This window comes from Rhamphochromis sp. 'chilingali' (genome assembly GCF_963969265.1).
Source record: "Rhamphochromis sp. 'chilingali' genome assembly, chromosome: 12".
NCBI lineage: Eukaryota > Metazoa > Chordata > Actinopteri > Cichliformes > Cichlidae > Rhamphochromis > Rhamphochromis sp. 'chilingali'.
In genome coordinates, this window is record NC_137939.1 from 16607107 (window position 1) to 16733700 (window position 126594).

The 126594-nt window shown below is 40.6% G+C and overlaps 1 protein-coding gene across 1 annotated transcript; it reads right to left on the reverse strand.

Moving 5' to 3' along the window:
- Positions 1 to 18744: 18744 nt before the first annotated feature.
- ntsr1 (neurotensin receptor 1 (high affinity)) lies at positions 18745 to 104747 on the reverse strand. The gene is made up of 4 exons (XM_080900150.1): positions 103959 to 104747; positions 66815 to 67016; positions 49463 to 49547; positions 18745 to 21453 (listed from the first exon to the last, which is right to left on the reverse strand). The coding sequence occupies exons 1-4, from the start codon at positions 104640 to 104642 to the stop codon at positions 21198 to 21200; spliced, it is 1227 nt and encodes a 408-aa protein (XP_080756276.1). The 5' UTR covers positions 104643 to 104747; the 3' UTR covers positions 18745 to 21197.
- Between the last annotated feature and the right edge of the window lie 21847 nt (positions 104748 to 126594).

Consider the following 126594-nt stretch of genomic DNA (forward strand, 5'->3'; position numbering starts at 1 on the left):
CACAGCAGAAAACAAATAAAGTCAAAGACTCAGCGGTCCTGTTGCTCTATTTTCACCTGTAAAGCAGGACTGGGGGTAGGCGGAGGTTTACCCTGGTGCAGGTGTGCCGCAGCGGTCAGTGGAAGAATCCGCGAGTTTCTCTGTGAATTTCCCATTACGTCGTTGCGCACTCGGTGCTTGCTCGGAAGTTTAGGGGTTTTTTTTCGCTGTAAAAAGTTTTCTTCCCACGCACAACGGACGCTAATGTTTTTGTCACTTTTTATGGAATCAAACTCAAAGTAAGGTCAGTACTTCCACGCTTTAAACGCTGCACACTCATACTCTCTCCCACAATCGATATGTGATCCATTGTTGATCTGCACACAGCTGTTGTCATCAACGGCGCACTTGCTTACATCACTGTCATGAGACATTCTTGCAAAAAAAATCACGGTTTCAGTAACGCAGCGTTCCTATGGGAAAGTAACGGTAATCTAATTACCGATTTTGCAATAGTAATCCCTTACTTTACTCGTTACTTGAAAAAGTAATCAGATTACAGTAACACGTTACAAGTAACTCGTTACTGCCCATCTCTGTTCTTCTCACATACAAGGTCTTGAATAATCAGGCTCCATCTTATCTGAAAGACCTCATAGTAACATATCAATATAGCACTTAATTGCTGGTTCCCAGTTCCTAGGATATTTAAAAGTTGACAGCTTTCAGGGCTCTTTTCTGTGGAAACAACTCCCAGTTTGGATGTGGGAGACAAACACCCTCTCTACTACCAAGATTAAGCTTAAAACTTTCCTTTTTGACAAAGCTATAGTTAAGGCTAGATCAGGTAAACCTGGATCCTCCCTTAGTTATGCCTCAGTCCAATAGGCTTAGGTTGCTGGGGTCTGATTCGTGTTCACTCACCTTTTTCACTCACTATTTGTATATACACACACTCACCACTCTGCGTTTAAGCATTAGTTATTATTAAATGTGTGTTTTATCTTTTCGTCTTCTTATAAACATCAACCAGATGACAGATGGCCGCCCTTCCCTTAGCTGGGTTCTGCTGGAGGTTTCTTCCTGTTAAAAAGGAGTTTTTTCCTTCCAATTGTAGCCAAATGTTTGCTCAAAGGGGGTTATTTTGTAACACACACAAAAAGATTCTAGGTCTGACCAACCATCTCAGCTGTGGGCAAAAAGATGACAATCAATAAAATTCTAAAAGGTAATTTATTAACACAATAATCAAAAGGTAAAAGCTAAAACAGTCCAGTGTCCCATTTGTGGATTAAGTAAAAACACACAGTCCAAGGCCAGAGCCAGCTATGCCACAACGCCAGTTGCACTCAATATGTTGACTTCAGCAGGGTAAGTGGTTGTCCTCTGAGACCCACCACCCTGTCACTAGATAGCCAGTGGTCACTCCAGCCTCTGCAACTCAGCTGCCTTTAGGATGTGGCATATAATAGGCCCTGGCCTGCACAGAGAGACGAAATAACACCTTCACTATACAATTTACAGCGCACAACCCAGCCATCCCAAACATATCAGGTTTCATCACATTACATACCTGTACAGAGAGACAAAATAACATAGCAGTGTTTGTAGTGTGGGCTATAAGTAGACTAGCGTTTCACTGAAATCAATTACACCTGCCTCTAATTAGTCCAACCCCATTACAGCCAATGGCTCACCAGAAATGGGACACACACACACACGACCACTCCCAACCCAGTGCAACTTCACACAATAATATGGCGATGAACTAATACAGGCAATTTGATTGTTCAGGACTTCACTCTATTATTGCAAGTATCTTTAATGTACAATACAAAGGACCTTGAGGTGACTGTTGTTGTGATTTTGTGCTATATAAATAAAACTGAACTGATTTGAATTGAATCTGTTTATGTTCAACCCCCCACCCTCTAAATAGCATTCATAAAAAGAATTTCAGTTTGCCACTGTGTTATTGTCTTCAGGCGATATTGATGAAAAAATTACCATCTAATCCTCTGATACACAGACACTGTGAAGGTAAGATTCTGAACAGTAAACCTAAACACAATCTCCCCTGAATTGCCCTCTGCAACATTTTCAGCAAGATTAGGTAGAGGGGTGTCATTAGACACACTACACTGAGCTACTGCACAATTACAGGAATGCTTGTGCTTTTACAGTGTAGGAAGCCTCCATTTGAATATTTGTTTGTGTGTGTGTTATATCAAGTTCTTACTGAGCAGTGTGAGCAGTGTTTAACATGTGTAGCAGAAATATCAAGGAAAAAACACCACCATTAGTCCTCACTGATGAGCTTCCTGTATCTTGGATTGTTGCGCCTTGATTTCCTGAAGCCTCCAGGCAATATAATGGCCTCTTGCTAAGACTCTCTCCTTAGTGACATTCATTTACAGTACACATATTAATTATTGTAGGTCCTTTACCCTACAATATACGGTGACTCTTGTTGTAAATTGGCACTATACAAATAAAACTAAATTGAACTGAACTGCTAATATTGTTCTGTTATAACTGCAGAGAAATGACATTTCAGCACCCTGTTGGTTTATGTTCACTGATGTATTGTTTGTCCTAAACTAAATGTCCTGTGCCAAATGGTTTGAAAGTAATACATATAGCATTATAACTCAGCCTAAGGCAAATATGCTGTGGGGCCTTTGTTGGTTCATTGCGTTCCAACAAAACAACTCTTGCCTGCTGAGATTTGGACTCTGCGAGACCTCTCAAGGTGTATTGTTGTATTTGTCACTAATACAATTTTTTTTCTCAGCACATCCTCTACATCTGCTTCATGGTTTGTTGTTTCCTGGGTTTATGTCACAGTTGTCCAAAAGGTCTTAACACCTTCAACTTCTCCAGGTTTCAGGAAAACAAGAACTGAATGTGCACTCTTTTTATAAAAGCGTCTCTATTTCAGCTGGTGTGACTGGAGAAACACCACTGTAAAAGAGTAAACGAATGTCTTACTTTCTGATTCAGAGAAAGTCACATTTTATGAACTGCTGTAGTTCACCAAGGTTATTCCCTACTCTTCTCAGCTGACTGTCTCCAGCTAACTCTTTGACGATAAACTTCATCTGTCAGCTTATAGTGTAAAGACCATGCTACATCTGCACTGTATCCATACTATCAAAAAATGTTTTATGCTGTAGTAATATTTCTAGGTTTCATTTCAGTTTTATATATTTTAATGTTATATATTTTGGAGAATATTTTGCTTTTTGTCTTTAGAAAGATACTTTTAAATTTGGAATTGGTGCAAAAGGAGCATATTAATATTGCTTTCTAGGGATTAAACTTTGCTTCAGAAGTGCATTTGTGAGGTCAGACATGATGCCTGGCAGTATCTACTCTAATTCCACATCAAACTCACTCATCCATGTTTATCCACTTAATATCCACTGTATATTCCACTTAATGTATATAATGTTCTCTCTTTTTGCACAGTCCGGGAGCGTGTCAGGATACATTTCACTGTGTGTTCTACTCATATAACTATTCATGTGACAAATAAAGTATCTTGAATCTTGTGTGATGTAGTCACCCCGTCATGGTCCCTGTGCCTCACCAGCTGATCCTGTATTAGGCAACATGTTTTTTTCTCTCTTTCTCTCTCTCTCTCACCTGCCGGGGCGGTGCTCATTATGGGCTCCCGCCCCTGGCCCACGCACCTGCTGCCCATCGGGATGATCACAAGGCCGATTTAAGACAGCAGCACTGTGTCACTCGTCGCTGGATCGTTGAGCTATCAGCGTCAGTCGCTCAGTAGTTTGAGAATCAGAATCTGTGAGTTCTTTCCGTCTGTTCGCCTCTAACTAAAGTTTCTGTGTACAGATCTTTCCTGGACCTTTCCCTGCCTGCCTGTCATCCCGTGGACGAGTGAGTGGATTTGTGTTTCCCCAGTGTGGGGAGTGAAGAGAGAGAGCCTTTGGAGTGCGTCTGATTCCCGTCTTTCCCCTCACATACCCCGGAACCCTGGACCCCCCTCCCCTCCCTCCAGCACGTTGTAAATAGCATCACCTGGTGTCGTTGTGTCAATAAACTGATTGTTAACTCTGTAAAGATTCCCGGTCTGCGCCTGAGTCCGTTAACTAAAACGTGACAGACCCCAGTGGTTTGTGGTATACTGTCCCGTTCAATGACAGGACTGAATGACTATTGGCCTGTAGCCCTCACCCTGATAGTTATGAAGTGCTTTCTAAGGCTGGTTATGGTCCACATAAAGGACTCTATTGATGTCACAACAATGAAAAAAATGGGACCAATAAGACAGTAGTAAACAGGAGTCTGTGAATCACCCTGTCACACAGGTTGAGGGATTGGAAATATCATTCAAGCAGGAGATTTTATAGATTGTTCCATGAATATAAGTAACTGCATATAGGGTATAATGTAATATGCTGCGAGCACAAATTACGAATATATCATACAAGAATTACAAAAACAAGATGTAGGAGAGAGTTTTATGTGTGTGTGTGTGTGTGTGTGTGTGTGTGTGTGTGTGTGTGTGTGTGTGTGTGTGTGTGTGTGAGAGACAGAGAGAGAGGGAGAGAGAGACAGAGACAGAGGTCACTTTGGTGGATTTATTAAAGTGCAAAAAGAAAAAAAGACTGAATGAAGAAAAAAAAAGTAAAAAAGTCAAACTTCAGACGATAGTACTGATTAATTGTACCTTCCAGTAATATAATTTTCTTTGCACTTTTATGTTTGACATTCTTAATTTTAACAAGGCATTAGGCAGGGACTGAGTGGTTTGCTTGTAATGGAACCATGATCCAAGTGAGGATGTTGCAGTGTGGTGTTTTTGTCGTAGTCTCAGTAGAATTTAGGCTCTTTAAAGAGTGACTTGACCAACAGGGCTACAGCAACCTGTGCCAATCCAACACAGATGTACTCCAGGCTACAGATCTTCAAAGAAGTTGCTTCCAGAGCAGACTCCCAGGTTAAAATCAAAAAAGAAAATGTTTGCAAGTAAGTTTAATACCTGGTTTAAGTTGTCACATGTTGCTCAGTCAGTAATACCAATAAACACTGGGTATGTGACAGTTAGATTTAGATGCAATAGTATTGTTTTTGCTGCTCTCATAGCCTTTTGACAATATAACAAGGAATCTCATAGTATGTCAGAAGAAAACTAAAGTTTATCCTTTTTCAATAGTCTTTCAGCTCACCTACAGACCTGAGTGCCTGGGTAGCATTACTTAGCCAAGGCTAGATTCAAGAATACTTGAACAGTTGGAATTAAACAGAGAGACTAAGGTTATGTTCACACTGCAGGCGAAAGCGCATCAAATCCGACTTTTTTGACCCTATGCGACCCATATCTGATAATGGGCTCTCTTTTTCCTCAGTGTCCTTCTTTCTCTAATTAATTTGTCAAAATTCTGTTGGTTACGACTGTACAGAAATTGATAGACTGCTGCAACAACACCTACTAGCTCTGTAGCCACCATTTTTAGTTCTGTAAACAGAGCGTGTGTGTGACATCTTCTTTTACGCATGCGGGCCGCTTTGAGGGCCGTGAACAGTTCACACTAGAGCGCGTTTGCTGTCACATTTTATTTGTAGTGTGAACAACCAGACAAAAAAATTGGATTTGATCAAAAATCGGAATTGAGCATTAAGACCTGCAGTGTGGACGTAGCCTTAGTGGTCAGCAGCCAAATGAGGAGAAGACCTGTGAAAAATGAGGGCATGATTACTATTTTGATAAGCAGAAAAACATCCAGCAGTACTCAAGATAATCATGCACAATTGATTTACAGGCAATGAGGTTTGACAGGCTGACATGAAAGAGATTTTGCAAATATCACAGTGTTGTGACTGAAAATTTGCCATCACAAATTTAAGTTTCAGACAGGGACAGGCCACTGGACAACAGTAAGTCCACGTCTAGGTTCATGTAAGTACACACAGCACAAGAGTAGACAAGTTGATTTAAAACACTTGCAGTTGAAAGCTGACGGAAACATCAGATGTTAGCTGCTGGCAGTTGAAAATGTCTTTAAAGACTAACCCTCTGCCTAAGCTGGTGTTCTGTAACAATAATTACAGTCTGAAGGGGCAAGTTCAGAAAAAGGGGTCAACTTATCCATGTTTAGCCAAGTTTCTGTCAAAGGAAGCCAATCCAGCATTAACAGGCCCTAAATCTGATTAAAAGCAAGTTGCTGATTGACCGGGATGCATGACCCAGTTGGTGAAGTAAAACTCTTCCACCTCTGCGAAGAGGAGGCAAGTGATGCATTGGAAGCTAAACAGGGAGATGTGGAGCCACATGTAGGATCTACTGATAAGAAGGTAATGTTGACAGATACACTTTCTCTATGCTCCTTGTGTAAGATGGATGTGAAACAGTCCAGGTATTGTATTTTATACAATACACAATTTTTACAATGCACAATTTCACAGGTAGTACTGTATGGCATACACTTAACTTTTGTTTTGTACCTTTTGATTTGACTGCATTACCCTTTCTTTACAAAATTTCTTAACAAGAAAATTGCTAAATACAGTGTTCATTAAGCATTAGTGAGTTTAGACCTTTTTCGGGGGTGCTCAGGCCCCCCTAAATTTTATCAGAGCCCACTCTAAACATTGGACAGTGGATAGATGTGCAGACGATGTCTTGGGTTCGTCAATCAATGACCAATTCTGGACATCTGTATGACGTCCAACCATGACCTAACCTGGACATCAATCCAGTTCAACATTTGAACTTTGGACTGCCTAATTTTATGGACATCATATGAACATCTATGACAGGTGCAGGACATTTATATGATTAATACATGTAATATTTTTATTTATTTATTCACTGTTCTATTGTGAAGAGCTTTGTAAGAGGAAGTGAATGGTGTTGTGATCGGTAGCCTGCCATGGAAAGTAGGAGAAGTGTGGATGTATGAACCCAACTATCGACTCGACAGTCTTTGTTTGTACGCACATTTTGGCCTGTGAGAAGATGACATTTCTGCTCCAAATCCACCACACAGCTGCTCATTTTTGTCTTAGCTCAAGAGTCTCCGCCATCTAGCAGATGTCTGCTAATCACGCTGCATTCCTTCACACATAACTGTTTCTGGAAACATGAGCCTATACATGTAGAAGCATTATAAAAATGACGCCTAAAATAAGTTTGACATTGAAAAGATGTCAACCATATTTGAACAGCCTGTATACGGTGGTCCTACGGACAATAACACTAGAAGTTTAATAGACGTCAAAAAGAAGATGTCGCCTGAAGTTACAAAACAACCCCCTCAGTGGACCAAAATTGTACATCCAAAAATGACTATTAAAACACGTCATTCTGAAAACAAATTTGCACAGTGGGCCCCTAAAAATAACTAATAGCATATTTTAGTATTATTTTCTGGAATTTGTTGTTGCTGCTTGTCATGGATTGTCATCAGTAATAAGACTTTCATTGCTGCGGGAGAAAGACGACAAAGAGGGAATTCCATGACACACATCAGTGATCCAGATTTAAAACACACTTTAACTGAAATACAGCAAAAGTTTAAACTGCTCTGATTGTGCGGAGACGTTACTGTGACTTCTAAAGTATCTGCTTATTTTTGTTTGTTCTCTAAATAGTGTCCAAAGCGCTAGCGAATGTAGTTTGAACCTTCTGATTCACTAGTCTGCTGGTATGCCAAAGAGTCGATGTGCATTATTATTTTAGCTAAAAAATTGTTATTGCTGTTCTGATTGAATTGAGCTTCACTCTTTGTTTACAGTAAAGCTCTAGATCCAGGTGACAAAACATCAGAATGATGTTACCTGTCTATGTCCCGCAGCAGTTTGTATTCAGTGTGATATTGCAATAAACTGATATGGATCAGTTCGTTTTTTTATTCACTGTAACACTTAAATTTAACAAAAATGATAAAGCTGTAGTTTCTGCTTTACCCACATTCATTGATAATGATTTTACATAGCTAAGCAGTCTGTTGTACTATTGCTGATTGTGGATCCCCCACTTACTCTTATAATAATTATTATAAGATTATATTTCTGTCATTTTCCAGTTTCTAGTTGAGTGAGGAGGGTGGAAACACAGAGTAAGAGGACAGGGAGATTGTACAAGAACAGGGAGAACAAGGGAGCAAATAATGAAGTTAGTTGGAAAAACAGAAGTAATTTTTAATGTAGTTGATGGATGATTTGAGTGCTTTCCAGTACGACACTTAAAAATGTCTGTGGACATTCTAAAGAGAACATAATGATATGAAGTGTGGCAATTTGCAGGATCCATACCACTCTAAACATGGCTCGAACAGGATGCTTGCCACTATATTGATGTTCTTTAACTTTAACTTTGCCTCATTTTTGATAACTGAACACACTGCTAAAAATGGTGGATTAGATTAAAATCTCTGATTATTGACTCTAAATTATTCTTAGAAATTACAGTAGGCCCATCCAATTAATTAGGTTGCTTTTGGAGGTAATATTTGCAATGTCTATCCAATTGAATTGAGATTTGCAAATGTAAAAAGGGTTGATTACATTTGGAAACAGCATATTCCATCAAAAGTAATTAGAAGACACCGCATGCATGACATTATGATTGGGAGCTAAGCTCCCCAAACTAAGTATAGTTGTAAATTACTTTTCAGCTTTTAGTTTTGGCATCATTGTACCAACATAAAGTGAAGTAAAAGAAAGGGAGAACAGTGAGGAATGTTGTCTGTGACCCGGCCATTTCTAAGTGACTGGTCTCCTTTTCTGTCAGACTGCAGCTAATGAGAGTGACGTCTCCCTCATAAAAACCTGTGGGAAAGCCATCTCTAAGCTCCTGTGTTGGCTCTGAAAACTATTTACTGTGCAAATTCCCAGAGATTGGATTTGAGTACCTCCTGTGTTGGTTTACCTACCTCCAATGACTGGGCAGTAACATGCTGTTCATACGCTTGACCAAACTTCTCTCCCTGTCTGTCCTCTTGGTTCTCTTGCTTAATTTATACATCCAGGTTTCTCTTTGTCCATATAATTTTTTGTTTCTCTCTCGCTCTTCTTTCTCTCAACTTTCAATTATTTTTCCAGTCTTCCTTTGACATTTTTCTCTGTACATCTGCGTCCATCTGCGTTAGCGTAATGTAACCGGGAGAATGAACAGGAGAAAGATCATTCAGCAAGTGATGTAAATAAAAAAGAAACCATGTGACATGTAGCTGTTTATTCTCACACACTCTCCAACCCCATTTGAAGTTGGATCAATAATTAGACGGCTTTTAGTGTTCTCGACACTAAACACGGCATTAATTAATGAAATTAATTTGTGATGCGTGCTTGAAGAAAGTTAGAACCCCAAACAGCTCTGTTCAAAAAAAGAAAGCAGTTCACTGGAGCCCATTTAAAGGGACCCAAACATAAACCCAACTGAACACCTCTGGAGAGATCTAAAAATGACACTCCACTGACATTCCCTCCCTGGATCCTCACCCTCTATCTCACCTGATGGTCATTCTGGTTGATTGCCCCTGACGCCATTTAAGGCCTCTTTGGAGTGTTGGTCCTTGCTTGTACTATTCTCAGTTAGTGTTGCCCGGCTATCAGTTGTTTTCTTCCTTGTGCTTCCTAGTTGACCTATCCAAGATGGCGGCGTGCACGGGTGCAGCGGCTCTTAACTCTCCAGTTTGGTGCTTGTTTTTACTTTTAATGTGGATATTTTTCAATGTTTGCAACGCCACCATCTCTTACAGTCGCCAGAACCTAATTGACCTAGGATTTAAATATAGTTTGTCTGTTTCTTGCGAATATCAGCGAACACACAGAAAGAAAGCAGAAGAGGGGATGCCGGTCGGGCTCAGACGCTAGGCTATGCAAACATCCACACCGGCCAGCACTTCCGAGCCTTTTCCTATTGAACGCCAGATCCATCACCCACAAATTGGACGAATTGGAGCTACAGATAGCCACCACGAGCTTTGCACGTAACTGCAGCATTATCCTTATTACGGAGACGTGGCTTCACCCGCTGATTCCCGACGCTGCAGTCGAGTTAGCAGGCCGCACGCTACACCGGCAGGACAGAAACAGCAACTCAGGTAAAAGCAGAGGATGTGTTTACGTGCATAACGAGTGGTGTTGTAACAACAGGATCATTCACACACACTGTTCTCCTGATTTGGAGGTTCTGGCAGTCTCGTGCAGACCTTTTTACATCCCGAGGGAGTTTACAGTAGTTATTGTGATAGCTGTTTATATACCGCCGGATGCTAACGTTGGCACGGCTCTCAGCCTCTTGCTCAACACCATAAACAAACAACAGCTTGCCCACCCCGATGGGGTTTTTATTGTCGCCGGTGACTTTAACAAAGCATGCCTAAAGACTGTGCTTCGAGAGGAGAACACACTTTGGACCATGTCTATTCAAACATCAGGCATGCTTTCAGAGCGACACCCCTCCCCCACCTGGCTGGATCTGACCACCTCTGCATGTCCCTCACCCCCACCTACACCCCCCTGCTGAGAAAAACAAAGCCCCAGACAAAGACAATAAAAACCTGGCCTGAAGGAGCCCTCTCTCAACTGCAGGACTGCTTCTCAACAACTGTATGGGATTTATTCTCCAGCCACAACCTCCAGGAGTACACGGACACTGTACTCTCGTACATCAGGAACTGTGTTGACAATGTCACCGTCAACAAAAGGGTCAGGGTGTTTCCAAATCAAAAACCCTGGATGAATAGCGAAGTGCAATCCCTCCTAAAAAGCTGCAACACTGCCTTCAAGTCAGGGGACAGGGCTGCGTATAGGGCGGCCAGGGCAGACCTGAGTAGAGGCATCAGGAAAGCTAAGGCTGCCTATAGGAGGAGGATTGAAGATCACTTTGCTGACAACGACCCCAGAAAAAATGTGGCAGGGGATCAATCACATTACCAATTACAGAAGCAATAACCAGGCGACATCTAGGACTGATGTCTCGCTGGCTGAGGATCTAAACTGTTTCTTCGCCCACTTTGAGACGACCAGGCCCTCAGCTGTCACACCACTTCCACCCGCCCCCAGCACTGGCACACTAACACTTAGGGAGCACCAAGTGAGGTGTGTTCTAAGGTCAGTGAATCCCAGGAAGGCGGCAGGTCCTGATGGAATACATGGAAAGGTTCTCAGAGCATGTGCTGACGAACTGACCGGAGTCTTCACTAAAATCTTCAACCTTTCCTTGTCATCAAACACCGTCCCGCCCTGCCTCAAAACCTCCACCATCATCCCCATCGCCAAGAAGACAGCTGTGGTCAGCCCAAATGACTACAGGCCTGTTGCACTTACGCCTGTAGTGATGAAGTGCTTTGAGAGACTGGTCTGTCAGCACATCAGGGCCGGTCTGCCTCCCACTCTGGACCCCCACCAATTTGCCTAAAGGACAAATCGATCCACCGAGGACGCCATCACCATAGCGCTCCACACTGCGCTGAGTCACCTGGAGCACCGAGGAAGCTATGTGAGAATGCTCTTTCTGGACTTTAGCTCAGCATTCAATCATATCATCCCGGAGATCCTGGTCCAGAAACTGTCTCACCTGGGACTCTCCACCCCCATCTGCCTCTGGATCAAGGACTTCCTGACAAATAGACCACAGTCTGTCATACTCGGCCCCCACCTGTCCAGCACCATCACACTCAGCACTGGGTCTCCACAAGGATGTGTTTTGAGTCCCCTCCTGTTTATGCTCTACACATCCGACTGCTCCCCTACCCATCTCTCAAACACCATCATAAAGTTCGCGGATGACACCAATTCAATTCAATTCAATTCAATTCAATTCAATTTTATTTATATAGCGCCAAATCACAACAAAAGTCTCCTCAAGGCGCTTCATAGATACAGAGAAAAACCCAACAATCATATGACCCCCTATGAGCAAGCACTTTGGCGACAGTGGGAAGGAAAAACTCCCACAGTGGTTGGACTCATCTCAAGGGGGGATGAGTCGGACTACAGAGATGAGGTCAACAGACTGACTGAGTGGTGTTCAGTTAACAACCCCCAACTGAACACCACGAAAACTAAAGAACTTATCTTGGACTTCAGGAAGGGCAGAGCAGACCCGGCCCCACTTTACATTCACGGGAACTGTGTGGAGAGGGTACTCTCCATGAGGTTTCTGGGCGTGCAGATCTCTGATGACCTCTCCTGGACTGCAAATACTACGGCGGTCATACTGTCATTATATTAATGCTGCTATCCTGTATATATTGTACTTACTATTGTTTGAGTACTTGCGATTGTTTTATTGTACTTTTTATATTTTACATTTAGATTTATTATTGAATCTTGCACCAAGGGAGTGGCACTCCAATTTCGTTGTACTCTGTACAATGACAATAAAGGCTATTCTATTCTAGTTCTCTGGTTAATTGTTGTTCTCTGTTTTCCCTACACAGGCCTCCCTGGACCCCAGCCAGTTTTCCCTGGTATCTACTTGATGGAGAGTGTGAGGCGCGGCGGGGATTTCTGGACTGACTGTGTTTCCTTTCTCAAACGGAGCCAAGAGCCCTGGACATACCCTCGGAACCCCTGGACCCCTCTTCCCCTGTCTCACTGTACGGTAGATTTTTATTGTTAAGATATTATTCAGTGGCAGCATCAGTTGGGTTAATCTTTGAGTATAAACTTTCTTCTTTAAAAGATTTTTTTTTATTTTTTTTATTTTGAGCATAAATAATTTCAATGAAACCACTCTTTCATTGGCTAATGACTTGTCAATCACAAGTCACTTATTATTCTCAATATTCTGACCATACACAGAATAGTTCTCCTTTTTTGAAGCATTATGAGGAAGATTTACAAAACAGACTAAACTTTTATACATTATAACCCAAAATGAGTGACCTCCTCACCACCTCACTCAGCATTCCACTAGCATTTCTCTCCCTCTTTTTCAGCGACCTCTGTCCACAACCCATGATTGCTTCTGACTCACGTTTAGATGCTTGTCCCATGTTTTCTGAACTTAAGTATTTAACTTGTGTTTCTGTAAATAAAGTCTCACTGAAAATCCAGCAGTTTTGCCTCTGCCTAAATCTGCATTTGGGTCCTTTTTCATACACTGGCCCTTGCTGGCGTAACAGAAACCCCCGAACCAGATGGTGGACATTGAAGATGAGGGGAACCATCACCCTGAAGAAGGAGTCCTGTTGGACTTGGTTAGTCTGTGGGAATTCGGAGGCAGCCGATAAGTACCAACAGTCCAAGCTGAATCGGTTCCAGCAGTAATAATAATAATAATAATAATAATAATGGATTGGATTTATATAGCGCTTTTCAAGGCACCCAAAGCGCTTTACAATGCCAATATTTATTCACTCTCACATTCACACACTGGTGGAGGCAAGCTACAGTGACTAAAGCAAATATTTGGGTGCGGGAGGAATTTAGAGAGGCCATGGAAAAAGCCTTTTAGACTGCCTCGAAGAGATTCTGGAGAACCATCAGGCGACGCAGAAGGGCAAAGCAGTGCTCTACCTGCACTGTGTATAATGTGTGTGGAGAGCTCACTGTAAAGACTCACCTTTCAGCACACTCACTTCACCAGATGCTGCAACTTCTTCTTCTACATTTTTATTGGCGCCACCAACTGATATGGAGTGTGGTCTGGAACGTCGCTCAAAAAAAGTTTTTAAAACAGTTTCCCCTCTTTTAAAAACTGAAATAAGGCCTGATAACATTTACTTTTTTAATCAATAAGGTCCAGTTTGATTTTTATGTTATTTAGGTTTTGGATCAATTGTCTCCTCTCAACCTGATACTTCTGACAGTGCAATATGACATGTTCTATAGTTTCGTCTGTGAAGGTTCTCAGTCATCCAGGTCATCGTAGTCAAAGGAGCTTGCAAAGTAAAGCATCTGGACTTCTTTAAGTTACTTGAAGACGTTTCACCTCTCATCCGAGAAGCTTCTTCAGTTCTACGGTCAAATGGTGGAGAGTCCCAGATATAAACCTAGTGGGAGTATCCCCCCACAGAGGGACAAAAAGACCCCCTGATGATCCTCTAATCGCCTGAGCCAAGGTGTGAAACTCGGTGTGGGTCCCAATCAGCCAGAGTTTCAGGTGTGTTCATTGTGAAACCTGGCCCCACCGTCTTCCATCTTATGAATATAACCAAAATCACTTCTTGCTGTGAAGCAACAGTGCTAACCACACCAGCACCTTCTGCTCTGTTTATTTTTAATTTATTTTTTATATGTTGCTTATCTACATATACATATATTTTATACATTGAAACTGTAAAATATATATAAAATATATTAAAAAAAATTGTGAATAAAATGAAATGAAATAATGAAAATATTTTCATCAAACTCTGTAGATAAACTCTTAACAACAATAAATATAAAATTGAAGTTAGAGATAAAAAATTTAGAGATAAAAAAGAGATTTAGAGATAAAATAGATTTGTTCTAAGGAATCTATGAAATTTGTTAGCAAAATTATCTGTTAGATAATACAAATTTAGCTCCCTTAACTAGAACTAAAAATCATACAACTAAATTAGGATTTAAATGTACAACTTCCATCTATTTCAACAGAAATAGTTTTTTATTCTATTTAAAATCTGTGGGTCAGAAAAAAATAATGTAACTCTTCAATCTTATATTTTTATATCCTCCTGAAGCAGAGGAAAAATAAATCTTCCCGTTTACCTTTTTTTTGGTAATTTCCTTCCTTTTTGGAGCTAAAAGAGGCCACCCAAATGCATGAGGTATTAATGGTATGCCAGGACTTATTAGGATAGCTCAAATAAGTCAAAAGAAAAAAGAGCAAAACACAAATGTCCATTACAGAGGACATAAATAAACAGGGTGGTTCTCAGGAGAATATTACCAGGCTGTACAGCTGCTGGCAAAGTGAAACTTTCTTTATCTGTTGCTTGTCGATTTCTGCAGCAATAACAGCGTAAAATCTCACTTGTTTCTTGTCAGACCAGCATTATGGAGAGGATGTGCTCTGTAGTGAGTGTTCAGAACAGCTGAACCTCTGCTAATCATGTGTAATGATTAATTAGAGAAATAAAAGCTTAACTTTAAACAAGGGTAAACAGAGTGTGGTACTTTACTCGAATGAGGATCCAACTTTAAGACAAAGGACGAGTGTCGACCAAAGAGCTTTAAGCTGATTAAAATGAAGAAGTCAACTAAGAAGTCAGACTAGGAAAACTGGTGAGTTTAAAAATGATATAGTTTACGAAAGTATGTATTGTAATTACAAGTTTCTTCATAGTTGAACTCTGTATCTTATTCTGTTCTGGAAAATTAGTAAAGGTGTTCACTTTAGATAGTGGAGGAGCTGCAGTGTTGAGGTTCTGAAAACTGAATCAAACAGGAGGCTCAGACCAGAGGCTTCTGTAGAGTTTCATTACCTGCTTCACAGATAAACATGTGCTAATACCTCATGTTATCCCAGAAAATCCCAGACAGTTTGACAGAAATAAGACAGACACAAACTGTAATCTGCATCTCTCCATTCTTTATTATTTCTTTTTATATAGAAACAAAAGCACATTCTGAGAGAAATGTTATACACATCTGCAGAACAGAATCATATAGTAAAAAAACAAAATACATTGTTAATTTTAACAGCAAGTTGAAAATGTACAACATTAAAAAAACCAAAAAAAACAACATATTATATGTATAAACTTAGTGATGTTTATCATTTATATTTATTTATTTAAGTACTATATGCTCACTTTTAATTTGATGGATCTACATGTTTTTGTTGTTTTTTTTTTTTAAACTGAGACTTGGGCAATAAAAGACTGAAATTTTAACTGTTACAAATATAAGTGGTGGATCTCACTAGCTAAATTAGCAAGAGCCAAAACATTGGGTGTGAAAAAAAATCCCCCTAATGTAAAGATGGGAAGATCTACTCTGTGACAGAAATAGTTGTAATTGTTTTTCAGTGTAAAATGACAGAGAATAGGTTTAATCCCTCATCTGCTGTAAGTTATCTAATTAAAAGATTAAGGAAATTGTGGAATTGGTTCATAATTCCAATAATAATTCTCAAAAGTGTTTTAAACTCCACCATGCACTCTTCCAGCTAATGAATAGGGAGCCCATTTAGCTTTAAACTTTAAATAATAATAGTGCACATAAGTAATTTGCACATATATGTTGCATGCGGAAGAATGTCCAATTCAGTTCAATTCATTTTCATTTATATATATATATATATATATATATATATATATATATATATATATATATAGATATATATTTCATATTGTAAGATAACAATATTAGAAAGAAATCCCAACCACACAACTCCCTATGAGCAAGCACTTGACGACAGTGGGAAGGACAAACTCCCTCTGGCAGAAGAAACCTCCAGCAGAACCAAGCTCACATCTGTCCACCATGACTGGGGGATAAGAGGAGAGAGCAAAAAGAGATAGGACAAAAGGCAAACTTTAGGAGAGAGAGAGAGAGAGAGAAGGAACGGCCATTTCTTTTATTCAGCAAGACAATGTCAAAATATTCTGTGCATATTTCATCAGCATGGAAGCACAGTAAAAGAGTCTAGGTACTAAACTGACCTGCCTGCTCTCCACACCTGTCACCCGCTGGAAGCAGTTGACACATCAGGAAAGGACAATACAAAAAATGTCATGTCTTTTCTGATGCACGTAGGAATCAAATTCAAAATGAGCATATGTTTTTTTGCTTTAAATAAAGCAGCCACAGTTTTAACATTTGATATCATCTAAAAAAAAAATCTCACCTTCACCATGTCACAAGATAATTGTCTGATTGGGTTTCATTATAGCTACTTGCTAAATAGACACATTCTCATAAGCTGTGTGTTTGCCAACTCTTATTCGAATGTTCACAAAAGACAAAAAATATTCTACAAAAACATAAGTAATTAAGGTTTATTGATAATGTGTTTTTTTTTAGAACAAAATTCACAAAGTGCTTTACAATACAGAATAAGATACAACAATTAAAACTGTATAAATAGATCAAACTAAATGAAAGCAAAAAGCCTGAACAGGCTTAAGTTTCTTTTTAAGGGTATCAACAGTGTCCACTGATCTTTGGTCTAATGGAAGTGAGCTCCACAACTTCCACTGGATATAAGATCTACATAGCTCAAATATGTAAGTCTCTAATAGACACTGGCTGCCAATCACTTGTTGGATGGGCATTTCACGCAGTGTTCCACTTACAGTGGGGCAAAAAAGTATTTAGTCAGCCACCGATTGTGCAAGTTCCCCCACTTAAAATGATGACAGAGGTCAGTAATTTGCACCAGAGGTACACTTCAACTGTGAGAGACAGAATGTGAAAAAAAAAAATCCATGAATCCACATGGTAGGATTTGTAAAGAATTTATTCGTAAATTAGGGTGGAAAATAAGTATTTGGTCACCTCAAACAAGGAAAATCTCTGGCTCTCACAGACCTGTAACGTCTTCTGTAAGAAGCTTTTCTGTCCCCCACTCGTTACCTGTATGAATGGCACCTGTTTGAACTCATAATCTGTATAAAAGACACCTGTCCACAGCCTCAAACAGTCAGACTCCAAAATCCGCCATGGCCAAGACCAAAGAGCTTTCGAAGGACACCAGGAAAAGTATTGTAGACCTGCACCAGACTGGGAAGAGTGAATCTACAATAGGCAAGCAGCTTGGTGTGAAAAAATCAACTGTGGGAGCAATCATCAGAAAATGGATGATAATCTCCCTCGATCTGGGGCTCCACGCAAGATCTCATCCCGTGGGGTCAAAATGATCATGAGAACGGTGAGCAAAGATCCCAGAACCACACGGGGGGACCTGGTGAATGACCTGCAGAGAGCTGGGACCAAAGTAACAAAGGTCACCATCAGTAACACACTACAACGGCAGGGAATCAAATCCCGCAGTGCCAGACGTGTTCCGCTGCTGAAGCCAGTGCATGTCCAGGCCCGTCTGAAGTTTGCCAGAGAGCACATGGATGATACAGCAGAGGATTGGGAGAATGTCATATGGTCAGATGAAACCAAAGTAGAACTTTTTGGTATAAACTCAACTCGTCGTGTTTGGAGGAAGAAGAATACTGAGTTGCATCCCAAGAGCACCATACCTACTGTGAAGCATGGGGGTGGAAACATCATGCTATGGGGCTGTTTTTCTGCCAAGGGGACAGGACGACTGATCCGTGTTAAGGACAGAATGAATGGGGCCATGTATCGTGAGATTTTGAGCCAAAACCTCCTTCCATCAGTGAGAACTTTGAAGATGAAACGAGGCTGGGTCTTCCAACATGACAATGATCCAAAACACACCACCCGGGCAACAAAGGAGTGGCTCCGTAAGAAGCATTCGAAAGTCCTGGAGTGACCTAGCCAGTCTCCAGACCTCAACCCCATAGAAAATCTGTGGCGGGAGTTGAAAGTCCGTGTTGCTCAGCGACAGCCCCAAAACATCACTGCTCTCGAGAAGATCTGCATGGAGGAATGGGCCAAAATACCAGCTACTGTGTGTGCAAACCTGGTAAAGACCTATAGTAAACGTTTGACCTCTGTTATTGCCAACAAAGGTTATGTTACAAAGTATTGAGTTGTATTTTTGTTATTGACCAAATACTTATTTTCCACCCTGATTTACGAATAAATTCTTTACAAATCCTACCATGTGGATTCATGGTTTTTTTTTTCACATTCTGTCTCTCACAGTTGAAGTGTACCTCTGGTGCAAACTACTGACCTCTGTCATCATTTTAGGTGGGGGAACTTGCACAATCGGTGGCTGACTAAATACTTTTTTGCCCCACTGTAATTTGCTGTAGCAGAGGTATTACAATTATTTCTGGACTAGGAAAAATAACAATTAGAAAACATCTATGTAAAGGTTCTTACCGTATAGTTTACAAAACAACAAGTACATGTGCATTGTATTAATTTGTAAATTTTTTGTGTATTTTTGATTTAGGGTCAATTGATTTTGGGTCAATTTCTGTTTTAGGAAATCTATTGTCTGGCTGAAGTTCCAATGAGGCACATGCAAAAGAATATACAAACACAAACACATAGGAACACATTTCAAGTCGTATTACAACAAACAGCATATAACTGTCACCAATAATAATAAAAAAGGGTCAGTTTTTTAAAAGGAACAAACAAGACACAGAGGTTAAACCTTTTTGAAAACACTGACAACCTTTTTCTATATATGAAACAACACCATGTAGTTCACAAAGTTGTTGTTATGTGGAGAAAAAAAGGATTAACAACTATGAAATTGATATCCCAGAATATTCTGTGCATATTTTGCATATTTCGGCCCCAAAGTGTAGCCTTGATTTGTTTTTTTGTATTTTTGGAGGGGCGGTGATGTGAGCTGTTTTTGTTTATTTTTTCCCTCTGGGAAAAACTGCAATCATCTGGGGGTTATCACTTTATTTTTCCATCATAAGGTCAAGGTATTAGTTTGTTCAGTGCTTTGATTTATACCTAAATGTTTGGAAAACCCATGACACACCCATCAGCCACAGCTGCACTTTCTATTTAGCCAGTGCTTGTATGCTACAGGATCCTTTGATGTGTATGCTGGCAAACATAAAAGCAGGCTGCAAAAGTAAAACTCAAAAGTAAGACTTTTGCAATGAGTGATTCTACTTCTGTGATCTTCACCCTTTACCATTACTGCTTTTTTCTATTATGAATATCATTGATATCTCCAGGTAGGTTACATCAGTGCATAGAAGGTTCTGTTATAAATGAATTAAAAGCATGGGCTCTCTTGGTAGTTGCTGAAAATAACATCTTGTGCATCACATGGTTAACTGCTGCTAATTCACTGACACCACCGTATATATTAAATCAGAATAGGTGGTGTTGTATAAATTAGTGCTATAAGTTGTAAATCACTTGCACTACATGCACAACGTATTAACTAAGAGCGGGTGATTAAAGTGTTTCTCTGACTTTACAACATACAACAAACAAGTTTAACATAGCAGGGCTTTTTCAGTATAAGCTGGCTTGACAAAACCTAAAACTCCAGTTAGAGATGCATAATGCGTTATTACAACACTGGTTATCAGCTTTCCTTATTAAACCAGTCTTTGTGCTTCGGGATCTGTGCACGGTATTATGCAGAGTGCTCTCTGCCATTTATTTCTTCAGCATCACAGCTTCAAATTAGAGCTAAAACTTTGACCTTGATGTATTCAAACATTAGTGTGTTACCTGAGTACTGCCCCATGGCCTGAAATATCAAGATCAGGAAATCACATTAGGTTTTATTTATGGGGGGATCAAAGTGTTTTAATGTTACTGGGTTTTTTTTATGTTGCTGGGCTTTTTTTATGGTTTTTATTTTACTGTTCACCTCCTCACTGATAAGTAGCCTATAAACAGATTCCCCCCCCCCCCCCCCCCCTTTTTTGTGTCCCTTTTTTGTGTAGATAAAATTCTCATTCAGCAGGTTGCAAGTATAACACTTATTCCATATCAGCAATGAGTCTGCATATCACCAGGAAAAGAATGAAAATTGAAATGAAAAAGAATTTAGCTGAAAAGCTTGTTCTGCAAAAGCCAAATCACACAAGAGAAGTAAATTTTAATGATGCAAGAGATTCTTCCTATACAGCTGTCAATACAACTTAGATTTTAGAGAAATACATGATCCTTGCACTGTTTCTAACATCAAAGCACTGTTTCTAACATCAAAGCTAGGTTTCTCCTCAGATGAATCCATCCGAAAGGAAGGTTACATCATAGCTGTTGTTGTGGTCAAAGTATTTCTACAAGGCGTTGTTTTTGAGAAAATACTTTTAGGAGTTACATAAGCTAAATGTTTAGAAAAACTGAATCAGTGAGGTACACCACCCATTAAATTCATTTCAGTGATTGGTGAAATAAAAACATATATGTACAAACATACAGTATAAATAATTTACATCAGTATCTTTTGTAAAGTCTTGCCTCCCCCCCTCTTCTTCCATCCATCGTATTTTCTTTTTTGATTTAACAATCTCATGTTAAAGGTATGAAACACAATAATCCATGAGAAAATGTGTCTGAAATTAAATCAGAGCATTTAATGAGTGAGAATTTAACCTCACATGACGATGATGGTGACCACATTCTCCAACTCAATGCCATAATTTCCTCTGGGAAAATGTAATCAAGATGTGGCAATGTATGAATTTATGACAAAGTGAAAGAAGGTGTGTTTATCTGCAGCTTAATCAGTATGCCGTCTCTTTAATGATGTTAGTGGAAAGGGTGTGGCTACTGGAGATGCTAATGGAGTGGCGGTTGAGGGGGTATGGTTGATTCCTGTTTGTGTGACGGCAGGGCATGCAGAAGTACCGCAACGTGGAGAAGAAGATCTGACGGTAGGTGGCTGATACCAGGTTGTACAAGACAGGGTTTATGGCCGAGCTGACGTAGAACAGGACATTGGTCAGCATGTAGAAATAGTGGTAGAAGTCATATAACTCACTGGAAGAAAACACAAGGGAGAAGTATAAGGAAATAGTTATATGTCCAATGTTTAAGTCTAAACATAAATATATTACTTTTAATGCTTTGCATAAAAAAGATACACAGGTGCAGTGTGACTTGTACAGCAAAGTTAGTGCATTTGAACAGCCTCCGGAGCACCACATGGTGTCGAGACTCATCCAAAACTGGAAAAAAAAAAAAATCTCAACTACATGTGGTACTTGTACTGCCGAAAAACAATAAAATCAATAAAAAAAAACATGGCAGTTTCAAAATACTAACTTTAATAACTGACATTCAAAATGCAATATCGACATAAAGATAGACTAGTAATGTTGCAGTCTTCATTATTTATTTTTTGCCTGACCCGTTTGGTTCTTTAGCCTTCAGAATTGATGTCTTAAGGCCAACAAAGATACCAAACGGATTTACTTTATCAAGTGGACCACCGGGGCCTTGCCTTGATTGACCTTTGTTGTTATTATTCATTTTATTTTATTTTATTTTATTTTATTTTCAGTTGTTACAGACGGGACAGACATGGCTAGGGGATAGGAAAACAATGGGGAGGGGGGCTCCCCTGTGTGGGTGTGTGTGGTATAGTGGGAAGAGAAGAGGAAGGCAGTCGGGGATGGCAGTCGGGGATGGGAGGAAAGGAAGGGAAGGGAAAGCAGCCCCTCCCTGGGGCCAGCTCCCCCACTGACCCCAATAGGCACCCCCACCATCTGGAACCCACCAAGGCCATCCAGACCGGGGCCCACGGCAGCAGCACCGCCAAGCTCCACAGACCCGGAGCAGCCCACCTGACCCCACCGCAGAGGAAACTGTATCCACCCCATCCCACATAGCAAGAAAGTCTGGCCCAGATCTGGTATCAAGCCGGCACTGCTGGCTGACTTCTGGCATGATAAGACGTATGTCATCCAAATATGGGCCAGGCCTGGCATAGATGGCACTGTCTATGTGATGGCATGCCATATCTGGCTCTATTGTGGTTTGGATTATGTGGTCCAGGCCCATAGAAGACAGATCTGGCCCAGATCTGGCATCAAGCTGGCACTCATGCCCAGCCAGCGGGTGGCTGTAGCTCAGGAGCTAAAGCACGTCACCTACTGATCGGAAGGTTAGTAGTTCGATCACTGGCTCCTCCAGTCTGCAAGTCAAGAGTCTGAATGTGTAACAATGTACACATAACCTCAGCGACACACCAACGAGGACCCAAGGCCCAGCTAGAGCCCCAGCATGGAGGCGGAGCACCCTGAGAACCCCAAGCCCCCACCTTACACCAGCCCTGCTGCATGCAGCCATGAGGAAAACGCCATCTAAGAGCCTCCAGAGCCCAGTTGCAGCAGATGGCCTCCCCTCCCTGAGCCTGGTTCTGCCGGAGGTTTCTTCCTGTTAAAAGGGAGGTTTTCCTTCCCACTGTCGCCAAAGTGCTTGCTCATAGGGGGTCATATGATTGTTGGGTTTTTCTCTGTATCTATTATCGTCCGATCTACTGTACAATATAAAGCGCCTTGAGGTGACTGTTTGGCGCTAGTAAAGTAAAAACCATGAGGTTTATATTTATTAGGTATGTGTGTTGTTGAATGAATGCCAAATGCTATCATTTTTCTGTTGAGTAAATTTACCTTACCTACAGGTATGAAGAAAGTTACCTTACCTCACCTTACCTTACCTTACCATGTGGACTGTATTCATTTCTTTAGTGACATCATCCAATTTGCCCAACAAGCACACTAAAGGGGAGGTTGGAATTTTACATTTCAGACACTTTGATAAGTCTTCACATATCCTGCGCCAAAACATCTGAACTGGTGGACAGAACCAAAGAGCGTGGATGTAATTGTCCGTGGATGTGTATTGCCTTGACAATGTTGCAGTCTTAAATACAATCTTTAGAACCTGATTACCCGCTGATTTACTGGGAATTTTAAGTTTTTGGTCTCTTACTCTTAATATCTTTAACTTGCAGACTTCAATTCATTAATTGTACTTACAGTGAAATTGTGATTTAAACAAATGACATAACAGAAAACGAGTAGTTTTGCAGTAAACAGTGCTAACTACTTTTCCTGAAAGTAGACTTAAATTCACCTCACCCCCTGCTATGTGCCAATTGTGAGGTGGGAACCTGTGACCACCAGGACTGTTAGGAGGTGGTCAGAGGAGGCAATAGCGGAACTACAGGGCTGTTTCGAGGTGACCGACTGGGAAACACTCTGTGAGCCTCACGCCGAGGACATCAATGGGCTTACTGAGTGTATCACAGACTACATAACTTTCTGCACCGACTCCATTGTTCCAGCTCAGACTGTTCATTGTTACCCAAATAACAAGCCGTGGGTGACTAAGGACATCAAAGCCCTCCTCAACAACAAGAAGAGGGCTTTCAGAGGGGGCAACAAAGAGGAGGTGAGGAAGATCCAGGTGTTACTAAAGGACAAGATCAGAGAGGCTAAGGACAATTACAGGAGGAAGCTGGAGTGGAAACTCCAGCAGAACAGCATGAGAGAGGTGTGGAGGGGCATGAAGACCATCACTGGATTCAGGCCAACCAACAGCAGGGGAGCTGAGGGAGGTGAGAATAGAGCCAACGAGTTGAATCTGTTTTTCAATAGATTCGACACCACAGTGTCTGCTCCCACCCCCACAACCTCACCTGTAGTCAGCCTGGAATCCAGAGCCACACCACTGTGCCAGCCTCTCTCTTCACATGTTGCCTCCTGTGAGATTCCTGACACCCCTCCCCCACCCATCACCTTCACTCAATACCAGGTTGAGATGCAAATGAGGAGACTTCACTCAGGCAAGTCTGCTGGACCAGACGGAGTGAGTCCCCTTGTCCTCAAGACCTGTGCCCCCCAGCTGTGTGGAGTCTTTCATAAACTGTTTATGCTGAGTCGGAGTCTGCAGAGGGTCCCGGTGATGTGGAAGACATCATGCCTCGTCCCTGTACCAAAGACGCCACGTCCCAGTGGCCCCCAGGATTACAGGCCCGTGGCACTGACCTCTCACATCATGAAGACCCTGGAAAGGCTCATCCTGGACCAGCTGTGACCCATAGTAAGACCACATCTGGATCCCCTTCAGTTCGCTTATCAGCCTCGTCTCGGAACTGAGGACGCCATCATCTACCTGCTCAATCGTGTCTACACCCATCTGGACCAGCCGGCGAGCACTGTGAGGGTCATGTTTTTTGACTTTTCCAGTGCTTTCAACACCATCAGGCCGACCCTCCTGGGTGATAAGTTAGCAGCGATGCAGGTGGATGCTTCTCTGGTGTCCTGGATTGTTGATTACCTGACAGGAAGACCACAATATGTACGTCTCCCACAGTGTGTGTCTGACAAGGTAATCAGCAACACAGGGGCACCACAGGGGACTGTCCTCTCCCTCTCCCCCTTCCTCTTCACCCTCTACACCACAGACTTCAGCCACTGCACAGAGACCTGCCATCTTCAGAAGTTTTCTGATGACTCTGCGGTGGTTGGATGCACCAGCAGGGATGATGAGACAGAGTACCGGGCTGTGGTTGACTCCTTTGTCACGTGGTGTGAGCAGAATCATCTGCAGCTCAACGTGGCAAAGACCAAGGAACTGATCGTGGACTTCAGGAAGACCAGGAAACACTTGACCCCTGTTTCAATCCAGGGGGTCAGTGTTGACATTGTGGAGGACTATAAATACCTTGGAGTATACATTGACAATAAACTGGACTGGGCTAAAAACACCACAGCACTTTACAGGAAGGGCCAGAGTCGTCTCTATTTTTTGAGGCGACTGAGGTCCTTCAACATATGCCGGAAAATGCTGAAGATTTTCTATGAGTCTGTTGTGGCCAGTGCGATCCTCTATGCTGTTGCATGCTGGGGGAGCAGGCTGAGGGTCGCAGATGCCAACAGACTCAATAAACTAATCCGTAAGGCCAGCAATGTTGTGGGGATGGAGCTGGACTCCCTCAAGGTGGTGTCGGAGAGGCGGATGCTGTCCAAGATAAAGACATTGTTGGATAACACCTCCCACCCACTCCATGACATGCTGGTCAGTCACAGGAGCACGTTCAGTGAGAGACTGAGATTACTGAAAAGCACCACTGAACGACACAGGAAATCATTCCTGCCTGTGGCCATCTCCCTGTACAACGCATCCACTTAACACACTGTTTGCTGCTATAACTACACATGTTTCTTTTTCAGCTATTTATTTATGAGTGACTTATGTATGTATGTATGTATGTATATATATGTATATATTGTACTATTCTTAGTTAGTGTATTGTCTGTCTTGTCTTAATGTTGGTTTATAATGGAGCACTGTAACAAAAAATTATTTCCCCCAGGGATCAATAAAGTATTCTGATTCTGATTAAATAAAAACAGCTGCAAGGTGATGAACATTTATTTTAAACGTTATATTACAAAATTACAAAGATAATCATGACCATTAATATTTTGTAATGAAATGGTGTATTTTAAAGTTAACTAAGCTTCTTTAAATACAAAAATTACAAAAAATGGTGACATAGTAACGCAGGTTCTCTGAGTGGCGGGACTATATCACCGTACTACATATTTCATATGTATGTGTGGACTGATCTCGAACAGTATAACTCACATGGATTGTGTTTAAGACACACCACCTGTGGTGGCAGTGCAGTAATAGACACTTCTTTGGTAGACCAGACCTTAATAGGAATGTCTTTCTAAGCGACTTGTAGCTAGACTACATATTTCATATATAAGGGGACTTGAAAACGAGATTTACGAGATTCAGCTCATGTTACAGATTTACAGATTAAAGAAATAACACAATATATGCAAATCACTCAACAATAAATATCAAGGATTGAAAGAGGTGAGTAGAAATAAATATCAAGAAAACGGACAGCAACATTACCGAGTAAGAAAAGAGTGTATGCAAAAAGGATGTAACTATTGCAGTGTTTACAGTGTATGGAGGAGTTATACAGGGAGATGGCCACAGGCAGGAATGATTTCCTGTGCCGTTCAGTGGTGCTTTTTGGTAATCACAGTCTCTCACTGAATGTGCTATCCTGTGGCTAGCCAGCACGTCATGGAGTGGGCGGGAGGTACTATCCTACATTGTCTTTATCTTGGACAACATCCACCTCTCCGGGAAGGAGTCCACCACGATCCCCACAATATTACTGGCCTCTGTTGGCATCTGTGACCCTCAATCTGCTGCTCCAACATGCAACAGCATACAGGATAGCACTGGCCACAACAGAATAATATAAAATCCAGAGCATTGTCCAGATGTTGAAGGACCTCAGCCGCCTCAGAAAATGGAGAGGACTCTTGCCTTTCCTGTAAAGTGCAGTGATGTTTTTAACCCAGTCCAGTATACTCCAAAGAATTTATAGGTATTTATAGTTTGAGAGTCGCACACAGGCTACATTCACTACACTTAACTCCAAAACAACAACTGAAGGAATAGAAGAGGTTACACACTTGTACTGCTTATATACACTGCAAATCCAGCATGTCCAAATTAACACTGTCGGATTTGATTTCAACACTATTAAAGTGTCTATATGGGTCCACACCAGAGAGTGTTAATTTAACTCTTTTTGGAGAGTTGGTACGTTAACTCTGATTTAGTGTTAAACACCAAATCTGTCTGGAGTTGATAATTTAACACTTGGTGTTAAGAGTTTATATATTAACTCTCAAAGAGTATTTTAGTTTAACTACGTAAGAGTTATCTTCTAATTCATTCTAAAAAGTGGGAATTTTACTGTTCTGAACTTCTAGAAATTTCTTTTGGAAATAAACATTTACTAAAAAGACGCAATGGTTTTTGAAAAACATTTATTCTGAACTGTGCACCACAATTTCAAAACATTTTCTGAAAGATGTAACAGTATACATGTTCTCACTTTCATTAGAATTTTGTTTATCAAAAGGTCTGACATGGTAAATGCAAATAACAGCATTCTCATCACTTATTTCTTCAATACAATATGCATGTCCTTCATTCATCCCTTTGTGGAACTTCAACGCACTTCTGCTCTCCCCCATATTCCATCTTCACAAGCATATCCTGTGCGGAGATTGAATAAAAATTAGTTGACACTAATTAATGGCACAAATAATCCAGTAAACAATTGCAGCACAGTAAAAAAAAAAAAAAAGGAATCCTCTTTGAGCCATTACTTGTGTAAAGTATTTTCCCAAAAGACAAGGACACAGGCAACAGGTAATACTGAACTAAATGTGAAACCTCAACCTTTTTCATTTTTACCTAAACCGTGTGCACAAAACTCTGGAGGGATCTAAATGCTACCGTAGAATCCAGTCAGGACGTCTGCTACTGCTGTTTGCTCGTGTTTTTTTGTTTTTTTTTATGGGCGATCGTTTTCAGGCTTCAAGTAGCACCATTATACCAACATTTCACATTCTAGACATTGTTTTAGGTGTATTTGACCAAAAGTTTGACTGAAAATTCACATGCAAGCTTTTTTTCAAGGCTGTGGTATTTGCCCGCAAACAATACCTTTCAGCTAGCTAAAACAGAATATTATGCTATCACCGAGCAACATGGCTAATGCCTTTCACACAGCTTTGTCTCAACTCCAAAGAGCCACAGAAGTAAAAGCTCATAATAATAATTGAAACAATCTTTGAAAAAATGACTTACCAAGCATGGCAAACAACTCAAATATGTAGAGCAAAATGTTCTGAAACAGCTTCACTTCAGCTTCGATTGGAGCCGTGCTGGGGGCGGAGTCTGTGAATTTACTCTGTTGGTGTCATAGCCCCTGTAGGAGTTCAGAGTTAAGAGGTCAAGAGTTAATGTTTCCATTGTAACACCTCCAGATTTGAAATAGAAACACTCATTTTTAACACTCGATTTTAACTACTATCATTTTACACCTCGGAGTTACATTAAAAGAATGTGACTCTGCTTAGAGTAAAATTAACTCTACTTTTGCAAGGAGACTATTAACACCAAAACATTTAACACTTTTGAATTTGCTGTGTACCCATGGCAGCAATTAGTGTGTGTGTGTGTGTGTGTGTGTGTGTGTGTGTGTGTGTGTGTGTGTGTGTGTGTATAGACACTTTTTCCTCTTAATAAATAATAATATAAAAGCTACATTTTGTATTTTTCTCTGTGTAACATAAAAAAGTAGTAAGGGGTCAAATACTTTTCACAGCACTGTGTTGCACTGAACCTATAATGCTGATTTTAATCCTTGTTGGTCCACTACCAGAAACCCTTCCAACATCATTATCAGATCAACTTTTGAGGAAATTTGTAATCTAGGCTGCCCGCCAGTCTACAGATTTATTAATGATGTCAAAGCCCCTGCACGAAAAAGGGAAGAAAAACAATTTCCTACAAACGCTAGAATGTCCAAGTGGTACAAACTTAATCTTCAGTTGGCTGGAAAAAACACAGTATTTCTGATTCCTGTCTGGATGGATAGCCACAGAGAGAGTGCTACTGCAAGTGGAAATTAATCCTAAATAAAAGGAGCATTTATATTTCATATGAAAAGCTGAATATCACACTCCTTTCACAAATATTGCACTACTGTGGTGCAACAAAAAATGCATAAATTCAGACATAATTACATATTTCAGAAAAAAAAAATCAATTCAGAAAAAAAGTTTTTAATTTACAAGAACATTTTTTTTTGCGAGGGACAACAGGGACACCATTGAACACGACCTTTTTGTTAAATATGCACTCAGGTAATTCTGTATACAACGTTTATTTAAGGAAGGTTGACATGGACTATAAGTGAGTCTCTGACAGAATTTTGAATCTCTCAGGTTTATTTTACACTAGTTTCCTGAGTTTTTGTACAAAACCAAACATATTTACCAGCTTACTCAAGAAATACTTCCCTCTGCCTTCACTCACTTCTTCTTGTTGATTTACAGTCATTTACAGACAATCTGATGTTGGCTCTCTTACATTGAATGGCTTTGATGCATGCTCTTTAATAGTGTAGCCTTTAAGTGTTTGAAAAAATGTTTAACTTAAGTTTATATTTCAAATACCAAAAATATTTTAGGTTTACGTTTCTACAAAAACCATCCCTGTTTATCATTTCAAGTGTCTTAACTTTTAATGACGTATACATATATTGTATATAGCATACGCTTTAAATGCAAACATTATAACAACTTTGCTCATTCCAGAGGAGTTTAACATCATTATATACAAAAGAACCCTGCGGTGAAGGACTTTGTTAATATAAGGCAGAATGTTGACCTGCACTTTAAGTCCATAAAATTGTGTATGAAAGCAAATTGTATCAGATTCCATTAGCAATGTTGACAAATTAAATAACACAACCCTCTGACAGACAAGTTGCAACCATAGGGCAAAAGAAATGGAAAAGTCTTAATTTCTCCCCTTCTATGACTAGTATCCTTATGGTGATGTTTTCACTAATTTTGAAAAAGCATAGAAAACATTATGGAAACAAATATGATGCTCAACCAATACATAAATTTTTTTTCATTATCATTGTGCAAAAGGTTATTTTGCTAAAAAGCTGTATGCTTTTATGATTGCCTGTTCAAAGAGGCCAAGATGACATTCAAAGCTCGTTACCCAGCGTGTAAGGCTGACATCCAGCTGTGTCTTCTGTATATTCTAGTATTTCAAGTAAACACATTTTGACAGTAGATTCACTAGCTTTTGAAGACGAGCTTTCCCAGTGATACGCAACTGCAAACTGTTTCTGTTACTGTCAAGCTCTTAAAATTCTTCACACAGTCTCTGAAAAATTGATGTTTTGCTATAAATCTCATTATCCAAATATGAATGAGTGGTCCAATTTTTAGAATTCACCTAGATTAGTGGACGATGAAATGATGTTTCAGATAAAGTTTTTTGATGGGTAGAGTTCTTTGAGGCTTCGGTCGTGTTGCATAATAATGGGCTTTAAATACTCTGTCATTGGTGACTGAGTATGAGAACACAATGTTTATAAAGTTCAAGAGCAACAAAATCAAGCTCCAGAGCAAATCCTCTGGTACAAGTCACCAAATATTAAAGGTATGTTTGTGTTGACATCAGATCTATCCCATGTCCTCCCCACACACTTTTCTTGTCCAGGTAGACATAGTTAAAAAATATATTCTATTTAAAAAGCTTTCTTTAGACAAAGACCTGAAGACCAAAATAGTTCTGGCCAGATCTGAATGAGGGTGGGGGAGGTTCAATTTGTCATGTTGCAACGAGCTTAGCTTCTGTCTTGCTAGCTTGTGCTGCGCTCAGTGGATCTGCGCTCGACAGTGCAGCCTAGGCGGAGTAGTCGAACGCAGATCCACTGAGATCTCAACACAGACAGCATCGTCAGAAGAAAAGTTGATAAAAAAATTTAAAATTTTGTATTGTTCGATACATATTCATACCGAACCGAAAGCACTGTATCGAACGGTTCAATATCGATACGAGTATCGTTGCACCCCTAATGTATATATATATATATATATATATATATATATATATATATACTTAACACCCAGCACGCCCCTGCGGGCGGTTTATCCTTCAAGCTTGGGTCCTCTACCAGAGGCCTGGGAGCTTGAGGGTCCTGCGCAGTATCTTAGCTGTTCCCAGGACTGCGCTCTTCTGGACAGAGATCTCCGATGTTGTTCCCGGGATCTGCTGGAGCCACTCGCCTAGCTTGGGAGTCACCGCACCTAGTGCTCCGATTACCACTGGGACCACTGTTACCTTCACCCTCCACATCCTCTCGAGCTCTTCTCTGAGCCCTTGGTATTTCTCCAGCTTCTCGTGTTCCTTCTTCCTGATATTGCTGTCATTCGGAACCGCTACATCGATCACTACGGCCGTCTTCTTCTGTTTGTCTACCACCACTATGTCCGGTTGGTTAGCCACCACCATTTTGTCCGTCTGTATCTGGAAGTCCCACAGGATCTTACCTCGGTCATTCTCCACCACCCTTGGGGGCATCTCCCATTTTGACCTTGGGACTTCCAGGTTATACTCGGCACAGATGTTCCTGTACACTATGCCGGCCACTTGGTTATGGCGTTCCATGTATGCCTTGCCTGCTAACATCTTGCACCCTGCTGTTATGTGCTGGATTGTCTCTGGGGCATCTTTACACAGCCTGCACCTGGGGTCTTGCCTGGTGTGATAGACCCCAGCCTCTATGGATCTTGTACTCAGAGCTTGTTCTTGTGCTGCCATGATTAGTGCCTCTGTGCTGTCTTTCAGTCCAGCTTTGTCCAGCCACTGGTAGGATTTCTGGATATCAGCCACCTCCTCTATCTGCCAGTGGTACATACCATGCAGGGCCCTGTCCTTCCATGATGGTTCCTCGTCTTCCTCCTCTTTCTTGGGTTTCTGCTGCCTGAGGTATTCACTGAGCACTCGGTCAGTTGGGGCCATCTTCCCAATGTATTCTTGGATGTTCGTTGTCTCATCCTGGACTGTGGTGCTGACACTCACCAGTCCCCGGCCCCCTTCCTTCCGCTTAGCGTATAGCCTCAGGGTGCTGGACTTGGGGTGAAACTCTCCATGCATGGTAAGGAGCTTTCTTGTCTTTATGTCAGTGGCTTCTATCTCCTCCTTTGGCCAGCCTATTACCCCAGCAGGGTACCTGATCACGGGCAGGGCGTAAGTGTTGATGGCCCGGATCTTGTTCTTACCGTTCAGCTGACTCCTCAGGACTTGCCTGACCCTCTGCAGGTACTTGGTGGTTGCAGCCTTTCTAGCGGCCTCTTCATGGTTCCCATTCGCCTGCGGGATCGATATTGAACCGTTCGATACAGTGCTTTTGGTTCGGTACGCATATGTATCAAACAATACAAAATTTGTCATTTATTTTATCAACTTTCCTTCTGACGATGCTGTCTGTGTTGAGCGCTCAGTGAATCTGCATTCGACTACTCCGCCTAGGCTGCACTGTCGAGCGCAGATCCACTGAGCGCTCAACACAGACAGCATCGTCATAAGGAAGAGCGCAGGGCAAGCTAGCGAGACAGAAGTGAAGCTCTCCTTGCAACATGGCAAATTGAACCTCCCCCCCCTCATTCAGATCTGGCATTTGGAATTATTTTGGTTTTCAAGTGACGTATGACCCTGAAGGTAAGCGCGTCATGGACTAAAGTAAAACAGTATGTTGGATGTGCCACGCAATGCTCAATTACATGGGTGGGAACTAGTGTGTTAGCGCAGTTAGCTCGTTAATGTGTTGGCCGTCTAGCCCCATGCACGAGGCGATCAGGGGTAGCTCATTAACGGAGATTTGCCGTGTTGTGGCGTTAAGGTCATTTCAACGAGATTAACGCTGACATCACTAGTGGGAACACAACAAATATGACTGCACATTTACGCCGACATCATCCTAGTGCAAAGACAAGTGGAAGCAGACAAAAACAACAAGCATGCATGCTACAAACTTTACCCGAGTCATTTAGACAGCCGTTAGCACATGATTCTCCTTATGGGGACCTGATATGTTTAATATCCTGCTGAGAATATAGCCCAGAAGAAGCGTATAGTATAGCTTTTATTTTGGAAAGAGCCATTTCTCTGTAATAAACTCTCTTGTCCAAAGATGAGGGATTCTTCAATCAGATACAGGGCTCGCAATATCGCTAGCCCGACGTCCTGGGGCTAGCGATTTTTCCAGTCGGGCTACCAAAATCTATCTCTGCCCTGCCCGTCGGGCTATTGTAGGAAGGAAAAATATATGTCAATGCTTTTGCATTCTTTCGGAAATGTAGCTGGGTAATTATGCCATTGGCATCGGTGAGCCACTGTCAATATGTGACATGTGACATATTGAAATCGCGTTTGAATTTGCGCTTGTTTTTTTGCTTTCACTTTGCAATCGCGCGAACTGTGTATAGAGAGCGACAGCACTGATTGGTGAGTGATGATAATTTGTGCACCAATTCCTCTGACATCGTCTTATTAATCGTTAGCTTACTACGCAAACATGACAAGTGAAATCTCCCGCAGCTTAAACATGTGAGAGGTTGATCGCGCAGAGAATCGCTGAGCTTATGTGAGTGAGTGTGTAAAAGCAGCAGGATTTATATTTTAGTTCTGCTGAGCCAAATAAGACAGGTCAGGGTGAAGAAGTGACAGCCAAAGAAAAGCTTACCACAAAACGGAGAAGTTATGACAAATCAGACTATAAGGCAAAAAGAAAGTGCAGCTTTATGGTTTCATGGACAAAATAATTTCTGTGGCTGCGATATGATGAGCTATATAACCAGGGGTGCACATAAGTGGTCCGCAGGTGCGCATTCGCTGTCAAAATAAAAAACACGCACAAGGGTTAGGGTTAAATTTAAAAACTGTATTTTTGAGTTAAAATATATATTAATAATTTTAAGAAATGACAAATTAAAAAGGCATGAACATTTTTTTTGTATCGAAAAAATATCGAACCGTGACACCAAAGTATCGAACCGAACTGTGAATTTTGTGTATCGTTGCACCCCTAATAATATATGTATGTATGTATGTATGTATGTATGTATGTATGTATGTATGTATGTATATATATATATATATATATATATATATTCAAATAATTTGTGTACACAAGCAATAGACATATGCTTTCAACTGTGTAATTTAAGTGATCTAGGTAGCTCTGTTTTGGAAGTTCAGTTAATGTTAGCAATTTCTTTGGGAGTTTATATGTGCTTTGTGTCTGGGGCCCCCGTATATAAATAAAACCATGTTTTTTTTTACATTAGTAATTCCTATTGTGCATAATTTTATATTGTTTTTGATAATAAATTAATTAAAGCAACAAAACAACCTGAAAAGCCGGTTGGGAGCTGAAAGACCTGGCTCTTTTTAGTGAGCCGAGCCGGCTCTTTTTAGAGAACCGGCTCTTTTGGTTCAGCTCACTAAAAAGAGCTTGAATTCCCATCACTACTCTCAATAATACCTCCCCTGGAGGCATAGCGCAGGCACACCAAACAGATCACACCACTCTAGTGTTGACACTTATTTTAACCTTCATTTTATGTTCATTTCATGTTAAACAATTTTGTGTTCTCAGTCAAAAATGGCCATTACATTAAGACTCATGATACAAACTATAAATATATATTATCATTAGTTGTTGTGTTAGATTTTTTTCTTCAACCTAAAGCCTTGTTCTTCTTCTATTTGTTATTTATGGCCTGTAAGTTTCATTGATCTGAGGTTATATGCCTTGAATTAGAATTCTAAAAAACATCATATCTGGAATATTTTGTCTCTAGGAAATAATCAGATGAAACATAATAGAAAGTTACCAAGAACATTTGATTTCAATCCATTTAAAAATGTTTATACAGTCAAATAAAGTAACACCTGTTGTCTTCCCAGTCAAAAGTGACTGGGAACATTTTATTAATGAACAAAAGAAATTATCACAAAATTACATTTGTGTCAGAGACAGCTCACGTTATCTTATGCTTGGCTCTTTTCAGGAACACCATCTGCAGGTTTATCCATATAAACCTGCGTGTTCCAGGCATAACATTCTGGTATCATGGTTGCCCATATCTTTATGTCATATTTAAACTGGTTGCTTGGCATATACTATTTGAAAGGAGAGTGCTTCCTACAAACAGAGAAATGGTCATTAACTGTGACGTTTCGACTTTGGATATATATGAGTGGCTGGCGCTCCACACACTTCTCCCAGACTTCTCTGATCACTGCCATTTGTCTTGTTGACGGCGACCTGGTCGTGTATCATGATTGTCAAAGCGAATCACCCATAACAACATGTTAAACTTCTTGAATGACATGGTGGCCTGAAAAATTGTCTGACCATACTCTACATCCCATAAACTGCTGGTAGAATCCATTCTGGATCTGTGCACACCACTCAAAATCAAAAGACTCATGTATGCTTTCACATCATTCTGGATTATTTCCTTTCAAATGTCTTTGTAAGTTTGTTTTTTCCCTTCCAGGTTGGTTACGTTTATCACTGTGGTTTTGATGGACTGTCATAAACAACTCAAAGCAGGATTTGTCATCAGTCCAGGATGCGGCATATTTTCTAGGTCCTGAGACATTTTCAGCTGAAAGCCTAACTTGATTCTCAGGTGGGGATCATTTCCAATTCTTTGATTTAATTGTGACCATTATCACTGAATTCCTCCTCATCAGTCATTTCTTGGTCTGTGCCATCTTCCGCTCCTGACACTTCCTCCTCTAATCCATCCTCACTGTGAGTTTCCTGGTCTCTGTCTTCCTCATTAGTGTGTTGATCAAATATGTAATCAAGAGCCTCACTTAGGATCTATCGACATGCCACGATGCCATCACACAGTTGTGAGCAAGGCATCAAAAAAGCATTAAACACTACAGCTAGAAAAAAAGTTCAACGCTACTGAAACAATGTAGCCACTAAATCGGCCAAATTTGACCAAAACACAACATAACATTTAAAGATTACATTTTTATTTTAAAGTATGAGTAAAGAGTTCATTTCACTTTTTTAAACATGCATTACATGACTTACCATTTGATTTAATTTCTTACAAAAAGAAATACAGTGAACAATATTGATATACATATTTTTTGATGTCATGACCACATCGTTCAGTAACAAAGACAACTGAATATGATTGGAAACCTGGAAATGAAACAGAAAGGCAAGACATATGTTTTGATTGCATGTTGGGGAGAGGGCATGGATGTGGCCAGGGGGTTATTCCCTGCAATATTCTGAGCAGACAGACACTTCATTTCCTGCAGTCTGGTGATTATTTTATACACCAGTGCACATTCATTTCTTGGCGTAGTTTTATTTATTTATGCAAAGGAAAATACAAAATTAAGCAATAATGCAATTATCTTAAATCAGTTAAGCAATAATCGTAAAGCTCTTAGGCTATATGTGTTGTTTTCAGAGGTTCATTGTCCCTTAGAGCTTCCTGCTGAATCAACACATAAGCATGATTTACTATACTCTTCTCTTTTTTTTCTTTTTGTTGCCTCACAGCATGAAGGATCTAGGTTTCCTTGTGGAACTTGCATGTGCTCCCTGTCCAATCCAAAGTCATGCATATTATATTGATTAGTGATTCTAAATTGTCTACAGATGTATGTCTATAGATAGATGGATGTAGATGTAGTTGCTTTTTAGCTCAAAGTGAACCATGAGTGTTAAAAAGAAAAACTGCCATTTTTTGGGTTAGGGAACTGGGAGATCTACAGGTTAATATAGACAGGGATACAGTGTGGTCTAATCTGAGTTTGACTTCTAGGAACCTGGCGCATCAACTAATTCATTTCAAAACCATACACAGAACATATACAGTGGGGCAAAAAAGTATTTAGTCAGCCACCGATTGTGCAAGTTCCCCCACCTAAAATGATGACAGAGGTCAGTAGTTTGCACCAGAGGTACACTTCAACTGTGAGAGACAGAATGTGAAAAACAAATCCATGAACCCACATGGTAGGATTTGTAAAGAATTTATTCGTAAATCAGGGTGGAAAATAAGTATTTGGTCAATAACAAAAATACAACTCAATACTTTGTAACATAACCTTTGTTGGCAATAACAGAGGTCAAACGTTTACTATAGGTCTTTACCAGGTTTGCACACACAGTAGCTGGTATTTTGGCCCATTCCTCCATGCAGATCTTCTCGAGAGCAGTGATGTTTTGGGGCTGTGCAACACGGACTTTCAACTCCCGCCACAGATTTTCTATGGGGTTGAGGTCTGGAGACTGGCTAGGTCACTCCAGGACTTTCGAATGCTTCTTACGGAGCCACTCCTTTGTTGCCCGGGCGGTGTGTTTTGGATCATTGTCATGTTGGAAGACCCAGCCTCGTTTCATCTTTAAAGTTCTCACTGATGGAAGGAGGTTTTGGCTCAAAATCTCACGATACATGGCCCCATTCATTCTGTCCTTAACACGGATCAGTCGTCCTGTCCCCTTGGCAGAAAAACAGCCCCATAGCATGATGTTTCCACCCCCATGCTTCACAGTAGGTATGGTGTTCTTGGGATGCAACTCAGTATTCTTCTTCCTCCAAACACGACGAGTTGAGTTTATACCAAAAAGTTCTACTTTGGTTTCATCTGACCATCTGACATTCTCCCAATCCTCTGCTGTATCATCCATGTGCTCTCTGGCAAACTTCAGAGGGGCCTGGACATGCACTGGCTTCAGCAGCGGAACACGTCTGGCACTGCGGGATTTGATTCCCTGCCGTTGTAGTGTGTTACTGATGGTGACCTTTGTTACTTTGGTCCCAGCTCTCTGCAGGTCATTCACCAGGTTCCCCCGTGTGGTTCTGGGATCTTTGCTCACCGTTCTCATGATCATTTTGACCCCACGGGATGAGATCTTGCGTGGAGCCCCAGATCGAGGGAGATTATCATTGGTCTTGTATGTCTTCCATTTTCTGATGATTGCTCCCACAGTTGATTTTTTCACACCAAGCTGCTTGCCTATTGTAGATTCACTCTTCCCAGTCTGGTGCAGGTCTACAATACTTTTCCTGGTGTCCTTCGAAAGCTCTTTGGTCTTGGCCATGGCGGAGTTTGGAGTCTGACTGTTTGAGGCTGTGGACAGGTGTCTTTTATACAGATGATGAGTTCAAACAGGTGCCATTCATACAGGTAACGAGTGGGGGACAGAAAAGCTTCTTACAGAAGACGTTACAGGTCTGTGAGAGCCAGAGATTTTCCTTGTTTGAGGTGACCAAATACTTATTTTCCACCCTAATTTACGAATAAATTCTTTACAAATCCTACCATGTGGATTCATGGATTTTTTTTTTTCACATTCTGTCTCTCACAGTTGAAGTGTACCTCTGGTGCAAATTACTGACCTCTGTCATCATTTTAAGTGGGGGAACTTGCACAATCGGTGGCTGACTAAATACTTTTTTGCCCCACTGTATTACATCCCTTAAGAGATTCCAGATGAAACTACAGGCTACATATCACTGTCACATATGCAATGATTCGTCACCAGGCACGTTCTTACACATTTTTTGGGACGGTCCAGTTAGATCCGACTTTTGGGTCTTGGTAAACTCTGTGCTATCGAGGTGCTGGAAGTCTTTTATATCCCCGATCCTGGTCTTTGTCTCCATAATGATACCTCTGAAATCTCCTAAAAAAAATACAATGCAAAATATTGTTCGCCGGATTCACATCCGCAAGGAAGACAATTACAAATGTCAGTCCTGACATTTGTCATCCGTATCATTAATCTTGAACATACCACAGCAAAATTAAATATTTTAGACATACTCGGGAGAAAAGAAAAATCTATTTTGTTGTTCTGAAAATAAAGCCAACATAGTAGTGCTTTAAACCCGCATCTTTTAACAGTCGCCTGGGGCAACCCTCTGCCCTGACCTCTGTAAAAACTCTCCTGAGACTCAATCACTCATTTCGAGTTATATTGAATAAAACATTTTTATAAATTCTCAGTCCATTTTGTAAATGTTTTTTTTGAGTGTCAGAAAGAAAGATAATATCCCTCACTTGTCATATCCAGTTTTAAAATACCAAGATGATAGCAAAAACACTTGGGTATCAACAGTGGCTTTTATACTGTACACAGCAAAATCTCCAGTGTTAAATTAACACTTTTGACAGTGTTATATGTTTAAAAGTAACCTAGTCAGTTTTGAAGATTAACAATGGCTAACACTGAGCAGTGCTGATTTTCTAACACTGGAATATTTCTAACATTTTGAGTTATTTTCCAGTGTTAGAAAATCAGCACTGCTCAGTGTTAGCCATTGTTAATCTTCAAAACTGACTAGGTTACTTTTAAACATATAACACTGTCAAAAGTGTTAATTTAACACTCAACAGTGTTGTATTTAACACTCAGAGGTGTGGACCCATATAGACACTCTCCAGTGTTAATTTAACACTGGAGATTTTGCTGTGTACGATTTCAGACACTAATAAAAGGAAACCGAGGTCCTACCCTGCACTAGTGCTGTCACAATATCAGAATTTTACTTTACCTGTAATCTATATATAATTATGGTCAAAACTATTCACCACTGTGCAATTTGTATTTAAAATATAATTAAGCTGAAATAGGGCCCCAAACTGCAATGCAGTAACACTTGTGAATAAAGGAGCTAGGTGAAGTAGAACAGTCACACCAACAAAAAGACAATAAAGAGTAATTAAATTAGGTATTAATTACTCATTATTCAGCTCAACCTAACAAAGTTACAGCAGCTTACCTGCTAACTGTGCAAGTGACTCAGTCTTACTTAACAGGTTTAATGCGAAAAGTGTGTGAAGTGATCGAAATTTCAAGAGTCTTCCTTTCCTCTATAAACTGCAATATGAGTCATGAGTATGAGTATAACTGTGGTGTCACTAAACTGATTATGATTTTATTATATTTAGGGGATAAAGTAGGCTGGAAGGATGTGGAACAGCATTTCAGGACCTTCATGACTAGATAGGCTTGTAGCTATCAGCCCTGCTGCTGGGTTAATGCCCTTCCGATCCAGCTCTTCTCATGTAATGACCTTTCTTGTGGCACCTCATCAGCATTCTTGAGACTCTTCTTGGGGGAGACTGCAAACGTGTTTGCGACTGCACATATGGATGTGCCGGATGTGAAAAAGCTGTAGGTGCTCTAGGTCTGTAGATCACATGCTAGTGACAAAGCCATTAGCAAAATCCAAAAATGGAGAAAAAAATCAGTTAAGAGGAATAATCTGTGGCCACAGCCTGAGAAATGTTATTCAAATTCATGTAAATAAATTGTTATTTAGCATATAATTCCTCTACTGTTATGTTCAGTGCCACGTGATATCACAGTGCAGAGCAACTACCTAAACTTTATTCCTAGTGTCAAATCTTCACTGCCTATGACCCTGACTCCTCTGCAAAAGGAAGACCCAAATCAGTCAAAGTTCTTATCTCCCTGGTATGACTGACAAACATGCACCCTAAAGCAGATAATCTGTAAGCTGGACACGAAATGGTGTCTCACTAATTTAGAGGATCTTCATTTTGCCTGGAAAAAGGCAAAAAGATGTTACTCTGTAAAAAAAAAAAAAAAAAAAAGAAAGACAAAAAAGCCCTACATAAATTCATCACAGAACAGAAACAACATTGGTGAAAGTTACAAATGATCTTCTCTCTGACAGTGGACTCTTCTTCATGTTTCTCCTGCTAAACCTCAGTGCAGCTTTTGATACTGTTGACACAGTGTTATACTTATCACCATTACAGAGATAAGAACATGCTGTTGATAAAAAAGGTACTGCATAAAACTTACATAAAACTGAGGTTGTTGTACTCAGCCCTTACAAATCTTAGAAACTGTCAATTCAATTCTGTTTTATTTATATAGTGCTAAATCACAACAGCAGTCACCTCAAGGTGCTTTATACTGTAAGGTAGAGACCCTACAATAATTCAAACATAATGTTGAACCAGATACTCTGGATGGCGTTAAGAGGGCAACACTTATAGTACTGCTTTCTTGCATGTGTGCAATGTCTCTAAAATCAGACAGATTGGGTCTCAGAGTGATGTTGACAAAACAATTCAAGCATTTTTTACTTTTAGTAACAAAGTCAGTAAGAAGGGAAACTCAACTTCAATTATATATACATTCAATTTTGTGTTTACTAGATTCTTTTTAATTAGAGATACTTGTACTTATTAGAACAGTTTTGTGACTTTGTAATATATTGTATTTTTTAATTTAGTTTAGTTAATTGCTATGTTTACTGTCTTAGAGCCACTGTGACCACATCCTTTTCTCTTGGATTAATAAAGTATTCTGAATGTGAAGGGGTTGACTATTGTATGTCATTATACACTCAACAAAAATATAAACGCAACACTTTTGTTTTTGCTCCCATTCCCCATGGGATGGACGTAGAGACCTAAAATTCATTCCAGATACACAATATAACCATCCCTCCCAAACAGTGGTCACAAATCAGTCCAAATGTGTGGTAGTGGGCACATCTGCTATATTGAGATAATCCATCCCACCTCACAGGTGTGCCACATCAGGTTACTGATCTGACATCATGAGTAGTGCACAGGTGTACCTCAGACTGCCCACAACAAAAGGCCACCCTGGAATTTGCAGTTTTTTACGCTATTGGGGGTCTGGGGACCCAGAACCGGTCAGTATCTGGTGTGACCACCATTTGCCTCATGCAGTGCAACACATCGTCGCATGGAGTCTATCAGATTGTCAATTGTGGCCTGTGGAATGTTGGTCCACTCCACTTCAATGGCTGTGCGAGGTTGTTGGATATTCGTGGGAACTGGTACACGCTGTCGTATACGCCGGTCAAGCACATCCCGAACATGCTCAATGGGTGACATGTCCGGTGAGTATGCTGGCCATGCAAGAACTGGGACATTCTCAGCTGCCATCTGCCCTGAACAATGTGAACCATGATTCATCCGTGAAGCGCACACCTCTCCAACGTGCCAGACGCCATCGAATGTGAGCATTTGCCCACACAAGTCTGTTACGGCGACGAGCTGGAGTCAGGTCAAGACCCCGATGAGGACGACGGGCATGCAGTTGAGCGTCCCTGAGATGGTTTCTGGCAGTTTGTGCAGAAATTGTTTGGTTGTGCAAACCAATTGTTCCAGCAGCTGTCTGGGTGGCTGGTCTCAGACGATCTTGGAGGTGAACCTGCTGGATGTGGAGGTCCTGGGCTGGTGTGGTTACACGAGGTCTGCGGTTGTGAGGCCGGTTGGATGTGCTGCCATATTCTCTGAAACGCCTGTGGAGACGGCTTATGGTTGAGAAATGAACATTCAATGCACGGGCGTCAGATCTGGTTGACATTCCTGCTGTCAGCATGCCAATTGCACGCTCCCTCATTGCTTGTGGCATCTGTGGCATTTTGCTGTGAGACAAAACTGCACATTCCAGGGTGGCCTTTTGTTGTGGGCAGTCTGAGGTACACCTGTGCACTACTCATGATGTCAGATCAGCATCCTGATGTGGCACACCTGTGAGGTGGGATGGATTATCTCAATATAGCAGATGTGCCCACTACCACACATTTGGACTGATTTGTGACCACTGTTTGGGAGGGATGGTTATATTGTGTATCTGGAATGAATATTAGGTCTCTACGTCCATCCCATGGGGAATGGGAGCAAAAACAAAAGTGTTGCGTTTATATTTTTGTTCAGTGTATATCAGGTCATTCTAAAAAATCCCTGAAAAGCCTTCAGTTGATCCTAAATCCAGCAGCGAGAGTACTGACAGGGACTAGAGAGAGCGCATATTTCTCCGATGTTAGCTTTTCTTCATTGGCTACTTGTTAAATCCATAATTTAAAATTCTTCTCATTACACACAAGGCCCTGAATAATTAGGCATCATCTTGAAGAGTTCATAGTAGATTACCACATGAATAGAGTACTTCTCTCTCTTACAGCAGGCTTACTTGTGGTTCCTAGAGCCCCTCTTCTATGTAATCAGCTCCCAGTCTGGATTCAGGAACAAACAGCATCTTGACTTTAAATATTAGTCTTAAAATTTTCCTTTTTGATAATTTAAAGTAAGGGCTTGATCAAGTGACTCTGAACCCTTAACTTACTTATCATGTAAGAGGCCAAGCCTTCTGGGTGCTTCCCATGATGTATGGAACTCCGTCACTCACCTCTTTTCACTCTCTCTGTGTTCATATGATATTTTGCATTTAATCATTAGTTATTATTAATAACTAATGATTATGATAAAGAGCCTGGGACAGTGGTATAATGCCAATCTCAATGATACCTGGCAACTTGAACAACTACAGCAGAATATGGCTAATGACCTCAGGCGGATTAACAACACTGCACTCCCAGGGAAACTGAAGCTCTGTTGCTTCCAGTTTGGGTTGTTACCCAGACTACCGTGGCCGTTGACAAAGGTCTCACTCAATCATGCCAATCAATTGGAGAGGCTAGTGAGCTCCTACGTTAAGAAGTGGTTCGGACTTCCCAAATGACTCAGCAGTGTTGGGATACTATCATTGCCTATCCCTAGCCTGGTAGAGGAGTTTAAATGTGCAAAAGTGAGGCTTGAGATGTCACTCATGGACTCCCGGGTCTCACCTGTTTCAGAGAACTTTGTGCATATTTTGTTAGTTTCAACTGAAGGGTAAGACCTCTGCTGTAGAAACTTCACTGCATGCTAATGTTCAAGATTTTTTCCCCATTTGCATGCAGATATTGAAGCTAATGTCTACATGGAAATGAGATGTCAGACATCAAATGAGACAGAAATCAGCTATGGCATGAAGTGGCAGACTCGACTCAGAAAAATACATGAATGATGTATTTTATTATTGGAAAGTCTTCTGAACAGTTCAAGTCATATTAAAGAACCCTGTAACATAGTCAGTTTTGCATCTCTAATGAATAACTAAATGTTAAACTATCTGCTTGATGTTAACTCATAATGAGTAATTGCATTTCAGAATAAATGTAACACTGACCCCCGCATGAATGCGTCAAAAAGAGTTCGATCACATCATTATATTCTTTATTTACATATTCATGTTGTTGTTTATTATGACAAATATGTTTTTGTGGAATACAGTTTGACAGTTGAACATATTTAAATTCAGAGGTCCTAATTGAGCTGTATGTGATTTTCTGGTGTTTTTACTGAGGTTGAATACTACAAACTTATTTGTTAAAGTAAAGCTTTCTCACAGTTTCCCTGACAAAATGACAGTTATGCTACATGATCAAGATAGCTGCCAATACATTCTTTTAGACTTCATTCATATTTTTATCATCATAAAATATGTGTTACTGTATCCAAAGAGATTAATTAAGAGTTTCTTTCAGCTACAAGCAAATCAGGTTCACAGCTTAATATTTGGCCCTGTTGTATAAGGGCCATTCTGTCATGGTCCTGGGTCTATAACCCAGTGTTTTGTGTTTTTGAATTATTTATAGTTATTTATCCGGTTGTTCAGTGATGACGCGACGAATCCTACTTCCGGGCCTAAAGTAGTCTGCGTTTAATATGGCTTTTGGGTTGTTAACATGTTTAATGTTTTGTATTTTCTTCTATTTGATCTCAAAAAGCTCCTAAAACAGTCAGTGATCACTGTTGACTTCCCTCGGCCTTTATTACCGCTAATCATTTATTTAAGCTCAGTTTTTAAAACCTTAGGATGTAACTACAGCCCAGCCCATGCAGCAGTATATGAATGACTAACCTCGTATTGTGGATGGATTATCTCAGTTGTTCTCCTGGCTGAAGTTTGGTCCTTTTACAGCATCCTGCCATGCGATTACATTTGTTCCTGACCACCGAGAACACTCACGTTAACTTTTATCGAGTGGAAAAAAAGTTAGCTTGTTTATATTATGCTAACATAGCTGTGTCGCTAGCGGTCACGTAGCACATCATTATATACCAGCTAGCCCAACTTCAGTAACCCTACAAACGTCACTGCTGTTTAGTTTTCTGTCTTCATTTATGCTGGAAGTGATAGTAGAGCTGTACGTTTTAATTTGTTTCCAAAACCCCGCAGTCAGGACGTGTTATATTGTATTTAGATAGAAGCTAGCGAGCTAACTCCCTGACTTCTAACTCCGTTAAATGTCATAAATTCCGTTTTCATGGATGCCTGGACGTCAAACTCAATTGTTACACCTGGTAGAGCAGAACGCTGATCATTTTATTAAAGATGAAAGACTTTAGACAGTTTTTCAACTCTCAGTAATGCCATAGTGATCGTTTGATATATGGACCTGCAGCGGAGTTTAGACCCAGACACGGCTAGTGACGTCAGACTGAACAACCGGATAGTTTCTAGTCTGTTGGGTTCCGTCTCTGTGTCTCCCCTGTGTTCCTTGTGTCATGTCTAGTCAACTTCAGTTTTCATGTCCGTTCTTCCCCGGTTCTCATTCTGTGTCTCATGTTTCCTGTTCTATTTTGACAGTTCCTTGTCTGGTGTGTGCAGCGTGTTCAGTTTTGCTTCTCCCCAGTCTCGTTGTGTGTGATTACTCCCAGCTGTGCTATCGTCCTGTGTCTCATTCCCCCGTTATCTCTCTGTGTATTTAAGCCCTGTGTTTCCCTCTGCCTGTTGTCACGTCGTCCCTCATGTTCCTGTGTGTCTCTCCCATGTTCCTTGTTTCCCCGAGTGGTTACTAGTTAGCTCCTGGCTCCTAGTTTTTCTGTTTATTGTTTTCCTAGCTCCCTAGTTTAGTTTCTTGTTTAGTTTACGTTTTATGTTTGCTATGCTCAGATGTTCACATCCATGTCCAATCCTGCCAGCCACACAATGCAATCTTCACAGAACAATGCGACCACACCATAGACCCAGCAGATTCTGCTCACCTCGAGAGGGAAAGGGATCTCACTCGCTGTGAGCCCAGGAGCTGGCCAATCTCATCAGTTCATACAGACTGTTTTTCTTTGAAGCTCGAAAACTTTGATTTTGTTTCTAAATCTGAAGAAGCAGAAGTTTCTGTTTCTGTTTGTGTTGAACCCAAACTGGGCCCCAAATAAACTGGACTGTGTGTTTCCCAGCTCTCAGAAGCTGTGTTTTCTTTTCCTAGGGTCACCCATTCAAAAACTGTGTATAGTGTTTTGTGCCACTCGGTCGGTACTCTGAGACTGTCTCCACTCTTAGCTGTCCCCAACTGTTCCTTGGGTGGGAACAGCTGGTGTCCAACCGTTACCTGTTCCCCAGGTGAAGGCAGCCGTGACTCAGTCTTCCTCTGCACCTGTATATGTCCCTCGGGTAGAGGCAACTTGGCCTGTTCATGAGTCTGTACTCGTTCCTAGGGTAAGGGCAGCTGGGACCCTGCCTGTCCTTGCACCCGTCCATGCTCCTTGGGTGGGGAGGGCTGGTAATTGGAAGGAAGGAAACAGGTTCTGGCTGTTGTGAGGCCAGCCCCTCACAATAACTTCAGCTGCTGCCGTTAGAGCATCCTGATCAGGCTTTGTAATTTGCTCCAACCCAGCTTCCTTTGCAGTCAGCTGGTGGCTCAGGTGAGCTGTCTCAGTTTTCTGTATCACCAACTGGGAGCTCAGATGAGTCGACCCAGCCTTCACCTGTTTCAGCTGGGAGCTCAGGTAAGCTTATCCAGCCAACTAGATACTCCACATTGCTGTTGATGCCAGTGGAGCCATTTGAACAGACTGCGTACACTGCACAGCCCCAGCCATAGCATCCTGGGCTGGCTGTGTGTCCTGCACAGCTCCACCTCACTCTGTCTCTGCCAGAGGTTTCTACACTGTCTGATTCAGGTCCTGTTTCTGATCTGCTAGAGGTTTCCACACCGTCTGGTCCTGTCCCTGTGTAAGGGGCTGCTAGCCCCGTTATGTAAGGGTATAGAAGTGCACAAGCTGCCTTGAACGACTAGGGGGTAGTGGGATCTGGGTCCGTGACCTCCCCTAGTACAGTTGACCTGGATACTTACTACTGTAAGAATGGTTTTAGCTGTTGCTAGCGCAGAAGGGGGGGGGCTCCAGGGCTCAAACCTGCGAACAACGGCTGCCCGGAGTGCACTACGCTGTCGAGCATTAACTCAGCCTAGCCCCACATACCTGTACCCAACCAGATAACCCAGGTGCCCCTATTCCAAGACAACCTGGTTTGACAGAAACATACTACAGTCACTTTTAAATCACGTGTAACCCTTTTATTTGTTCAACTGGCCCTCATGAACCTACACCGTACACCAATGTTAACGGGGCCCTGAAGAACACAAGTAACAGAAAGAAAAACCCCAAAACACTCAAAAAAATAAAGAAATCCAATAAAACAAATAAAACAGGCCGTTATTCCCCAAAGTGGTGAGTTCTCACCCCCCTACCGAAAAAGGGCCCAACCATCACAATTCAGAAAACCAATAAAAGGTTAACACAGAAACTCTCTTATTTAGGATGGTTAACACAGCTTTACTTCTTTAAAGTAAAAGTCTGATCCAGTGTCAGCACCTGCAAATCTGAGGCCATGATCCTCAGCTGGAAAAGTGGGGGAACTCCACTAGATGGGAGAAAAGGATTCTTTTGAATGACACATATCTGGATAACCTAGGCAACTAGAGCAATGTTGGTACATGTTGGTATTGTGAGAGATGGAATGTACGTTATCATCTACCCATTTTCTTAACCATTTAAAATAACATTCATGTGCTTTTTGGGAGGAATCCAGAATAGAAAGGCTCAGGAGATTTAAATCTGAGAGTTTGTCTTTCTTGCTGTGAGGGGACTGTGCATACAACTATAAAGTTCTATACTAAAATACAAAAATGGAGTAGTTGTAATTGTATTAAAAATTTAAAACTTATGGGGCAGTACTTTTTAAATTCATTATTTATCTGAGAACATTAGTTACTTTTATGTCAATAATATAAATTGTAGATTATACAGAAGCAGAACAGAAGACCTTGGTTAATTCACCAAACATATATTATAAACTATTTTGATAATTATTCATTATTCATAATTATTATGCACATCATCTAAAGTGTTTTGTTTTTTGTTTTGTTTTTTTGCAACAAGCAAACATGCTCTGCAACTTGTGTTGCTCTAATGGGGCGCCAGCCACAGAAGCCGTGTGGTTACTGTGTTTCATTGAATAGGAAGTGCATTTAATTACTCTGGATGTATGATTTTTCAGCTGCCACATTTACCAGCTGGTTATCCATTATTCATATGGAACAGAAGAAAGAGACTTTTTGAGTAGGACCATTCAGCTGCTGAGATGTTGTTTGTTTGATTTGATTAATGAAACAATGCAAAGGTTAATTGTGGGGGGGGGGGGGGGGGGGGCAAGAACGAGAGGTTGAGATTTTTAAATGAAGTCAGTCCAATTAGGATGAGATATATATAGACACTGGATAGATAGATAGATAGATAGATAGATAGATAGCTCCGTCTTGTCAGGCATTGCTAACATCTGGTCCTATAATGACCCCATGTAGGCCAATTATGGATCTTCGGGTCAACATTATGTCAGCAGCTGTTCTCCACCGTGAACTATGTTTAAAAACAAACATCGCTCACACCTCACAGATGACAGCTTACAGTCCTGCGTAAAGATGAAAGTGACTTCGTACCACGGCAGACCCGCTGCTTTTCAGCATCTCTTTATTGACCACTTTTCACACACGGTTGCTGTACGCATACAGCCGGCTGTAGCTTTTCAGCTCACAGCCCGACACATACCAACACAACAGCATAGATGGCACAGACGTTAAGGCAGCGAGGCGTGATTGCGGGTGCTGCTCAGGTGCGTCCGCCTCCCCTGCAGCGGCGCAGCAGGCCACACCCCGCCACACACATTAAAAAGGTAAAATACATATTTAGGCAGAATTTTGCAAATATATATTTTTCACTTTCTAGCAGCATAGTGCTTTTTTTCCAATTACTTTTTGAAAGTCAGGTCAAGGCTCCAAAAGCCCAAAGGCGATATAAGGTTGGCGGCTCACAACAGTTTATGTTTGCCGGGTCATTTTAGTTCGGCTGGGTGTCTTTCCTTTTGTTATATTTCTTTAAGAGTTCAAATTTATGTGTTAATTACATAAATTAAATGTAATTTTCTCTGTAGCACTTCATGGATTTTATAAGCAACAAACCTTAGTTGCTCTGTGGATTTTTTTTAAAAGCAGTTAAAAACTTTTCTGTTCAAACAAGCCTTTTGTTGATCTACATATTTTATATTCTTTACATTATTTACATTTGATCTTTTAAATTGTGTATAATTCCTATTGATTATATTGTTTATTTTAATATTTGTGTACAGCGCTTTGTGACTGTCTGTCTGTGAAAAGCACTTAATAAATAAACTTTACTTATTCACACAAAGCATAAAGGTAAAAAAAAACAATGTATACAGTGTTATCTTCATTTTAGATTTCAAAAAGTATTTTCGGCTCCCAGTGTTTTCTTTTGCGTGGAAACCGAGTCCAAGTGGCTCTTTGGGTGTTAAAGGTTGCTGACCCGTGGACTAAACCAAGTAGTGAATGTTCCCTTGCATGAAAGACTGAGAGGAATCGTTACTCACTCTGACCACTCAGTCACGTAGCAAAACATGAGACGGCGAGCGTGATAGGGCAGCCAGCAGACCACAAAGGCTATTACCACAGCTCCTGAACACAAGGAAGAGGGGAAGTGTTAGACACCAGTAACTAGGCAAACAGACACAGAAAAACAGAAAATTGATTTGTTAATGGAAAATACTCATTTGCACACTGTGCAGGATGTTGACACAAGTAATTAGGAATCAGGCTTAAACAAATGCTTTGATTGTTGATTTATACCAAGGACATCAGAACAAAGAAACCAGTGAATTTTTGATTTAAAAGATCAACAGAACAGTATTGTGACAGTGTCAATAAATTTCCTGTACACATCACTGAAATTATTTTTCAGTTGAATTTTTGAAATCAAAAACCACATGGATTGAATCCAGTATCTCCTGTCATAATTTGTTAACAACCAGATGATTTATTTTGTAATAAAAGAGAGACCTTTTTTATGGATATTGGAAATTCCCTGTACTGATTATTTATCATTTTCATGATGACGCACTATGTCAACCAGCTGGCAAATATTTCAGTTTCACTTAAAACTCAGAGTAGATAATGCTGTAGGAGTCTTTCTGATCCAAAAGGGACTCGTACACTGTCAAAAATATTCAGGTAGAATATTCATTTTTAATAACTGGACAGGATCATAAATGTTCTGCTCAAACCAACACAGAGAGACTGAGACAATAAACACTATTATCAGCACTATGTGCTTAATTTATTTGATTAATTTACCCCTTTTTCCTGCAGATCTTTGCAGCTCGACCAGTCTGTTTCTGTTTTTATGGAACCTCCGTAATTGCTATAGTAATTACTATACTACCGAAGTATAGTATTTGAGTAGCCCTTAGCTCATGCAAATGTTTAACTTATGTGGACCTTGTGGTTAAGTTTGTATAATTCAATACTTGAAAAATGTATGTAAAAGTCAGACAGAACAAAAGAACCATTAATATTAGGTATATTTAAATTAGTTGTACATCATCAGTTGCATTATATATGACTAAAATCCATGTAAGAAAATTGATGAAATAAACTCAATAAATAGCCTTCAGAGACTGAGAGAATGATACAAACATTTATTGATAAAAGTTGAGCAAGGGAATTTACATATAGAAAAAAAGTGCAATGAACCCCAAGATTACTACTTTGCTGGATTCCATCCAACAGATTACATAAATACCCTCAGAACTCATCACCACACAAGGGTATTTGATTTGGAGTAACACAGGAGGGAAGAAAGACTCCTAGTTCAGTATTCTTTGGTCACTGGATACAGCATACTGGGGACCACTGTATTTGACCATATGGAAAAACTGCTTTGACGACCTCTTAAATCTTGCAAAATGCTGTCAGTGTCAGTGTCACATAAACTCCTTTTTTCCAAAAGAGCAAAGTACCTAGAGTAGTAGTAAAGAGAGTTGACAGTTTGTCTTGCAACCGGAAGATTGCCGGTTCGAGCCCCGGCTCGGACAGTCTCGGTCGTTGTGTCTTTGGGCAAGACACTTTACCTACTGCCTACTGGTGATGGCCAGAGGGGCCGATGGTGCGATATGGCAGCCTCACTTCTGTCAGTCTGCCCCAGAGCAGCTGTGGCTACAACTGTAGCTTGCCTCCACCAGTGTGTGAATGTGAGAGTGAACGAATAGTGGAACTGTACAGCGCTTTGAGGGCCCAAAAAGCGCTATATATATGATCGGAAGGTCGGCGGTTCGAATCCACTTAACGGCTACCCTGAGGTACCCCTGAGCAAGGTACCATCCCTACACACTGCTCCCCGGGCGCCTGCTTAGTGGGCTGCCCACTGCTTCACTGAGTGAATGGGTCAAATGCAGAGAAAAACAAGTAATTTCCCCATGGGGATCAATAAAGTATCCATTATTATTATTATTATTATAAATGCAATCCATTATTACCTAGATATGGCTGACGATTAAAGTTGAAAGCATAAATGTGAAACTCGCATTGGATCTCAGCTATAGCTAGGCATTATCCCCAAATAGCAGATTACTGTATACCTAACATGTAAGTTCACATCTCAGACAACCTCACCTGGACCACCAACACCACCTCCATCACCAAAAAGGCCCAGCAGCGCCTCCACTTCCTGAGATGTCTGAAGCGGGCCAACCTCTCTCCTCCCAACATCACTATGTTCTACAGAGGGACAATAGAGAGTGTTCTGACCAGCTGCATCTCCGTGTGGTTTGGAAACTGCAATGTTGATGATCTCAGCAAACTACAACGGATTGTTAAAGCAGCTACCAAGATCACTGGAACATCTCTCCCTCTGCTACAGTCATCTTTCAAATCGCTGCATCAGTAAGGCCTCAGGTATCGTGCTCGACCCGTCACACCCCTCACATGGACTCTTTTCTCTCCTCTCATCAGGCAGACGCTACCGCAGCATCGGGGCCAGATCCATCAGACTCCTGAACTCACTACCAGCCCTCCCCCCCCCCACCACACACACCCACACAATCTGTTAACTGACTTTTTTTGCACTTTGCACACCACTACCTCTGTAAGACACGCTACTCTATGTGTAGCATCCCTGGCTGAATGATGGTCTCTTATACTGATGCTTCACAGAGGTTTTATTGGAAAAGTTTTTATTGAAACATTCAGTGAAGACACCGTAAGAGCTAGGAGCAAAACAAAACCAGCAATATTAATACCATAACATCAAAGGAAACAAATTTCTCCTGCTCACATATAGCATTTACATCAAATTTACATCACTCAATTCATTATATCACCTCACTAACTTACAACTACACATAAAGGTCAAGGTCAAGGTTAACAACATAAACTCTATTAAACGACATTTTGATTGCATGTAACTTATTCCGTTAAAGGAAACATTAACAAACCTTGTGCCACTGTCAGCCAGGTACTAATTGGCAAAGTAAACGTACATATTTTTCACTTTAAGGCACACTATTTACCATATCCTAAAAGAAACGTTACTAACAGCCCTTTAGCGGTTTTGTGCCAGTTTCCTGTTTCAAAATAAAAGCACGGATTTCAAAAATAAAACCAAAGTGCCTTTCAAACAAATGTAAAAAATATTTACCAAATTTAAAGGTCATTTACACTATGGGCAATTTATGCTGCCCTATGAACAATCTTATTCACTCTGGGTTGAACTGGGTTTACAAGCTGCTACACTGGTCACTTTAAACCACACCAACTGTAAATTCTAATTGTAACTCTCAAGCGGATATTTATTTATTTTCTTCTCATTTTTATATCTATTTATTAGCTTGCTTTGCACTGATGAAACCAGAGCCTCATCATCTCAAATCTCTGTATGCTGGACTGGATATAGCAGAGATGACAATAAAGTTTACTTTAACTTTGACTTAATGAATGAATGAATGAATGATTGTCTGTGAAGGTTCTCAGTCATCCAGGTCATCGTAGTCAAAGGAGCTTGCAAAGAAAAGCGTCTGGACTTCTTTAAGTTGCTTGAAGACGTTTCACCTCTCATCCGAGAAGCTTCTTCAGTTCTAAGGTCAAATGGTGGAGAGTCCCAGATATAAACCTAGTGGGAGTGACCCCCCACAGAGGGACAAAAGGACCCCCTGATGATCCTCTAATCGCCTGAGCCAAGGTGGGAAACTGGGCGTGGGTCCCAATCAGCCAGAGTTTCGGGTGTGTTCATTGTGAAACCTGGCCCCACCTTATCATGCGAATTCCTGAGGTCAGATGGCCCAGGATGTGAGTGGGCGTTAAGGCGTCTGGGAAGGGATCTCAAAACTGGATTATAGATGGCAGAGAGTTGGTGTCGTAAACCCCCGCCTCTGTTCAAAGATGGTCGCTCACAGTGGACATAGATGGCTTCTTTCACTCCTCTTTCAAACCATCTGTCCTCTCTGTCCAAAATGTGAACATTGGCATCCTCGAAAGAGTGTCCTTTATCCTTAAGATGCAGATGGACTGCTGAGTCTTGTCCTGTGGAGGTGGCTCTTCTGTGTTGTGCCATGCGCTTGTGAAGTGGCTGTTTGGTCTCTCCAATGTAGAGGTCTGAGCATTCCTCGCTGCACTGTACAGCATACACCACATTGTTAAGTTTGTGTTTTGGCGTTTTGTCTTTCGGGTGAACCAGTTTCTGTCTGAGCGTGTTGCTGGGTCTGAAATACACTGGGATGTCATGCTTGGAGAAAACTCTCCTGAGTTTCTCTGATACGCCGGCTACATAGGGGATGACAATGTTGTTGCGTCTGTCCTCCCTCGCTGGTGTCTGATCTTCTTTTCTGTGCCTCTTTGCTGACTTTAAGAACGCCCATTTAGGATAGCCGCACGTTTTGAGTGCTTCCTTTACATGTGTGTGTTCCTTCTTTTTCCCTTCAGGCTTAGAGGGAACATGTTCTGCCCGGTGGTGTAGGGTCCTAATTACTCCAAGTTTGTGTTCCAAAGGGTGATGGGAGTCAAAGAGGAGGTACTGGTCCGTGTGTGTGGGCTTCCGGTAAACTTCGATGTTGAGTTTGCCGTTCTCTTCAATGTGCACAGCGCAGTCCAGGAATGAATGATTGTTTTTACTTTTACTGTAAAGATCAGTGAAAGTGTAAGTTTCTTGAAAAGTATAGACATGTGTGTACTTAGTGATGAAACATTAATGTAACATTAAATGTGTGAAGATTGTTATTTTGGTCTTCGGGTCAGGCCATTTTGAAGTTGTAGAGCTTGTTAGCGTTGTGTTATGGTAAGCTGTCAACAGGTTTTGGACCCATTGTGCAGGACTCAGGAAATGGGCAAAGTGAAAACACCTGGGAAGCACAGCTGAACAGCTATTCCACAGTCACCTACTCCACAGGTGAGGGCAGCCATGGCCAAGTCCTCCTCTGCACCGGAATCTGTTCCTTGAGTGGAGGCAACTGGTATCTGGCCTGTTCCTGCGCCTGTCCCTGTTCCTAGGGTGGGGACAGCTGACACTCAGCCTGTCATTGCACCCACTGGGAGGGGGTGGCTGGTGTTCGGCAAGCACCAGCACTGTATCCATTCCCATGAGGAAAATGGCCAGCACTTCACAGTAGCCTTAGCTGTGGAGTTGTGTGCAGGGGGTGTGATCTGCACAACTTTAGCCAACTCCGCCTCCACCTGTCTCAGCTGGGAGCTCAGCTGAGCAGTCTCATTGTTCTGTCTCTGCTGAGAGCTTGAGCGAGCCGACCCAGCCGCCTGCGTCATCTGCTGGGAACTCAGGCAAGCTTATCCAGCCAGATATGATCTCCACATCTCCACATCACCATCTGGTTCTGCTCCAACAGAGCTCTCCGCACCGTCTGGTTCTCATCCTGTTCCACTAGAGGTTTCTGTGCAGTCTGGTCCAGCCATGTTTCCACCAGAGGTCGTTGCGCTGTCTGGTCTGCACACCTGCCAGATCACATCCTGCGCGGAATGCATGTCCACATCCTGCTCAGCCACAGCCTGCACGTACTCCTTCTCCTCCTCGGCCATCAACCAACCACACCATCACAGGCCACCTTCCAGGCCACCTGAAGTTTTATTTGGCGCCGCCATCGTCCTCCAGATCTGTGGGCTAAGGAGCCTCACCATCAAGGACAAACCCCAGACCTGCCCTGGAGTTGCCGCCGCTTCCCATGTGATCGGCCTCCTGAATCATCTCATCGCTGCTGCTTCTTATAAGGCTTTTATATTTTTAAAATGTTTTAATGCTTTGTATCTTGTTCTATTTAATCTCAACAAGCCCCTTAAACAGTCTGTGATCACTGATGGCCTCTCAGTTTTTATTACCACTAATCATTTTAAAGTTTAGTTTAGATTGCATTTGTCCCTGACCATCGGGAACCGTTAACATTAACTTTTATCGAGTGGAAAAAAGTTAGCGTTCATCCTCCAGCTTCACTGTTTATATTATGCTAACATAGCTATGTCGCTAGTGATCACGTAGCACATTGTTATATACCAGCTAGCCAAACTTCAGTAACCCTATGAATGCCACTGCTGTTTAGTTCTGTTTTCATTTATGTCGGAAGTGATAGCAGAGCTGTAAGTTTTAAATGTTTCAGAAATCCCTCAGTCTGAACATGGTATATTATATTTAGATGGAAACTAGCAAGCTAACTCCCTGCTAACTTCCAATTCCATTAAATTGAATAAAATCTGTTTTCATGGATGCCTGGATGTTAAACTTAATTATTACACCCGGTAGAGCAGCCACACTGATCATTTTATTACAGTTGAAAGAATTTAGACAGTTTTTCAACTCTCAGTGATGCTGCAGTGATTGTTTTACTTAGGGACCTGCAGCAGAGTTTGGGCCCAGACACAGTTAATGTCGTCAGACTTAAAGACCTGATAGTTATAACTTGGTATTTTAAAGATTGGTGGTTCAATTCCTGGCTCCTCCAGTCCGCATGCCAAGCATGCAAGACACTGAACCCCAAGTTACTTTCTGATACATTCATCAGAGTGTGACTGTTAGAAGGAAGGCACTAACGTATAGAAAAAGTGCTTGTGTGAATAAAGCACTTTGAGTGCTCAAGTAGACTGAAGTGCTTTATAAGAACCAGTCCATTTACTTGTGTGACACAGACTTGACATCAGGCTGAACTCATTGATTTCACCACAAAACATTTTTATTCAGATTTCATTGTTTTGGAGTAACCTGTAAGAATGAATAGTTAGTGATAGAGCAAAGTTTGTGATCTCCCTAAGTTAATTAACTATTACCTCAAAATCCCAGTGTGGCTGAATAATTGGTGGCAGTTGCTGCTGATAATGCCTACTGTTGTCATTTATGTCTGCTGGTTTCCTAGCAGCTTCTTAAAGATCCCCGCTGTCATATCCAGAATGCAACATAACGCATGTAGTTAAAGAAACCTCTCTAAACAGTGTTTATTGTTCTCTGTTATTTCCTATCACTGCATGATAGGCAGGCAGCAGAACATAGACCCCAAAGATATTCAAGTGCTGATTTTTATGTCTGTGAGTAGAGATTATTACTGGGTCAAACATACATTTACTCTTTTATATCTCTGGGTATGAGATTCTGTCTACAGCAGGTGATTGATAGTCCTTTGTTTTCCATCCTTTTGTGCCCTGTTAAGAAATACTTGTCTCACAATATCCCACAAAGTTGGCAACACTTAACATTGATATTTTTGTTGTTGATTCCTCAGTGGGTGTAATAACATCCGCTGTTTGTTGAGACAAGCCTCAACAGGGCAATTTCCTGTCTTTCCATAACCTTAAGTACATAAACAAACTGAAGAAGTAAAAACAGTGTGCATTTGTGTGTGCATGAGTTGTTGTCCCCACAACATGAACAATACCTTACCACATTAGTTATGGTTGTGTTCTAAATTAGTCTCAAGAAAATGAATTTAAATTAATGTAACGTCCTGCTATCATGCATACATGAACATGTTTATTTATGCGTGTTTGCATTACACCCATATAGTCAATCAATAAGTCAGAGGCAGATCTTTTTTCTCTGTAGTCTCTAGCACAAAGACAACGTAGTCCTCAGCATTCTGCTCATTACTATTTGTCACTGTCAATACGTCTGTTCAGCAATTCTGAAATCATGGTACCTTCCTCGGTCATGGCCTTTTTATTCATATTGCTAAGTAGAACTTAACCATAGCACTATGGTGAAGAGTAAGCTCAAATATTTGGAGCCGTACTTGTCTAATAAGGTCGTCTGCAACCTTCCACCCCCACCCCCAACTCTGGCTCACCAATCCCTGGGGCCCAATGTGTAAATTCCTAACTACCACTGTACAAATACACAAACAAAAGAAAAGTGTACTCACTCTTTTGGACAGATTTATCTGAGTGTCGATAAAATTTAGTACCCACTAAATTATCTGGAGGGGCATTTGTGAATAATTCATTGTACATTATAAATAGAGGTAGGCATGTTGGTAAACATAAAATACATTTATGATTTTATATATATATAAAAAACCCATAACCTGTGAAACAGTTCTGGTGTGTGTAAAAGTCTTTCTCATCTTATCCCTACCTTTTTGGACTTCACTTGAAAGCATGTTTCCCTTATAAATAAAAAGTTATGTTGTTTTTATAATTATATAAGGTTAATGTCATGGTCCTGGGTCGGTGACCCAGCATTTTGAGTTTATTGTTATTATTTTCTAGTTTCTTCTGCTTTTATATTAGTTCTTAGGGTTTGGTTCTGGTGTTCAGTGTTTTATTATCCCTACCTGGCTGTAGCTCAGGTGGCAGAGCAGGTCAGCCACTAATCAGAAGGTCGGTGGTTCAATCCCAGGCTGCATCCTGGCTGCATGCCAAATATCCTTGGGCAAGATACTAACCCCGTGTTTGCCTACTGGTGGTGGTCAGAGGGCCCGGTGGCGCCTGTGTCCGGCAGCCTCGCCTCTGTCAGTGCGCCCCAGGGCAGCTGTGGCTACAATGTAGCTTGCTATCGCCAGTGTGTGAATGTGTGTGTGAATGGGGTCCTATGGACTAGAAAAGCGCTATACAAATGCAGACCATTTACCTGTGTCTTCCCCTTGTGCTCTGTTCGTTTGTGTTGTAAAACAGTCTGTGAGTTTCCCGTTTTACTTTGAAGGTTTGTGTCTCGTCGTGTCTAATTAGGTTCAGCTGTGTTCCCCTCTGGTGTGTCATTCCCTCATTTCCTTGTGTGTATTTATAGTGTGTGTGTCTGCCTGTGCTCCTCGTGGGTTCGTCTGTGTTATTCTGTGTTAATCAGTGTTTCTCCGCGTCTCTCTGCCCTGCTTTCTCCGTATCATCCCGTGTCCTTAGGTTTGTTTATTAGTTTTTCCCAGTTTAGGTTTACGTTTGGTTCAGCCCTCGCTTTTGTTATGTATTATGCACTGTAAATAAACTCACTCACATCATTGCCGCTGTCTGCTACTTGGATCCTCCTTCTCATCACCACAAGACTGCTGCCCCAGCCGTGAAAGTTAACTTATGAAACTTATAAGTATTCATGAATACTTCCTCACTGTGTTTATGTACTTGTAAGCTTGAGCTGATCAACCTGTAAAGTCAAAGAATATGACCGTTAGAGCTTGTTCCGGTCAGTGATAGGTACATCCTTCCTGTCCCCTTGGTATTTTCCCAACACGTTCTCATCCCAAAGCGTAACATATTATGCCATGTGAGAAATCGTCGGTATGTTACGTTTTTGGCCACCCAACACGTCTCTATGTTACATGTTTGGAAACGTCAGGAAACATGAGAACCATTTGGAATGAATCTACATGTACATTTCGTTTTACTTTATCATCATTAATTACTTTGGAAAACACTATCTAATATGATCAAGTCTGTGGTTAAGATTAGGGTTAGGGCTGGAATACACTGCTGGAACAAATGTTACCGCCGGGAGCGTCATTCTATTGGATTCTATCCACAATCCAGCGCATATCATAGGGAAGCAGAGGGTTACCTTTCGCGTTCCTATGGGACGCCTCGGGATGTGACAAATCGTTGCTATGTTACGCGTCGGATTGAGAATGGTCTGAGTTTTATTTTATTTTATTTTTTTTTACATTTTATTCTTTGTTTATGTGAATAGGTCTCTTTATTTTATTCCATCTATGCCTTTAAAATGAAGTGAGAGCTACAGCCTTCCTCATAGTGCTCTGGCCGAGCCCATTAGATTTGCAGATGTTTAGATTTGGTTCTTGTTTTCCGACAAATGATCAATTTCTGGAAAACCTCGATTGCAGGCTGGTGAATTGTTATTAACTTGAGTGAGCCATGTTTTGTTCTGCTACTGTGCTAAGTACACACACACACACACACACACACACACACACACACACACACACACACACACACACACACACACACACACACACACACACACACACACACACACACACACACACAGGCGTAGAGTGATATCTGATTAACATATGAGAGAAGGCAGTATGACCATAAAGAACTGAAAATTGCAGTAGAGTGTCACTCTATACTGAAATAGAATGAGTTGGGGGAGTATTTGCTCTGTATGGCTGTTTATCCTGCATTAAAATTAGAACAACACTTGCAAGACCCCTACAATTCTAAAAGCTTCAAAATGTAAAGCTATATATATGTATATATTTCAAAAAGCATTGTAAATTGTAGGTTGTTAGATGTTAAATACATAAATGTGAGCATTAAAAAAGCCAATTACAGCTAAACCAAACAAACCAAATTTATTTGAAGAAAAATAAGATCAAAAATTGAAATTCAAGTACTGAACAAGTCTCTGACCACCAATATTAATAATGACCCAATTCAAAGTTCTACCAAAAGCAAGCACAGATAATGTACTGGCAATGCTGGGAAGGCAACTGAAATCTTCTGGGTGATGGGTGATAAAGGCAGAAACATCAGTGACAAAACCCTGGGGGAAGATTTCATGAATCTTTACTAGATTTGTGTTTTTTGTAGTAAAAGCTTTTTTTGAATTGTCAATGATGAAACAAAGACAGGTTATGTTTTGACTGGGTTCAGAATTTGGACCTATTCAACTGTAATTATCGCACACACATATGAAGAATAATTCTAATTAAGTAAAGGACATGGAGTGGGAGTAAAAGGAAGGGAGGGACTGGTCTGTTCTCATAACCCAAGACCACATTATATGTGAGACATATTACAACTAAGATTTGCCTGTCTCTGTATGATAATGATAGCACTCTAAGTCAGAACAGTACGAGAAATCATTACAAAATGTATTTTTTCTGTATTTAATTTGCCTGACATTATCCAGCTAATTGGATTGTCACTAAAGTGCGACATTACTTTGAGTACAGCAGGACAGATCACAGCAACTACTGCTATAATTGGGAATATTAGAAAAAATGGAACCCATTTGAATACAACGTTCCCCCTTGATCCAGTTAAGTTTGAAAGTCATTCTGTGATTTGACAAATGGGTCCGAAGAATGAAAATTGAATTATTATAGAAAGACATTATATGTTTTATTACACAGTGAATTTTTCATGAAATGCCAGAGATCAGGTATCATGTGTCATTTCATCAAACAGGGGACGAAAGATATTTTCAATGACTCTCAAATAAATGGAAATATATATTCCAGGGTTTTTTGCCAGTGTCATACGAGCCAGGTATTACAGTTTTTTACAGCCGCTAGGACACATTTCACAATACTTAGGTCACTTTTGCAAAACTCTTCACACAATTCTCCTAACTGACCTTCAGCTTGGCAAAGCAGTTCATTTCACATTCAAAATGCACTACAACTACCAAAGCACTTTATTCAGGTCTCAAATAAACTCATTCTTCCAGAACACTAGCAAAGGTTGACAGCCGACAAACACACTTTGTCACCCACAAAACAATGACCTAAAAAACACTAACAACATGTAGCATTACACAGTGTTTTCTTGTGTAAAACAAGGACACATCTCTGTTTATAATTTCAATATATGTTACTGGAATGAATCAGACATCATGCAGAATTCGTTAATATTTGTTTATGTATTTTTTTTTTTTTGCACTAAGTAATCCCAAAATACAAGAATTTGTATACACACCATCCACTGATACACATACAATAGTAATGCTAATCTACTCGGTCTTCTCCATTTGGCCACAGGTTCTCATCCACATCACATCTTATGTCATCTAGGGCAATACACCTAGGAAATAATCTTCTGGCATGCCAAAATTGAAGGAGTAACACCTGTGTAGATGTTCATCTACAATGAGAATCAGCTATGGCTGGTTAAACTGCATTTTTAGATTTAAAATATGTTTCAATAAAATATTGCTGTTTAATTTTGCTGTCTTTTTAAGTTTTGCATTGTGTTATTGTTTTGGCCATAAGTTTAACAGTTTTGAAAACAGTATGTAAGCACATGCAAAATGTCCTGTACGTACAAAGATTTTTGGCAGTTGTTGTGTCTGAGTGAGAAAATAATTCATGAAATTTGAGAGATGTAGTCATTAAATGCATTTTGTGCCAAAACAATGATAACTGGTCCTCAGTTTAGCCCACATAGACCTCTGTTGTGCTCACTGTGTGAGGAGTTTTGCAAAAGTGACCTAAGTATTGAGAAATGTGTCCTAGCGTCTGTAAAAAACTGTAAGTGAACCAGGCCCAGTCAGTTAAACCACTGCACCCTTCCTGAGCTACGGGTAGAGGAGGTAGAGCAGGTCATCTGCCAATTGCAAAGTTGGTCGTTTGATCCCTAGCTACTCCAGTCTGCATGCCAAATATCCTTATGCAAGATACTAACCCCACGTTGCTCTCTGATGCATTCATCAGAGTATAAATATGGGTGAATGATAGAAAGTAATGACATAGAAAAAAAAGCATAGAAAAAAGTGCTTGTATGACTGAGGCAAGTTGTGTAAACTGCTCTGAGTGCTAAGACAGAGTAGAAAACTGCCATGTAAGAACCAGTTCTTTTAGAAAATGTGTGTATGAAGTAGCTGGCTATGGTAGTTGAATATGACTCCTATCAGGAAAAATGCTTCTGGAAATTCTGCTGTTTCTTTTAATGGGTGAAATCAAAATATCCTTTTTTTTTTTTTTTTACAATTTCTCTGAGCAGTGTATGGTCTGACCTTGGGGAGAATTTCTTGGGACTTCCACTCCTGGGAAGATTAGCAACTTCCATTTGTGAATAATCTTTCTCATTGTAGAATGAGAGACTTGAAATTATTTGGAAAGAAGCTTCAAACCATTCCCAGATTGATGGGTGGCAAAGACCTGAATGCTTCAGAACAGCAAACTGCAAAAACTTCTGCTTTATATTTACAGATGATCAGTTAATCAAGTGCACCTGATTAGCAGTACCTGGTTGCTAGTTACCCTTGTAATTTCTATGGAAGCAATAAAGTCTACTTAGTTTTTCACACAGTGCTTCTTTGCTTCGGCTTGTGTGTGCCCAATTGCTGAGGATTTTATTTTTAATTATGTCCGGATGTGTAAAGCTTTAATAAAGAAAGAAGGTGTACTTTTTTTTTTCATACAGCTGCATTTTATTGACCACAACTATTGACAACATGGTAAATAATTATCAGAAGAACAATTGTTACCACACAGAAATTACATTTTTGGACTAGAGCTGTAAAGGGTGGATTATCTCAAAATATTACAGATAGGCCACTTCAGAATCTGGACTCTAATAAAATTTTTTAACAGTTTTTCATTTTGCCTCTGGCCTCTGGCCAGGAGAAGACAGCAACATTTCTGGAAGATGCTTTTTTATCAGAGCTTAAACCTGCATTTGTGGATGGCACAGAGAGCTGTGTTCATAAACAGTGTTTTCTAGAAGTCTGACCCCATGTAATGATTTACATGCCAGAATCGTGCTGAATGAGGGCCCAACTATAACAGGCATCCAGTATTTATTTTCAGACTTGTCCCTTGCACGTAGAGATGTGACATTCATAGTTTTCTTGAGGAACATTATTCTGAAATGGATTCATAATCTGTAGGTGCGTTTTTTTTTTTTTGTAGATTGGTGAACGGCTGCCTATTTTTCTTGGAGAAACTCTGAGATGTCCTTTTTATACCTGATCGTGTTGCCAATTAACCTAATTAGGAGCAAAATCTGATTCCAGCGGTTTTTATCAAACTCAAAATATGGCAACAGTTTTTATGATTATGCTTAAACATTTGGGGTTTTTTTTGTTGTATTTTGAATAGAATATGGGTTTAAGATAACCACTGCATCCTGTTTTTATTTACATTTACATGTCCTCTCACCACTACTGTTCTCCCTCTACACTAACGACTGCATCTCCAAGAACTCGGCTGTCAAACTCCTAAAGTTTGCAGATGACACCACTGTCATTGGCCTCATTCAAGATGGTGATGAGTCTGCATACCGGCAGGAAGTTGAGCGGCTGGTACTCTGGTGCAGTCAGCACAATCTGGAGCTGAACACTCTTAAGACTGTAGAGATGACAGTGGACTTCAGGAGACATCCCTCAACTCTGCTCCCCCTCACCATATCAGACAGCCCTGTGTCAACTGTGAAGACCTTGAAGTTCCTGGGTACAACCATCTCCCAGGATCTGAAGTGGGAGACCAACATCAACTCCATCCTCAAAAAGACCCAGCAGAGGATGTACTTCCTGAGACAACTGGGGAAGTACAGTCTTCCACAGGAGCTGCTGATCCAGTTCTACACTGCGGTCACTGAGTCTGTCCTGTGCTCCTCCATCACAGTCTGGTATGGAGCAGCCACTAAACAGGATAGGAGCAGACTGCAGCGGACTGCACGGGCAGCAGAAAGGATCATCGGCATGCCCCTGCCCTCCATCCAGGATCTGTACCTCTCAAGAACCAGGAAACGGGCAGGGAAAATCATCACAGACCCCTCACACCCTGGACACAGACTTTTTGATCTGCTGCCCTCTGGCAGACGGTACAGAAGCCTGCAGACCAGGACCACCCGACACAGGAACAGTTTCTTTCCCCTCGCCATCTCCCTTCTTAACAGTTGACCTGTCACACTGCTCCCACTGCCAGACTGCAGCTGCACCTTATGTACATTTTGTAGTATTCATTCCACCTCATTCATTTCTGTATTATATGTATATAAGTTTAGATTCGTTATTTATAGTTGGTTTACACAGCTTTGTGTATGTATGTGTAATGTGTATATATAGACACGTGTGTGTGTGTGTGTGTGTGTGTGTGTGTGTGTGTGTGTGTGTGTGTGTGTGTGTGTTTTACATTGCTGTGCTTGAGAGCCACCATCTACCGGAACCAAATTCCCTGTATGTGTCTGCACATATACTTGGCCAATAAACACGATTCTGATTCTGATTCTGATTTTACAGTGTCCCAACTTTTTCACAAGTTTTGTCACTGTGGGAAAAAAAGTTAAATGTAGTAATGCTGCATTGAATCAGTTAAGGCTTCTCTCAGCTGTGAATCTCAAAAGCTTTGTACACATCAGTGGAATTGCTTGTGCCAAAAGTAAAATGACTGCAGACAACAATACAAATAACCATTAGTTTTAAATATAGATATAAATTAAACTTTACTAGATTATTTGACAGGCTAGTGGTGGGTAAGTGATGCACTCCCTTAATTTTAAGTTTAACTAATCATTTTTAAATATATTTGGTTGTTCTAAGACAGTATTAAATGGAAATAATCCATTCTCTGTTTTACTTTATGATGGGGAAAGAAAAGGGGCAGTTAAGCGAAACTGAAGGCTAATGAAAATACGTTAACAAACATTTGTAGCTTTTGTCTAACAAAAAAGTTGCTCATGCTTAGGACCAGTCTTGTGTACAGCCAAGATCACCCTGAAATAACATCATTAGATTGCATGTAGTTTGCTGTGAGACTGTCACTGTTGAAGTTTAGCATTTTGTAATGATGAAAATCGAGGAAATTTTAACAGCAGGAATCCACCGGGAAATTTTAGGTGTAGGTGTAGTCATAAAAAGATGTTGGAAGACATGTTTAAAAGGGTTGTTTCTTCGGGTCTCCGATGATGACTATTTGCAGCTCATAATTTATCCACATTTGATTAAAAGGATATGTCTAAGGATAAGCCTCCTTTGAATCATTTGCAGGGCTGGAGTGATGGGTGTGTGGATCACTGATAGACTGATGAAGCTGCTGAGTTAATGCAGGTGGATATCGATAAAGTGCACATGCTTGCGTGCATGGAAGCTTAGTGAGTTTTATGCCTCTCATAGTGGGTGATGGAGTGTACCCAAGCACAAAAGGTTGAGGACAGCTTAACAGGCTATTAATATCCTCCAAAGCTTGAAGTCTGTTAACACCAGCATCTAAAATCCAAGGCTATATCACAACATTTTGTGAACATTTCTCATTTATTTAAAAAATGGTGGTCTTCATAGTGATAACCTTGTCATATAAGTAAATCTCTATCATTTAATTTTCAAGCTGAACATTGGCTATGATAAAAGAACACCACTGCACTAAAAACCTCTGCAAATGGTGTCAAATAAATCCTGGTAATTTGTAATTCAATCTTTTTTTTTTTTTTTAAATCAGGGAGTGAACCATGTGTCACGGCGGGTGAGGAGAGCCGTGTGAAAATAATAAATGAGGATCCAATCGCAGGCAGTAGTGGAGAAGTGAAGGTGGTTTATTGAACACGAAATAAATATGGACAAACAGCAAATGGAGCACGAACTAAACTAGACTGGAAACAACTAAACTACAGAGCACAAACCTGGACAAGAATGAGAACGAGCAGAGGAGCTGGACAGCAGGGAGAACACACGGGTGAGACATGGTGGATACACAGACAGACCAGCAACTACAATGACAGAGGACACGACTTAAATACACAGAGAAACACAGGGGAATTACACACAGGTGGTGGACACAGCTGGGAATAATCAACAAGACGAGACAGAGGTAAAACTGAACACACTCACATGAGACGCAGACCTTCACAATAAAACAGGAACAAGAAACCATCACACTAAGACGCAGACTCTACACTGAGAGACAGACAGAAAATGACACATGGAACTAAACTAAACCTGCAAAAACATGACAACTCAAAATACTGGGTTAAACTGACCCAGAACCGTGGCACCATGACTGGTAATTGCTTAAAGCTTTTTAAAAATTAGATTTATGAAAATGTATTTTTGCTCATTTAAATAAACTATAATAAATAAATGATATGCATTTTCAAAATGTCAGAATTTACAGAATTCTAGTGTTTTACAGAAACATCAATAACTCTCAAGAAATGAATAAAAGAGGATATAAAAGATGTTTTTACCTTTTGTATTACCTAATAGATCCCTAGGATCCGCTATATACGTTTGTCTCTATACACTGAACATACTTTGTACAAATTTGATATAATTATAAGATATCACTATTTTTACTCTCACATTTACATGCTATGCTATGAATAGAGCCATGTTTTGTAGGGGCAGGGATAGCTCAGTAGGTAAAGTGGTCGCCCCATGATCGGAAGGTCGGCGGTTTGAATCCACTTAACGGCTACCCTGAGGTACCCCTGAGCAAGGTACCGTCCCTACACACTGCTCCCCGGGCGCCTGCTTAGTGGGCTGCCCACTGCTTCACTGAGTGAATGGGTCAAATGCAGAGAAAAACAAGTAATTTCCCCATGGGGATCAATAAAGTATCCATTATTATTATTATTATGTTTAGTTGCATGTTCAATGACAGCAGAAAATGTCTTGATGCCTCAAGTCAAAGGAGAATGACCAAACTGCTTTGAGCCGTTAGCAAAGCAACAGAAAACTAATAACCATTTGCTACAATTCAGGTATGCAAAAAAATGCACAACCTGCTAACCCTTGAACAGCAGCAGAAGACCACACCAGATCCCATTCCTGTCAGAAAAGTGTTGGAGTGTTTACTTACGGAGAACAAGAACTCCATGGCGTAGCGACTGAGCACGGTTGGACTCCACAGTGAAATTCAGCATGGTGGGATTTGCACCAATCATGCAGACACGGTTGTCTTGCTCAGCCTCACGGAACATCCGCAACAGCTGATTGGCAATGACCCCATTCAGAACAGATATGGCCACCATCGGTATGACAAAGGACAGGAATGCATTTACCTGTTCAAAAAGAGAGAAGGCTGTAAACACTGGAGATTAGTGCTGACAGAAAAACTATGTATCTGCTTCACTAAGATAAAATGTATATATGTTATTTAAAAAGCAAACAAATAGAACAAAACCCCCCAAAACAAAACAAAAACCCAGTGTCCCTCGAGGCTGATGATTGGCCCTACCGCCATAATAGGTTGGAGATTAAAGATGGCTCCCGTGTTTCTTCTGTTTGCATCTATATCTATATAATATATGTTTGGCCCATCTTTCAGTTTACTTCTTGTTTTATGTCAAGATTACCTGTATGGAAAATATAAATATCTATCTATCTATCTATCTATCTATCTATATATATATATATATATATATATATATATATATATATATATATATATATATATATATATATATATATATATATGGCTCTTCCAAACTCACATTTAGTCAGATTTACAGTGAGTGATGCTTCCTCGAAACGCTTAAAAACAGTTAAGAGGGTTTGGAGATGACTGCTCCAGGAAGCAGAATAAATGACCACATCATCTAATTAGGCCTCACAGTTAGGGACCCCGGCCAAAACCTTAGCCATCAGGCGCTGAAATGTCGCTGCCGCATTATGCAAACCAAAGGGCATCACGGTATACTGAAGGAAGTGATCGGGGGTAACGAATGCAGAGATCTCAGACGCTCTTGCAGTTAAAGGAACCTGCCAATATCCCTTTAATAAATCCAATTTGGTCACATAAGTAGCGGATCCCATCCGATCAACACAGTCATCCATCCTAGGTAATGGGAAAGAGTCTGCTTTAGTGGCCGCATTCACCTTTCGATAATCCATGCAGAATCGAGGAGTATTGTCAGATTTGGGCACTAACACACATGGGGAGCTCCATGCGCTAGCACTTGGAACGGCTAAGCCATGCTCAAGGAGGTAATTGACTTCTCTCTGCATTATTTCCCTTTTTACTGGATTCACCCGGTACGCATGTTGTTTAATTGGCTTATGCCCCTCCACATCAATGTCATGACTTAAGACAGTCGTTTGATGCTGGTGATCAGAGAAAAGTTATTTTTTGTCAGAGTAATGATATCAGTTTGAGCAGTTTCAGGTAAATCGGCAACAAATGATTCAAGATCATTTAAAATTACTGCATTTTTCAGCCCACTTCCTAATGCAGCATCATCCCTCCCAGATAATCCGTCATCCGACAGTTTGTAGGCGGGGAGGATGGCAACAGCGCACACCGGGGCGCTGTTGTATTTTGCTTACGGGGATAGAACAGTTTCTTTTTTTTCTTTTTTTTGCCTGTCCCATTTGGTTCTTTAGCCATCAGAATTGTTGTCTGAAGACCAACAAGGATACCCAATGGATTTACTTTGCCAAATGGATCATCGTGGCATTGCCGTATTGGTCCATTTGATTGACCTTTGTTTTTATTGTTTATTATATTTTATTTTCAGATGTCACAGACGGGACAGACATGAGTGAGGGATAGGAAAGGGAGAAAGAAAGAGGAAGGAAAAGAAAAACAGAAGGGGAGAGGGACAGTGAGAAAGGGGGGGAGAAAAAAAAATCTCCTGGATCACCTGTTGAGAGAAGAAGAATAGAAAACAAGCAAAAAAAACCCCAAAGCAACATACTAAACACAACACCATCGCATTAATCTAGCTAAGTGTAAACAGCAGTAAATACTGAATATTCAATGTTGCTGTGCAGCACGCAGGACAGACAGCGCACAATGTGCTTTGAAGTAGCAGCCAAGAAAGGTGTAATTTAAGTCTACGAGCAGTGAACACCCGTGTGCATACCTGTGTGGATCAGCGCGCTTGTATTCAAATGGTTTCCACATGTAATGGTCTGCAAGAGGATGTAGCGAGCCATAGCCCTGTCCCCCAGGGCATGAAGCAGGCATGGAGGAGATCCAGGCCCCAGACATCCAGAGGCTCCCAGAGCACGAGAGCCCAAAGAGGACCACCGGAGGGGCATCCGTGCCACCCTCATGGGAAGGGCTGAGATTCCCCAGACGAGGCGTCACCCAGTATCCACCGAGCAGAAGCTAGAGGGGGCTGCACCGGCGTGCCCGCCGGCTCTGCCGGCAGCCAGCTGTGCCAGAGTGAATCGAGCCGCAGGCCCAGAGGCCCCCTGCACCCCGGAGGAGGCCTGACTGAGCAACAGGCGCCAGGCCCCGCCAGGCAGCCACTGGGAGTGAGCCGGTACATACCTGAGCGCCCAGCCCCGGACACCAAGAACCACCAATGCACCGACCCCTGAGGGCATCAGTCACCGGCAGGGAGTGTGGTGAGGGGAGATAGGCCTTGGAGGGCCTGGGAGTTCCCAGAGAGGTGGAGTCTAAGACCCGACCTGACATATAGACACAGACAAACAGGCACACACAGACACAAACATGCATTCCCACCCTCATGCACACATATACAAACACTCAGCACTCACCCAACGGAAGGATTGACATAAATGGACATGTACACACAATCACACTCCCCAAACATACTCTATACCCCGGGTCCAGGTACCCTCGCCCCCAGAGGGGGAAACAGAACCCAGACCCAAGAGATGTTACCCTTCCCCCCGGGGTGGAGGCAAGCAGACCGTCCCAGCAGCAGGGAGGCCAATCGGACAGCTAACATCTCCTCCCAGCCCCCCCGCTCCAATGACTAGCAGAGAACGGGGGTGTGTGAAGACCCCATACCTCCCTCCTCCCGCTCATGTGTAGTGTTGCTGCGTGTTGTTCTAAAGTGCATTTAAAACAAGGGAGAGCATGGCCATACCACCCTGAGCAAGCCCGACCTCGTCTGATCTCGGAAGTTAAGCAGGGATGGGCTTGGTTAGTACTTGGAGGGATAGAACAGTTTCAACGTATTCACATGACAAACCCTGGTTTTTCGCCGCCGATCTGGAGTGCGAATCACATAATGGTTATTGTCGAGTTTACATTCAACACTGTAAGGACCAGCAAACTGTGTTAGTAAACTGGACCCTACCACAGGCAGTAACATCAACACCTTCTCCCCTGGTTGAAAACTTCTATCTACAGCTTTTTTGTCAAAACGAGCCTTCATTTTAGTTTGCACTTGCTTTAAGTTTTCCCCGGCTATTTTCCACGCTAGGCGAAGCCTATCTCGAAGCTGACTCACATAGTCAGGTACACTACACGGCCAGGCCAAAAGAAATTGCCCAGCACTCGGTAATAAGTTTTATTTATTCCGAGGTGCCCAGCCATGCCAACGTCATGTGCTAAGTTTAGCACCTGATCACGATGCTGAGATGGTACCACCACCTGTGTAACACCTGATGTTCCACTCTGATCAGAAGACCACCGCCTCATTAACACGCCATCCTGCAGGAAAAAACGGGGAAGGGTGCTTTCCCCAGCCGTGACAACGGCTGCAAAACAGGAACTCAAAGACTTGTCATTTTCCTGAGCGCTTACCAAAGCTTCTTTATTCACATCGCCGCTCAATGCCGGTATTAATTTTAGCACACTGCATTTATCCCCCACACTGTCTTTCTCCCGTACAGGAGGTTTTTGCTCCCCAGCCACAAACGTATCTGCGATACTAACCACATCAGCAAATTTGTGCGCTTCCGCCCGCGTAACAGCGCAAACGGGAAAAAACTGTCGCTTTTGGATCAGCAGCAACAGGTGTATCCATCACTTCAGGCGGTGGAAACACTTCCCCCCCGGCCAAATCGTTGCCCAAGATAAAGGACACACCTTTAAACAGCAACTGTCGTCTTATGGCGACCTTCACAGGTCCAGTTGTGATAGGTGAGTGTAGATATACTCTGTGAAGGGGCGCCCGAAGAACAATTCCCCACACCAACACATCTGTGTGGCAGGCGGTTTTATCCGACAGTGGCAACACATCATCTAACATAAAAGATTGATGTGCCCCGGTGTCTCGGAGAATGGTGATAGGAACCCTGTCCTTCTCTTCTCCTGCCACCGAAACGAAGCCTTGGGAAAGGAAGGGTTTAAAACGTGACTCTACCTCCATTTCTGGGTCACACCCCTGCATCTGATCAGGACCGATAGGTGGGGAAACTACTTTAATGAGCCCCACGGGTCCCTTAGACCCTCTGCGCTGCTCTTTCTTCTGCAGCGCAGGACAACTGGCGATCAGGTGACCAGACTCAAGGCAATAAAAACATTCCCGCTTTTCAGTTTCCTCCTGTCTCGCCCTTCGGGTCTGTTTAGGAGATTTTTGTCTCTTTTCCTGCCCTCCCCTCACTTCTCGTCCTGCCCCGGTTGGAAAAATGACTTTATGTGTGAGGGTGAATTCATCTGCTAAAACTGCTGCTTTTGCCAGGAACATCACCTTCTGCTCATTTAGATAAACTACCAACTGATCCGGGAGACACTTTTTAAATTCTTCTAAAAGAACCAACTCCTTCAATGCCTCAATATCCTTCACTTTGCTGGCTTGCATCCAGCGTTCAAACAAGCGATGTTTCTCACGGGCAAACTCCACAAAGGTTTGTTCAGCGGTCTTTTCACTTTTACGAAATTTCTGACGGTAAGCTTCAGGAACTAATTCATATGCGTGCAGAATTGATTTTTTTACAATATCATATTGGAGGCTGTCGTTAATGGAAAGGCTAGTACATACTTCCTGAGCCTTGCCGATTAACTTACGCTGGAGTAGCAGCGCCCAAAACTCCTTAGGCCAACTCAATGCAGCTGCTATACGCTCAAAAACGTTAAAATAGGAATCAACCTCAGCCTCCCGAAACGGAGGTACTAGTTTAACATGTTTGGTGATGTCAAAACTTGGTGAAGTAACTGTGGATGTGTCAGGGCGACTCGAGACAGGTGTGGAGGCAGCAGAAGCAGGTGTCTAGACAGCGGCGGGCTTACGCAACTCCAACGCTCTGACCCGGAGGTGCATAGCTTGCACCTCAAGCTCTTTAGCGCGAACCTCTACCTCGCTAATACGGAGGGTCAAACGGAGGTCCTCCATAGACCCTACTGCCTGAGGCTCGTCAGCCACCCCAGACCCCACCTCTGCCGCATCCGACCCCGCCTCATCCGCATCAGGCTCCACCTCAGCCGGAGACACGCCAACGGGTCCTTTGGCATCTGGCTCCGGCTCAGCCTCCGGAGCCACCTCCACGCCGCCCCTACCAGGCCGCTTTACAGCGGCCTTCGGGGAAGGGAGAATGCCCCGCTCCACCAAGCCTGCACACAAAGCATCCTTCACCTCCGGTTTACGGGCATTATAGGACACTTTACAGGGAGTGCAGAATTATTAGGCAAATGAATATTTTGTCCACATCATCCTCTTCATGCATGTTGTCTTACTCCAAGCTGTATAGGCTCGAAAGCCTACTACCAATTAAGCATATTAGGTGATGTGCATCTCTGTAATGAGAAGGGGTGTGGTCTAATGACATCAACACCCTATATCAGGTGTGCAGAATTATTAGGCAACGTCCTTTCCTTTGGCAAAATGGGTCAAAAGAAGGACTTGACGGGCTCAGAAAAGTCAAAAATAGTGAGATATCTTGCAGAGGGATGCAGCAGTCTCAAAATTGCAAAGCTTCTGAAGCGTGATCATCGAACAATCAAGCGTTTCATTCAAAATAGTCAACAGGGTCGCAAGAAGCGTGTGGAAAACCAAGGCGCAAAATAACTGTCCATGAACTGAGAAAAGTCAAGCGTGCAGCTGCCAAGATGCCACTTGCCACCAGTTTGGCCATATTTCAGAGCTGCAACATCACTGGAGTGCCCAAAAGCACAAGGTGTGCAATACTCAGAGACATGGCCAAGGTAAGAAAGGCTGAAAGACGACCACCACTGAACAAGACACACAAGCTGAAACGTCAAGACTGGGCCAAGAAATATCTCAAGACTGATTTTTCTAAGGTTTTATGGACTAATGAAATGAGAGTAAGTCTTGATGGGCCAGATGGATGGGCCCGTGGCTGGATTGGTAAAGGGCAGAGAGCTCCAGTCCGACTCAGACGCCAGCAAGGTGGAGTACTGGTTTGGGCTGGTATCATCAAAGATGAGCTTGTGGGGCCTTTTCGGGTTGAGGATGGAGTCAAGCTCAACTCCCAGTCCTACTGCCAGTTTCTGGAAGACACCTTCTTCAAGCAGTGGTACAGGAAGAAGTCTGCATCCTTCAAGAAAAACATGATTTTCATGCAGGACAATGCTCCATCACACACGTCCAAGTACTCCACAGCATGGCTGGTAAGAAATGGTATAAAAGAAGAAAAACTAATGACATGGCCACCTTGTTCACCTGATCTGAACCCCATTGAGAACCTGTGGTCCATCATCAAATGTGAGATTTACAAGGAGGGAAAACAGTACACCTCTCTGAACAGTGTCTGGGAGGCTGTGGTTGCTGCTGCATGCAATGTTGATGGTGAACAGATCAAAACACTAACAGAATCCATGGATGGCAGGCTTTTGAGTGTCCTTGCAAAGAAAGGTGGCTATATTGGTCTAAAAACACAGAAGAAAAGAAGGCTTCCCAAAATAATGGGCAGCTCACCCCTACTTGCTCCGCACTTCACACACATGCCCGACCTTTTAACCAAATAGCTATTGCTACGGCTGCTCCGTCTGGACCTGAGGCAAGTGCAAGGGAAGTCTGCCACACACCCCACACCGCAGCTCTTCGGTCGCCCTTTTATAGTTCAGGTCGACAGCAGGAACCAGTTACATCAGGCCGTTCCTTAGGTCCACCAATCACAGCTGGGCCCCTGCACAGGTGAATTTGCATACACATGCATACACACATTAAGAAACAGATAACCCACCAACACAGGCACTTAACAGGCCAGTACTGCTCAACCTAATGCATTAGCTCTGGCTCCTTCCCCACCAGAGAGGTGACTTTCCATGTCCCAGTTGCTAGTCTTAGGAGCTGGGGATTGTTCCGTGAGGGTCTCCGCACTTGCTTGTGGTGCCAGGGTGGGCCATGTCCCTACTTTGAGCTAGGCCTTCAAGCAGCCTCACCAGGACTGGCTCCAAGTCCGGGCCCCTGTAACCCTATGCCTATAGCCCCTGGGATCCCTGGGACACACAAAACCCTATACCACAACAAGGTAGTGATTCGCGGAGGGGGTTATGATTTTGAACTATATAAATAAAATTGAACTCAATTGAAAGACTGCACATAAACATTAATCATGGCAGCATGGGAACATGCACTAACCACAAGATCCATAGAGGCTGGGGTCTATCACAGCTGGCAAGCTCGAGAAACACCAAGGCCTGAGAGAAGAGCTCAAGGAGATGTGGTAATCATTGCACTCTGGGCAGTGACCCAGAAACTGAGTGAGTGGCTCCAGCTCATCTGGGAAACGATGCCTGAGATCTCTGTCCAGAAGAGCACAGTGCCTCAAGATACTGCGTAGGACCCTGGTAGAGGACCCTCATGATAATTTTTGGTTTATTGTATGGCTAATATATCATAAGCTTCCAAAATTTATCATTGCTATGTATCATTAGTTTCATTAATTAGCATTACCCTGTTGTTCAAATACGGTCACTTCTGGTTCCAAAATAAACAAGCAAACATAAAGAACACCAAAAACAAACAAATACAAATAAAAAATGGAACATATAAAAATGCTAATGTTTTTTTGGGCTTAAAAATTCAAACACAAGAAAGTCTACAGTTTCATATTTTTGATACAGCACAATACCTGAAAGGTGCCACTGTATATGGCAATAATAATAACAATAAAATGAATATATTTTAATAATAATAATAATAATGCAATAATATTTGTTATACTTTATGATGGTGGGTTGGCAGTATTTATTGACTTCTGTCAATCATATGTGCATCATTAATAAATAAAAGGGAATTGTACCAGGGGCTAAAAGTGACACCATGGTTTGTAAACTAGTGTCAGGATTTGTGTGAGCTAAATGCTATACAGAGAGCTTGTGAGTGTGAATGCGCTGCCACAAACAAGCAACATGCAACTCTAATAAAAACAGACACATGGAATATGCAAATTGCAGCACAGGCTTGAGGGCTTTAAAGACAACATGTTTTCCTGCCACTGGACAAAAATCCATGATAACCTTTTGGCATGTTGTAATTGAAGCGATCTGAGGGAGAATGGAACTCTTATTCCTCATGGGATCTGTTTTTCAGGCTTTAGACAGAAGGTCATTCTCAGTTTTTCTTTCTTTTTTTTTTTCAGAGCACACCAGTTAATAGCATAAAAACTATATTAGAAGTAAATTGTGCTGGTTCGATGGATTTAGAAGGGACCACAATGAGGCATCTTTAATAGAACAGAATGGAATTGATCTTTATTGTCATTGTTGTAAAAACAATGAAATGCAGTTTGGCATCTCTCCGTGTGTGAAGTACACAATATCGTAAGTATTTACACAGACAATAACACAGACAAATTTACATTTACAAAAGAAAGATATGTCCAATTTATACATACACCTGCATACATATGGATACACCCATAAATACACACACGCACATAAATGCATATATATACAGTGGCTTGCAAAAGTATTCGGCCCCCTTGAACTTTCCCACATTTTGTCACAGCCACAAACATGAATCAATTTTATTGGAATTCCACATTAAAGACCAATACAAAGTGGAACGAAAATCATCAATGATTCCAAACATTTTTCCCAAATAAATAACTGCAAAGTGGGGTGTGCGTAATTATTCAGCCTCCTTTGGTCTGAGTGCAGTCAGTTGTCCATAGACATTGCCTGATGAGTGCTAATGACTAAATGTCAGTACAAATACAGCTGCCCTGTGACGGCCTCAGAGGTTGTCTAAGCGAATATTGGGAGCAACAACACCATGAAGTCCAAAGAACACACCAGACAGGTCAGGGATAAAGTTATTGAGAAATTTAAAGCAGGCCTAGGCTACAAAAAGATTTCCCAAGCCTTGAACATCCCATGGAGCACTGTTCAAGCAATCATTCAGAAATGGAAGGAGTATGGCACAACTGTAAACCTACCAAGACAAGGCCGTCCACCTAAACTCACAGGCCGAACAAGGAGAGCACTGATCAGAAATGCAGCCAAGAGGCCCATGGTGACTCTGGACGAGCTGCAGATGGGGGAATCGTGCACTGCACAAAGTTGGCCTTTACGGAAGAGTGGCAAGAAGAAAGCCAGCGTTGACAGAAAACCATAAGAAGTCCGTTTGCAGTTTGCACCAAGCCATGTGGGGGACACAGCAAACATGTGGAAGAAGGTGCTCTGGTCAGATGAGACCAAGATGGAACTTTTTGGCCAAAATGCAAAACGCTATGTGTGGCGGAAAACTAACACTGCACGTCACTCTGAACACACCATCCCCACTGTCAAATATGGTGGTGGCAGCATCAGGCCAGGGCAACAATGGAATGGTTTAAAACAAAACATATCCATGTGTTAGAATGGCCCAGTCAAAGTCCAGATCTAAATCCAATCAAGAATCTGTGGCAAGATCTGAAAACTGCTGTTCACAAACGCCGTCCATCTGACTGAGCTGGAGCTGTTTTGCAAAGAAGAATGGGCAAGGACTTCAGTCTCTAGATGTGCAAAGCTGGTAGAGACAGACCCTAAAAGACTGGCAGCTGTAATTGCAGCAAAGGTGGTTCTACAAAGTATTGACCCAGGGGGCTGAATAATTACGCACACTCCACTTTTCAGTTATTTATTTGTAAAAAGTGTTTGGAATCATGTCTGATTTTCATTCCACTTCTCTCGTGTACACCACTTTGTATTGGTCTTTCACGTGGAATTCCAATAAAATTGATTCATGTTTGTGGCTGTAATGTGACAAAATGTGGAAAAGTTCAAAGGGGGCCCGAATACTTTTGCAAGCCACTGTGTGTGTGTGTGTGTGTGTGTATATATATATATATATATATATATATATATATATATATATATATATATATATATATATGCATGCGAACATACTTACACACACATATTTCCACCTACACTCCTACATATATATACATATATATGTAGTGGGTGGAGTTGGGGGGCTGTTGCAACTATAATAAATAGTGTTATAATAAATACAGTTTGAAGAGATAGGAATTTTGGTTGCATTAAAGTATACATAGAAATACGGTTGATAAATAAGGTGTAATGTCCATGAGTGTTGGCAGTGCAGTTATCCTCCAATCAGGGTGGAGGTAGGGCATGTTTGACAGCCTGTGGGTAAAAACTCCTATTGAGTCTATTTTTCTTTGACCTGATGGACCTGAAGCGTTTATCAGAGGGAGGGGGGGGGGGGGGGGGGGGGTGTCCAGGGTGTGAGGGGTCTTTGATGATGATGCTGGTTTTCTGCTGAAGTCTGCCAGTATAAATGTCTTGGTTAGTGCCAATTGCCCGCTCTGCTGCCTTCACCACCTGCTGCAGTTTCCTCTTGTCCTCCGCGGTGCAGCAGTTGAACCAGAGTGTGCAGCAGTAAGTCAGAAGGCTCTGGTGGTGGAACGGAAGCAGTTTCTTGTCTCAGGCCCAGTACAGTCTTTGATGTGCTTTCCCTACCTGGTGGGAAATGTTTGTTGACCAGGTAAGGTTGGCCGAGATGTGGACTCTCGGCCGCTTTCTACCCTTTCTACCTCCTTAAAGCTTTCTACCCTTTTGTACCTTCTCCCCATCAATGTAGAGGGTGGAGTGCTTAGATCGCTTTGTTCTCTATAGTATATTATACGTATATTACACTTGTGTCACATCACTTGGAGTTATTTCTTTATTCATTAATATTTCAGTTTTCTTGCTCTAGACCACTTCAACATGTGAAATGGTGGAGCCAGTCCTTAGCTTTGGTAGACTACATTTGAAGATGAACAGGTGCTATGAAAAAAAGCTTGGATGAGATATTTGAGATGCATTATTCATATTTTTGAGATGGCTCTATGACACAGACTGGGCTCTATATACCCTGATGGCTGACGACTGAAGTGAAGTTGCTGGAAATTTTGCACAAATCAAGCCGAACAGGCTTTCCTTAAAACAAACTTTTATCAGATTAATTTTCAACTGACCTTAAGCAGATTCCAGTGGTGTGATTTCATTACAGATAAAAACCCTCACTTCACAGATGAGAAAATCTTTAGGGGTGAGGAGAAAGATTCAGAATGACACAAAGCTGATCCTTTCTATCACATTAGGTTATGTATTTTCTGCTGCAAGCACTAGTATATGCAAAATGAGCTGAACTGGAAACTACAACACAGATTATATGTGAATCACTGGATAAGACTAGGTGTAAAACATCCCTGTGGCCTGACAAAATGACAAAAGGATTATAATGCCTGTGTTTTACAGTCTAGCACAAAGACAGTTTTGGCCTCAATGACTTTCCACCTAGACAACTGTTTATTGCTTTTTGAAACTCATCCACTGGAGTTAGAGGAGTTACTCAGTGAGTCAGCTGTCGTCAGCAGGTAACTGCTATTCTTCATCCAGTAATTGGAGTTACTGAACTTTGTCTTTTGACTGTGTTTGTGCTCTTTTGTGGCTTTTGGAACATTTTTATTGCACTAGCAAAGTACATGGCCCACTGTTGCGCCACAGACAGAAATTTAGTGCTTGGGCTAGAGTTAATAACATCATATTATAGTATTAGTATGATACCTACTGCTTTGTTACTTTGTTGCCCTGCACATACATGCTTTGTTACTAGCAGGTATTTGTAGGGCATACTTTGGTCTTCACTTACGGCGTTACCCTAGACCATTTGTACTTAAATTAAATTGGGTTGAGTAACCTTGCAGTGTCTCTTAGAATGATTTTTTTTAACTTGTTTTTATTATTGATTCTGTTTTGTTGTTGACTCTGTTCTTTCTTCTCTCTTTCAATTTTCATCTTTCTCTAATGATAATATTTGTAAATTCTTTATTTTTGCTCATTCTTTATTAATTCTTTTAGTGCACATTATCTTGTAATTATAGACCAGGTCTCTCCTTACAAAACCACTTATCACTATTTTGTTTCTAGCTCACTCTGACGCTCCCGTCAAAAAGCATTATGGACAACCACTGGTTTGATTGTCCATAGAGAATATTTTAAAGAATTTTTCCATTCTCATAATGAGGCAGTGAAAGAATCCAGATCTTCTTATTTCACTAATCTCATAAATTGTAACAGAAAAAAACTAGGGTATTATTTGAGCCTATTAACAGCATTGTTTTGTCCCCACCTGAGCAGGCTGTCATACTCTGTGATGATGGCTGTAATACATTCCTTAATCAGTTCGTTAATAAGGTGATGGACTTGAGATCTAAAAGTTCTTCCCCTTATGAAGAGGGCCCTCAGCATCCTGAGTCAATTACCTTATTAGCTCCAATTCCACTAAATGACTTCACTACAATAATGGGTAAAATTAAGCCTTCGTCTTTCTCATTAGAGAACAATTTGGAAGTCTTATGGTACAAGCACTTGGCCTTCATTGCTAACCATTATTAACAGTTCAGCTGTGTTCCTTTCGTACTGTACGCATGCTGAGGTAACTCCTATACTTAAAAAAATCTTCATGCCATCTTTTTTGGTATTTATTAGTCTTTAAATTAAATTGCCATTTATCAGCAAATTATTAGAAACAGTTGTGGAAAGATCCTTATTATTTTGATTACAGATCTCTGAATGTATTTCTGCTGCAGAGGCAAACTGCACAGAAAGAGAGTCTGTTTAACGATATCTGTTAAGCTGTTTGCAAAAAAATGCATCTACTTGTTTAAGACACCTGCACCAAATTTGACACATTCACCATTGGAAAGGGATGTAAAAAAGGTTTAGGTGGTTCATGGGATGTTCAGTACTAAGCAATTATTTTTTCGCCATTAGCTGGAATAAACCGCAGCACAGTTTTTAATCTGTTAATTTAAGATTTAAATACTGATTTGCTGAAAGTGCTGAATGGTGTTCCAAGTTGTTCCGGCCTACATTGAACCTTGGCTTCAAGTGTGTATTTTCTTTTTGCATTGTTACTAGACCACGATAATTAAATGTTTGACATTTTGAAGTTTAAAATAAATAAATAAATAAGTAGATAAATGAAATCTGTTTCTTGCTTGTTGAGCCCAACAATTTTAAATTTTAGGAAGCCAATTTTGGACTTGGTTTTTACATGCTGCATCACAGTAGACATGAGGTCCCAAATTAAATGATATTACATGACCTCCTCCTTAGCAGTTGCCAGACACTTATCATGACTGCTGCAGACAATAGTACAAATACTTCCACAGTGTAACAGGGGTCTTTCTCTGCCATCAGGCTTGTGGTTACAACAATAAGACCGACTGAGTGCCACAGAGTCGGCAACAGAAAGAAACACAAAAAATATATCAGATATTTTTGTTAATTTTTTAATAAAACAGGGAAATTTGCTTATTGCTACTAAACACACACTATATGCTAGTCTTGTGTTTGACAATAGAACTGAAACAAAGAAATGAAAAATTGTCATATGCTCTGATTCAAAGGTATTTCAGCATCTTTTGTGATTTGCCATTCAATGAAACTTGAAATAAAGCCAAACATCACCCTGTATGGCATCACTCTCACTGGAACCTTTTCTGTCTTGTCTGAACATTTTGATGAAGTCAGTGAAAATATATATTGCCATCTCAATGCAAACATATATTTCTATGGAACTATCTCGGATTATTCTTCTAAAGCAACTACTGCGTTGACTGGTGGAAAAGCAATAAGATTGGAAGCCTATTAATAGAGATAATGTGAGAGATAGTGATGAAACAAAGTATCTAAAAAGAATGCTGAAAACAGAAGGTATTAAAAGCACATTCAGAGAAAAATTAGAGAGATGGAGCACAACAAAAGTGAGTGGGTGAGATTTGGTGCTGTTGAAAACCTTTTGCAACAAATGCGATGTTGTGCATCTTTTATTTAATCAATTTGGCAAATGCATGAAGCAGTAGTTTGAAGTTCTTGTTTACTGTTACCGAAGAATGATGAAAACATCAACAGTTCCACTGAGAAATTATTTAAAATCCTCAATAAAATTACATTTTAGTGCCAACTTTGATTTTTGGCCAAATAATTTTCATCCAACTGTGCTACCTTTGCTGTACACAAAATGGAGAATAAAGTCAGCATTAAAGATTAATGAGGGAAAATAATGAAAGGGTAAAAAAGAAGAAAGGGAGAGGAGGGGCTGTTTGACATCTTGCTGCAGCTGCTGTGGAGCTGCCTGTATGGTGAAAACGTGCGCTGATGTCTGACTTGTTAATTTGTGTGGATATTCGCTTAATCAATGTATGTGTAACAGCTTTAGCATCACTCCTTCCCAAAGGCATTCACTCTCCACCCACCACATACTCGCACAGAGGCACACAGCGATGCAGTGCTGTTGTTTTTCAAAGGGATAATCATGAATGAAAAATGTTAATGGTTTTAATGAACAGGCTGGCTGACTTCTGAGGTTCCCCCTGCCTCCTAGACAAGAATGACTGATTAAAGCTGATAAGGAGAACAGCAGAAGCGGTGCAGCAAAACAAACCCTTAGCCTTAGAGTGAGACCAAACTCCAGCTTTAGTGCGAAATTCTGGAAAGCCAAAAAATGGGGGCGAGCTAATGTGGATAATTGGGAGTAAAGTGCAAGAAAACTGAAATATTAGACATTTAATTATGGTGAAACCTTGTTCTGACATTTGACACATGCAGAAGAAATATTAAACCTATCTGTCTACATACACTTTTTTTTTCAACTGTATTTCTTTCTCGTGACTTTTTAATATGTTTTTATTTGTCTTCCTGTTTCAGTGCTGTTCACCGTGCCAAACCTAGTCTTACAAGATGAACTTTTACACATTTTCCATTTTGGCGTACATGAAATAAAATAAAATATATGACAAGGAGGGGCAGGTTGTAATCCAAGTCAAACTGTGGAAGTCACTATAGTCATGCTTCACTAAAATATAAGGAGGACCAATCAGCATCTGCCAAAAGCATACACATATAAATAAGTTTTGCAGAAATGAAAAAGATTACAAAAGCGGGCTCAAAGAATGAAGAGAGGCAAATGAAACTCTGTAAATCAGTTCCACATTTGGAACCTTGTGGTCAAATTTGTATAAGCGGTTCTGCTTTCTGTTAGATGACATAACTGTCTTGATTATCATGAGTAGCTCTCTTTATGGCCATGGAATGATTATTTTAGTGTCAAATGCTGCATTAGGAGCAGATGTCCATGCTCCTATATTTCTTCAGGGTTATTAAGCAAATTATCATTATATCTTCTATTGCCTTTACAAATCATTCCGTTCATGAAATTTAATTTATTTCCTGGTGTTCATCGTGCTTCTTTCTCTTTAACCCAGTAACGCCAAGTGTATCATATTTGATGAGCTTTTGTGATTTTTTTATGTCCTGAAAAACCTGAATAAATTACACAATAAATATTTAAGCAATTAACTGCACAAAAATGTTGGATGTAGCAAAAATGAACTATTTGATTTCTTCTTCTATTTTTAACTTGTCAGAGGGTTCAATAAAGACTCCAGTTTAAAAAAAAAACAGAACTGAAATTTGTGGCAGTTAAAAAATAGTTTTTTGTCTTGAATCAGTTTTACACCAAGAAAATAACCATTTGTTTACAGTTTTGTATTTCTGCAATTTCATCGTCCCAGAAACCCAGAATCAGCTTTGTAGACCACGTCATCTCAAACACTAGCTAAGGCTCCTTGCTTACCTGAGAATTCACATCACACAAAAACGAGTCTGCATCACCAGTGGTGAACATTTTCAGGTTCCTGTATTCACCTGCTATCCAGCTCACACAACAGTCGATTCTAGTGCATATGTCTATATGTGGTGGGTCAACAAAGCAGGGGCTGCATGTCATTTTTTTGGACTATGGCTGGATGAGTCTCAGTGGTTAAGGCTCATAAGATGCTCAATTCAGTGCTTCACTCACATGTCTGGCTTCATGTTTGGACCATGGTTTTCCTTTCCCAGTCAAGGTAGTGACCTCCTACTGAACCATTTCACAAAGCTTTTTTCAAAACATGGATTTTTGCTATAGAAAATTGTAGCAAAAACTCAGTCAGCTGAGGCTCAATCAAGACTGCAAGAAGTTCTCTCTTTAAAAAGTTAGTATTTTCAAGACATCTTGCTGTTACTCAAAGGGACAAAGTGAAGTGCCAAAATACATCAGATGTGGCATTTTTTCCTTCTGCTTGATAAGTGAGCTGGTCTGCTTCCTCCAATAGCTTTCAGCAGTTTTCTCTGTTCATTGGCCACCTTATGTGACAATAAATTACATCAGTGGTTAGAGATTATTTTGGTTTTGAGGTTTTACGTTTCAAAAGTGTCAGTGTTCAAAAGTTTAAAGATGCAAAACTTCTCTTTCTCTTACAAATTCATCCCTATGAGCAAATCCATTCCAATTAAGATATTGCTGTGAATTTTAAATGCTTGTGCGACTGAGCACACAAAATAATGTGTTATCACCAGAGCAGCAGATATACTGTAGTGTGCTTAGCTCAGATTTAAATGTGTGGGTGTAAACCCATAGTGTCTGCAAATGGAAACGTGATCTGACTGCTGAACGAGTGTGAAGGGGTTCCAGCTTGTGACAAACAAGAGGACTAATGCTTTTTTAATTCACATGTAGAACAGCCAACGTTGTATGCCTCATGGAAAAAAATTTCACCTGGAATACCCATTAATATTCCATTAAAGCAGGAAATTGAAAATCAAAGGAACCTCTGCTAGATTTCACATAATAACTGCAAAGTGAGCCAGAAATGGAAACAATGGAAGCATCAGCTATTATTCTCATTTTTTTGTCTCTCGACGCCATCACCTTAGTCACAAGACCCTTTACACTATTAGGCAAATATACTGACAGGCATGTATATTTGGCTGCAAAGCTCGGGGAATTTTGCCTTAATAATGAATGATGGCCAGTGGGACAGAGAACACTCAGCCTCATTAGTTCTTAGTTCTGTTCTTAGACACGGACTAATGGTGAAGCCCTGACTTTAGCATTTTAACTATCACCATTCACCATTAATGGATTTACCCAAGAAGGCACCAACTGCAGACCATTAGAAAGAAGAAAAAGTTGATGTACTGCCACAGTGGCTTCAGATTTCTTGGGGAAAATGAGAATCAGAGTGAGCAGCAACATTTAGTAACGTTTGAAATTAAATTCAAGTATGTCCAGAAGATGAAAAATCACTGTGGTTTGTTGTCTGGACTTTTGTAGGCTTTCTTCTTCCTGAGTCTAACTCACTCGTGGTGATGATGATCCAGTTTGTGCAATCTTAGTTGCCATAATTTCTCACAAAATTGACCATTTTTAGAAACTAAGTATAATCTTTGAAATCTGTCACATGTATTTTAGCTTTTACCTTGTCTGCAGCATATTTCTATTTCTTGTCATCATCTGGTCCTTTTGCACATTGCCACAGATCAGCAGCTTATTGTATCATACTACAGCATTTTAGCTCCTTAATACTATTATACAAATATATTCAGGTTTATACATTATATTCTGTTGAATTTAGATTGTATTTAGATGTTTATTTAACAGTTTTATATTACTGAGCTATGTTTAATGTTTTGGTTTCTGTAACAAAGAAATTTCTCAAGTTTTTGGCATAAATGATCTTATCTTATTAAAATAAACACAGACACCTTGGCACAAACATCATGCAGCCAAAGCCACACAGCTGCCCCTTGATACAGCTGAGTTTTGATCACTGTTCTTAACAGCCTCTTTAGATATTGGCCCTGTGCAGCTCAGCTTTCAGCTTGGATCAGCTAGACAAAGCTCATGAGAGATGGCAGATGCTCGATTGGTGTTAACAGACTTGCTTTCATGTCTGTGAGCTGCCCCTATGGATAAAGCCGCATTAATATTTATCTCTCTGGTGAGGTTTCGCATTCGTGCTACAGCTTGATTTATCCAGCACAAATATGGTGGTCACTAAAGTCATATACCAAAAACTAATTGATATCTATTATCACACCACCATTTTAAAAAAGCTTTTAGTATTCTTTCTGGAACGTGTCATTTACTACATGGTCATAACAAATTTATGCAGAATGCAATCATGGTATGATTAGTGCATAAAAAACAGACTGAACAAAATGTCCAGTCTATCCCAGGTACTAGGTAAATAAGCTGGCAATGTCTTCAGTCATTTGATAAATAATTACAACTTAAAAAGGACAGTTTTATCAGTATGTTAGTAGCACAGGCTGAACAAAAACTGGTTTAGGAACCTCCATTTCTGCTGCGGCTGCAGATTGTACTTCAGCACCAGTAGCACAAATCATGAACACAGCCTACTTTAAGTGACTTTATTAATAATGAAATATTTATAGGTTGCAGTAGATACAGAACTTCCCTAATATGGAAAGGCTTTAGCGAAGCTACACTGAAGTGCCAGACAACCGTATAAACCAAACACACTGTAGAAAAGATGGAAAGCGCAACCATAATGTCACCCATTGTTTTCTGGTACCTGTTTGAAGAGAACATAACTAACCTGTTACTGTGTAAATGTACATTTTGTTAGAAAACAATAAAACAATTAGAGAAAAGGGATTTACAGATCAGTTCCAGAAACATAATAAAGTAATGACGATAGAGATCAAATTCAAATTCAAATTCAAATTTTATTTGTCACGTACACAGTCATACACAGTACGATATGTAGTGAAATGCTTGGACAACTGCTCGTGACCTAAAGAAAGTTTCACTGTCCTCAGTTATAATCAGATACTCGCTGTGTTTTCAACTGAACTGATAAACAAGGGATGCACTGCCAGCTAGGACTGAGAAAAAGTTGCCAATACATTTTAATGCTCCCACAAACTGTTATTGTCAACGACTGTTATATTTTGTGAAATGGTAGAAATTTTATTTTTTTCTCTACCTCTCAGGGTCTCACATGATGAATGCTGTTTACCAGAACCAAATGCTGTATGCTGTGTGCTCAGTAAACATGCACTTTATCATTCTGGTTTCTGGACCCAGTGCATTCACACAGTAATATACTGCAAGTGATAGCAGTCATTTGGCCAAAAGGACACACAGCGTGGTCAGTAATCGTTTATAACACACAATGGTAAATATACAATATCTCAATCTCAACCTCTTTTCTTTTTTTTAAAATCTTTAGTTGGAATGGGCACGCTGCATCATGGAACCAGCTGTACGTCTTACCTTTCTATCACACAAAGCTAGTTTATCCCCACAGGGTAGTGTAACAGCATAATTCAAAACCTTTGTTGCTTTCTCAATGGAAGCATGTACAGGACTGCAGTGCTGTTGAAGAACAGAAGTTAATACAACTTTCATGTCTTTAGAACTACTGCATCCATTGTGTTATGCATCTGTCGTTTTCTAAGGAAACACAATGCATATTTAAAAGTGTTATCAGTCACACTATGCCAGGGTTTTACACAGAGAATAAAGTAATCATGGAGACAATAATTATCTCTGAGCTTTTCAGTCTCTCACCCTCACAAAGACTTTTTATTGTTTACCAAAGAGTCTCTAATCGTACAAATAGAATATTTTTTCTGTAGTCAGTTAGTGGGCAGTGAGTTATGGCAAGAACACATAATGCATGGCAGTTTTGTTTGGTTCAACAACATCAAGGATGTGGGGATTTATTTACTTAAGCATTCTCGGACTCTTATTACAGACAAAAGCAAAACACATAAGTGTCACAGAGAAGATGGTCAGTTTTCAAAATAAAACACCCCAAGCAGATTAAATGCCCTGAAATGTTCCCAGTGTGATTAAAAGGTACAACCAGTCCATTTCCAGGGAAATTAGATTGGATGTTTCTATAGTCAATCACATACCTTGATGCTGGGAACATGCAGACATATAATATTAATATCTTTAATAGGATAACCGTTCATTTTGTTGTGTTTTATGTACATATAAACTTCCCTAGCAATAGGAAGTAGCAAGTAACCATTAGCAACTGGTGTAAGCTAGTTAGCAACTTAGCAACTGGTTGACTTCAAAGCCAAATAGTAGGCATTTTAATACATTTTTCAAATGCTTTTTCCTTTTTTTCAGGAAGATAAGATGACGATGAATTTCCTGAATGCTTTTGGAGTTGAATAAAAAGTGGACATTAGATTCAAATTAAGTTACATTTTTGTGCATCTCAGTTTTGATGAACTGCAAAATTTGGCACTTGTCTTGGTGGAGGATATGATTGCTGAGTGACCTTCTGATTAGCGATGGTAATCAACAAACAAAATGCTTCAAAATGGGTTTGCTTATACTTTTAGTTTATTATTTTTGCTCTAAAACCAGTGAAATTAGATAATTTGCAAGGTGTTGGAAAATAGCTCCTGCTGATATCTATAACCCAGATGTGGTGAGTAAAGAAATCAATCTAGTTTTGAGGAGCTCAGTAGCAACATTTTGAATTTATGTGCATTTCTATCAACTTCTGCTAGTCAGTAAATCTTTGGTGAGTCAAAGCAGAGTTAATCAGGCTAATTCTCAACATGGAGGCCATTAAACCAAATGAAGTATGACAATATCAAGGTCATATTTAAAAAAGTAAAATATAAACAGCTGGATTGAGATACATTTACAAAATTTGCATTAAAGAAAGCCTGTTTTGAGAGTTTAGAAAGCTGAAGTTTTTATTGAGGAAAATTAAAGATCAGATTTAGACCTCTCTGCACTGAAACATACATCGTCTCTCTTCCACAGCATGTCTTTATCCTGTTTTTCTTCTCTCACCCCAACCGGTCGCAGCAGATGGCCCCGCCCCTCCCTTCCTGTCCGATTATTAAGTGATGACGTGACAAATCCTACTTCCGGGACTAAAGTAGTCTGCATTTAATATGGCTTTTGTGTTGTTAACATGTTTAATGCTTTGTATTTTCTTCTACTTAATCTCAAAAAGCTCCTAAAAAAGTCAGTGATCACCGTTGACCTCCCTCGGCTTTTATTACCGCTAATCATTTATTTAAGCTCAGTTTTTAAAACCTTACGATGTAACTACAGCACAGCCCATGCGGCAGTATATGAATGACTAACCTCGTATTGTGGATGGATTATCTCAGTTGTTCTCCTGGCTGAAGTTTGGTCCTTTTACAGCATCCTGCCATGCGATTACATTTGTTCCTGACTACTGAGAACCCTCACGTTAACTTTTATCGAGTGGAAAAAAAGTTAGCTTGTTTATATTATGCTAATATAGCTGTGTTGCTAGCGGTCACGTAGCACATCATTATATACCAGCTAGCCCAACTTCAGTAACCCTACAAACGTCACTGCTGTTTAGTTTTCTGTCTTCATTTATGTTGGAAGTGATAAGAAAGCTGTACGTTTTAATTCGTTTCCAAAACCCCGCAGTCAGGACATGCTATATTGTATTTAGATTGAAGCTAGCAAGCTAACTCCCTGCTAACTTCTAACTCCGTTAAATGTCATAAATTCCGTTTTCATGGATGCCTGGATGTTAAACTCAGTTGTTACACCTGGTAGAGCAGAATGCTGATAATTTTATTAAAGATGAAAGACTTAAGACAGTGTTTTAACTCTCAGTAATGCCACAGTGATCATTTGATATATGGACCTGCAGCAGAGTTTAGGCCCAGACACGGCTAGTGACGTCAGACTGAACGATCGGATTAAAATGGAGTTTTTCCTTCCCACTGTCGCCAAAGTGCTTGCTCATAGGGGGTCATATGATTGCTGGGTTTTTCTCTGTATCTATTATTGTATGATCTACTGTACAATATAAAGCGCCTTGAGGTGACTGTTGTTGTGATTTGGTGCTATATAAATAAAATTGAATTGAATTGAATAGATCAGCCTGACTTAGATTAGGTCAGGGGTGTCCAACTCCAGTCCTCAGGGGTGTCCTGTCCTGCAGGTTTTAGATGTGTCCTTGAGCCAACACAGCTGATTTAAAGACTAAATGACCTCCTCAACATGTCTTGAAGTTCTCCAGAGGCCTGTTAATGAACTAATCATTTCATTCAGGTGCGTTGACCTAGGGTGATATCTAGAACCTGCAGAACACCAGCCCTCGAGGGCTGGAGTTGGACACCCCTGGATTAGGTGCTAAAAACATCTTAATTTGACACAACTGCTTCACTTTTGAATCTATAATGTACACTCGCCTTAAAAGAACTGATCTGAAGATGATGGTTATTTTGAGAATTTCTCATTTCACAAAATGTTTTGGGTTTTTTACCCCCATTGGTAAGCCCTTCTTTACATCGGTCTCCTTTTCCTTTCTCATATCTAAAACTGGGAGCAATTGGTACAGTAACGAATATGAGAGGAATACAAAATGATAAACGAAGAGGGAAACAACATGTGACAAGAAGAAAACACAAGTAATGCAAAGTCTGTTAACTACAGCTGTTTCTTTCACTTTTGCCTATCTCCTACTGAGAAGCCAAAAAGACACAAAGAAAACGTCATCATTGGAGGCCAGCTCATGCTCTGCTTTGCACATATATTGTAAATTTTCATGAAATTTACAAAATTAAGTTTTAAAGTTTAAATTTAAGAAACTGTATGTATCACTTGACTGGGCCATCTGTTCTGTACCAATTTTATATCTGCAACTCTCTCATGGATGATCTGAGTTATGACCTTCTTCAATTCTTTTCAGTTTACTTAATCCCCTGGCATTCAAACTTGCAATTTTTTATATTCTCCCACCCCCAGCAAAAACTCTACTCTACCATGCTGGGGGAGTCTGAGGACATTAAGTCCAAAGGGACCATACTATTGACGCTGCTCCAAGGAGCTGTGGCTGCAAAATGGTTGGTGCCTGTTGTGATGGTAATGCCCAAAATCAGATGATGGACACCAGAATGAACGGAGCCATCAAGCTGAAGAACGAGTAATATCAGGCTAGGAAGCAGCTGATGAGCACATTTTACATTTTGTTTGTAAGCCTTTTTTTCTCAAAAGTTCTGTTAATGGTATGGTATCCAAGTTCAACAAGCCAGTACTATTTTTTATATGAATTCCTTCAGTATTTACCAGCTAACATACATTTCTTCTTTGGCTCAGATTTGTTTAATTGCTGAGGGCATGGTCCTCAGCCGGAAAAAGGTGGAGTATCTTGGTGTCTTGTTCATAAGTGATAGAAGGGAATGGGAGATTGACAGACAGATTGGTGCTGCAGACGCAGTGATGCGAATGCTGTACTGGTCCATCGTGGTGAAGAGAGAGCTGAGTGTAAAAGCAAAGCTCTTGATTTACTGGTTGATCTACGTCCCTACCCTCACCTATGGTCACGAGCTGTTGGTAGTGACCTAAAGAAGAAGATTGCGGATAAAATATGAGCTTCCTCCAAAGAGTGGCTGGCCTCTCCCTTAGAGATAGGGTGAGAGGTTCAGCCATCCAGGAGGGACTCAGAGTAGAGCCGCTGCTCCTCGACATAGAAAGGAGGCAGTTGAGGTGGTTTGGGCATCTGACAAGGATGCCTCCTGGGTGCCTCCTGGGTGAGGTGTTCCGTCATGTCCCACCGAGAGGAGGCCCTGGGGCAGACCCAGGACATGCTGGAGAGATTATATCTCTCGGCTGGCCTGTAAACAACTTGGTGTTCCCCCGGACAAGCTGGAGGAGGTGGCTGGGGAGAGGGAGGTCTGGGCTTCTCTGCTTAGGCTGCTGCCCCCGCAACCTGGCCCCAGATAAGCGGAAGAAGATGGATGGATGGATGTTTAATTGCTTTGGTAATTCAGGACTATACTATATACTATAAAATGTTACTGAATTTTCAGTCACTGTTTTACCACAGTCACTGTGGTATGGCAATCAACTTTTTGTTTCGTCTCTGTCATGTTACTGGCAATGGTTGTGACAGCGTTGCAATTCCTAACGAAGTGGTCATCGATACTGTCAAGTTTAGATCAAAGCTCCAAATGTCTTTAGTTCCATTAGCCACGCTTTCAGATCTGCCATGTTACTCAGAGCTTCCTTGTAATGTTCTGGCAGAGAAGTGTTGGTTTTTGAATTTTTTGAGTTGCAGGTGAAAATATCATAGTTTTTGATTACATGGCTTGTAGTCCAAAGCCCTTTGAACGGTCAACAACACTAGAACAGCATTACAAAAATATGAGCACATTGTATAATTCAACTGGCAATAGCTTAAAATGAGGTAGAAGTGAAGCCTTTTTTTAAAAGCCTAAAGAAAAAAAAAACTTGTCATCTTTTTGTCCATCCATCCATCCATCCATTCGCTTCTGCTTATCCTTCTCAGGGTCACAGGGGGCGCTGGACCCGATCCAAGCTGTCATAGGGCGAGAGGCAGGGTTTTTGTTAGATATAAAAATCAAACTTAGATATAGAATAGGACATTTTCCAGGGGAAAGATTAGCCAACCATGGATATCTGGATCTGGTGTTGAGACAACAAGTTTTTGAGCATAACAGTATCATCTACTATAGCAGTGAGGCTTTAAAAACCAGTGCAATCACAATCCATTACCTATATAACTCATTTCACAAAACGTCAGACTCTGCTGCACTGTTTGTATATTTCTCTTGACAATTTGTGAAATAATAATAGGGCTAGGATGTCTGATACAACCAGCTTTAATCAAATATCTTATATAACTGTGATAGAGTTCAAATTATGGTTGCTTATAATCAAGTAAGTATTGAGGTTCAATAGCAGGTCCACTATTTTTCACTTTGTATATAAATTATGCTTTTCTGTTGTACAGATCTTTCTGAGTAGGGCTTGATAATATCCAGACTGGAAAGGCTACAATGAAACTGAATATTCATTGTTCATTGAATGTTCATTAATAGAAAACCTAAATATTGATCTTTGAACACTATTATCAGTTTGCTCACATAATAGTATTCAAACTTTTGGATGGTTTTCCTTCTTTTAGAATGTAGAAGGGTTTTTATTGGCAAAAAACCTTAGAACAGGGATATTGTTTATATCTATGTTGCCTCCTCTTCAGTTCACAGTCAACTGTGTATCATAGCTTTTTCTTTTCATATTAAATGCACAATCTCACTTCTCCCCAAAAATCAGTAAAAATCTCATAAACACATATTTTATTCACAATAAAAGAGAGTGCATATTAAATGTTTAAATTTAGACATTTTGCGAAAAAAAATATTGGGACAGGATTTGATGGCAGCAACATGTCTCAGAAAAGTTTGGAAGAGGACAACAAAGGGCTAGAAAAGTAAGTGATACTAAAAAAGCACTCACATAAAAAGCTTGCATCTCTGGTGGTATGGGGATGTATCAGTGCCTATGGAATTGTCATTTTACAGATCTGGAAGGGCACCGTCATTGCCAAACGTTATAATGGTTGCCTGGATGGGAGGAACATATGCTTTACCACCATCATATGCTGTATGTTGGTACAGCCATCTTCTGTTTTGAACCGTGGTTATGAAATAACACTGTCTATGAAGACCACACAAAGGTTTAAAGATTTCTCAATCCCTAACATGCACCTGGAGCTATAATTGAGGATGCAAGTGTGTCCTTTGTGTCTTTTTACTCCTTCTAAATCCAGTATTCAAGTATTGTTACTATGTTTTAGTTATTTAAGACTGTCAATATAACTGGCCTTCATGTATGAATATGTACTATATTGCCAAAAGTATTTGCTCTTGTCTGCTTTTACATGCATATGAACTTAAGTGAGAGTCCATTCTTAATCCATAGTGTTTAATAAGATGTCGGCCAACCCCTTCCACAGGTTTTTTGTCCAAAATGTCTTGGTATGCTGAAGCATCAAGAGACCTTTTACTGGAACTGAGGGCCAAGCCCCAAACCCTGAAAAACAACCACTCACTATATACCCCATCCATCAAACTTTACACTTGGCACAGTGCAGTCAGACATGTACCATTCTCATGGCAGCCACCAAACCCAGACTTGTCTATCAGCTTGCCAGACGGAGAATCATGATTCGTTGCTCCTGAAAACACGTCATCACTGTATCTGACACTTAGCATTGTGCTTGGTGATGTAAGGCTTGGATGCAGCAGCGATGGAAACCCATTCCATAAAACTCTCTGCACACACTGTTCTTGAGCTGAACTGAAGGCCACATGAAGTTTAGAGGTCTATAGCGATTGACTAGCTTAGTTGCTGTCATTCCCAATAGCTCCCGCTCTGTTATAATACTATATTATAATATTATAAGCTAACTGTGGAATATTTAATAGTGAGGAAATTCACGTATGGACGTGTTGCACAGGTGGCATCCAATCACGTAACCATCCTGGAACTCACTGAGCTCCTGAGAGCGACCCCTTCTTTCACAAATGTGTATAAAAGCATAGGATGCATAGGTGCCTGATTTATACACCTGTTGCCATGGAAGTGATTGTAACACTTGAATTCAATGATTTGAATGTGTAAGTGAATACTTTTGTCAATGCAGTGTGTTAAAATTTGTAGCTATTTTATCTATTTTGTGAATTTCATGAAGAGAAGCAGTAAACACAATAGATCAGAATCTAGTAGACCACAATAGAAAACGGGCAGTGGCGGTGGTGGCATGCTGTTTACAACCAATTGAGAGGCCGTTTATCTGTTCTACAAGCACAGTGTTCCCATAATGGCCAGTTTGAGGCCATTATGGGAACACTGTGCTCGTAAAACTAGGAGATTGTAATAGTTCTCTGTCACTCTCAGCAGGGAATAATCCAAATATTTGTATCAATGTTGACATAGTTTAAACAAAACACTCTGCAGAGGCTACATGCCACATGTCATGTGCTGTTTTATAATTGTATGCAGACCCAATCCCTGACGTAAACAAATCTGTTTTTTGTCTGGTGTTATGTCTAACATCCTTAAAGCAGAACCCAGAGAAATACAAATATGCTTTTACACTATTTCAAATATTATAAAATTTACAATGCAAATTGAGAGATTTGCTCTCTCTCTTTGTTTTTCACAATAAATGTTCAGTACCAAATAACTTGTCATAATTTTTAATTCTTATGGGGAGGTATCTGAGAAAACAAAACAAAAACAAAAGCCCTGAGCTCCAATAGAAGAATATACTTTTAAGTCACTACACAATATGAGAAGGTAAGGCTGACTTTTTAAACTGTAGACCAAATCAAAGTACCTGGTCTTCAGAACTTGGTGGCACACAAATGTATATAATGTATATAATATAATGTCACCAAAACATTTTTTCTGTGAAGCGGTCTTTGGACTCAGTACTTTCTGTCAGCTCTGTGGTTAAAGTCATAGTCAGTGACACTATAATAATTTAGCAAATTCTCAGTTGTTGATTCATCCCAAGACTTGTTTCAAGTTAAGAGAGCTTATGCTTATAATTTGTAAGTGGTTCGAAATTACACATTTTAAACTTAACTATATATTAATGAACTCCTCAAAAATAAAACCAGTATCAGTTTTTCACATATGCAAGAAGACACATGAAGAAATCAGTCATCAACATTTTCACCTAAAAAAGTTTAATCAATAAAAGTTCCTGCATCAATGCGACCTAGCTAACTTTGAAGTTGGCAATGGGAAACAAAGTTTTTCTGCCTTATCTTTTTCGATGACATAGGTGTGTCTGTTTCTCTATTGCAATGATTTTACTTCAAGACTCTGCTGCAGTTCTTTATTCTCCATCATGCACATGGCGTGGAGCAGATACGTGCAGAGAGATGGAGAGGTGATGTAATATGAAGAGCACAACTGTTCCCTCTAAATTATTTTTTGTTAAGGAGATAAAAGAAGACAGGCAGATGGTGGTGGATTTTTACAATGATGGAGGATGGAAATGGCTGTCGTGAACATGTAATTTAAGAAAAGGGAGAAACAGAGTAACAAAAGAGTAGAGGAAGGTGCAAACAGGTGGACTTCATCTTATGCAGAAGGCAAAATCTGCAAGAGACAGAAGAAAGTGGACAAGGAGAATTGATGGTGGAATGAGGAAGTACAAGAAAGCACTCAAAGAAAGAGGTTAGCAAAGAAAAAGAAATGAGAAATGACCCATTAGGCCTCTGGAATGACCTTCTGAAAGCCCTGATATCAACCTTACTGTGGCCTATACTACCAGGAAATTAACTAATTTAATTCTACCAATTATGTCCAAGAAAAGGATTCTAATATTCAGCCAGAGTTATGTCAGAAGCTTGTTTATGTTCATATCAAAATTGCCTAATTGAGTTGCAAATTGCTAATGGACATTTAACCAAATATTAGTGAGAGTGTTTGTGTACTATGACCCTGTGTGGATTCCAACTTGTGCACCCAAATCTTGTTTTTTTTTTCAAGTTATTAAATATGTATGCTGTGCAATTCATCAATCATTAAAAATGTAAAATAACACAACATTCATGCCTATGATGAGTGTGTGCAAACCTCTGACCACAACTGCATATCTTCTGTAGTGATTTAATACTAGCCACAAATAGGATTTGAAGTGAGTTTGATTATGCGAACATTTTACAAATAGAAATCAGTTAAATATTTCTCACATGCAGTACAGACAACGCAAGACATTGGTGATGAATCTCCATCTGATCCTGAAAATTCCTATTGTGGGAGGAAGGAATTACTAGGAAAATAATCGTCAACCCTACACAGCTTGCTTCTTCCAAGCCAAAAATAACTATAACAAGTGAGAAGCAACAAGACACACTAGTAACGCACACACACTAGTAAAACAGATCTAAAAGATCTGTCGAGAGTTGTCATAAAGTAGCCTCTGTATGGAGCTAGAAAATCAAATGTCAAATACCAGCAGGGGCTTCAAAGCAGCACAGCACTTGAGTGAATACACTCTGTTGCTTTCAATGAGGCTGGTAGAGAGGCCAAATTTTATTATGTCATTTAGATTTCAACTACCACTGCTATGAGAATGTAAACATAACCAAGGCTCTGTTTTTCTTGCAGTCCATTAAGGTCTTGACCAATTCCTGTGAAGAGGAAGACCAGGCACGAGAGGCGGGATATACTATAGTCGGAGAAGGGATGTTTAAAACACGGGTTCTTACTTCATGAAGACACACAGGACAATAGTGAGATTCAGACTTAATTCTGCAGTACAAAGGCCATTCAATCAACCAGCTGACTCTTGGGTGTTCAGCTGATCAACCATACTTTTGGTCACAAAGCAGATGCTATGTAACTTTGTAAAATCATTTTTGAGACTATGTTGTAGCCAGTGTTGGGAAGGTTACTTTTAAAATGTATTCCATTACAGAATACAGAATACATGCCCCAAAATGTATTCTGTAACGTATTCCGTTACGTTACTCAATGACAGTAACGTATTCTGAATACTTTGGATTACTTAATATATTATCATGCTTTTTACAACAACGTGAATGTACTATTGCTGTGTGATTTATTACTATTACTGAAGGTCCGCGACTCCGAACTGTAGTAAAGGGACCTCTGACTAATACGGCGGGGTCCCTGTCGGCTCGTAGCCGAAAAATAGCTTTACTTTGTTGTCTGGGTCAACTTTTATTGCGAGAGACAGAGAGAGGCGTTGAAAGACTGCTCCAACGGAACTTATTGTTTCGGAGGAAAACACGAACACGGTGTACAGTCGAGCCTTAATAGCTTACTTACAACTGGGCTCGTCAGGCACTCTTCTTGGCTGAAGTGGTTATTATTATATTTACATGCTTCCAGCTCCCGTTTTTGCTCGATGACAACTCGTAGTTTTCCACTCCCCTTTTTCTCCCTCCTCGCGCTCACAGACCCATAACGTGTATGACAGTCCATTCTCCCTGCAACACGGACTACACTGCCCATGATGCTACATTCTTTAGAGCTATGCTTGTAGCATTCTGCCTGTTAGCTTAGCACAACAACAACAACAACAACGAAAAGGCGCTCTCTCACCCAGGAAACACACAGTCGCAGAGAGAGAGAGAGCGTCGCCCTGTAACCATGGCAACCGTAACGCTGCCGCCTGGAACAAGGGAACGTAGCTGTCAAACAAAACCCAAACAGTCCTGACCCGCGACAAAATGAAACAGGAAAGTACCGCAGTGTAATCCATTTATTTCAACAAAGTAACTGTATTCTAAATACCACCTTTTTACAGGTTTTATTCTACGTTCATCTCATTTCAGTTCAATTCAATTTTGGTTATATAGCACCAAATCACAATCTTATGGCGCTTTCTATTGCAAGGTAAAGATGCTACAATCATAGAACGAAAGCCACAACAATCAGACCTTGAGAAAGAAAAACTCCCTTTTGATAGGACGAAACCTCTTGCACAAACAGAGGAAGGAATGACAGCCATTTGCTGTGACTGGTTGGCAGTGAGGGGAGCGAGACAGAGCAAAAGAAACACGGTGGAAGAAAGCCAGAAATTAATAATAACTAATGATTAAATGCATAGTGGTGTATAAACACATACGCCAATGAAGACGAAGCACTCAGTGCATCTTGGGAAGGCCCAGCAGCCTAGGACTATTGCAGCATAACTAACGGAGGGTTCAGGGTCACGTGATCCAAGCCAAACTATAAAATTTATCAAAAGGAAAGTTTTAAGCCAAATCTTAAAAGAAGAGAGGGTTTCTGTCTCTTGAAGCCAAAATGGGAGTTGGTAAAAGGCAATTTGGATTTGAACTCTATACAGATTAATTTTATTTAAGCAGCAACACACAGTAAATGGTTCAGCAGCGGGGAACTTGTCCACAAGTCACAAAGTTTTAGAAATGTAGATAGCCTATTTGATTTTTAGCTGAAAATAAATCGGCATTGTCCAGCGACCATTCATGACTGTTTAATTATAAATACTCTCATGTGAAATATAACACCAAACAAATACCTAACTGTGACTTTGTGTAAGAGAAAACCTGGAGTTTTTTAGGCTTGACATAGTCATTTTTTCATGTTTTTCTAAATCTGCTTTCTGAAATAGGGCCCTGTAACGTATAGAATTAAATGTTCTTTTTGTAACTAAAAAGACTAAAACCTTCAATTTGAATGATCATGAAGTGTTAAACATTTTGTTTTTGTTTTTTTTGCATTTTTTATGCATTTGAAAGTGTTATTTCACACTCAAGATCTATTTAAAGAAACAGCATGTGTACTGAACTTTGAAAGCCCATAAAAATGTGTACAGTGGCCAGACATTACTAATGCAAGTAATATTGCGAGGCACAGTTATTGGAAAGGAAAAATAAAACTACACCCCGATTAACAATGCAGGAAAAAACACACAGTGAAAGGAACATTTCAGTCAAGCAGAAAAAAAATGTAAACATCCTTCTCCCTCCATGAATTTGTCAGGTTAAAGTCAATGTCCTGCACTAACAATGAGACCCTGAGTAACCCACTCCCTCACAGCTTGAGACCACTCAGTGCAATAGCAGTAAACATGCTCACAGGTATACCAGCCCAGGAGCAGTTCACACAGCAGTACTGCACTACAATACTGCATATAGATGAATCCCTGCTACACTGGAATGTCTTCTTTACTTTCAGGCTCCTCACGCTCTGCAACAATTAAGAAATAAAAAAAACAAAAACAAATTCACATCCTTGCACATTTAGATTTCTCTCCCCATCTTACATTTACCTTGCATATTTTACACACATACACACACATTTTACAGTTCTTTTTCCTCTATGATGGAAGGAAACCAACTAAACATCAAGAACATTCTGGAAATCTTTTGTGTTTTCTTCCATTTACTTATATTAATGGTAAATGTCCAAATATTGTGGCTGTTATCTTTTTAAAATCCACTTTGTTCAGGTGCAGGAAGTTTAATTATACATGTTGCCACGGTGCTTTTTCACATATGAAATCTGCCAGTTCTACAGGGGGCAATAATTCTCTTGTCATCTGTATGTAACTTTGATCTAGCGGAGTACTATTAGTTTACCCAGCAAATATTTGTTTCTCGGGTAGCTTTTTCAAGTAATTGATAAAAGGTCAAATTGACTGATTGATAAAATATAATTACTCTATTGGATTCTAGCCTTGCACACCTGTTGCTTTTTTTAGTTGGCAGTCAAGGTACAGGGTAGGGGCCCTTTCATACTAGGACCCAGTATTACAAAGAACGTTCAGTATAGCCAAAACTTTGGATCCTCCCACTGTCCGTGCACACAGATCCGAAATTCTTCCAAGAATGGTGACTTTGTTTTCTGGAGAATTGACTGGTCAGTATGCACTGATATTATACCAGTTCATGTCTTATCCGCTCTGGAACAGGTCAATTCCTTCAGCATAGGTTAGACCTGAACTGCCTTTGTAGTACTAAAATGTTAACACCAAAAGTAGCTAGATAAGCCCACATCCCATTTTGAAGTAAACGCCTCAAGTGTCCTTTGCTTTAGTCCATCTCCACAACACCTTACATACCCAAACTACAGCCTCACTAGATCATGACTGGTGCTTCCCCCAGTGCATTCCCTTTTTTATTTTTATTTTCTTAATTTTTAAATTGTAGAAATGATACAGAGCCTCTGTTGCTTTAAATGCTTTCATAACCAACCCAAAGTTCTTTTAGAATTAAACTTTGCTACACGGCAGAAATTGCTGTGTTTATTTTGACATGGCAAAACTGAGATGAGACAATAAATTATTTTAAACAGTCACCAGAACAGAATAGAATAGAATCTTCAGCCATTTCTGTTATAAAAAAGACAAAAAAAAGTGCATTTTAAATGGCACTGAGAGGAAGTCCTCATGTTAGAGATGTGAAAAGGCCGCATAAGAACGTTGCAATGGTGGCTGTGGAATAAAGTAAAAATAATAAAGTCTCCTTTTCATGTGTTTTGCACTTGGTTTTACTGTCTTTTTCACTCTCACTCGCTGCTTAGGTTTAGGAACTAAGAACTACTTGGTGAGGAAGTTCAGTAAAAATACATGCACCTTCACAGCAGCTACCCTTTGCACTTTCTCACTAATGCACTGCTGCTAAATGACACCTGGTGTGTCTAGAACATACCAGCATTTACTAAATGATTTGTTTTTAATGCTTTGTTGAAATTGATCCTTTAACAGTGTAAGCCATGTGGGAAAGCCATGAAGGAAAATCATTTTCCCAGTCCTGATGCAACTTGATTGGTCAGTTGGAATGACATTAATTATGATGTTGTAGGAACAACACCATATACTGTCACGGTATGCAGAGACAGGCCGTGCGATGGTGTGTGTAATGGACCCAGGTGCGTACACAAGTGAGTAGACGGGAGTGAACTTAACAGAAAGCGAGCCTTTATTATGGCTGGAGACAAAGCAAGGATAGCGTGGCTAGGCTATAACTAAACTGGGAAAACTAATACTGTGACAAACTAAGGAAACTCAGAGACTATGATGTTCGCTGCAAAGACTGACCGGGAAAACATGGAGGTGACGCAACACGGACTGTATGAAACACAGAGACTAAATACACATGAGGGATGATCAGGGGAAGTGGCCACACATGGGAGCACAGCTGACACACATGAACCTAACGACAGGACAGGAGAGGTGAAACTAAATACACTGACATTGAATACAGACTTTCAAAGTAAAACAGGAAACATGGAGATTAGACATGACATGAACTAAACATAACCATGCAGACATGACTCATGACAGGTAAACGCACGAACCAGGGAGACTGAGTACAGTGGAAGATGACAGAAGCAACAGCATGAACTTGACAACACAAGACACACAGACATAAACACATGAAGGGCAAGGGAGGCTTAATACAAGGGTAATATAATTACAAATGAGCTGGAATAACTTAATGAACCTAAACAAACAATAAACATCAAAATAGACTAAACACAAAACACTGGGTCGCACGACCCAGGACCATGACATATTCAACACATTTGTAAGCTGTTGTTAGCTCTAGTGAGAGAACAATGCCAACAAGGACTAACATCTTAGTTAAATATTAGTATAGAAAATATTTAACATTTTTGAGAGATTTTGTTTGACAGTTTTAAGAAGCAGATCCAGGAGTCCTGCATTATTTATATTTGCCATTTAAAGTACAGTTTAACTCATTGTGCTGCAGTTTTAAGAGGACTGAACTCCTAACCCAAGCAGAGTTAGAGCCATGCTCCTCTTATTAATCACCCTTCTGGCTTCCTCCTCACTCTCTAACCACTTCATCATTCTCCTTCTCTTCAATTTTCTCATGCAAGCGCGCGCGCGCACACACACACACACACACACACACACACGCACACCCTTTCTTTCCCTTCAGAGTATTGCACTGTTGTCCAAACAGACCGAGCGTGCGGTGACCCTCTACTGCAGCAGTGCAGCACGGTGCCTCCTGAACCGCTTACATCGAATCTATCATAGATGGACAAAAGAGAATATGTACACAAACACTCAAAATGTTATTGTAGCAATTCGACTGTGTGATACCATCTGCTGCCAGACCCCACCACCCCAACTTATATTTCTACAGAGAACTGTGTGGAAAATGTGGACTTTTTAATGCAGCCTGGCTCACTTATAGCCTGAATGAAAGCAATGCTAGATAATCTATCCTTGGCACAGTTTCAGTTAGTCATGCAGGAGTGATGAAAACAGAAAAAACAAAAAATGAGACATTGAAGGACATCAAAAGAGCAGAAAAACAGATATGGAAAAATATATTCAGCATGATGCAGAGAAGCAGGGGGCACTAACCATGATGATCGCTGATGATTACACTGGAACCAAAATCGCTTTTCTCCACAACCTCAACAAGTTTTCAGTCAATGTGAAGTATGTGGACTGTCAAGCGAAGGGAGACTGGCCTAATCACTTACACAACCTCTAAGCTTGTTGCTCTGTGGGAAGGCCTGGAGACAGTTTTGAGAAATATCTTTTCATTAGATGTGGGTGCCGCGCTCTCAGTAAAAGCTCATTGTCTTGACTTCTATCAGTCACCTACACATCCAGAGCTCAAAGGACAACTGCCATAAGGCACTTGTAGATTATTCCTAGGGTAACTACTGTCAGACACAGATCCGCCTACAATGCACATAGTCCATGGACTGAGGCACTTAAGGCTCTCTTCTCTGGCATTTCAGACAGTTGCTCGAGAAAACAGAACCATGATATTTAGCCCTAATTTGTGTCCCTGTCCATTACCATTAATTTCACAGAGTTTAAAGCTATGATTCTCAAAGTTTTGGTGGTTGAGAGCCAATTTAATGGGGACACATTGGATTGAGGGATGCATGGGTTAAATGCGACACAGTGGTGGTAATGTCATGTTTTGAGGCCAGACAGCTGGCCATCATTGATAAGTTTCACATTATGCATGTCAAATTTCACATTTGACATTGTGACATTTCACATGTAATAAGGGTCAAAATCATTAATTCAATGGTATGATTGAATTGAATTATTGAGACTGACATATAGAGCTGCAGAGTGACTCTGCAAACATGCTTACACATCATATGTAGAGTTAGAGTCTAGCTGATATTTTTCCGGGCCAAGGGAGTCCGAACAGAATGTCTTAGATAATACGTAGAATCAGTAGGCTGAGAATTGTTAGATAATATTAATGCAGTAAGGTTAGGTTAGGGAGGTGTTTTTCTTTCTCTATCTTTTTCCAGAAAAGGAGCAGATGGTAGATGAGGTCAGACGTGGACGGAGTGGAGGAGAAGATCCGCAGAGGAGAAGACAGTTTCCCAGAAGAAGATAGTCATAACAATACTTGTTTTTGTTGTGGTATAAAACTGTAATGCCCGCTTACAGGCCCATTCTTTTTGTGAAGCAGACCACCGATTCACATTGAGGTCCCGCATGCTGTAACTTATAATTTCAACTGCTGTACTTCCTTAAAGAAAGAAAAACGAACAGCAACACCCTATTTGAATTATATTTATAACTGGTCTGGTCAGGGGGTTGTGTATAGGATTGTGCTTTATGTTGTTTTATGCTGTCATTTTGCTCGATTTTATAGTTCTCTAGCAATTTGGGAAGTGGCTATTTCTTTTCTTATTCCTTGGCAGTACCTGTAGTTCCTGGTGTTAAGATATTTAGTCTGCTGTGATGATGAGTCGAATTTCAAAAAGAATACTCCCTTAGTGTCCTCCTGTGCTTTTATATCATATCGTATAACATGGACTGTATGAATGAATGTAAAGTGACATATTCTTCTCTTGTCACCATCAAAGAGTGCATAATGTATTACTAAGACGGCTAGTTCCCTACATGAAAGCAACCTACAGCAGTTCTGTGGGTGCTTCCACCCTCAAAATATTCAGTTTGCCAATATTCAGTGTCAAGGTCTGATATTGTTTCTACAAGAAGCATTTCAAGAAATAGAATATCTTTGGAACCTGATCTTTTTCATTTTCACAGCTTGCCTAAGCTGTAATGGTCAAATCTCTGGTGCTCTGTGTGAAAAAATATAGCTATAACCTGCCTTTCAAGTGTCTTTATGAATGAATCTCTAATCATTCGAACTCTACCAGCTTAAAAACAAAGAAGAAAGTGAGCCAACACAGACAATGACATCTGTAGCAGCATACATGCTGTGCTTTCTTCACATGTGAAGATGATTTAGGCTTTAGTGAATTTGCTCACCAAATGTTTATTTTCAACAGATATATATAAATATAAAAAAAAATGAGGACTCGATAGTTTAAATAATTTGACTAAAAGAATTATTTGCTGATTTGCAGATCATTTGCTTGCAGTAGGAAAACACTGTTTTTGACAGACTTCGTTGACCCTACACGGTTTAATAACTAAAATGTTTTCATGAGTAGGCCACCATTTAGTTTTTTTTCTCGAAGAAACAACAACAACAACAACATGTATAGGTGGGCACAGACGATAATGGTAAAGGCGAAGTTGCGCGTAAAGCCCTGTTCTTTAAAGCGCTACAGCACACACTCCCACATGTTTAGAACGATCCCTCGCAGCCGTCTCACCTACTACTTGTGGCTCAAGTACTACTTGTACTGTAGATTTTTACTTTGTCTCGATGCGTAAAGAAACCACAGTGGGGACCGATAATTGCGATAATAAAAGCTTTCCACGACACCCACCTGCAGCACGGTCTTCACCGTGACCGGCGAGACCACAGTGGTGCATATCATCTCGCCGTTACGCATCCTTTGGCCCATGATGAAGGGCATCGGTGTCGCGAGAGCGAAGGAAGCGAGCCACATGGCGCTGATGAGTTTCTTGGTGCGGCTGCGGGACATGATGCTCTTGGCTTTGAACGGGTGGCAGATGGCCATGTAGCGCTCCACGCTCAGGCTGGCGATGTTAAGCGCGGTGGCATAAGAGCAACTGTCCCGGAGGAAGTAGTAACCCCTGCACACGGCGTCCCCGAACACCCATGGGTAATGGAACCAGATAAAGTTGTAGAGCTCAATGGGCATGGAGAGGATCAGAATGAGCAGGTCGGACACGGCGAGACTGGCCAGGTGATAGTGTACGGTGCTCTGGAGGTTCTGCAGCGTCTTTCTGGTAATCAGGGTATAAATAGTGATGGAGTTGCCCAGGGAGCCTATGGCGAACAGAGCCAAGTAAATGATAGTGACAATGACTTTTGCGTACACATTCGTATTAACTTCCAGTTCCTCCTCATTACTTGTGGGACCGACGGTGCTGTTATCAAATGGAGGCAGTGAGTTATTCGCAAAAAGTTTCTGCGCCAACGAGCCAAAGCCGATCAAGTCGCTCCCCGAGAGCGTGAAGTTTAAATCCATTCTGCTTTTCTTCATGAAGGTATGGAACGAAAAGGTACAACTGAGCAAGCCGAGTGGATATGTGCCGACGCGACTCGCTCTGGTTTAAGTCAGAGGAGACCACCCTTTATAATTTGGCACGACAGAAGGCGTGCTCGCTTATTGGTGCTGCTGCGATGACGCACGACCATTCACTTTGTCCGTTAGTTCCATCTTGTCCGTTTATGGTTCACCTTGGAAACAAACAGTGCGATGCAACAACGCATCAAGAATTAAAGGAATTTAATTTCAAGTATGGTTTCTAATATAATTTTTTTCTTCTTTGCTGTTTTTCTCTGTTATTTTATTTTGAACCCTTAACTTTCTCTCCAAGAAGCTTTTGTCCTCTTTCTTCTCTCAGTCAGCCTTACAAGTAGAAAGAAATGATGTTATGTGTAAGTCGGAGACTCCACAACAGGGTACCAGACTTTACTCTGGGCCCCAGATAATGATTATGCTCATGATCCACTCCCAGTGTGAACTCCTTTGGACAAGAAGGAGAAAATGATTCTAATGGTTATTTCACAGCAGTAGGCTCACCTCTTTTTGACATTTTTCCCACATTGTTTATCACAAAGTTGTACATCTAAATATTTTAATGTTCTTCTATGCATATCATTTCAGTTTTCCCTCACGCCTGGGTGCTCACTATTATTCATGTGTTGCTCATACATTACATAAGGCTTTAAAGCATTGTTTATGTGTTGCAAGATAATTTCTGTTGTGTGACTCTGCTGAGCATCAACAACCTGTCCATGACACCCTCCAAACTCTGATGAAACAGAACATAGCTTTCTGGTTGCTGCCCTGGGTCCCCTACAAAGCAATACAAATGTATAGAATAGAAATAGAACCAGTGGATTATTTAACAGTGGCTATTGTTTTAGTTATATGATTAAGATTTGTGGGATTCATAAAATAATATTTCTCTAAAAAGATAATTTCATAGTCATTTGTCTAAAAAAGGGGGAAAGGAAAAATCCCAACATGCAACATTCAGCATGGTGCAAAAGTCTGAGCCACTTATGATTTCTGTATATTTTGATAGGAAAACAATCATATATTTTTACAGTTGCAACAGGCTTGAAAGTCAACATTTGGTATGATCACCTTTATGCTTCAACACTCTCTTAGGCAGCTTTCCTGTAATTTCTTTAAGGAGGCTTCAGGAATAGTTCTTCAGGCTCAAGGAAATGTTGGCTGCCTTTTGTTCTGCTCTCTGTCAGGATGATCCCACACTGCTTCAATAATGTTATGTTGGTCTAGGATCTGGGAGGCCAGCTCATGATTGATGTATGCTTTTGTATCCAGACCTGCTTTTTCCACACTGACAGTTTGTTTTGGGTCACCATTGAACTGACAATTGAAACTGTTGCCAATCAGATGCTTTCCAGATGAAATTGCATAGTCAATCAAAATCTGATGTTACGCACTATAGAAACGCACTGTGATACCATTCTCCTCACCTCATCCTTAATGATAATTTGAACCAAAAATTTCAAATTTTGTTTAATCACTTCATAAGACATGTTGCTTCTAACTTGCTACTGGCTTCTTAACAGCCATGTTTCTACTGAGACCATTTTTGATAAGGCTTCAGCAAACAGTAGGTGGATCAAATGAGGGGCTAGGGTTAGATGCATGTCTCCAGTGCTGTGTCAGGTCTTTTGCGCCTTATTTCATACTGCTTAATAACACGACTTTTAGATACTGTTCACCGCTTATCCTTTTGACCTCCACTTGTCCAGTTTCCTCAAATTTATATGGACATACTGTACAGCATGCTTTCAGGCAAATTTTCAGGTATTAGCTCTTTGGGAATCACCTTGCTGATACTAAGGTGCCTAATGATGCAATTTAAAGTGGACATGAAAAACATGAAACATGTATAAAGGCTAATTTACGCCGTGGAGGAGAGCAAAACATGAGGGGTGGTTCAAGACTTTTTCACATTTCTGTATGTGTTTTCTTTTTCCAAATTCACCAAATTAAAGAATAATATTGATTGATTGAATATTGAACTGTTTGTGGAAAAAATATATTTTTCTTCTTCTCCTATTTTTGTAAAACACATTTTATTGGTGTGATATAAGATAACAATCCAATAGTAATAGCAGGCAAAAATACTAATAGTGCTAACTCCTTTTTATAATGTTTAGTAACAGAGTTAACTTAAACAGATTTGAATCATGTACAATTTCTAGGCAGTCACTTACCCTAGGTTTGTTTTAAAGGAAAAACAGTGTGTCAACATTAAATTGTAAGGAGAAGCTTCTTAGTTTTAATAATGAAAGGACAATTTAAGCACTTATTCAAACTTCATGACTGAATTAGTTGTTGTTAAAAATGTGGGGAATTTGAAAAGTCATTTATAAGCACTACCTGCTTTTAGGTATAGCATAAAATGTTTAGAAAGTCTTTATAATTAAAATATAAGATCTAAAATATAAGCTTTTAAAAGAAATGTCATGTCTCTGACTGTCCGCTGTTGACCCTTTTAGCAGTGCCCCTGTGACTTATATTGTAAGTATCTTATGTTGCTGTCTCTCAGTAAAATTTTGGCACAATAAAACTGGTGTGAAAGCCACCCCAATTTTTTGTCAGACATATGTATATTTTATCCACAGCTACAGTTAACAAAAAATGAAGCAAATATGTTCTGCTAGAGAGTATTGCAGGGAAACGTTTTAAAATCTGACAGTCTTCCATGGCATCCCCATTCTTAGTTCACAGGCAGAAAGGAATGAAAAAGAAAATAGAACCTTAGAGAAAACGAAAGTTAAGGTGCCATAATGGTAGCAATGTGTCGTTTGTGAATGAGCTGGTTCTAAGAGTCGATTCTTTCTAGCGAATGACAAGAGCTGACTCCAGCCAGGGAGAGCCACATCTTTAGCCTACCCTACTGAGACCTCATGCATGTAGGGATGGGATATTGTTTTGATTGCCATACCATGTGGCCAATCACATGCAAAGACAGACCATTATGTGAAAGAAGGAAGGTGGGCAGCGATTTCAGAGACAGCATGTTGGGAAAATAACAATATTTTCAACGTTACTTTCACTAAAAAGTGATGAAATGAGTAAAACATGAAAAGAAGCATCTGACTGCATTTCACTGGTATTGGAAAATGCAAAGATAAAATTACATTTATTTTTTCAACCATTTGCCATTTTGGAGGACAATAGATTTAAAACTTTTTTTCCAGGCCTTAAACTCCATGTATTTTCTACCTAACAGTTGCATATGCATAAAATTTAAGTTTTTATGAAAACACTGAAGAAAAAATTGCTTCAAAAAACACAAACCATTCATAATTGTGAAATTAGGAGAAGGCTCTGAAGAGGGAAACAAGCCAAAAGAGCACAATCTTTGAAAAGAGCCAGATCTCATCACTACATCATTGATACAGCATATTCTTACAAAAGCTACAGAAAGCTGCAAGCAAACCTAAATTTGCACATCATCTTTCAGGAGCTCCCTTTAGGGGTGACTACAGCAGAACATCTGCCTCCACCTCACTGTATCCATACCATCCTATTCTGTCAAACCAACCAGCCATCCCTCTTTATCTTTATGTCTGACAGCTCCATATTCAACATCCTTTGCCCATTATATCCACTCTCTGTCTTCTTTAGCCTTCTCAGCTTTGTCTCTTTAACTTTGTCTTATCCTCTGTTACCTTTAGCTGTGCGTCTTGTCTTTTTGTCAGTGTCACTGTTTCCAAACCATACATCATGGTAGGTCTCACTACTATCTTGCTGCTATTCCTGTGTCATAAATCACCCCTGGCACTCTCAACCTGCTGGATCATTTGTGCAACTTCATTAGGCGATGGGAATAGGTAAGAATTTAGCTATTCCGATTCCATTATAGATATTAATTAGCGATTCGATTCCTCATCAATTCTCTTATTGATTGTGATTGGGTTCCTAGTGGCTCTGTTTTCTGAGTAACTGCCATTGCTAAGCAGCAATAAAGAAATTACATTCATGCAAATTAATTGCATGCTGTGTATCAAATGTTTCTGCATGTTTGTTGAGGTATTTTCCCTATTTGTTGTGATCAATGTAGGAGTCATTGCTTAAAAAAGTAATTATTACACATATTATGCAGAACATGTTTCTTAACAGTAATCCAGTACCCTACTTAACTACTACAGGAAAAAGTAATTTATTATATTACTCATTACATTACTTTCATGTTACTCTGTAAAATAGCGGAAACACACTGTCTCATAATCACCATTCAACAAACATAAATCTGTAGCTACAACCCCGCAAACCAACACAAATCCCTAATAAGGACAAACATCTTTAAGATCTTTCTTTTAGTAGACTACAAAGCTGACTGCACAAAGCAAAGATGAAAACCAGAACACACACACACACACACACACACACACACACACACACACACACACACACACACACACACACACAAACGATTGCCACAGAGATTCTGATTTGTAAACATGAACAGGTAGAAAGGGAGGCTTCAGCCTGACTGTTCATCTCTTTGTTACTTGTTGAAGTAAAGGGTCCAGCTGCTAGGGTTGGCATTCACCCAGCTTTCACTCTGGGTTCTTGGCTAGCTTAGTATTAGCATGCTGTGGTTGTTTCTTTACTAGATTGCCATGTATCTTGTCTTTTTGTGCAATAAATATAAATGTCCATATTCACACTCTAGACTGCGTGGCTATTTCTTCCTCTGACTGTGAACTGAAATCAGCTGATTGTAGCGCGCAGGCATACTAACCGTTCTAAGGAATGGGCTACTGGGAACTGATTTTCTACAAGAAAATTTCCATTCCTAATCTTAAGTTTCTTCCTGCATCAGGAACTCAAGCCTTGTTCATTAAGGACAAACCTGCTGCTGAACCATGCAGCACCTCTGTATGGGTGCACTATAACATCATGATATCAAGATACTGGACATCAGACCTGGTTTTGTTCAAACCTAAAGATATGCCCCAACACCTTTTGGCAGTTCCCCTCACTATGACAGCTGTACTTTCCTAGTCATCTGGTAACTTCCATGCCACCTAGAGCCAGTCTTATCTCCTTCCTAAACTCTGCAGAACATCCTTTCTTGTTCTACTTCCACTGTTTAATCCTTGCCTCTACTGTCACTTGTTTCCCTGTCTTCATGTCAAAAGTCATCCTGTAGACTACAATTCAATGTGTGCTACATTGTCTCCTACCACCATCTTGCCTTCTTTTACCTTTTTCATATTAAACCTTTTGCATAAGATGCTGTACATTGTCATGTTATGTCCCTCTTTCTTCCTGAAATATCTCTTCACAACAGCCATTTAAATCCTTTTTTTGTTTAAATCCACTACCATCTGGCCTTCTGCATTTCTCTCCTTAATTGGAAAATGACATCATAACGAGTTGCTTTCTTAGTCCCCCACTGTTCTTGGACTTTTATTGCCCACTGAAGATAACATCATATAAATATTTGTAGTGTCTCGGTGACTGTTCAGGGGGTAGTCTCCAGAACAGTGAGAAGGGCTCCTAAAGAAGTCAGTGGCTTCCTAACTTAGCTGCTAGCATAAACCAAACATTTAGCTATCACAGAAAATGTAGTAGTTATTTAATGTTAAAGTTGTTATGGCTTCAGCTGAACTAAGGATATCAATAGTCGTCTTACTTGGAAAACCAAAATCAAACCTGGCCTATTTTAGAGCAACCCGTTCTCACTCCCAAAGCGTAACATTTTACGCTAGGTGACAAATCGTCACCATATTACGCTTTCGGCTACCCACCACGTTCCTAAATGACGACCTCGGAAAAAAGAGGAAATATGAGTCTGGACTGAATCTACACATGTTCGCTCTTTTTCTTCAAATCGCTTAGAAACACGCTATTTAACATCATTACAGTCCTGGTTAAGGTCAGGAATAAGGTTATGGTCAGGGCTAGGGATAAGGTTAGGTTTAGGGCTGGAATACAGGGCTGGAACGTCTATTACCGCGGGAGCGTCATTGCACTGGATTCCAGCCATAACCCGCCGCGTACCATAAGAACGCCGAAGGTCTCCTTTCGCGTTCCTCAGGAACGCCGCGGGACGTGACAAAACGTCGACATGTTACGCCTCGGGAGTGAGAACGCTCTGTTTAGAGAAGTGCTGGATCAAAACTAAAGGCTGTAAAACCATGTTAGGTCGAACATACAAGGTAGATGCAAGGTGTATTTTAGTGGAGCTTAATCCAAAGACAAATTTTGCAGGTAGATCCAGATGCTGCAAAAGTATTCTACCTTGACAATACCATTAAGAACTAGCAACTTGGTTATGATATAGAGGCTATTTTACACAGAATAAAATAGAGCAGAACAAAATAGCCCTTAATTGTGGCTGCTCCACACCAAATGTGCATGGTATAAAAATATACAGGTGTGTCTTAAAATATTTCCTATCACCTCTGTGTGTCTTGGACACAAAATGCTTGAAAACTACTGCTTGTTAGCCTGATAGTAAATGAGATAGAAATTGTCTTAGCCTGAAACAAAGTGCGTGATCGTTAAATACCAAGCATATATGCTTCACTTAATTTTGTCAATACATGAATAAGTGTCATGGTAGCATCTACATAGAGCCATGCAAAGATTATCTGTCACACTGTTGTCAAGAGGACTAGTAAAACTCTCAGTGTCACTCAAATTGATCCATACAGAGCCTTCATTCTGTGTTGGTCATTAATAGATACAACCACAGAGCAATAATGTGACTTTTTTGAATAAATGACTTTTTGTGAAACAGGGATATCTTCTTCACCTTCTTTTTTTTTTTTTTTTTTTTTTTTTTTTTTTTTTTTGCCTGTCCCGTTTGGCTCTTTTGCCATCAGAATTGTTGTCTAAAGGCAAACAAAGATGCCCAACGGATTTACTTTACCAAATTGACCATCCCAGCCTTGCCGTAATGGTCCATTTGATTCACCTTTTATTGTTTCTTTTATTTTCACTTACTGAATACGGGACAGACTTGACTGGGGGAAAGAAGGGGAGAAAGAAAGAGGGAAAGAGAAACAGCTGAGAAGAGGGACGGGGGAGAAGGGCAAAAGACAAAAACCAACAGAACGGGCAGAGAAGAAAAAAATGCATATATCAATCACCTGGGTCACCTGCTGAGAAAGAAAAAAGAAAACAAGCAATAGAGAACAAGAGCAACAGAACAAACAACACCACAATGATACATGGGAATACGACAGCAAATACCAAACACTAAACACCACTGTGCAGCACACAAGACCAACAGAACACAGTGTGCCCTGAGGTAGGAGCCAAAAAGGGTGCAGTTTGTGGGTGTGATCACCCGTGTGTACACCTGTGAGCATGGACGCGCTTGTTTTTTGTTTTTTAAAAGGTTCCTTCTTGTAATAATCTGCTAGAGGGTGTGGGGGGGCCACAGCCCCGTCCTCCAGGGCATGAAGCAGGTATGGAGGAGATCAAAACTCCAGACATCCAGAGGCCCCCAGAACACAAGAGACCAAGGAAGACCAACAGAGGGGCAGCCGCGCCACTGTCCCAGAAAGAGCTGAGGAGAGTCCCAGATGAGGGCTCACTCAGCAGCCGCGAGCAGAAGCCAGGGGGAGTTGCAGTGACGCGCCCGTGAGCTCCGCCGGCAGCCAGCCGCGCCTGAGTGACCGAGCCCCAGGGGGCACCCCACCTCCGAAGTGGCCCAAGCGAGCCCCAGGCTCCAGGCCCCGATAAGCGGCCGCCAAGGAGTGAGCCGGTGTGTACCTGGACGCCCATCCCCGGACACAGAGAACCACCAACGCACAGATGTCTGAGGGGGTCCGCCACTGGCAGGGGAAGTGGTGGTAGGGGGAGATAGGCCTCCAAACCTTGGAGGGCCTGAGATGTCCCCAGAGAGGTGGCGCCTGACACCCAACCTGACATATAGACACAGACATACAGGCACACACAGATACAAACATCCATTCCCACCCTCATGCTCTCATATGCACTTACTCCACACTCAACCAACGTGGAGACAGACATAAAGAGACGCTGTACACACGATCACACTCCCCAAGCGTACTCTACAAACCGGGTCTAGGTACCCTTGCCCCTGGAGGGGGGAACTGCACCCAGACCCAGGTGGTGTTACCCTTTTCCCTGCGGTGGGGGGAGGCAGACCGCCCCGACTCCGCAGCAGCAGGAAGGCCCCACACTCCAGACCGCAGTCGGACGGCCAACTCCTCCTCCTAGCCCCCCCGCTCCAGCAGGTCGCAGAGAACGGGGGTGAGAGAAGACTCCAAACCTCCCTCCACCCGCTCATTGTAGTGTTGATGCATTTGTGTTCTAAGGTGCATTTAAAACCCAGGAGGGCATGGAGCTACCTGCCAGAGAGCAGCAGGTAAGCGCATGGTCCCTCCAGCTAGCCCTCAATGTCTACGTGTATTTAAAATTGAGAGGTGGGCAACGACGCCAGGGGTGGGGTGTACACCCTGATGGTACTTTGGATTCCGTGTATCGTGCCCACCCCCAAGATCCTATATGTATGTGTAATGAGAGTGTGAGTAATGTGAATGTCTAAGTTGTGGGATAAAATTGAGGCAGAGGCAGCCAGAAGGGGACAGAGAGGGGGGGGGGGGGGGGGTAGCCTCCTCTGCACCCTGGTGACATACCCCTACTCCAAGGTCCTGCATGTGTGGGTGGTTGTGGTGGAGCGGGAAGAGGGAGGCAGCTGGAGATGGGGAGGGAAGGAAGGGAGGGGCAAGTGACCCCTCCCTGGGGCCAGCTCCCCCGCTGACCCCAGTAGGCACCCCCATACTCCGCGACCCGCCAGGGAAAGGGGGCCCAGGCCCATCCAGACCGGGGCCCAGTGCAGCAGCGCCTCCCGGCCCCACAGAGCCCGGGACAGTTCACCCAACCCCACCACAGAGAAAACTGCACCCACCCCATCATCCACTCATCTTCCAGACTACATAAGACAATAAACACCCAGGCTGAGATCTTCCTCCACCTCTCCTGTATCTCCCCCTCCTGCAGAGGGAGCTCCTGAGGAGAGGAAAGCTCCTGCAAGATGTGACAATCTCCCCCACCAGTTGAAGAGCCCCCCAGGTGGCTCGATGCACCGGCGGCACCCTGCTCCAGGGCTGGGCCCCCATGCACCCACCCGCCCACAACCCCTGCAACACACCAACCAGGACCCAAGCCCCCGAGGCCCGGTCCGGGTCCCAGCCCAGAGACGGAGCACCCCCAGAACCTCACGCCCATCCCGGACCCACCCAGGGGCAGCCAGGCTACCAGGTCAGTAACCCACGTCCGTCAGCACAGACCCTCCCCTAGCCCCGCTGCACGCAGCCGCGAGGAAACAGTCACCTGAGAGCCAACAGAGCCCCTAACCGTACATGACCGCTACTCCGGGTTGAGCCCCCCAAGGAAGATGCCTCCGGGGAACCCGCCGACGCCCTAAGCCTGTCCCTACCCCCACACCAATCACAACAGTGAAGGCGGGACCAAACTATGACCCCCCACCCCCACTAGGTGATGGAGCTGATCAAAGGAGCCCAGAGCAATTGATCTGATGTGGTGGCAGAGGCTGTATCAAGGCTAATGTAATCTAATAGATAATTTCTATATTGGTTAGAATTAAGATTATTTTTATTTTTCCAGTTCATGAGGACTGTTTTCTTGGCTATGCATAGGGCAGTGAAAACCATATGGGCTATATTCTTTTCTGAAGTGACATTATCTAAGCTGCCCAACAAACACACTAAGGGGGAAGTTGGAATGTTACATTTCAGACACTTCGATAAGTCTTCACATATCTCGCGCCAAAACTTCTGAACTGGTGGACAGAACCAAAGAGCGTGGATATAATTGTCCGGTGAATTGGTTTGGCAGTGTGAGCAGTTGTTGGTAGACGTAAAGCCCATCTTGAACATCCGATGACCTGTATAGTGCACTCTATGTAATATTTTGTTTTGAATTAATTGAAGACTGGGATTTCTAATTAGATGAAAGGTTTTTAAGCAAATCTGAGACCAGAAGTTTAGGTCTAAGTTAACTGATAAATCCGCTTCCCATTTTGCAATAGGAAGTGATATTGATTCATCTGTTTTAGAAAGCATTCTGTATATTTTGGATAGTAATTTGGGGGTTTTAAGAGTAAGAAATTGAACCACACTTGGTGGTGTTTGTAGTTCAACTTGACCCGGTTTAAATTTCTTTTTTACTATGGATTTAATTTGTTGATATTCTAAAAATCTTTTCTTGTTGATCCCATATTGTGTAACTAGTCCGTCAAATGAAATAAATTCTGTTCCTCCTAGTATATGTTCTAAATATTTGATTCCTTTACCACTCCAATCTGAAAAGTTTATCATATTATTGTTTTGTAATATGTCAGGGTTGTTCCAGATAGGTGTACGTTTGCATGGGATTAATGAAGACGCCGTCAATTTTAGAAACTCCCACCATGCTGTCAGAGAAGAGCTGATGTTGATGCTTTTAAAGCATTCATGTTGTTGGATGTTTGAGCTGATAAATGGTAGGTCTGAGATCTCTAGATTATTGCAGAGTGCTTGTTCTACATCTAGCCAAGGTTCATCTAAGAGGGTATGTTTTAGCCATCCTGAGATAAACTGAAGCCTGTTGGCTAAGAAGTAGTGCTGAAAGTTAGGCAGTTCTAGTCCTCCTTTATCCTTGGTCTTTTGTAGTGTTTTTAAGCTTATACGTGGGGGTTTATTTTTCCAAAAGAATTTGGACATACATGAATCTAGAGATCTGAACCAATCTTGTGGCGGTTTAGTTGGGATCATTGAGAATAAATAATTTATTTTTGGTAAGACCATCATTTTTATAGCGGCAACCCTTCCCATGAGTGATATGGGTAGACATTTCCATCTAGCCAGATCATCTTCTACCTTCTTTAAAAGTGGGATATGGTTTAATTTAGTTAGATCTGCAAGCTTGGGAGAAACATTAATACCTAAATATTTTATATTTCCCGATTGCAGTGGTGTAGAAGAGGAATTATGGAAGGAGCAATTAATCGGTAGGACTGTAGATTTTGACCAGTTAATTGAGTAATCTGATATTCTTGCAAAAGAGTTTATCAATTCAATCACCCCAGAGATATTGGTTTGTGAATTTTGGAGAAAGAGTAACACATCATCCGCATAAAGGCTGATTTTATGTTCCACGTTCTTGCATTTTATGCCCTTAATTACTGAATTCTCTCTAATTGCTGCTGCTAGTGGTTCAATAAAAATTGCAAACAGTGAAGGGGAGAGTGGGCATCCCTGCCTGGTGCCCCTCAAGAGACAGAAGCTGGAGGATGTCTGGTCATTTGTTCTAACACAAGCTGTTGGGGAATTATATAATATTTTTAACCAGTTTATGAAAGAAGATCCAAAACCAAATTTGTGTAAAGTTGCAAATAGAAATTTCCAGTTAACTCTGTCGAATGCTTTTTCTGCGTCTAAAGAGAATATTGTAGTTTCTAGGTTTTTACTGTATGAGTAGTCTATCAAATTAAGTAATCTACGTGTATTTGTTGATGAGTGCCTACCTTTTATAAAACCAGTTTGGTCAGGATGAATTAAGAGGGGGGTTATTTTCTCCAGTCTCTTTGAGAGAGCTTTGCAGATTATTTTAAGGTCTACATTTATAAGGGATATTGGATGATAGCTTGAGGGATATACAGGGTCTTTGCCTGGTTTTAGCAGGAGATTAATGTTTGCAGAATTCATATTTGATGGAAGTCTGCCCTTTTCTTTAATTTCCAGCAACGTTCTGTAGAAAACTGGTGCTAGAATCGACCAGAATTCTTTGTAGAATTCTGCAGGAAAGCCGTCTGGACCTGGAGCCTTATTATTGGGCATACTTATCAGGGCTTCCTGGAGTTCACCTGGTGTCAGTGGTGAATCCAGTGCCATTGCTTGAGTGTCCAATAATTTTGGAAGAGTTATGTTGTCCAAAAACTGATCAATTTCTTTTTTAGATGGGTTTATTTGTGTTGAATACAACGTTTTATAGAAATCCCTGAAAATGTTGTTTATTTGTATCGGTTCATATATTGTGTTCCCAGATGAATCTTGAACAGCACATATAGTTGTTTTTTCTTTATTTATTTTTAGCTGGTTTGCTAGAAATTGACCGGATTTATTACCATGTTCATAATTTTGTAGGCGTAGTCTTTGTACTAAGAATTTTTTTTTTTTTTTTTATCAATTATCTCATTTAATTCTAGTTTTGTTTTGCGTATTTTGTTCAATGTTTCCTGATCTTGGTGGGACGCGTAGGCTTCTTCTAGTGATTTGATGTTTTTTTCTAATTCCTGAATATTTTTTTTTCTTTTTTCTTTTTATGTGATGAGAAAGAAATTATTTTACCTCTCATCACAGCTTTCCCTGCTTCCCATAGAACAGAAGCTGATGTTTCGGGAGTGTCATTATAGTCCAAATATGAAGTCCACTCTTTTTTAAAATATTTAATAAAGTCTTCATCTTTAAGTAGTGATATATTAAATCTCCAGTTTTTTCTTGGCGTGGTATTATTCTTGTGCATTAGTGTTAAAGATACAGGACCATGATCGCTGACAGCTATAGGGTGAATCTCAGTGTCTGAAATGTCGTTCAGCAGTGAGCTGCTGACCAAAAAATAATCCAGACGAGAGTAGGAGTGATGGACATGTGAGAAAAAAGTATATTCCTTACTGGTGGGGTGAAGGGAGCGCCATGCATCGCAAAGACCAAAGTCGCTCATATACTGTTTGATTATGTTTGTGGACTGGCCAATTACGCTGAGTTCCCGCTGTATTGAGCCTATCCATGTCTTCATTTAGTCCAAGGTTGAGGTCGCCTCCAAGAACAAGTGTGCCATCTAAGTGTTCAGAGAGTGCACTGAAAAAACCGTGAAAGAATGAGGGATCATCAACATTTGGACCATATACACTTGCAATACATAGCTTTTTATCAAGTATAGATAGTTTAATGATTAAGAATCTGCCCTCTGGATCTATAACTGTATCGAGTACTGTGAAATTAATTCTTCACCTTCTTCAACTATTCCTCACCTTATTAAAAATTTACTCACCAACTACTAGATTGTATTACTGTGACTTTGGGACCTGAAACCCAGTTTGGACCCGGAAACAGCTAATAACGTCAGACTTACACTTTTATTATTAAAATAGGTTACTTTTAATTTTATTAATTTGCACAAACAAAACTGGGGGTCAAAACAGCTCACATAGCTTAATAGTAGGGGTGCAACAACACTCGTATTGTGGCGGACCACCAGGTGGCTCCACTCACACCCAAGTTAAAGGGAAGTGTTGGGGTGGAGATTTTGGTGCTCACTATATGTGAAGTTCTGAGAGTCAGTTAATAAAGTTGGAGTGAGACACTGAGACCTCTCCTGTCGTTATTACATACCTCCACAGTATCGATATTGAACCGCTCGATACAGCGCTTTCGGTTCGGTACACATATGTATCGAACAATACAAATTTTTTTATTTATTTTATCAACTTTTCTTCTGACGATGCTGCCTGTGTTGAGAGCTCAGTGGACTACTCCGCCTAGGCTGCACTGTCGAGTGCAGATCCACTGAGCGCAGTGCAAGCTAGCAAGACAGAAGCTAAGCTCATTGCAACATAGCAACTGCCTCATTGCTACCCGAAATTGAACCTCCCCCACCCTCATTCAGATCTGGCGTTTGGAACTATCTTGGTTTTCATGTGAAACATGACCCTGATGGTAAGCGCGTCATGGACAAAAGTAAAACAGTATGTCGGATGTGTCACGCAATGCTCAATTGGTGGGAACTAGCGCGTTAGCGCAGTTAGCTTGCTTGTTAACGTGTTGATGCCGTCCAGCCCCATGCACGGGGCGATCCGCGGTAACTCATTAACGGAGATTTTCCACGTTATGGCGTTAATGTCATTTTAACGAGATTAACGCTGACAGCACTAGTGGGAACACAACGAATATGACTGCACATTTACGCCGACATCATCCTAGTTCAAAGACAAGTGGAAGCAGACAAAAACAACAAGCACACATGCTACAAACTTTACCCGAGTCATTTAGACAGCCGTTAGCACATGATTCTCCTCATGGGGACCTGATATGTTTAATATGCTGCTGAGAGTGTACCCCAGAAGAAGTGTATAGCTTTTATTTTGGAAAGAGCCATTTCTCTGTAATAAACACTCTTTTTCAAAGATGAGTGATTTCTCGATCAGATAGATTTTTTTTAAATTATTAATTTGTTGTTTCAGCAACATTAAATTTAATAACTGTACTTTTGAGTTAAAATATATATTTATAATTTTAATAAATGACAAATTAAAAAGGCATGAAATATTTTTGTATCGAAAAAATATTGAACCATGACACCAAAGTATCGAACCGAACCGAACCGTGAATATTGTGTATCGTTGCACCCCTACTTAATAGTATTTCTGTTTTAATGTAAGCTTCCCCTCACTTATTGGTCACAAAATTAAGTAAATGATTAACAAAGAATTTGATTTATTTTTTTATTCTAGAATTCAATGAAAGCAACAAAAAGATAGTATTAATGTAATGAAAATGCAAAGTTAACATATTAAATCATGAATATCCCACTGTGGAGTCATACGTGGTAAAAGATTATGGCTTGCAATGGGGCATAACACAAGAATTCCTTAAACATGTTGTTGTTTGATAGTAAAAGTTGCCATCCCCTGCCCCAGTTGAATGATTATGATTTATTTGCCCCATTTGCTGTGCTGCAAAGCTGCGTGTGGGCAAAAAGACTGATAAATGCCAAGAAGAAGCTTCTGAAATTAAACTATTTATGGTGTTGTCCAGTCTTGTGGTGAGCTTAGCAATTGAAATAAGCAACGGGTTTCTCCAGAATTTAAAAAGTAGATTTTAAAGTTGAGCTGTAATTATTCTAAATCTTTCCTTTCATTGAGTTTTTTTTTTTTTTTTTTTTTTTACCAGGAGGAATGGACTGGCATTTAGAAAGGATGGCAGGGCTGCAGCTAATCTGTAGCTAATGAGCTTTTCTTTGAACGTCAGTTGATGGGTTGGACATAAAAGAATAATAAAAAACAGTTTTTCCACTTGAAATACAGATATATTCTTGCATACCTTAATGTGGAGGCAGTGTGGTGTGTATGCCTGCAATGTGGTGGCAGAAAAACCCCCCATTTGATTTAATGTAGGATAAAAAAAAGACTCTGCGATTGTGTCATCAAAACTAAGAGATTGTACTTTCACACAAGCTGACAAATACACCTGACTCCTTTAAAGGTTGCCAAACTTTTCCTCTAAACCATAAGATAAATTCACTAATTAACATTTAAGAGTTATTTTATCAAGTTCAAGGATCTTATTCAAGTGCAGCATTTAGTGCAGGAGAGCCAGAATCTTGCCAAAAATGAATTTCGTTAAAGTATTATTGTTCAATTTGCTACTCTTTGCATACAAACATCGAGCTATTTTATCATTGGAGATTATATCTGTTATTATTCATTATGTATGCAACAGATGCACAAAATAAGCAGGTCAGAAGCTGTGAAAAACCTGGCTGGTGACCTCCAGATTTCACAGAAATGCCAGAAAGATGATACGTATGATATGCAATATGTGTAATAATAACCTTTTCATTGCAGTGTTACTGTCCATAGAGATGATGTGACACTACCACTGTCGTCATTCCCATGGTCTGCCAGCAAGTATTAATTACCAGGTAGGGGTGAAGGGTAAATTCAATGTATAGAAGATTAGAGGGAATTTACAACAACATCACACTGAAGCGATTATGATCATTACTATCATAGCTATTTTTAATATGGAAACAAAAGTGTAAAAGAGACATATGGGAAATACAAATGGTTTCTCTTAAAAACAAAAATACTCCTTATAGAATGAATTATTTAAAGCACTCTTTAAATTCCACTCTTTGCCCAAATATAGACAGTTTTGTGTATTTCATATTTAGCATGTCCAATAGAGCTGAAAGATGGTTAGTTGGTTAGTGGGTGAAGAAAAGCAAGCATCCCTTTTAAGAGGCTGGTAATGTCATGAAGTCAAAGAAATTGAGGTGGGGCATCCATTTGGAGCATCACTTGTGCAAAACACCGGAAACTGCAAGGACTATGGATGGAAATTAGCAGCTAGATCTAATACAATCCATTGATTCTCTTACTAACATTAATGTTTTTCTACATTGTCACTGACAAATAAATACAACCTCAAATCTAAAAAAGTTGGGAGGCTGTGTAAACTGCAGTTAACAGAAGGCAATGATTTGCAAATCCCACAAACACACATTTTAGTTACAGTAACATGTAGCAACCATATCAAATGTTTTGACTGAGAAATAAAATTATAAAATTACTAGCCCAACAAGTGCATCCCAACCAGTAAAGTAAAAATCTGAATTGTTTTATCCTAATAAGACAATGGGGCAAATTGTACTGACAAACGTGTCAGTATTACTGCACACAAGGATCATTTAGAGTTGCCAAATCTATACAATTTCATTTTTAATTCTAATGCTAAGGTTAAATGGAAACCTGGCGAGATCAAACACGCTGCTAAACTCTTAATAGACCACTGTGTACTTCATAGTTCACTGTCTATGATAAAGTTAACTTTGAAATGTCTTTTAGAGTAAAATTCCTGTAGGAATCATATTCATTTTCTATGTGGTAAAAGCTCCCAGTCCTAGAGGAGTGGGGCATCTGCTAGTTACGCTGCAGGTGTGGTAGAGCTAGTGGAGATGTGATTTAGTTTCTAACTGCTCAGTTGATTCGTTTTGTTTTTTTTTTGCAAACACTTATAAAGTTTGCAGTCAAAGAAACCTGATGGAGTTTGTATCTACAGCTACAGATTTTACACAATAAATCAACTTTGTTATCAGAGACTGAGGAGATTTTTGACTTTGAGTTATTTGGCTTTTTATGCATAAAAAGACATTAAATAATAATTGTTTTGGGATTTTTGAGAAGCAAATGGGCCATTGTAACATCAAAAACGATCACTATGGATATAGTATATACCAAAGTTGTTACACTTTGTCTTGATCTGTCGTATAGCATTACATAATAAGATGCACTCTGTTTACATGCTGTTAGTCCATATCTGAGTTGTTCGCTTATGCCTGAAGTTTGCAAGTGCTAAAAGATGGATCTTTGAGACCACAGTATTTTCCCCACAGTTATAGCAATAATAATATAGCAATAATTAATAACAGGGCTGGGAGATGAATTTAATTGTGAAGTCATAATTCTGTCTTTTAACACTTAATAGAATAGAATAGAATTCAACTTTATTGTCATTGCACATGCACAGGTACAGGGCAACGAAATGCAGTTTGCATCCATCCAGAAGTGCTTTAGTGATATAGATATATTACAATATATATTAGCAATAATATAGATATGTGAGTATATTACAGAAATGGGTCTATTATGGAATGTTATAATGTACACAGTATGAAGTATGTTGTGAATATTCTATAACTATAAGTATGTACAGGCTGTAGTGAGTACAAGCTATGTACAGGATATGAACAGGATATAAATATGAGAAACTATACAGAATATGAAATAAATAACTTTACAGAAATCTGAGATATACAGCTATACAGAAATGGGAACTATGCAAGTTGTAAACAGTTGTAGGGTTAAAAATTATCGTATGTACAGAATGATTATTTACACAGAGCTATACAAGATAAGTGAGGGTGTGGATAATTTCTACAGAGGCTATATAAAGTGCTAGTGGTTGTGAGTGGTGGTTCAGTCCATGTTATTATTGTGTGTTTGAGGGTGCACGATCTGATATCCTCGTGTCGGTGTTGTTCCCACATCATCATAATAAATGTTGTTCCAGGGTCCACATTACAAGTAACCAATCACCTTCTTGTGACGTCATACTTTTGCGACTTCGAAAAATACCCGCCTTAAAAAAAACAAATGTTCTTCGAGAAACCGCCTTTTGTCCGCCGATCCAGCAATTTCAATTCCTCTCAAGATACTTTTCTTTAATAAATGGTAAGCATAATACATATGTTTTCCTTGAAATGGATAGCTGTTTGTTTGCTAGTGATAGGCTACTTGCGAACCAGTGTTCTCCAGACAGAGAATTGCGTGTCAATGTATTATGATTTATTATGAAAGTACAGGTGAATATAGCTCTCCCGTCAATATATTATGATATATAATAAATGTACAGGTGAATATAGCTGTCATAACAATGTCAGGCAAAATTGCAGTAGCTTCCCTGATCATTTTACAAACATAAGTGAAGAGAATCTGGACTAAAAGGCCTAGACTAATGGTTGTGTGCTGAATCTATGAATCAAACTATCACCTGGAAACATAATTAACTGGTCCATAGCTGTGAAACTGGACATGAGTTCTTGATTCTATGGAGATTAACAGTAATCCAGAAATTTACAAATTTGTCCTGGGACATCGTGTAAATGTTGTCCCTGGGACATCGCGTAAATGTTGTCCCTGGGACATCGCGTAAATGTTGTCCCTGGGACATGTCCCTGGGACATCGCGTAAATGTTTTTTTCTTTCTTTGGCTCTCGGAGGAGGCGGACGCACTTTTCTCCTCTCCCTTATCTTTCCTGCTAGTTCTTATGTCCTTGTCTAGTCTCGTGTCTTTTTTGTATTACTTTCCCTGGAACACTCTCTCACAGTCTGTGTCTAAAACCTAAAAGAGAATTATGGATTTAATCAACTGGTCTCTGAATGCTATTGACACCCTTTAACGAGAAGTCTGGGCTCGGGAGAACCCGAGTGCCCTGGAGGGACTTTCCCTGCCGGATACACGATGGACAGGTGGCAGAGGATCGTGTGCCTGACTGTCGATCGAGGACACTGAAGATATCTACCTATTCGGAACCATGATAACAGGGTTCTTGCTGATCGGAGCTGGCTTGGCCCTGGCTTATCGGAGAATTAAGAGAGAGGAACCGGCTGTTCAAACCCCCACAAGGCTGCCCGCTGGGATTGGAACGACAGGTGCGACTTCTCAGAAAGGGCTCACTGAAGGCAGCATGGTTAAGAGCTTGGAGGCGCTTATGACTGCAGTGAATGCTCAGAATAACTCCTTTGAGCGTATGTATGTTGGATTACATCAGGAAAGAATCAACTCAGAACAACATCTCTGGGCGGAGCTGGATTACACCTCGGATAAGTTGGCTGCGGTCGTGAGGTCTCAGAATCTGCTATGTGAGCAAAAAGAGTGACAAGACCACAGAATCGACGGCTAATAACATCACGGAGAAGCTCACAGCTATTAACGGGAGACTGAGAGACCAGTGTCGGAGTGTTAAAAAACAGCTTGAAATTCTCAATTACCATCATAACCCGGCTACCCCTTCGGCGCCAGCTCAAGGCCTCTAGCCGAACAATAACTCCCTGATAACGACTGTGTTGAGTCTGTTCCTTCCCATTCCCTACAAGGCAACCTGGGTTGGCTGGAAGACTGTTTACTTAGCCTGGCAGGGCGAAGGACACAACATTTAAGCCTCCACTGAACTATGGACACGCACACACATACATATACTGACACTGATAAGCACTCACTGACGCATCACCCTCCCTACCCCGGATCCAACGCCACCTCCAACGCTTACCTCCCCCATGATGTGGACATTGGGTCAGCTGGAGGCGCAGTCGAAAGATTGTAGCGGTCCCAGATCAGATGTACACACTGGAACTCTTTCCCATGTTGCTTGTCTGTGTTTATTGTGTTATGGTGTGTTGATACCTGTGCATTCCTGTATTATCCTTTTGTGTTGCACATTTCAATGTTTTTTTTCCTCGCTACCTGGCCTGACCTGTCTCCCCAATGTGATGTTTGTATTGTATGTACGGTCGGCAAGGTCTGTCATCTCGGTTGTGGGCAAAAGACCTGCAACTGACAAATAAAGGCTATCTCATCATGTTGTCCCTGGGACATCATGTTAAAGCTGCCAGAGACATACCATAGCTTCTTTTAGCCCCTGTTTGTTTTGAGATATATCTATCTATCTATCTATCTATCTATCTATCTATCTATCTATCTATCTATCTATCTATCTATCTATCTATCTATCTATCTATCTATCTATCTATCTATATATCTATATATCTATATATATTTTAATATTATATTTAATATTTACATTGTATTGCAAAAAACCCCAAAACAAGTTAAAATGAATTAATGAATATTGACTAATTAAACCTTTGTTATTTTTCCACCAGAAATGGACGATATAATTAGAAGAAGTGTTCTGAATGACGAAAAAAAAAAAGAACTGGAAAAGATAGACAACTTTGTGTGCATGTGTCACAATGCCAGGAGGACCCATTCAGTGTTGTGTTAGAAAAATTGAACTCATTAACCCTTCATGGACATTATAAATGTTTAAATGTGGCCTCAGGTAAAGACAGGAAAAGAGACTATTACAAATTCAACTGCATCAGAGCTGGGAAAAAAAGTCGAAACAGCTACAGAGCAGTGGGCTGTAAGGCCTATGTTTCATTTAAAGTACTCAAATGTTGGAAAGACCACACAGTCATCGTGCAGCGTACATATGATAAGCATGATGGGCATGATCCTTCGGACCCAAAAGACACACATTTCAACAATATTTCCAGTGATTTGAGGAGGAACATTGAGGAACTGCTTTCCCTTGGAACTAAGCCAGCCATCATACTAACTGAATGTCATAAATGGGCCAAAGAACATGAACACAGAGATCTTCACAACAGAGAGCATTTTGTCACACCACGTGACATTGACAGTGTTAGAACCTGCATGATGAGGAAGAAGCACTTTAACTGTGGAGACAGTCAAAGTGTACATACCTTACTTAATGGAAAACATCAAGAACATGTTCTCTTCTATCAACCATACACATCTGACCAAGAACTAATGATTGTTTTGCAGACACCTGTAATGAAATCAAACATGGAGAACTATGCAAAACAGTTAGTATTTGTTGACAACACACACTGTGTTAACCAGTATTCATTTCCCTTATTCACACTTGTTGTAAGAGATGATCATGGGCATGGAGTCCCTGTGGCCTATGCTATTGTCAGCAACGAAAGTCAGAAAACCCTGGAAACTGTTCTTGGAATAGTTTGTGAGCATTTCCCAACTTCCCCGAGGTAAATAATACATTGACAGCTATTAATTTTGAAATAATTCCTTTTCAAAAAAGTTATAACATGCCAGAATCTAATGCTATAGCTGCAGCATGGGCTGCAAAAAACTTTCCTTTCCAGTTGTTAAAGTTATTCCTATAGGCTGTATGCAGTATTTTATATAACTACTTGTGAGTTGAAATGTTTAATTTGGCATTGAAGTGGTGCTTTGAGATAGCAAAAACATTTTCATTTTTTTCTGTAGAGCATTTATGGTTGACAAAGACTTTGCGGAAATAAATGCTTTGCAGAAGGTTTTTCCAGAGTCAGCTATCCTTCTATGCTGGTACCATGTCCTGCAGGTAAACCACATTGTTTTCTTTTCACGTTGTCTAAGATGCAACTGAAACACATTTTTACAACAGGGTCCTGTTGTTATGATTTGCCTCATTGTGATATTCACCTACTCAGGTTAATGAATATAAAGGGATAAAATGGTGAGTGACTATGTCCATCCATTTAAGACCACAGTGCACTCATCTTCTGGTGGCTGCTTCCCAAAGCTCTTTTTGACATTTAAAAATATGTTTGCCTGGTTGATTTCTGTAATGCACAGGTCCTCTTGTCCAGTGAGTGACAAAGTTATTTTTGGACGTCAGCTTTCTTTTATGCTTTTTGTACAGCTGCTCCTCTGTCTCTCTCTCCAGATTAACTTTTTTTCCTCTGACATTCACAGGCTGTTAATCGATGGCTTTCAAAATCAGAGTCCGGGGTCCATGGGCTTTCTAACACCCAAAAGAGAAATGAAATCATTTCTTTCTTTTGTAAGCCGAAAGCTTG

Excerpts from the sequence above, each read along its gene's own strand:
- ntsr1 (XM_080900150.1), bottom strand. The coding sequence starts at position 104,642 with ATGAAGAAAAGCAGAATGGATTTAAACTTCACGCTCTCGGGGAGCGAC. Across the intron at positions 49,548-66,814 it reads CCATGGAGTTCTTGTTCTCC|GAGCTGTGGTAATAGCCTTT; the intron begins GTAAGTAAACAC and ends CCTTGTGTTCAG. Across the intron at positions 21,454-49,462 it reads TACGTGACTGAGTGGTCAGA|TGAGTTATATGACTTCTACC; the intron begins GTGAGTAACGAT and ends GTTTTCTTCCAG.